Source organism: Phyllostomus discolor, chromosome 6 (genome assembly GCF_004126475.2).
Source record: "Phyllostomus discolor isolate MPI-MPIP mPhyDis1 chromosome 6, mPhyDis1.pri.v3, whole genome shotgun sequence".
Taxonomy (NCBI): domain Eukaryota; kingdom Metazoa; phylum Chordata; class Mammalia; order Chiroptera; family Phyllostomidae; genus Phyllostomus; species Phyllostomus discolor.
The window spans coordinates 110,247,565-110,370,098 of NC_040908.2; the positions used below are offsets into that span (position 1 = coordinate 110,247,565).

Here is a 122,534-nt window from a genome sequence, read left to right on the forward strand (position 1 = left end):
TGTTTGAAATTTGGCTACGATACAATATTGAATTTATAGGCATGCCCGTCTCCCCAGGTGTCTGCATCTTCCAGCCTTGTGCCAGTCGTTCTTGTACACCCATAGGGTGGCTCAGGCGGTACACCTTGTGCTCACTGCTTATCCAGGTGTTATTTTATTAGAAACTTTGAAGGGATGACCTCATTTAATCCTCTCAACCTGTGAGGTATTTTTGTCTATTTTACTGGTGAGGAAACTGATGCCCGGAGTGGTTAAAGCGTCTTGCTTGGGTCACGAGGCTACAAAGCGTTTGGCGCCCCTTTCCCCGCTGCGTGGTTGACGCCAAAAGAGTGGATCGGCTTCTCGCGCTCCACGCTCTCTGCTTCCACGGTCCCCTAAGGCACAGCGTTAAAAAATAAAAAATAAAATAAAATAAATAACAGCGCTGTATTCTTTGCGCAGTTAAAAAGTTGTTTCCGGGCAAGGTACGCTTGAGAAGGTCGGGACCAGAGGACCGAGAGGGCCCAGCTGGAGGAAGAAACCCACGGGGCGGGAGCGGGTGGGCAAGGGCAGGCAGGGGGCTGGAGGCGGGTAGGGGCGGGCCGGGGAGCAGGCTCGGCGCTATTGGCCCGCAGCCCCGGAGCGGCCCCTGCGCAGCGCCCGCCGCCCGCGGGAGGAGCCTGCACACGCAGCCCTGCGCTGACAGCTGCCGGGCGACACCTGGACCGCCGGGCGGGCGAGCGAGCCGGGCAGAGCCGCCAGCGCCCCGCCAGGGGAGAGGAGGCTCGCGTTGCCCGGTCTCGAGGAAGGTAACGCGCCACGCCCGGGGCTGCGGGGTTTGCACCACCTGGCTTGGGTCTGCGGGTAAGAGGTTGCGGAAGGCGGCGAGACACGCTCCCTACCCGTCTGAGATCCGAAGCTTGCCCGGGCTCTAGTCTCTACATTTTGCCTACTCGCTGTGTTACCCCGGGCAGCTTTCTCACCCTCTCTGGGTCTCTGTTTATTTCTCTGTTCAACGAGGGTGTCTTCTGAATTCTAAAACGTGAACTGCGTCTTGGCAGCCAGCAAGCTCCCTTCCTCAGTTTCCCACCTACTTAAGAGCCAGCTGCGCTGCCCAGAGGGCCGAGTCTCCAGGAAACTGAGATGGCTGGATAGTTCTGCTGGGCGGTCCTGTTTCCTGCGACTTTTGAGGACCGGGCCGGGGTTGGGAGCGCTGCCGACAAGACCTGGCTGCAGAGTAACTTCCCCTAGATTGCTCAGGTGAAGTAAAGCAGAACATCAGGACCTAACTACAGGTGGGGTGTTGGGAAGGGAATTGGGGGGCTGATGATTTCTGCTGGGGAAATAAACAGATTTGTTTTGGAATTCTCTTCCTACACCCAGACCCGTCCCAAGGTGAGTTATACATTAGGTGAATGGAATTTATCATCTTTTAAGGGAGAAAACCAACTGCTTCAGCGGCTAAGTCATGGGGCTCCACCAGCATGCAGGAAGTGGGTCTCTCTCTCTGCACCTCCCCTGCCCTCTTCCCTCTCCCCTTTCCTCCTCCCTTCCTTTATAAACCCGCCTGTCTGTATAAAAAGTCCTTATTTTCATTTGGTGTTGGTTTGTGACCAGCAGCAGCCTCCTTGCAGGGGTTTGGGCTGTGAGTTGGGATGGAAGCCTAGATAAGAACAGACTGTGAATCATACTGTCAAGCCTCCTGACCCTCACAGTCTGGCAGGGATGTGCAGAGGAAGCCCAGTGGGGTTTCAGGCAGACAGACAGACAGACAGACACTGGAAGGTGGGATGGATTCTAGCTGCTACCCAGCTTCCTGTCCCCTTCTTGGCAGCCATTCCCAATTAGCGAATAGTGGCCCCAGCTGTCAGCTGGATGGAGCCACCCAATAGAGGAGGATGGTTGAAAGGAACTGGGGACTTGGATGGGTTTCGGTGGAAGTTCTCACTATTCCCTCCCCTCCCCTCCTCCCCTTCCCCTCCCTGCTGTAGTTCTGCTTTAGGGTGGTTTCCAGGTAAAATCAGGTTCCCGGACCCTTCAAGAGAGGTGGGGGAGGTATGATGCAAACCAGTGGCAATATTTACTATCTTTTATTGGGTGCTTATGGGCCAGACACTGTTCTTTGCATACAATGTGTCCTTAATTCTCACAAACCCTCACGAGGGATGGGCTACTGCCCTTCACCCCATTTGAAGTGTTTTTCTTTTTCTTTTGTTTCAATCATCACTCAAGGATATGTCAATTAATTTGAGAGAGAGAGAGGGGGGGGGGAGGGAGAGAGAGGGAGAGTTTTGTGAGAGAAACATTGGTCGGATGTGTCTTTTATGCACCCCCACTGGGGACCAGGGGTGGAACCTGCAAACTCTTTGGTGTGCAGGATGACACTCCAACCCACTGAGGCGCCTGGTCAGGGCTCCTTTACCCCATTTTATAAACATGACACCGAGGCTCAGAAAGATCGTGTCCTGTAGTCACATGGCTAGTAAGTGGCATAGCTGGGATTCAAATTCATTCTCTCTGAATGTAAAACCTGTGTTCTTTCTAACTTTTTGATGCTCCTTGTGTAAGGACAAGCTGGAATAGTAATGGCAAAAATGAGTACTGAGCTCTCACTAAGTGCCAGCCACTGTTCAGAGCATTTAGAGGTGTTATATCATTTATGGTGCAGGAGTTTATGTGGTTTTGGTGGTGATCAGTGACTGCCTCCACCTCTCTCCAGCAGCTCTCTGGTTCCAGAACGCCTGCCTGATCCCACCCAGCTGCTCAGGAGTGGGTGGGGCAGGGGCCCTGTTTGCTTTATCCCAGAGGCCAGAGGTGGTTTGAGGTCTAATGAAAGATTGATTGTCCACCTCTGATCCGTTAGCCCTGACCGTTGGCTTGTGAATGATCCCACTGTCCCCTAAGAGGCCTTTCTCAGGCTTCACTCAATAAACATTTGTGGAATGACTGAATTAGCACCTTGTGCTGCACAGCCCGCTGTCCTGTAGACATGCGAGGCAGCCCAGAGCTGGCCCCAGAAGCCAGGATGCCAGGCCAGACAGCTCTCACCTCTGGCTAGGGAGGCAGGGTGAACTCTGCTCCTGTGGCTTTTAGATTTCCCTGGTAATGCATTTGCCGCCACCTGTTTTATAAAGAATTTTTAAAGGTCTAGTAGATGAAGAGAAATTTGACTTAAAAAAAAACTAACAGTAAATGTGATTTTATTAATTAAGTTGCTGCTCTCTCAAAAAGCCAGGGAGAGGGCAATCAGATGGTGCTGTTTGCCTCAGGGCTTCCCCAGCTTTCCCACAGAGGGTCTCGGAGAGCAGTGCAGACTGACACAGGCTCCTGGGTGCGGGGAGGGCCCCAGGTCGGTGCCAGCCAGGTTGGAAATTGATTTAAGGATCAATGCAATTTTTTCCTTTGATTTTGTATGTTGAATTTGGTATATATATGTATATATATATATTTTTCTTTCCCCCAAATCCTTGTGTAAAATCGGTGTCCTGGCACACTGGGGCTGCAAGCACTGAGACGGAGAAAAGGCCAGGCCAAGGGTCTGTCTGGTCCGGGGACTTAGAGTGCTGTCTGCATTTTCCACTTACAGTACTTGGTTCGCAGTAATAGAGCTCCCACCCCGCTGTGGAGATAAACCCCTTTCCCATTTTTCAGAATGAAGAAAATGTTTTAAAAATAAAAACAATCTTTATTGTTTGTTTTCTTATCTCCCCACTCTGCCCACCCCCGCCAGCTTTACTGAGATATAACTCACATATAACATTGCATCTAAGGTGTACACATGATGCTTTGATACATGTAGATATTGCCACTATTTTTTTGTAGTGGGAACATTTAAGATTAACTCTCTTAGCAACTTTCAAGTATGTAATTCAGCACCGTTAACTATTGCCACCGTGCTGTCATTAGATCCTCAGAACTTATTCATCTCACAACCAAACCAACATTGCTGCACTTCCCCACCCACCCCCAGCCTCTGGCCATCACCGTTCTGCTCTCGGTTTCTGTGAATTCAGCTCTTTATGGATTCTGCTTACGAGATCATTGTTGTTTGTTTTCTTATTTCCAAAGCTATACATGTTCATTGTAAAAAAATTAGCATTAATAATGTACTGCTAATAATCAGTACATCTATCCTCAAGATACAGCCTTCCAAGTCCTTTTCTCTGCATCTATGAGTAAATATTTTTGAAAAGGAACAAATTAATTGTTTTTGATTGAATTATTGTCAAAGCTAAGAGCCATCACAGATTGTTTTTGAAAGAATGGAGAGAATTATGAATAATTTAAAACATCATAAGGTTAATCCTGTTTATGAACCCTCAAAGCTCCTCCCATAATGCACCTATGTCATTCAGTTTCCTGCAGGGAAGCACCTGCTGCAGGGCTGCTGCTGAACTTGCACGCTCAAGCTGTGCTCCTTTCCCAGTGACTCAAGTGTCTTACATGTCTCAAGTGTAGCAGCAAAGGTTGCTCTTCAGTGCTGTTGATGTGCAAAATTTGAGCAGAAAATTCTAAAGCTCAATTGCACAGTAAGGAGGAGAGAGCCTTAGGCAAGGTCATTGTTATGGCATTGCCTTTTATTATCTGTTTGACTTTGGGCAGACTGGTAGTTTCCCTGAACCAATTTTCGCTCTGTAAATTGGGGATAATTACCCTACTCTACCATGCTCTACAAGAATCCCTTTGAGGACCAAGTGTCAAGCATTATTGTTACTTGTATTGCATGCAGGTGTGTATGCTATTTTTTTTTAAAGTTTAGATGTAGAAAGATAAAACACATTGTCACTCTGTAAAATGCTGGAATCTAATTAGTAGGAATTAATTATGAATGCAAATACTCTATTTGATCCCCACTCTAAGTTTTCTTCAAAGTATGTAGAATTTCTTGATGCCTAGCAGCTCATGGATATTCAGAAGAAAAGGACAAAAAATAATCTAATTTCACAAAATAAAAGCAGACATGCCACTCAGGGGCATTCTTTATTTGCACAGGGGTCTCAGAGATCCTGGGAGCTGTGTCTTTTTGCTTTAAGCAAGGCAGAGTCATGCAAGGAAGAAGCTATGAGAGCAGCTAGAATGGTGGTGTGCTTGAGGGGTCGTGGAAGGGCATGCTGTGGGGCTGCCTGCAGGCACCCACCTGGCTCCTGGAAGCTCTGGGGAGAGGAATGGGGAGGCAGGTCACTTGGCTTCTATTCCTACCTGAGACAAGCCGGGCAGTCTGGGTTTCGTCATATCCTCTCCCTGAGCCTTGGGTTCTTTATCTATAAAGTAAGGGAATTGGACCAGATGAGGTTCCTTCCAGTCATAAAAATCTATGATTCTTGGCTACTTTCCATTAACATCTGCCCAAATAGAAGTCTGATAGAGAATTACCACATCCGGATGAATCAGGTGGCAGAAAATGTGTCTACTTCCTGTTGCTTCAAGCTCTTGGTGCCCCCTCATGATTTTCTAAGGGTCTCCCAGGCCGACTGCCCTCATGTGGAACATGTGGCCAGTAGATCGTTGAGACTTGTTTCTACTCCTCCGTCTGTTAACTCTTAACCTAGTAGACCCTTCTCAGATTGTTGGGAGGAAAGAACTGCTTTCAGGCAACTTTTGGGAAGATGGGTTGACAGAAGTACAATGAAAGTAGGTTACTGTAATAAAGCTATGTGTGTCACTAAACACTCACCTCTTAAATCACTAGATTTTTTTTTCCTTAGTGCCCACGGGAGACCTGGCCGTGTGCTTAGACTTTTGCAGAATGTGAGGGGAGCACACTCTTGAGTGGTGCAGAACTCAGGGTGGGGGTGCAGGGAAGATGGGGACCGAAAGAGGCGAGAGCAGCTGGAGTGTTTGGAGTACCACGGAGATGAAAAGACCAGTTTGCAAAAAGATTGGTCCCCCAAGGGCTTGGACTGTCTAGTTCAATTCTGTATCCACATTGCCTGGCACTTGGTGGGAACTCAGTAAAGTGTGTTTAATGAATTAAATGAACAAATGAATGAATGAATGACTCTTCTGAGATGAAGTCTTTGCTGAAATGTGTTGCAATAACCCTCAGGTGATTGCAGTAATTTCTTTACATATGTGAAGTACTTTCAACCACAGGAACACTTCATATGCATTATCCTCATCGTGATGCCAGAGATAAAAGAGGCCAAAATAAAAGCATTTCCTAATGTTTTACTTTCTAGACACTGTGCAACTACTAGCAGAAATAGATTTGGTTTATTATTCCTAGATGAGTTTCCTTTCTAAAATGCATCAAGAAATAAATATTTCAGAGGGGAGGGTATAAGACCTAGTAAACAATTCCACAAATTTGCATTCTGAGTTACAGGGAGAAAGAAAGTCTCTGCTTTTCTGTTTGCCTTTCCAGAGGTTTTGTTTTACTGCTAGTCTTGACGGAACTGGTACCATCAGCTTCTGATTAGAAAGATGTGTTTTGTGCTGGCATTACTCATGGCCACAGGCTCCTGGGCTCTTCTGCCACTGGCTGAATCAGTTGGTTCAAACACAGGGCTGAGAGGCTGAGGGCCTGCGCTGGGTCTCGGCCAAGCCAAGTCACTCGGTCAGACCAGCGCCTCAACTGCCCGCCCCCGGGAGGAGCACTGAGCTGTGGCATGTTAGATTCTGTAGGGCAGATTCTTTACCACTGCTAGTGTTAGGCTAGTCATTTGAGTTTTAGATGTAAGAGGTGTGGGTTTTCAGTTTAATTCTTTGATTCTTCATAGAATGGATTCTAGGGTTGTATCAGGTCTACCATGTCATGTTCAGGGTATGTCCCGAGACCTTTGCAGTCCCCAAGTCTGCAGCTATCGCCACAGCATGTCATTTTCCTCAGTGTGTCTGTAGAATGGGAATGATGGTACCTGCTTCACAAGGTTGGGCAGAGAATTGAATGAAGTCACATATTTACAAAAAATAGCAAAAAAAAAAGAGATTGACATGCTGTTGCTGGGTGGTCGGCCAAGGACTCATTAGCCCAGGACTCACCACCTCACACCTATCTCTACTATATTTGATTTAACTGCACTTTCTGCATGACGTATACTCATGTAACTTGTGAACAGTGGAAACCACAGGCATTCAGTTTGCAAATGCTGTGGAGCTACTGGTAGTAATTGGTTAGATACAGTTAATCTTCTGAAGTTATGTTTCAAAAATCTGGTTTATCTTTCATTGGTAAAGTAACATATTGTACTGTATTTGGTTGCTTTAGGCTGCTTTTTCAGCCCTGTGAGGTGAGTGAATGATGACGGTATCTGACATTTATGGAGCAGTTACTATGTACCAGACATGTTGTGAGCACTGTACCTGCATCCAGTTTTTAATCTTCCCTAATCTGTTATCGATACTATTTTTGGTACTATTGTTTCCCCATTTTATGATGAGGGTATTAAGGCACAGGCCAGTTAAATAAGTTGCTGAGAATGACACAGTTGTGAGGAGCTGTCACTAATGGAAAGTCAGAGGCCAGAGTGTTATGAAACACCATGGCTGGCAAGGTGATGGGGGACAGCCCTGGTGAGGAAGGTATTTCTGGCTTGTGTGCATGGGCAAGTGTGAGCCTCGAAGCCCATGTTTCCTATTGGGGCTACTTCGTAGTGGAATAAACTTGGCTTTGGAATCAATCTTGACTTTAAACCTTGGATCCACTTAGTAGCTGTGTAATTGAGCAAGTTACTTAACCTCTCTGAGTATCAGTTCCTTTTCTGAAAAAAATTGCATGTATCTCTCACAGAATGGCCCTAGGGAATAAATAAGATAATGAGTATATTAAAGTGCTTAACATTGTGTCTTACACAGAGTAGCTATTTAGTGTCAGTTCCTGTCTGTTTGTTCCCTCTGTCTTCTCCTCCCTTATCTGTCTCCTGCTAGGCTTCCTCTTGACTTTGCCATTTTCCAACTACACTTCATCAAGTCACTCCTTCTACAGATGCTTCAGTTTCCACGTGTAGCAAATGGGGTTTATGGTATTTGCCCCACTATTTTATTGGGTTTTGATTTAGTCATTAAGCTTATAACCAGATTCTAGGGATTAAAAAAAGAACAAGAATATGCCCATAATAAGGGCAACAATGATAAAGTAATATAATACAGTGTGCTAAATGTTCTCAGAGAAATATATACTGCTTATTGTGAGATTGTAGAGAGACTAACTGCTTGGGAAAGTTGGAGGGAGACAGATGAGGTAGAATCATAGCCCAGGAAGAGTTTGCTAGATTGAGAAGGGAGTGGGGTGGAGAGAAGAGGTTGAGGGACTTTCAAGTTCCATGGCATGGAGGCAGGAAGGGCACGGGATAGCAAGGGGGCAGGGAGAGACCCCTGAATCAGCACATGGACAGGTAAGCTATGGCTGGAGGTGTCGCTCATGTGGTAGACTGAAGCCCAAACCGGGCTAAGACTTGCCCTTCATCTTGGAGGCTGTAAGAAAGTGTCTAAATATCGTGAGTAAAAGAACTAGATTTCTTTTTAGGACAGTAACACTGCCCAGAGTATAGAAGATGGATTTGGAGTTGAACGAAGGCACACTTGTTTGGACTTATGGGTACAGATAAGATAGCATATTTTAACAACTTTTGTAAAAGTTACTTGTAGATGTAGTGCTACTATTTAAGACTTATACAGGAAGGTATATATGTGTTGGAAAATGGTAACTGCATGTACCATTTATAGATTAGACCACATTGGAGCAAAATTAATCCCAAAACACACATATGGCCTGCTTTGGAGCTAAACATATTTACCCTTTTTTAATAAAATGACCCCAGTATACCTTTGGCAAAATGAATGAGGCTTGGACATACGCAGAAAGTTTAAGGCCCTTTTTTAATATCTCCAGAATTGAGTTTAAGATTCTGGAAATAGTTGACACCCCGTGCATGCTGAATTTGGTTAATGCTCTACAGAGTTTCTTGTGCTCAGCATGCACTGCTGTGGTTAACAGTCTCTGAGTTTCCTGGGGGGAGGGGCAGGGAGGCCCGAACCACAAAACTATCATTTATGGGCAAATCGAGAGAAACCGGGTGGCCCTTTTCCCCAAGAAGTCGGAGTCAGGCACAAGTACACACAAGTGTGTGTTTGTGTGTTTCTAGGTCTGTGTTTATGTTTTCCTAAGTGTTGTCTGCTTTATTCAGACCAGAGGGAAAAGCTGACATACACCCGGGTTCCCCCGGGGGGAGCCACTGGGGAGGTTGGCCTTGGTTGCTAGAGATGTGTGGGCCGGGAGAGGATCACCTGCTTCCCCACAGGAACTGAGTGGTGGCTGGGAGCCAAGGGTGTGGTGGAGATGTGGCTCCACCTGTCAGATTCTGCTGGGGACATATGTGCGTGCCCCTACCATGGAACTGGGCACGGGTGTTTGTTTGGTGTGGGAGGAAGCAAGGATGTAGTGAATGTGCTTGCCTTTTCTCTCCTCTGGTAGCCTTTCCCCAAGATCACTCTGAGCGGTCAGGAACTGAAAGGAAGTCTTGGGTTGGCATTCAGTACGCAGGGAGCAAGATGTATGCTTTCAACTCCTCAAGGAATCTCACCTTGAGCTTGTAGAATACGAGATCTTTGAACCTGACTCCTTTACATGCCGGACCTCAGGCCCTCCTTCTCACTGGGTCTATCATGTCTAGTATGACCCTTTGATAATCCAGTAGGGGAGACAGATGTTTCCAATCCCTGTGCAGTGTGAAGTCAGTAATTAGAGGGGAACACAGAGTAGAGAGGTGTCTGGTGAAAGGGAAGGCGATTCAAATGCCAAGGGCTTCCTTAGAAGGGGTGACACTGGAGAGGAGGCTTGAGGGATGAGTAGGTGTAGGAGAGTTAAGAAGGGCAGGAAGTAATGTGGCAGGCAAGGATGGCAGGAGCTGAGGCCAGAGAGGTAAGCAGTGGGCCAATTGTGGGGGGTTTTGTACAGCTTGACTTTTTTCACGTCCTGTCTTGTGTCCTGCACTGTGTGGAAACTGGGAGAGTGTTTCTGAGCCTCAGTTTCATTATCAGTGATATGCAGAAGATAGGGCTTGCCTGGCTTTATCTGATAACATTGTAGTGAGACTGAAATAAGATAATAATAGTCAACAATTATTGAACACTACTGCGTGCCAGAATTTGAGCTAAGCTGTTTACACAAAATAACTCATTTAATCCTCAGCACAGCTTTCTAAGATAGATACTGTTATGAAGCCCATTTTACAGAGGTAAAAATAGAGGCACAGAGGTTAAGTAACTTGTTTTAGATCATGAAGCTATTAAATGGTGGAGTTAGGACTTGAACCGAGGTAGTCTGACTATAGAGAACATCCCTGTCATGGTGTGCTGTGTGTGTGTGTGTGTGTGTGTGTATTTGTTTGTAGTGTTACCTCTCTACCAGACTTAAAAACTGAGTTACATTCGCTTTAGGGAGGAGAAATGCATAGCTGTGGGCTTACCATGCATGGTGTTTGGCTTCCCCAAATGCCCACTATCAATGCTCTGTGGGTCTGGGGGAAAATAGCGTGCCTCCTGATGCGCCCCGGGCAGGTAAACTTCTGGAACCATCATCACTGTGCTTTTGGATTGTGAAGAGCACTCTTAACTGTCCTGGAGCTCCCCCCTCTCTGCCCACTGAGGGAGAAGGGGCAGGCGCTGCCCCTGGCCATCAGTGGGTTGTTTGGGTATCATCTCTTCACGACCAGCTGTTCTTCTGAAGGCTGGGTCCCCTCTTTACACCATTCTGTCTACCTCATCACCCAGAACTTTATCTCAGTTTCTTCCTCAGTGACGTGAGGCCTTGGCTCACACACACAGTTTTCTGCCCCACCCTGTCTTTGACTGGCAAAGGTCACTGGTGACATGCCAGTTGCCCAATCTATTACCCTTCCTCTGCTCCAGTCTGCTTTGACTCCTTGCTCTAGCCAGCTGGGTTGATAACTGCTTCTTTTCTGAAATTCTTTGATACACTGCTCTTCTGTTTTTCCAACCTAATTGTTATTTCTGTTTTCAGTTGACAAGTACAATGTCATTTGCTTTCTTTTCTGTGATTTTTTTCATTGCATTCATTCCCTTGCTGATATTCAAGCACCCCCACGGCTATAGCTAAGCCTTGGAGCTGGGGACTTCCATATTTATAGTTCCAGACACAGCCTCTCTCCTGAGTGCTGGTTCTTCATTTCCACTGGAGTTCTAGACGTGTCCACTGAATCCTCTGCCATGTTCTTAGTTTTTACTTTCAACCCAGCTTCCCTTCCAGGCATTCCTGGTTCAGTGCATCAGTCCCTCAGTTAACTCAGCTTAAGTCAAGAAGTTGGAACTGTGTTTGAGTCTTTGAGTCTTCTGTGTCTCCAAGGAGCATTGTTACTGCTTCCTTCCTGATGGTGTTCCCAAGGGACACTTGTATTTTACCCCTTCTGGCTTTCTTTGGCTTTTGTAAGGTCTATTGTGAAAGCCAAGCTTTTTAGCTTGTAGTGACCCCACTCCTTCATTCATGCTAAAGTAGACTGATTAAAAAAGGAAACACACACACAAACACACACAGGCTCTCCATCGCCAGTTGCATAAAGGACAATCTCCTTCATCCAATAGTTGAGACCTTCGATGATCTGACCCTAGCTTCTATTTGAAATTCTTGTCTCAAACCATCCCCTTCTGTGAACCCTGTCTTCCAATTTAACCCGATTCCAGTCAAATCACACTTTCATTGCCCTTGTTGACTTCTTCCCAGCCCTGTCACTTTAAAATCCTGTCTTTAAAATTGCAACTCTGTGGTGATGCTTACCAAAACCTTCCTGGTTGATCACAGCAGGAAGGTTCCTCTTCCTTCTCTGACTGGTTTAGTGTTTGCTTATACCTCTTTTATGGTTGTCATCACATACCACCTTGTGTTATCATCGCTTTTTATTTACTCATCTTATCTTCCCTGTGAGTCTGAAGGTTCTAGAGGGCTGGGACGGAAGGAGTTTGTTATTTCCTCAATGCCCGGAGCCCAGCAGGCTGATACAGTGCAGATGTGCTGAATGAATGTTTTGAAGCACTATGTTATGTTCATTATTTGCTTAAAGAATTTCGATACATAGACTGGCCATAAGAATTTAGTGGTACTAACTTGGCAGTTAGTAACTAGGTATTTGGTTTTCTGTTCCCATGTGTGCAGAGAGGGATTAAAATAGCAAGCCTGAGACGGCTTCTCATTAGAAAGGCCTCCTTGACCAGCATTGAGGACTTGGATTTGGAAGGGTTTCCACCACTCTATATGATAAGGGTAGCTCACTGTACCTCAACTTTCATATAAACAGCACAGTTTATGATGAGCTCCTGCTTTCCTTCTGGAGTCTGGAATTTGAGGACATGCCAGGAATGGGGTGTCTACCCAACCAATTTGCTGTGAAAACTCTGGGCCCTGAATCTCAATGAGCTTCCCTGATTTGTAACATTTCCCATATGTTGCTACAACTTGTTGAGTGTGCTGTGTGGCTCCACTGGGAGAAGACTCTTGGAAGCTCACACCTTGTTTTTCCCAGACTTCACCCCATCTGCCTTTTCCCTTTGCTGACTTTGCTTTGTATCCTGTCACTGAGTCAGTCACAGCCATGACTATGACCATACATCATCCTTTGCCTCCTCCTAGTAGACTATCAAAACCTGGGCTGGTGGGAACCCCCTTAACACACCATGAAATGTCACCAGAGCAGAACCAATCCTTTCCACTTTTCCCTGAGCCAAGATTTCAGAGGTATTAAAAGCACAGAGGTTATTGGTCCCCACATCAGAGATGAGCCCAGTTCCTAAGGCTGCATGTATGTGGACATGTCCAAGTATTCATTGCTCTGCAGATAAAGCTGACGCCTTTTCCATTGCTCACTTTCTGTCAGAAAGAGCTATTGGAAAAGGTTTGATTGAGTTTTTCATAACATCTCAGGTACTATCAGAGTCCTAAACGTGTCAGTTATCAGAACTAGGCTCTTCACAAAATTAGGGGCAATTTTTTACCTGGGCTCCATTCTCATTCTGTCTCTGAATCAGGGGCTGAGTTCCATGGGCATTTTTCCTGTTTGGAAATAAGGGGTGGGCAGGGCATCCGCGGTATTGAGCTTCTATTGTGTCGAACATCAGCTAGGTCTTTAACACAGATGATTTCCTTTAATCCTCACAAAGATCCTCGAAGGCTGGAATTTTAATCCACAAAATACAGATAAGGAAAATGAAACTTAAAGAAGTTAAATATTTGCCCGGAGTCACACAGCCATGAAGTGGTAGCCCTGGAACTCAAGCAGGCAGGCCTCACTCCCAAGTCAGTGCTTCCTCTCTTCCCCCATGTGCTGCCCAAGCACAAATGATTGTTCATAAAATAATCACCATTATATCAGCTCCTTCACAGGTGGCAAAGTCTCACCTGAGCCTCAGCAAATGTTAAGTTTTGAGAAGTTTTAGCTTTAGGTGCCTCACTGGAAGTTTTAGAGAAGGTTTCCCTGGCAGTGATAGCTTATGTGCTCGTGCATGGGGTCTCTGCATCCTGTGTGCTGCCCAGCATGGCTGCCTCTGCAGCTGTGTGCACACCGCCCAGCAGTGAGCTGCGTCTGTGGGTGGGGAGGGGTGTGGGGCTGGGGGGCCGGAGGGATGGTCAGCTTGGCTGGGTCATGTTGTCTGTCAATTTCAAAGCAAGCTTGCCTGAAGTCTTCCATCCTGACAGATTTTAGCAAACATTTATCTGGGAATAATCTGCTTTATTAATTTGAAAGTAAAGGAAGAATTGTTTTTGTTTTGTTTTGTTTTTTAAATGGAACTATGGGAAGAAAACTAGAAATGGACAGTTTGGGGTAACCTCTTCTATTCTTGTCAGCTCCATCCTGGGAAATGTTGTCATGTAACATTTCTTTTAGATGGTCAGCGTGCTCCAGTAAGGGGACAGGCCTTGGACCCCAGAGAGTCCAGTGGAAGGTGCTGACCGTGGGCAAATATGTGCAGCACCTGGTGCAGTGCCCAGCGTAGGCTCGAGTCATGGTTGGCATTTGTTGAATGGGTGTGACTGGGCATAAGTATCTTATCTCTTTCGTTGCCCAGAGGACAGAGTGACTTGGGCCCTAGTTCCCATCAGTGTGCTGTGGCTGATGAAGGGAAGATTCACTTTTTTCTTTTTTTTTAAGGTCAAATGTTGAATCTGGGGCCAGGCCACCATCATTTCAGAAAATGAAATGCAAATAGTTTCCCCATGGTGGGGCACGATTTTATTTGGGATGCTGAGAATAGATTTAGTGGTGCTAGTAAAATAACAATAACATTAATACTTATGTGATATTTATTCTGCTAGACTAAGTGCTTTATGCATACAAACTCATCTAATCCTCACTCTGCACCTTTAAGTAGATATTTTATCAATGAGGATGCTGAAGTATAGAAAGGCTAAGTCTCTCACCCAAGGTGATTGCTGAGTGGTAGTTCTGAAACATAAATGCAGATACCAAAGAGCAGCCACTTAACCCTTCCCTTAGTGATATAGGGAAATAGAAGTGTAGGCATTCCCCCCATTTTTTTATTGTGGTAAAATGCACATAAATTTATTATCTTAACTTTTTCTAATATACAGTAACTTCAAACACATTCACAATTTTGGGCAACCACCACCATCTGCCTCCATAACTCTTTTCATCCTGTAAAACTGAAACTCTATACCCATTAAACAATAATTCCCCTTTCCGCCCTACTCCTAGCTCCTGGCAACTACCATTCTACTTTCCATCTTTATGAACTGACTGCTCTAAGTGCCTCATGTAGGGGGAATCACACAGCATTTCTCATTCTGTGACTGGTTTATTTCACTTAGTATAATGTCCATAAGATTCATCCATGTTGTAGCATGTGTCGAAATTTCCTTCCTTTTTAAAGCTCCATAATATTCCATTGCGTGTATACACCACATTTTGTTTGTTCATTCACCCACAGTGGAAACTGTGTTTTAGCTGTTGTGAATAATACTGCTATGAACATGGGTGTTGTGAGTATTTCTTTGAGACTTTCCTTCAATTCTTTTATATATATATCTCTGGAAGTTGAACAGTTGGATCATATGATAACTCTATTTTTAATTTTTTAGGAGCTGCCATACTGTTTTCCACAGAGGCTGTACCATTTTACATTTCCACCAACAGTGCACAAGGATTTCAGTTTCTACACATCCTTGTCAACACTTGTTGCTATCCGGTTTTTGATAGTAGCCTCCTAATGGATGTGAAGGTGGAATCTCATTGTAGTTTTGATTTGCATTTCTCTAATGATTAGTGATGTGGAGTATGTTTTCATTTTCTTATTGGCCATTTGTATATCTTCTTTCAGGAAGTGTTTATTCTTTGCCCAGTTTTTAATCATCATTTTTTTGGTTGTGTTGTTACTGAGTTTTAGGAATTCACTATATATTCTGGATATATAATTCCTATATATATATATATATATATAATCATATATATATATATAATCATATATATATAGGAATATATATATCACTTATCAGATATAGATTTTATATTCTCCTATTCTGTGGGCTGCTTTTTTTCTGTTGATGTATTTTGATGCACAATTTTTTAACAATTTTCATGAATTCTGGTTTATCTACGACTTTTGTGTCATAGCCAAGAAATTGTTGCCAAAACCAATGTCATGAAGCTCTTGCCCTGTATTTTCTTCTAAGGTTTTTAGTCCATTTTTTGAGTTGATTTTTGTATGTGATAGGTAAGGGTCCAACTTCATTCGTTTAAATGTAGATATCTAGTTTTACTTATTAAAACAGCACTATTTGTTGAAAGACTGTCCTTTCTCCCTTGAATGGTCTCAGTACCCTTGTCAAAAATCTTTTGAGGGGACCTAGCCATTTTGAAAGGCTGTCCAGTCTTGGTATTCCTTGGTTTTGTTAAAAAGAAAGTGCAGCTGATGGACTCTACTTTCCATGAATTCCTGGAGCAGTTTCTGGAAATTCTGCTTTTCTTCCACTGCTAGGGAAACCTCAAATAATTATTTAAATTTTTATCAGAAAGAAATGAGAATTCATGTTGGATTCTTCTTGTACTTCCCCCCAACATAATATATTTTCTTCTTCTCAAGTACATGGCAAATAGTAGAAATCAAGCACAGACCAGCAGAAAAGATTTAGGTTCTCTCACTGCAGGACCAGTTTATGGAGAGACGTGATGCCCAGTTAGGGGTCTGGATCCTTCTGAGTTTTGTGACATGAGAGTCTGTTCTGTGACCTTGAGGAAGCAGGAAACAGGAGGTTTTATGGCCTGTCCTGTTCTCTAAAGTTTGACTCTGCACTTTTGAGTCACTGCAGCACAGGGACAGAGGAATTGTGAGCTCCTCTCTTACTGAGTTGCAGAGCATCATTTGTGGCAGATGGCAAAGCATTAACTTCTTATTTGGACATGTTTCCGGTTGTGCTCAGCTTGTTTTTCAGAGTACATTGTTATTCTTGATTAAATATTTTGCAAGGCTCATATTTGCATTGAGAGAGCACACTGACGAAATGTGAAAATGCAGTTGTTTGCCAGATCCGGCCACAGATTCTCCAAGTTTTTTTGGTAATAGTTTTCATTTGTGCATAACTAAGTAATGTGACAGCTGCGAGGCTTTACTGATGGAATGGCTATTTATTCGCCTGTGAGCACAATTTCCATGACAAGAAGTGTTGAGAACATTTGCTTGATTTTTAAGGACAGGTTTATAAAACATTGGTTATGAGATACTTCAGTTTACATTTCATGGATGTTATCAAAATTTGAGGTGGCTGAAACTCTTCTCCATGCCTGTCTCTTGGAGCAGGTTTATAATTCAAAGGTCCTGAAGAAGAAAAAACTTCTCATCTCTAAAACATAGAATTTGATTAATAACAATTTTCAAATTACTTCCTCTCCTAAAGGTGTTTGTATTTTGTAATGAAGAAGAAGATGTAATAAAAACTCTGAGACTAAGAATCTGGTTGCAGGAGGGGGGAGGTGAGTTTATTAACAATTTTCTTTATGATTACTTCTCTTTTTTAAAATTTTAATCTTTATTATACTTTTCCCATTACCATTTAGTCCCCTTATACCTCCCTTTCCCTAGCAATCACCACAGTTGTCCATGTCCATTAGTCTTTTTTCTTTTTTGCTCAATCCCTCCACCCTCTAACCTTCCCCACCCACTAGCTGTCATCCTTATCCCTTTCTGTGAGTCTGTCTCTGTTTTGCTTGTTAGTTCAGTTTGTTCATTAGATTCCACATATGAGTGAAATCATATGGTATTTGTCTTTCTCTGACTGGCTTATTTCACTTAGCACAATGCTCTCTAGGTCCATCCAGGCTGCCCCAAAGGGTTACATTTTCTTCTTTTTTATGGCTGATCAGTATTCCATTTGTGTAAATGTCACATTGTTGTTTTATCTACTCATCTACTGATGGACACTGGGCTGCTTCCATATCTTGGCAATTGTCAATAACACTGCAGTGAACATACAGGTGCTTATGTTCCTTTGAATTAGTGTTTTGGGTTCCTTTGGATGTATTCCCAGAAATGGGATTACTGGGTCAAAAGGCAGATCCATTTTTAATTTTTTGAGATATCTCCACACTGCTTTCCACAGTGGCTGCACCAATCTGCATTTCCACCAACAGTGCAAAAGGGTCCCCTTTTCTCCACATCCTCGCCAGCAGTTGTTCGTTGATTTATTGATAACCATTCTGACAAGTGTAAGGAGTTATCTCATTGTGGTTTTAATTTGCATTTTCTGGTGACATTGAGTATCTTTTCATATGTCTATTGGCCATCTGTATGTCCTCTTTGGAGACATGTCCATTCAGGTCCTTTGCCCATTTTTAAATTGGGTTTTTTGTTTTTTGTGTGTGTTGAGTTTTGTAAGTATTTTATAAATTGTGGATATTAATGTCTTATCAAATGTATTGGTGAATATGTTCTCCAATTCTATAGGTTGTCTTTTTATTTTGCCAAAGGTTTTCTTTTCTGTGCAAAAACTTTTTAGTTTGATGTAGTCCCATTTGTTCTTTTTTTCCCCCTTGTCTGAGGAGGTATATTCAATAAAAAATTGCTATGGGCAATTTCTGAGATTTTGCTGCCTATGTTTTCTTCTAAGATTTTTATGGTTTTGGGTCTAACATTTAAGTCTTTGATCCATTTTGAATTCATTCTTGTGTGTGGTATAAGAAGGTGGTTTAGTTGCATTTTTCTACTTCTCTTATAAAATCATTTGACTCTTTAGTGTATTGTTTCCTAGAGGCACTTGTTTGAAAATCACATCCTTCTAGAGACTTCAAGATATTTAAAGTGAAATACCCCATAGAGACCCCATTAAAAGATAGTTTATATTACATGGACTAGAAAGGTAAGCTATAGGTTAAGACACAAAATAGAATGCAGAAGGGCAAAAGGCATTTGGCTGTCACCTGTCTCCTCTGCCCTGTCAGACAGCCAACTCTGAACTGCCTCCCTGTTTTGAGGGTGCTGTGTGCATAGATCTCAGGGTCACCCCTGATTTGAAGACCACCTCCCACTCCCATAAAGCCTGGGTTGCTGTCATGGCTTCCCTGGTGAGTTATGTCCTTTTCAATAATTCAAAGAGTCTAATCTCCTACAGGCTTCCCCTGGAGAAGACTATACCCTTCATCAGACCCTGTTCATCTGGCTTCCTTTGACTCTTATTGGGTACACACCCCAACTTAGTACATAATAATAATCTGTCCTGTAGAGTTCACCAATTACACACTGTGTGTGGGTTCGATCTCAACTCTTAGCATGTCAAGGTCACTGATCTCCTTCTCTTGAAGCTTTTGTATTCCTATAACAGCTGGTGGAATTCCCAGGGAATGAGGTTGGGAGTTACGAGTCTTTCTCAATGTGAAGAAGTTGAGAGAGAACAGCTATTAGCTGCACATATTCCCTTCCTGTGTGCTCAAAGCTCAGGCCTATGACCCCACATAGTTTCTGTCGACATCTTGCTAACCGCACTTCATCTAAGACTTTGATTTAGGCCGGAAGAGAAGGGGTGAAGTGGCACTCATGGAGTTTTCAAGTATGTATTTGAAGAGCTATTGTAGGCGTATGAGAAAACAGCTGTTTGCTGTGTCCACAGTGGTCCGTGCAAAAGGGAACAGATGGCAGATTAGCTGGCAAAAAGATAATAAAGGGTTGGCCAATCTGTAGAATAGGAAAGATGTGTAGAAGTCATCTGTCTGAATCTTTTATTCTACAGGTGAGGACACTGAGGCAGAGGCAGCCTGAGTGGTAAAGTCCAGGCTCACAAAGTAGCACAGGCAGGTGTTGAATCTGTGTCTTCAAGCTTGAAGTTTGGTGTTTTTCTGTAATTCTCTACTCCCAGTCCTAACCATTGCAAAGGCTGTGACCAGATGCTCAGGTGTTCTACCCAGCAGAGCTGAGGGCTCTTCCCTTCTGGATTTTTTAAGACTAGGTAACTGTCTGCCTGGTGAGTAAATATGAAGTCCAAAGGGGGTGGAATATTTTTCTGGAAGATTCTGTAAGCCAGAATATTTACTGAGAGTTTTTTGTTTTGGAAGATACATATTTGTTCACCTGTACCATTTCTTCTGCCACGGCATACTTCATCTCTTCACCCTACACTGGATTCTAGGTCCTTTGGTTTTCTCTTCTGCTGTGGAATTCTGATGAGGCGGGAGCTGCCAGCACCACAGGGCACACCCCAGTTTCCCAAGAATCTTCCAGCTTGTTCTTTGTCTCTAACGTGGGAGTCCAGGGATCAGAGGAAGCTGCTGGAAAGCTGTCCTTGAAATGTGGCTGAATTTAGAACGAAAGAGAAAACAGTGTTTGTTTGACCTGCAGTAGTCATTTAATAAATAATTATTGAACAAATGAATGGTGCTTCTTCTCCTTCTTCCCCTATTCTCATAGAGCTAGAAGGGAACCTAAAGATAAATTCAGCTCAACCTCTTCATTGTATGGGGTGAAACAACTAAGGACTAGAAATGTTAAATGCTTTGCCCAAAGTCATACATCTAGTCAGGGGCTGGGATCAAGCACATGTCATTCTGTCTTGCAATTATGTCAGGTTGAACCAAGTGAAATTGCCATTTCTAGGGGTCAAAATAGTTGTGTATTAGCAATTTTGTCTGGTTCAACTTAATATGCTGGAAGGATCAATACTGCATACATTCTTATTTTAATAATAGCAGGAATACCAGGGGAGTCCAATCCTCAGCCTGCAGGCTGCCTGCAGCCCAGGATGGCTAGGAATGCAGACCAACACAAAATCGTAATTTACTCAAAACATTATGAGATTTTTTTTTAAAGTTATATGTCACAATGTATTTAATGTGTGGCCCAAGACAACTCTTCTTCTTCCAGTGTGGCCCAGAGATGCCAAAAGTTTGGACACCCCTGCACCAAGCAAACATATGGTAGAGTGGCTTAGTGTGCAGATCAAGAATATTGGTTCTGAGTAAGATGCCCCTGGTTGTACATCCTTGGGCTTTCTAAGCTGAAATTTCCTCATCTATATGATAGGAAAAATATTATGTGCATCAATCTTAAGGTTGTTTCAAAGATTAAGTGAGATAAATAATTCTTTGAAGGGTCTAGTCTAGTGCCTGGCACAAAGTAATTACCTAATTATGGTTATGATATTATTATTATTCATTGATTAATAGGGAAGAGAATAAAACTGAAAGGTTTGAAGAGTTAAAATCCTTCTGGACAGCACATTCATCTTTTATGGAATTGATGGGATGTGTCACACCTGTGTTGTCTAAGGTGGACATAGCTTTGTATTCTATTTCATGTACTTCTGCTAGTTATAGGGAATGTACTTGGGATGATATCCTAGTTTTAAAACTTTGCTTTGACAAATGTGCTCTTGTACTATGCAGGATCTGCCCCTCTTATGGATGAGTCCTTCTCAGTTTCTAGTAGAGTCCAGGAGTAGAGTGAATGGAGGCTCAAAATGCTGTTAACTGACCAACTAACTGAGTTAGTATATTCTTTTAAAACCTGGACCCTGGAACCACATCCAGTGTTTGTCTATTCCTGCCTCACGGGTCAGCAGATATCTCTGCCTGTGCTTGGAGACACCCATGTGTAAAGTATTTCTCAGAGACCTCCTCATGACCCAGTGACACATCCAGAGCAAACATGTTTTCAGACAGCTGCACACTTTGGGGGAAATTACTATTCTGTGGGTAAGAGTGGACTAAGGCACTCCCAGCCCTGAGAAGGAAGCAGTAGACTTACCCTGAAAACAAATACTTCTCTAGCAGAGAATATCAACAGAGGTGCTCCCTCCTTCCCAGTACCACCAGCCCACCGTTCTTTGGAATCACCAGGCTTTTTTGGTTGTCTTCCCTTCATGTGTGTACTGCCTTTGGACAGGACTACACATGAGACCATGGCCGGGAAGAGCAAGCCCAAGCCGAGCCTGCTTCCATAGTGATTTGTCAGGGGAGGGACCTGTGCACGCTGTCTTCGCTGCTGTTGTAAATGCCCTTTCCCTTTAACTGGCCTCCTCCCATTTACCCTATCCTGTATCTGCATTTACTTTGTCTATGTTACTTTTGTGATAGTAAGTGGAAGCAAAGTTTGATCTTTAGAGAAAGGTGCTACCTCAATAAAACACTGTGTATTTACTGCAAAGGTGTAAGCTTACTAAGGACTGGCCATCATTCTGGACTGTAAAGTGAGAATTAGTGCCTGGAAGTGTCTACAGAAGGATAGCATGTTTAGTGGGCATCTATTTAAATTGACCTCGAGCTAGACTGCTTATGTACATCACATCTCATTCACATAGCAGCTTTGCAAAACTAAGTATTATCCCCTGTTTCACAAATGGAAAGACTCAGAAATTAACCAGCACAAGCTCACACAGCAAATAGTCAGTGCAGCTCTCTCTCACTACCACTGCATGTGTCCTCGCGCCCAACGCAGCTACGTGGGAGGCGACCTCCAGTCTCGCTCCAGGCCTGCAAGGCAGGCGGGCACAGGGGAGAAAACTGGAGCAAAAGCATTGTGAATTTTCAGTTTATCCGGCTTTATCCACTATGAGGAGTAGAAAATGTATATATTCCTTTACTCACTTATTCATTTATTTTAAAAACTTTCACTCAGTCTCCACTCTAGGCTCAGCACTGTGCTAGGCATTGAGATGGTACTGAAAAAGGTATAAATGTGGGCCCTGTCTCAGGAGTTCTTATTCTAGATAGGAAGATATGAAAGTATGACATGTTTGTCCTTCATGTAAGAACAGCAGCTAGATTGTGTGATGAAAACAGTTGGTGTGTTGGAGTTTAGAGTCCGGTGTAGGTGGTTGGGAAAGGTTTATGTTATGCACACACTCGGTGTGAAATTGGTGGTGCTGATGGTGGCAGAGGGGAGGTTGCTTCAAGATACTTATTTTTAACTAGTGTGGGGCCAGGTGGGTACTTAAAACATCTGGGGGACCACTCTAAAGGATATGGTTTTCTAACCACTATGCTCTACATGTGAAACTAATACAGAACAATATTGACTGTGAAGTGTAATTGAAAAATAAAACATATATTCACTTTTAATTAAACTTTTTATTTTGAGGTCATTGTAGATTCTCATGCAGCTGTAAGAACTAATGCAGAGAGATCTGTGTGACCTAAGCTATGTCTCTCAATGATAACGTCTTGCATAGGTGTAGTACAATAATTATTGGGCAAGAATCACAACCAGAGCATCTTTATCAACACAATCCCACTTTCCCAGTTTTACACATACTGGTGTGGGGGTGTATGTGCCTGTGTGTGTTAAGTTCTGTACAATTTTATCACACATATCTAACACCATCGTCAAGATACTGATTTGGTCCATCCCCACGAGGGTCCCTCCTGTTTTTCTTTTACAACTGTATGCATCACCCTCTCACTTCCCCACCCCGACCCCTCATAACCACTAACCCGTTCTCCATTTCTGTAGTTTTTCCCTTTCGGGAATGTCACGTAAGTGATATCATACAGTGTGTGTCCCTTTGGGGTTGTATGATCCCCTTAGATTCATCCAAGTTGTCGTGTGTATTCATAGATTGTTGCTCGGTTGCTTAGGAGTGTCCCATGGCATGGCTAAACTGCATTTTAGCTGTCACCTGTTGAAAGGCATCTGGGTTATTTCTAATTTCTGGCCATGATAATTAAAATGGCTATCAGCAAGAATTTTCAAGTGCTACCTATGTGGCATAGTTGTGTCCAGTCATAGCAGAGTATGAAGTGGGGGTCACTGTCCCTCCTTCCTGGGGAATATTTTATTCTGTTATTTAGCACTCATTCAACAAGTACTTTTGGAGCGAGGCATTATACTACTTGCATTCTACTAAGAAACGGATGAGTGAAAATTACCTTTGTTGACTCTTGCACTTCAGTGACCTATAGCCTCAGCACACAGCTGCTCTGGGGAAATACAAAATAAAAATCCAGTTTGTGGGCCTCATTTAAGCTCCTGTGGACTCCAGTAGAACTCAAGCCTTTCTATAAATTTACATGATGGTTAAAAAACTCATCTAAAATCTAAAACTCATCTAAAGTCCATTTTTCAATTATTTTGGAAATAAAAGAACAGAAAAAGTTTCTACAGAAATTGTTTAACGATCTGCTTTTCTTTTTATAAAACTGGTAAAGAAGGATTTTCTTCCTCAAAAGATATTAGACATTTGCTAGGTACTGCCTGTTTGAGGCAAAAGGTGAAATGCCACTTTTCCTTGCTTTCCATCCGGAAGGAGATTTATCATATTTCCAGTTGCCCTCAAATAAGCTGTGTTGTTTGCTTGAGCTCATACTGAAACTCTGTCCTATCCACTCCTGTATTTAGTAAATGTCTTTTCATTTTAGTTTTGTTTAGAATTGCAAAAATCTCTACCCTCAAGTGACACTGAATTCCACAGCGTGGACCTCCTTGGATTCGTGCCTTCTGGTTTTAGGGGACAGACACTCAGGTACTTTTCACTTTAGCAGGAACCACACATAATTGTGGTTGCAGTGTGGCGTGGGCGTGGGACTTCTCTTGGCTTAAATTGCCGTTTTCTCACCTCCCACTCCTTCCCACCCCACCTTGAAGCCTCTTCTGATAGCTTCAGATAAGAAGTAGTAGCCAAAAAAGAAGGTACTGCATTAACTGCATGCAAATGCTGATGTGCTGCAGCAGGCAGAAGGCTGTGGTATAGTGACCAGGGCTGATAGGAACTAGGTTATAAGTCCAGATGATGGAAGCATTTTTCCCTTACCAGCTCTGTGGAATTGTGGGAAGAAATTAAAACTAAGATTTAATATGATGTATTTTTTCCATAATTCTTTTTTTTTGGTGAATGTTGAAGGCTGATAATTTTCTGTGCTTCTGGTGTGCACAAATTTAATAAAAGGAACATGCAATAAAGTAAGCCCCATGATGATATCATTTATTTCCCTTTATTTCAGCCTAGATAGTAGTGGCATTTGAAAGCCATTATTTGGGGGAATAATGTAATTATGGACCCAGAATTTGAAGTGAAAAAGCATCTCGGGCAGACTAGTTCTTCTGGATCTCCTTGGTGTTTTCTTCCACTTTTTCCCAGATTAGAAAAAATCAGTGAAGGAGAGAATATATCCTTAGATAAGATTCCCCTCGCCCCACCACCACTTCTCTGTTAATTTACTTATTCCTTTTTGAAACACATTCATGAGGTTCACCACATGCTTCTTTCCCTCTTGGTGGCTTTGGCCTTTCTAATGGAAGAATAAGGCAGAAGGAATGTGAGGCGATTAGTGGTTAAGTTGCCCTAAAAGTCCAGACTCTGTTTGTAGACCATTATGTTGCTCCATCTCTGCCATTAAAGTTTTACAAAGCTTAGTCTCACATTTATCTGAGTTCATCGAACACTTTTCCTGGGGAAATGTCTTTTTTGTCCTCTGACTGGATCAGACTTCTCCCTGGGTTTAAGAAAGATAACTTTTCAGTTTCCTTGTGAAGGTTGGTTTTAAGACATTGTCTTCATTTGCACCAAGAAGTCCGCCCTATGGCACATAGCCCCTTGGCTATTGTGGCTGAATGGTGCCCATCTGGCCTCCTGGGATCTCCTCTCCTCAGGCTTCTTGGGGAAGGCCAGTCTGGGGAAATCTGTGAGCAGAATCCACCAGTGATGGAAAATGAGGCAAGACTGAGAGTTCACAGAGCAGAGAGAAAGGGGGCAGAAAGAGCCTAAGATTTACAAAGCTACAACCCCAGTCACCCAAACCAGACCACACAGGAGAAGGACTCCACACTTTGTGGCACCTTTGTCCAGGAAAGACAGGGTGGTGTGGTGGTGAACACTAGGTGCTGGAGCTGGACAGCCTGAGCAGAGTCCTGCATCCCACTTACTGGTTACTCAGTCTCTCTCAGCCTGTTTTCTTATCTGTTAAATGCTTATGGTACTTGGCATGTTGTGAGAAATGGAGTTAATGATACAAAGTGCTAAGAACAGTATCTGGAAGATAGTAAGTGCCATGTAAGCCTATGATATTTTTACCATGATGATTAATAAGAACTATCTTCACCCAGTTTGTTGTTTATTATCAAGAACAAGGGATATTTAAGTGATTGTACAGTAAGTAGCCCACTCTGTAGAAGAGCCAGAGCACAGTGGAAAGGAAGACTATGTTCACTGTGTTTCCTGCAAGATTGGGGTGGTGTTATTTTGGGCTTTGAGATAAAATGAGAAGTGTACTCCTGAGCTATAGGGCCATGATCCATTGTGGCCAAATTCTGTCATGGCCTGAATTTTGCTCTTTTAACTAGTCTGAATCTGAGCAGGGTTCTATGAGAAAGTGCATCTCTTTTTCAGCACCCTAATTTTGCAAATGAGAATGAAGCCCCAGAAGGTGAAGTGACTTGCCTAAAATCACACAGTTAGTGAACGCCTGAACTGGGAGAAAACTTGACCCTGCTAGTTCTCAGGATATTTTTCCTTCTCCAAAACACAGGTTTGCCATAATCCCAGCCTCGCTCTGCTGTGTAAGGTACCTAATGAGTCTCTCTCACACAGCATGTCCTTAAGAGGTATTTATTGATTGACCTTTGCTGAATAAAAATTTATAGAATGAAAGTTTATCTTCTTCCAGAATCCAAGTTATGGTTAAGATTGTTTTACCTAAATCATTTCAGTTTTCCATTATAGCTTAAGTATTTAAGATCTACCTTTGCTAAGAAAAAAATAAAAAGAATAACATGATTTTTATGACCCATATGGTTTTGGTTTTTATTTTATTTATTTATTTTTAAGATTTATTTATTTATTTATTTTTAGGGAGAAGGGAAAGGAAGGAGAAAGAGAGGGAGAGAAACGTCAACGTGTGGTTGCCTCTCGCACGCCCCCTACTGGGGACCTGGCCCACAACCCAAGCATGTGCCCCAATGGAAGTCGAACTGGCGAGTTTCTGTTTTGTAGGCCCATGCTCAGTCCATTGAGCTACACCCGCTGGGGCTGGTTTTTAAATGAAAACTTGACATTCTATTACCTCAGTTTGTGGAAAGTAACAGATATCTCTAATGTGCATACATACACACATATCTGTATGTGACATAGTATTCATAGTATTTGAGAAGACAGAAGGGTAAAGTTACTTCACTTATGTGAGCCCCATTCCTCTTCTGTAAAATAGGAATGATCATGACAATTTCCACACAGTGTTGGACTGAGGCTTCGGTGATACAGCTAATGTAAGTGTTCCAGCATGGAGGATCTTCACAGAAACAGCAGTGACAGCAAAAACTTCACACATAATCCTGCTATCCCTCTCCCCATAAACAGCTACATCTGAACCAAAATAATCTTTCTTAGGACATCCTTTTAGGGGTAGGGTGCCTGAATTAACCCACCTCTTGGACACCGGGACCTTGGTTTTATAGTCACTTAGCAACCACGCTTTCTCTATATAATAATAGGGTGAGGAATTCTCAGGATTTCATAAACTGGCTGCAAATAACTGAGGCTAATAAGCACATATATTACATATATCCACATATATGCACATACAGACTTCTGTATTTAGAATATACATAATCTGTATTTTAAAGATTTTATTTATTTATTTATTTATTTTAGAGAGAGGAGAAAGGAGGGAGAAAAAGAGGGCAATAAACATCAATGTGTGGTTGCCTCTCATATGCTCACTACCAGGACCTGGCTGCAACCAAGACATATGCCCTGACTGGGAATTGAACTGGCAACCTTTTGGTTCACAGGCCAGCACTCAATCCACTGAGCCACACCAGCCAGGGCCATATTCTGTATTTTAGATAGAGAGAGGGTTGTATGTCTGTCCTGTTCTTCCTCACTAAACTTAGTCATCATGAGGCCCTTGCTGGAGGACAAGTCTTCATCTCCATTGGTGGATGTCTATGGAAGGCTTTGCTGCCTTCTCATGAGTTTCTCAAGATGCCAGAAGGCTGAAAAGATGCTGGAATTGGTTCTACTCTCTAACTTAGGATCTCATGTTTCTCTTTGTTCATTGCATTTGCTCTGCAAATAGTTTCTAATGTGATGAAAAAGAAAATTTAAATTCTCTCTGGCAGAAACAGTCACTTTTAGCTTCAAGTTCAAACTCCAAAACCATTTCCTGGATACCATCATCAAATAGCCCCTGCCTCTATCCTATCCCCACTGTTTGCCAGTTGCTTGGGATTGCGGGTGAGGGAGTGGGATTGTTTAATCTCTTCATGCCCTATATTGTGTTTACTATACCTGTGAATTCCATCTCAGATACCCTGATAAAATAGGTGTTGTTTCAAATGTTACCTGAAGAAATAAAATTGGAATCAAAATTCTAGAGGGTTGACTAAAGTCTCCATAGTAAGAAGTAAAACTTGTAGTTCTGCTAAAAGTAAACATTAGAGTGCCTGTCACCTAAATTCCCTACTCCCAACAGGACTGTGGTTTAACTTGAACCTCACTCTTCTTTGTGTCTGAGCTCCCTGCTTTCAAGGACCTCCAGCCGAATCCCACAGGCTCCCTGATTCCTGTTCTTTGGCTTAAAGCCCATCTGTTTGATATGCAGAGCCTGGACCTGTTTTATTAAGCCCTTCTGTGATTTTTTGAGGCTCTATCATCACCTTGAAATCTTTCCCAGCCATTCTCCTCTCCCTTCTTACCCCAGGAGTGGGTCCAGGTTGCTTATTAATTACATTCTTGAGGCTTGGCAGCAATGAATGCAGTCTGGGAAGGCAGGCTTGCTTACAAGCATGTGATTAGTCACACCCACAGAGAAGAATACTTTGAGAAGGCCAGTTAGCTTAGGTAGTCACAGTTTTGGTTGAGAGTGCCAAGGTCAGGGCTTTTCACCCCAGCTCAGGGGTATAGATCACATAAACCTAACCATGTGTGAGCCGCCTGTCTCCCTGATGCTGACTGTGAGCGCCAAGGGAAAAGACTCAAAGCCACCCATTTCTCCTCCTGGGAAAAACACTCAGAGCGTACATGCTGATTATTGGTGGTGGCTAAAGAGTGTCCACTTCTTAAATGACAGACAAGGTGCTTCTGTGTGTATGTAAATATAAACATACTTTTGTTTTTCTGCACTCTACCCTCTCAAAATAGCACTACACTGTCTTCTGCATTGAATCCAGTGAATGCAGGTATAAATTGTCTAAATCCTACCCCATGTTCAAAGCTTAACTCAAGCCCTACCTCTTCCCAATTCTTGCCATAATCTCTTCACTTCACCACTTATCATACAATTGACACTTTAAATATACTCCTTCATCTGTCTGTAGTCCTTTTCCCCCTTTGCAAATGTGTTTGTTCTCTTCCCAGCTGTATGAAACTGGGATAAGCCCCTTGACCCTGCTTAACCTCAGTTTTTTCATCAGTAAAAGGAGGATTATGCCCTGGCCACGTGGCTCAGTTGGTTGGAGCGCCATCCTGTACACCAAAAGGAGGTCGTGGGCTCGATTCCCTATCAGGGTACGTACCTCAGTTGCAGGTCCAATCCCTGGTCAGGGAGCATGTTGGAGGCAACTGATGGATGTTTCTCTCTCTCTCTCTCTTTCTGTCTCTCTCTCTCTCTCTCCCTCTCTCCCCTCCCTCTCTCCCCCTGTCCCTCTTCCTCCCTCTCCCTCCTCTTCTTCCTTGCTCTCTCTCTAGAATCAATAAAAATATCTTTGGGTGAGGATAAAAAAATGAGAGGATTATAATGATACTTATTCCTACCTCCCAAGAAGAGTGCGTATGCTAGCATATAGAGTAAAGCCAAATGTTGTACAAATAGGAGCTGTTATTACTGCGGTGAGCCCAAGTCCTCTTGACAACAGGAATCCATTCTTACTACTTAATAGCTGTATCCATGGTACCTGCCCCAGTTCCAAGCAGAGGGCAGTCTCAGTGAAAAAGGAAGACTTTTGGCAGTTTTTATATCCGATTCTTCTAATCATCATTCTCATCTTCAATATAACTATATCTTATGAAAAAATGTTTAGTTTCTAAAAAGGCATGTTGCACAGGGCAGCAGGGTGATTTTCTTTTCTTTTTTTTTTTTTTCATCAGTAGTCTTCCTCTATATTTCTTTCTCCCTGTAGCAAACTGGTGTTGGAATTCTTTCTGGCCAATGGCTTTTATGCTCATGAGAAAAAAAATCACACAGTTGGAAGGTATCTGAGAGATGGGAGACCAAATGCTTCATTTCATGAGCGTGGCCACCCAGAAACCTGGGGTTTCCGTCGTTAGTGGCAAAGCAAGGACCAAAACCCCATGTTCAGCTGCTCCTCCAGGCAGGGCATAGGCTGACCCTGACTAATGAAGTGTCAATGATTGTTTTTGCCTGCCATTGGAGGATGTCTTAGGATTGACTAATACTATAGAGCTCTTTCCCAGATCTGTGCATGCATTTTTGTTGTTTGTGAGGATTTAGGAAAAATAGGTTTGCTGATGCTGCAACATCATACACCCTGCTTACTTTCCACACTTCAGGAATTTGTTCATATGTGTTGGTAAACTGGCATCACATCAAGAATAAAAATCCCTTTGTCAGTGGTTGCATTACCCATCAAGTTTCACAACATTCTGTATTGTGAAGCTCAGTGTTTTAGGTGTGTGAAGGATTGAAGGAAACCCCAGTTCCACTTTGCATTTTTAGGTTCTTTCTCAGGGCACTTGTGTGCCTGGCCCTTCCTTCCAGCCTTCCCATAGCCTTTCCTGGTGTGTTGGACAGAACTTTGGGGCCAGGCAGACCTGGGTTCAAACCCCAATTTGGTGGCCTAGAGGAGATGTGGGTTTAGGCAGATCCCTTATTCTCCATGAACTTCAGTTTCCTCATCTGTAAAACACAGACAGTACTGCCTCATTTGTTGGCTTGCCTTGTGTAGAGATATACTGTGTGTAAAGATGGAAGAAGGCATTGGAGGGAGATAATGTCTGTTTCTTATCCAACTCTTCCATCAAGTCCAAGACCTACCTATCAATTAACTTAGTTGTTTATCTCTTATAATACATATACATACCTTTTAATATTATTGGTAGTTCATAAAGAATTTTGTTTTTCTATATAAGATCGCATTCTTTCTTTCTGCTTTTCATGATTTTCCGGGGCTTGGCTGAGAATTTTCAGAAAGCTTAGTGTATAATTTACCCCTTTTGGAGACCTTCCTTCCTCTTGGTTAAAAACAACAACCCACTAAGTTGGGCATCATTTCTAAATTTGAATCTGCTTTTTAAAAAACTGTGATTCACTTGGTTTAAAGAGGGGTTTCTTAGGGACAAATGTATATTTTTCAAGTCCACAAGATTATGTCACAATTCCAAACAGCTATATCTAATTTCTCCTAATAAGGTAAAGGCATGGAGATAGTTTTCTTTCTTGCCTTTTGAATAGAGAAAACATTCCTTTTAAAAAAATATTTATTTTTAGAGAGAGGAGAAGGGAGGGAGAAAGAGGGGGAGAGAAACATCAATGTATGGTTGCCTCTTGCACACCCCCCACTGGGGGCCTGGCCCTCAACCCAGGTATGTGCCCTGACTGGGAATCAAACTTTGGTTCACAGGCAGTGGCACTCAATCCACTGAGCCATACCAGCCAGGGTGAGAAAACATCCCTTTTAAAAAAATTAATTTCTGTTTTTTTGGAATAACACTATAAAATGCATGCAGTCCTCTGGTAGAATTTGGTACAGTGTCAACAGACATTGAATGGTGGGCCCAGAATCTGATACTAGGAGTACAGAAGAGGTGGATCACATCTCTACCTTCAAGGAGCACCCAGGTATGTAAGGGAGACAGCTAAGTAAACAGACAGTCCCTATATAACTCAGAGTCCTCTGAGACCACAGAGGACAAGATCCTAACCCAACTTGGAAGGAAAGGGCTAGACTCGCCTTCCCAGAAGAAGTGACCCCTGGACTCTATATTGAAAAATGAGCAAGAATTTAAGAAGCTGGGAAAGGGCATTACAGGCAGAGGGAGCTGCATGTTCTAAAGGCATATAGGTGTCAGAGGTAAATATAAGTTAGGTATGGTGTAGGGGAACATGGAGAGAAAGGCAGGGGCAGGTTGGGAGAGACTCATATAACACTAAGTTTGGGTTTTATCGTGAAGGCAATGAGGAGCCATTGAATGTACCTCCCAGGGAGTCTTATACCAACAGAAGACCTTGGGGGTTGGAATCCAGCAATTCATTTTACAGATGTGGAAACTGAGGCCAAGGAAGGGGAAGTGATTTCCTTATGGCCCCACAGGTAGTTAGTGGCCAACAGTGTACATCTTTCTACAGACCCAGTGGTGCCGAGGGAGTAGGGCCGAGGGAGCCTTCACCATGAAATTGCAGTGTTGACCTTGCGAAGGCAGATTCTCACAGGAACATTTGGACAAGGATTTATCGGGGGGACTGCATGGTTGGGGTTAATGACCCTAGCATGCCTTTTTGCATATTATGTCCTTTAAAGGAAAGGTCATTGCTAGTTAGAAATGCTCTTTGGCTATTTTTAGGCTCTGTGGTAGGGGGAATTAGTGGAATTCCTAAGGTCAGCTCCAGCTGTTTTTCTCCAAAAGACCAGCTGAATTTTTTATGAGATTTGCTCATTAGGGCTTTTACCCTTCTGTGAGGCATTGTACTGAATCCCAAGTCAGCCTGTCCTGGGAAATCTGTAACAGAACTGGAGTTTGGAGAAAACTAAACTGGAGTTGAGATGGTTGTTGCCCTTTTTATTGTTAAGTGCTAAGTGATGTTAAGTGCTGTCTTAGATGTGTTGGTCCTTCTGGATTACAGCTACTACCTTGCATGATGGTTGGATTTTAAAGACTCAGGTTGTCATCTATGGAAAGAGTCTGGCAAGATGCCTGAGCAGGGGCGGTGCTGATGATATGGTAGTTACCCTGAACATCACCTTTCATTCAGGAATATCACCTCAGCACACTCTACAGGTAGCAGTTCAGACATTCCTTAGGAGTCCTGTGAGGGGAGCTTGCCTGTAGTTATTTGGCATCTCCAATTACAACACTACTCTATTTCGTTTTGAGGGTTGTAGAAAGGCAGGTAAAGCGAAAGCATTCTTCATTTCTTTTAGAATGCATGATGAATCTTTTCTCCTGTTCAATCCAAGGGTGTCTGCTTGGAGCTCATGCTGTGTGGGGAAGGTAAATGGATAAATTTAATTGTATAAATATAATGTTTTGCCATTTATAAAAATGTCTTTCCATATATGGTCTCATTGACCTCCCTGTAGTGATTCAGCAAGGAAGGTGGACAGTGGTGAGTCCTAATTTTAGAAATGAGGAGACTGAGGCTCAGGTAAATGCTGTGTTCATGGTCACCAAGCTAGTAAGTGAGTGACAAGATTTCAAACCAGACCCTGACTTTCAATCTCATGATGATGCCAGCGAGATGGAGGGAACAAAGGCCCATGTTTCTGCTTTAGCGTAAAAGCGGTTTAAGGAATGCCTTTAAAGGAAGGTGACAGTTGCATACCCACCAAGGAATGCCACAGCATCTCCGGCATGGGATTTCTAAACCTAACGGAGTCAAAGGGAACTTTGTTCCCCCAGCTCCGGGACAACAGCTGTTTTCTGAGCTAGGACTCAGTGACATTAAAATAACAATGTGTAACTTATGTTAATGAAAACAATACTCATTTCTTGTTAGTAGGGATGTATAGCAGCTTAGGGGCAATAAGCAAAGAGAGTGGGTCTTTCTTACAAAATTTCCATCTTGGGAATTCTGTCGAACACTGGCAGGATTTCTCTCCACTCTCTGAAGTGGAGAAAAGGGAGGCCATCCTTACTACATACAGAACAGGAAGCCTGAAGAGGGCCTCCCAGTAGTTCAGTGACTTATTCAGTGTTTAAAAGATTTTTTTCACTACTATGTGCAAGGTACTGTGTGGTTACAAAAATGAAGTGGACATAAACCCTTCCATTACAGTCTAGAAGTGGGAATTTCATGTGTATGTAAGTTACTATAATGTTTGTGTAATTACTGAATATTTATTATGTTGAACACCTATGCATGAACTTTAATCTTCTCAACAACCTGGCAAGACAGATATAATGCCCATTTTACAGATATGAAGCTTGAGGCTCAGAGAAGCTGAGTAACTAGCACATTGTACTAGGGTCTCTCTGATGCTGGGGCCTGTGCTTCAGATGAGAGTATACAGATACAGGCTCTGAAGGCTCAGTGAAAAAAGTAGTTACTGCCAGCTTGTGGAAAGAATATTTGTGAGGAGAAAGGGGGGCTGCAGGAGCAGCTTCATGGAGCAGGTGTCTTGTAGGCTGTGATTTGAGTGGTAGGTAAGGTTTGGGCATGCACAATATAAGAGAAAGACATTCTAGGCAAAGAGAACAGCAAAAACAAAGGTCTGGCAACGACAGTACAGACGTGCTATTCAGTGGTTTTGCTGGAGTTCATGGGGTAGGAATGTTGGATAGGAAGCTTGGAACAAGTAGGATGTCAATACTAGGATAAGGAATTTGGACTTACTCTGCCATCAGGGAAGAGTTAGGGGAGGTTTTTAAGTCAGAGTATGGCAGAGTTGAAGTGGGGCTTTGGAGTGCTATGTGCATCCAGCTGGACTGTGTACGGTAGACAGAAATGAGGGAGAACCAGGAATAAAAGAAGCCACATTCAGAGACAGTTACTAAATGAGAGGTAGAAAAGGAGAGAAAGGGTTTAATTGGAGAGTGGTTGCAGAGATTCAATCAACTGAATCTGGCACCTGATGGGCCGTGGGGCAAGAAGAGGAAAGCATCCACCTTGCTCTTGCTTATGAGGATTTATTTCATCAGCAGAGTTCCAGGCAATAAACTGAGAATTCAAAGACGAATAAGGTACATTATCTGTCCTCAGACTGTGTATTGTTTTTTTTTTTTTTTATTGCAGTAACAAATGACCACGAACTTAGTGACATGAAAGAACACAAATGTATTATCTTATAGTCCTGGAGGTCAGGAGTCTGAAATGGGTCTCACAGAATAAAATCAAGGAGTTGGCAGAACTGAGTTTGTGCTGGAGGCCAGAGGGGAAAATCTCTTTCCTCTCCTTTTCCAGCCACCAGAGGCTGCATGCCTTCCTTGCCTCATGGCCCCTCCGTCTTCAAAGCATATCACTCTAACTGTCTTCATCCCCTCATCTCCTCTGACTATCCTTCTTATGAGGACCTGAGATTACATTGAACCAAACTAGATAATCCAGGATAATCTCCCAATACAAGATTCTTTTATTTTTAATTAAATTTATTGGGGGTGATATTGGTTAATAAAATTACATAGGTTTCAAGTATATAATTCCATAACGTGTCATCTGTATATTGTATTGTGTTCACCACCCACCCATAGTCCAGTCTCTTTCTTTCACCATTTATCCTCCTTTAACCTTTTCTATCTCCCCCCACCCCTTTCTCTCTTGTGGTCACCATACTATTGTCTGTATCTATGAGGGCGTTTTGTTTTTTTTGCTTAATCCCTTCACCTTTTTCACCCAGCCCCCCAATCTCCTCCCATCTGACAACTGTCATTGTGGTTTCTGTACTTATGAAGTCTGTTTCTATTTTGTTTATTCATTGGAGTCCACATATAAATGAAATCAGATGGTACTTGTCTTCCTCTGACTGGCTTATTTCACTTAGCATAATGTTCTCCATGTTCATCTATGCTGTCCCAAAAGATAAGATTTCTTTCTTTTTTATCACTGAGTAGTATTCCACTGTGTAAATATACCATAGCACTTTTATCTACTCATATACTGATGGACACTTGGGCTGCTTCCAAATCTTGGCTACTGTAAATAACACTGCAGTGAACATAGGGGTGCATATATTCTTTTGAATTAGTATTTCAAGCTTCTTTGGATATATTCCCAGAAGTGAAATTGCTGGATCATAAGGCAGTTCCATTTTTAATTTTCTGTGGTAACTCCATACTGCTTTCCATGGTGTCTGCACCAGTCTGCATTTCCACCAACAGTGCATGAGGGTTCCCTTTTCTGCACATCCTCACCAGCACTTGTTGTTTGTTGACTTAGCGATGATGGCCATTCTGACAGATGTGAGGTGTTATCTTACTGTGGTTTTAATTTGCATTTCTCTAATGATTAGTGATGTTGAACATCTTTACATATGTCTGTTGGCCATCTGTACGTCCTCTTTGGAGAAGAGTCTATTCAGAGCCTCTGTCCATATTTTAATTGGATTGTGTATTTTTTTTTGGTGTTCAGTTTTATAAGTTCTTTGTAAATTTTGGATAGTAACCCCTTATCAGATGTATCATTGGTGAACATGTTCTCCCATTCAGTGGGTTGTCTTTTCATTTTGTTATAGTTTCCTTTGCTGTGCAAACCCATCACAAGATTCTTAATCACATTTGTAAAGTCCCATTTACCACGTAGTACCATATTTACAAGTTTCAGGAATTAGGATGTGGGCCTCTTTGGAGGACCATTATTCTGCCTACCACAGGGAGTTAGCAAATACTGTACATCTATGGAAGATAACTTGCCAAACTTTTTTAGCCCCACTCTTGTAATCTTTCTTGGCTTTTCCTCTATGCTGTTGAATTGTCTTGGTTTTTCCCTTCCAATGTCTGTTTTTCTTTCCTTTGTTCAGTGAACGAGGCACTGGCTGTATGCCAGGCACCTTGCCAGGGGCTGGGGACACAGGGATGCCAAGACCCCTTTGTGCCCACCGCCAGAGGGAGCAGAACTGGATGAGGGCTATTAATGTTGAACCAGAGACCACAATGTCAGACTCTTGACTTTTGATTTTCTAAAGCTGAGGTCTAGGCCTAAGATGAGAAAATTTAGAAGAATTCTTGGTGATTTAAAAATGGGAACTTCTCCACTCCAAACTTCCAACATCAAATTTAGATTTTTAAAAATCTCCTTAAAGGCCTGGTGGGAAGGATAGGGGAGTGTTGGCGGAAATCAAGATTTTGACTCTTGAAATGGGTGGGAGGTCGAAGGTGGGGGAGAGTGCGATGAGGAAAACAGGAACAGCAGCGGCAGTAGCATTCCAACCTGAGGCAGCTCGGGAAGGGGACCCAGTTAGTGAAATGCTGGCAGGCCACTGTCACCAGGCACTTGTGGAGCAGTTGCTATGTCCCGTACCAGTTTACTCATAGCCTAATGTTGTCTTCAGAGCAACCCTGTGAAGTGCTGCCCACATGGTACAGACCAAGACACAAATTCAGAGTCCTTAGGGGAACTACCAAGGGACTAATAAAAGAACAATCCCCTTCTGACTGTTGGCTCCAAAACCAGTGTGTTCCACTCCATCACAGTACATGGATGTCGTAGGCATTATTCACTTACATCAGTTTCAAAATGTGTCTCTTTAGAGGATGGAGAGGAGCAAGGAGGGAGGACCTCACACATGGTAGCATCTTGATGTACCTTTGGGATGGTTAATGGCCTGGCCAGAGGGGTTTGGGTATGTCTGGGCTAGCGAGGCAAGTGAGGCACCCAGGACACAAATCTGTGCAGACAAGGATATGTGAGGGCTGATGCTGCACAGGTGGTACCCTGAGAGTGGGTGTCTCCTTAAAGTTTGTGCCCGAAGTGCGTCACTTTTAAGGAGGCCTTGCTCTCAGGGTGCCGCAGGTGCGGGTGCTATGCTCATGCAACCCTACCTTCTTACTTTGTGCCTTCATGCCCTGCTTGCCTCACCCCAGGTCCTGGGTTCAAGCAGGAGCCAAAGAGAGGAGAGGACCATTGGTTCAGTGACCACAGTGCTGGCTGCCCGTTAACAATCACCTAGGCAGTTTAAAAAAAAATCCAGATATACCAGTAAAATCAAAATAGCTGTGAGGAGATGGAGGGTGAAGAGACCCGGCATGGGTATATTTTTAAAAAGCTTCTCAGGTGTTGCTAATGTAGTGAGGTTTGGGAAGCCCTAAGTTAATACATCTAGAGAGAGTCCCTCACTCTCAGGCCGGATAGGAATGTACATATTTGCATAAAAATGAGGCTTTATATAGTCCCTTTAAAGTCTGAGTTGGGGATTGCTACAGTTCAGTTAACTTTATGATCCTGGGTTTAATTCCAGCATGGTTAATAAATCAGTTGGTTCTTCTACTCCTGTCCTCTGAATTTAAAACCTAGAAAATAATTAAATCTAGAATTCATCTGTAATGCCTGCTGTTACCACTGTGCTGGTTTCGGGATCATTGCAAAATGCAGCCCAACCCATTTATTAGCCCGTCTGCAAATCCTTATTTAGGTTGAAATTGTGTATGTCCAGGCAGATGAAGATGGTGTACTCTGCATGTCCCAGCTCTCACATTAGGTAGCTGTGTGACCTTAAGCAGTTGGTCTAACCCCTCTGCGCCTCAGCTTCCTCATCTGTGCAAAGAACTAGTTATGACTGATTCAGCTGTTACTTCAGTTTTGTGTTAGCTCATTACAGCTAGAAAACAGATGAACATGCCAACTTTACAAATTGCTGTGCTCTTTAACCAGTCATCAACCATTTCTGACCTGTTAGGATCCTTTGTAGCTGTGATTCCCAAAACCTGGCCAAACAGCTGCATCATGTGGGAACACTTCAGAAAATGCAAATTCCTGGGTCTCATCCCTGAAGAATTGGACTCAGTAGGACTTGAACAATCAGTGTCTGGGAATCCGCTGCTCATCAGCCAGAGCTGGATACACGCAGTAGTAATAAATACCGGCAAAGTGATAGAACTCCCAATTCTGATTTCACTATAGAGTTCATAGTGGACAGAGAGCGTATTTCTCCCAGGAAGCCTTTCCTGGCCCCCTGAGACTACATTAGGCCTCCCCACTGCCCCCCACCCACAGGTTAAGAGTTTTATAGCAGGAAGCTCTTCTGCTTTGTAGGACTTCTTGGGCCTGTTCAACATCTGCCCTCCTTTCCAGAAGACAAGGTCTGAGGGCAGAGACTGTGCACTGGCAGAATGTTGGGACATACAACTTACCCTGTTCCTGCACTGAGATCTGGGACTGTGGATGTTGCCATTCCAAGGGGAGAGGACATGTCTGCCTGGCAGTGTGCACTTCGGGGGGCTCCTGGTGCTTCCCAAGCCGGGAAACCATCGTGAGCCCATGGGTGTGCTGGCTTGTGCAGCAGCTCCCAGCACCTCAGACCGCCCTTGTTCTAGTGTCTCCCAGTTCCTTCTCAAAGTGTTTGTTGTCAGAGGGAAGCCATCCCTTTTGGAGATCATCGTTTTTTAGAAGTGATTTGAGTTTTCAGCCTGAATGTGAAGTTTTAAAATGAATTTTTAGCTGCCCATTCACCCAGCTCCTTTTTTTTCTTCACTTCTTTTATCTTTTCGTTCAAACCCACAAAACTATAGATTAAAGGAGTGATCCTGGCACATTTATCAAGCCTGGAAAATGTGAAAAATTCAGGTTCCAATTTGCTCTCTTGGCATTTTTGGCCCCTCGATTCCAGACCTCAGGTGCTGTCTCCCCCTTTATACCCTATAGCTTTAGTTTTAGTCTCCTTTTGAACATCTTTGTGGTTTCATAGCCCACTGCTCTCGGTCAAAAGGCCCACTTGCATCTCTAATTCAGCCTTCCAGGCTCACTGCGTTTCCTCTCTTTCCTAAATCCCTGTGGCCCCAACACTTGGTTTGTGCCTCCTTTGTCAGTACTTAACATGGTACTTGTATGAGGGTTAGTTGTGTATAATGCTATCTTCCTTTTATGGCTCATTATCTTGCCCTTGGTTGGGGCTTGATTGAAATATTTAATTCCTATGGATACCATAAGTCTAAAGTTGAGGCCTAAGAATGGCAAAAACAAGCCTTTCAGAAACCTAAGGACATCATCTTTAGGTTTGAATATGGGATTAAGGGAGAGGGGAGTTGTCACATATAAGTAGTCTTTCCCCTGTCGCTTAGTCTGAGATTGCCAGGTCAGTCTGTGGGAAAGAAACATTAGTGGTGGGCCCCATCAGCCTGGAGTTGGGGGAGCTAAATGCAGTGGAAAAATAGTTTTCACCTTTGGAAGAATCCTCACAAAGGTGAAAGCTTTGTATCTTGAGGTTGCCTTCAGTTTTGCCATTTCATTTGTTCCTTTACAAAAAAATAAACCAGAAACACTTGATAACTTCTTTCCATTACACTACATTCTGTCATTGATTCGCTTCTTCATAGGTTCAATTCATCTGTTCCTTTTATTTCTTCACTCAACTCACTCCTTTTTGAGAGGCCACCTTAGACCGGTCACTAGACAATGAATTATTCCCCCCCGCCCCGACAAAGCCCCATTTAGGCAGAACATTAGGCTGAATCATCTGCATGTTTTAAACAGAGTGATGAAAGCCCTGACCACACCGAGACTGGAACATATTCATGTAGCATGTTTCCTGACCGTGCTGTGGACAAAATCTGCTGTTCACATGAACACATTTTTACATAAGCATATAACAAAACATTCTGATTGATTTAAATATGTAAGGTGGGTTTTTTTTAGTGCTAGTCTCTGGTTCCAGGGATTTCTACCATTCTACAGGGCTAATGGGCATGTGTATAAATACCTGCATGTTGACACAGGTGCCCTTTTCCCTCTGTCCCACGCTTGTCCTTTCCCCCCAATGTCTGTCCATGAAAACACCCAAAGGGCCCAATCGTGCTCCTGTTCCTGGCAGGTTGTGCACAGAAGAGCATGCCGTGAGTTGAGGGCCCAGGCCTGACGGTCACAGGAAATGATGGTGAAGAAGGAAGGAGCAGAAGGAGGAACAGCAGGGTGAAAAAACTGGCCTGGGAATCAGGAAACCTAGGGTGCTAGACTCATCTTTGTCTCTAACTACTGTGTGAGCTCTCTGAGAATAAGGGGGCTGGTGATGTAGTGAAGGTTAAAACCATTGGCTTTAGAATCTTATAGCCCTGCGTTGAAATCATGTCCTGGTGGAGCAACTATAGACAAGTTATCGAGCTCTGCGAGCCCAGTGTTATCTGCATTGTGTGAAGAATGCCTGCTTTACTGGGTGGTCAGAGGGATTCACTGAGGTTATGTGTGTAAAGTACTTTGCACCACCTGCTCATTTTTTAGTCCAGAGAAAAATGACCAAGATCATAAGAGGTTTAGAATACACCAAGTGAGGGACAGCTGAAGGAAAGAGGAAGTTCATCTTAGCCCTCAACAACAGAGACATGAAAGCTTTCTTTCTTTTAAATGTGTGTGAAAAGGAGGAGTGAGCTGAGGGTTGCAGGGCAAACTGGAGGCAAAAGGTGGAAATTACAGGCAAGTTCAACTAAATGCCGACTAAACCTGAGAAGTGGAACAGCCCAAAAGGGAAACTTTCTGCTTTCGGCACGGTGTCCTGGCAGCGTGGCCTCTGGTCTGGTGACTGCCAGGCCAGTGCACTGTGAGAAGATCTTTCTGCCAGGAGGGAGGTGAGCAAATGTTCTCTGATCGTCTCACTCCACTCATTCTTTCCTAGGCTTTTCCTAAACTGTTCGTGGTTATTCCATTTGTCCTTTGATGCCACTGTGACTTAGGAAGTTTCCAAAAGCTTTTGGTTTTATGTGTGATGGATCGCCCCTGGTGGGGGTGAGCCTCTTAATTAATCAGGCCTGTTTCTGTCCTGCACCATTCTCCCCAACCCCACCCCACCCCAACTCAAGCGCATTTGTCCCTGCTTTCCTTCTGCCTCCCAGGCTTTTCTTTCAAGGCTTCCTGCGTGATGTCACGGGACTGTCAGAACAATTTGCCTCTCTTCCGAAAACCTCATCATGTGAGAGTCACTACTTACTCGTGCTTTCCTCCCCTTCCTTGGGGTCTGCAGGCCTTGGTACAACAACAGCCAGCCAGGACCCTCCTTGCCACTCCTTGCCAACTCCAGAAGGAGTTGGAAAACAAATGCTTTTGTTAACCAGGCTTTAACCTGGGTTGCAAGAGGCAGGGTGATTGAGATTGGAGCCACAAGCCTAGCTCTTCTCTTTGCTGCCACCAAAAGCAAGGACCAACTGTTTGGGGCCTTGGTTTCTTTCTCCAGGTTAACTTCTGGACAGTTGCCAGGAAAAGTATTGGCTTTATCGATATGGCACAGCAGGGCTGATGCATGGAGACTGAACTAAGCATAGTCTGTATTCGGAGCCCTCGAATTGCCCCTGTGTGCTGCTGTTCCAGCTGCTGCTCAGTCCTTATTTGTCCCTGATGGTGTCCTCCTGCATTCTCACCAGAGCTTCACAGTGACTTCCATAAGGAGGGAAAGCAGGACTAAATAGACTCATTATGTAGGTGAGAAAACTGAAACCACATTGTCACACAGAGGATCTGGGGCTGGAACTTGATGAATAATGTGGACCCGATTTTTCAGTTATGGGCCTTAGAGCCAGGTTCGTGTGAAGGGGACCTATGTTCATGTGGTAAATACTCGAGTGTGTAGCAGGAGCCAGAAGCCAGCCACAGGGGCAGGTGCTGGGGATACAGAGCACTCAGAGGCCCTGGCCTTGCTCGTCAGCTAGTGAGGGACAAAGACGAGTAGGCAGGGATTCGAGACAGCGTGAGGTGCCCTCACTGAGGATGTCAGTTGCTAATGGAACACACTGGGGGGACCTCTGACCTGGCCTTGAAGGTTAGGGGAGGCTTCTGGGTGTAAGTGACATTTAACTTGAGATTCAAATGGTACCAGCTCAAAAAAGGATATTTCAGGAGAAGGAACAGTGTATGCCCAGACCTGGAGGCAAAAGGAACTGACCAAGCTCAGTGTGGCCAGGGCCTGGGGAGAAGAGCTTGGAGGAGAAAACAGGCGTTAATTTCTGTAGAGTCCTACAGGCCGTGGTAAGGACTTGGAGTGATTTTTTTGGTTTGTTTGTTTTTTTAGAAAAATCACCCAGCAGCATTCAGAGGAGGGGCGGGAGGAAGGGCTGAACCTAAGGAGAACATTTTGTTCAGTGGGAGCTACTCCTTCTGTGAACCCATCAGGAATCCCTGTGGCCAAAATCCGTCCCTCCAAGTTTTTGCACTGAAGTTGTCCCCATGCTGACCGCCAGCTGTGGGCCAGTGATTCTTTGATGTTAAGCAGAGAATGAGGGTCCAGAGCCAGACAGAAGACTCTTTTTTTTTTTTTTTTTTTAAGATAGAGGGGAAGGGAGGGAGAAAGAGAGGGACAGAAACATCAATGTGTGGTCGCCCCTCACAAGCCACCCACTGGGGACTCAACCTGCAATGGGGGCATGTGCCCTAACTTGGAATCAAACCAGAGACCCCTTCATTTGCAGGCCAGTGCTCAATCCACTGAGCCATAGAAGCCAGGGCCCAGACAGAAGACTTTTGTTCTGCTTCCTCAGTTTGAGAAATCCATGTGGAGGGGAGAATTAGATGAGATGTAAGCATTGGGGTGGCTTATTCTGACAAAGCCACTAGTAAATGCCAGACCCACAAAACACAAGCTTGGTGGCAGACACCTCCCTGAGACTTGAACTCCTCATTTGGAAAACACTGATAACAAAATACCTCCCTAGATCTTGTGAGGAGTCTATGAGATGATATATGTAAAGTGCCAGGCACATAGGGAGTACCCAGTAAATATTCATTCTCTTTTTTTTTTCCTGCCTTTCTTGATGCTGTTTCATCTCAGAGAAAAAGCCAGAAATCTTATAGCCCTTACAAAGCCTCATATGGGCCTGGCAAGGTAGCTCAGTTGGTTAGAGCATCGTCCCAATATGACAAAGTTGTGGGTTCGATCACTGGTCAGGGCACATACAAAAATCAACCAATGACCCTGGCTGCTGTGGCTAAGTGGATTGAATGCCAGCCTGCAAACTGAAAGGTTGCTGGTTTAATTCCCAGCCAGGGTACATGCCTGGGTTGCCGGCCAGGTCCCTGGTTGGGGGTGCATGAGAGGCAACCACGCATTGATATTTCTCTCTCACTTTCTCCCTCCCTTCCCCTCTTTCTAAAAATAAATACAATCTTAAAAAAAAGTCCACCAATGAATGCATACATTAATGAAATGACAGATATTTTTCTCTCTCTGTCTCTCCCTCCCTCCCTATTCCTCTCTCTCTAAAATCAATCAATTAAAAAAAAACAAGCCTAATTCAGTCCGGTCTATTTCCTTTCCAACTTGCTCTATCCTGTCTTCTTCCTGGCACACTCTGACGGTTCTGCACTGGCCTCCTGGCTGTTTCTTGACTTGCAGACACACCCCCACCTCAGGAACCTCTGGTATCTGCATGGCTTGTTTCCTCACCCCTGTCATGTTTTTGTTCAAACGCCATCTTCTCTGCGAGGTCTACCCTAAACACTCTCTTTGAAACTCCAACTCCCTCACCCCAACCCTTATGATTAATTTCCTTCCCTGCTTTGTTTTCCTCTATGACCCTTTTCATCTTCTAACAGGTGACATGATTCATTTATTTAGTGTGATTTTTTAATTTATTTTTTATTACTGAGTTTGAACATTGTCTCCTTCAACTAGCATGTAAGCTCCACAAAAGACCAGAAATTTATTTCTGTCTTATTTATAGCCGTATCTTTAGTGCTGAGAACAGTGCCAGGCACAAAAGGCTCTCAATAAATGTTGAATGGATGAAATGTTCAATTAGCTCCCATGATACGCAGCACCTAGAATATTGGGAGTTGGGGGAGAACCTGGTACTGAAAAGTCTCAATAGCCACCTGTGGGCTCCCTGCTATCTGATAGGGTGTGACTCCTGGCTAATCAATTAGGAGTCAAGGGTCCCAGCCCTTCACTCCTTTGTCTGTAAAAGGAGGATACTGCCCTTTGTCTCACTAACAGTTTATTTTTAGGAAAAACTTTTAACCCTTAGAAGCTTTTACACAGAAGCACAGCTTTGCTTTTGGTTCTCTGTGAGGGTGTGGAAACCAGCATTTCCCTCTTAGCAGCCCTGCCAGCTACCACTGCGGGACAAGTGTTTTTTCTCTTTTGTTCTCTTCCTGTCCCCTCATTGAACTTCAAAACAACCTCTCACTGGACCATATGGCAGTGTAATGCCTCACTGGGGACATAGCTCCCGGAATGTGGCTTGAATCTATTTCCTTCCCAGACTTTGAGATCTAAGGAAGTTACTGTGCATGAAAGAAAGCAACTGTACATGAAAGAATTGAGATAGCCATCCCCTGGTGAAGTTGTGTGTTTGGATTGGGTCCATTCATTCGTTTACTTACTCACTTGTTTATTCATCCAGAGACTCACAGTCAAATGGGAGAGACTAAAGGCAGATAAATAATTACATCAGTGGAGTTATCTAATGGAGGAAAAAGTTTTTGTAAAGTCAAGTTTCTGCTACAATAATATTATATCACAACCAACAAACTTTAGTGGCTTTCAACAACAAATATTTATTTCTTGCTTCCATATCTGCAGGCCAGCAAGGGTGACCTGCTTCAGGTGGGTTAGGTTCTGGTCAGTCCTTATATTTTTCTGGGGCCAGACTGAAGAGGCAGAGGCAGAGACCTGGGCAAGCTCTCCTGTGGCACATGCAGCAGCATAAGAAGCCAAGCCAAACCATGCAGGGCACATCCACAGCCCGTGCTTACACCACACTTGTTACATTCCATTGGCCAAAATAAGTCACAGGCCAATCCCAATGTGAGGAAGGTAGGGATGAATACTCTGCTCACTCTAGCGGCAACATGGTTGCATAGTTCTCTTTCAGGTAGGGGATGAAGAGTTAGGAGCAATAAGAAAATCACCTACATCATTTAACTCTGGCTATGGAAGGTAGGGGAGGCTCCTTGGGGGTGGAGACTTTCATCTTGAAAGCTGAGTAGTTTTCAAGATGAACAAGCAGGCAAATACATGCAAAATGTCACAAAAGAGAATGAAGTACTGTCTTCATATTTATTGGAGTAGTCTCTGTGGGCATTTTGTAAAGAGATACAGGAAAATAAAACAAAGGTCTTCAGAGTACCTGTCGATGAAGGACAAACTTTGTGGGGGAGATAGGAAACGTAATCCAAAGAGAAAAGGAAAATACAAGTATACAACCAGGTACACTCTTACCCAGTTGGATGAATTCACTCAGTGAGGCTGCTTTACTAAACTCCTGGTTTTTAGTCTCTGTTGTATATGCAGCAGTGCACTTATGAAAAGGGCCCCAAAACTGGAGCTGAGGGTCTGTGAGTCCTGCCCGGCTGTGGCATTCTTCAGGTCTCCACTTCTCACTGCACATGGGTTTAAGATGCCTCAAAGAAAACAGGGTTCTTGCCCATTGTCCCCATTTAAAATGCTCACTTTGGAGGATGGGGTGTTTTGAAATTCTGCCTCTTTTTTTCCCCTAGTTTATGTACACATGCCAGTAAGTATTCTTTCTCCTCAGATATGAAGGAGACAAGCTTGGTGAGTTGCTCTAGGCCCAGCAAAGGTTAGAGGTGGGACTAGGGGAAGAATAACAACTCCCACTGTTTTTTGCAAACTATGTCTACCTAGTACTAGCTTTCCTGTCATTATGGAGGACAGGTATAATCCACTGTGACATTTGTACTCATGAAGTGAGTGTTGGTGAATTTTTATTTGTAATTTCTTACCCATAGTCACTTGACAACTTGAATCACATCTCCCTGGCCTTGCTGACTTTTACTGTGACTTTTTAGCCCAGTGTTCCATGAGTTTGAGAACCAGCTTCGTTCTGAAAACATGCCTTTCCTCAGTGAATTGTTAAACACTGACAGGCGTGTGTGCGTGCTCTCCATTTTGGCAGTCTGGAATTGAGTTGAAGCGTGTTTCACGACCCACTTGCCATTTGCTCAAGAAGCCAGCAGAACTGGTTTCCTGGTCTCAGAAATGATCTCACATGGTCTGTTTTCCTCCCAGGCATGTTTTAAATCTTGTAATAAAGAGCAATGCTTATAGGAATTACCTCTCACTGCTGTCTACTGTCTCACATCTCTCCAGGTAGGTGATGCTCAGATGCTGCTCACCTCCCTTGAGTTGGTGACGAGGACCAAAGGAGAATCAACTGTGTCTAAGACTAGTCCAGAGAAGGCGTGTGAGTGGAAATGCAGCTGTAGGAACAAGTGACCTGGCTGGCAAGGAATGCAGCTTCCTCCTCAGAGCCTCTTCTACACGTCGTCCTGCAGACCACTCCTGCCTCACGGGAAAGGCCGCTTAGGAGTTTGCAATTGGCCACCTAAAACTTTTGCTGAGCCAAAACAAGACTTTTGCTACAGAACTGAACAAGATATTATCTCATTTCACTTTTGCATCTTTTAGTCATCCAGGCTACAGTCAGAGTTGTTTAGCTTTGAGATCCTCAAGCCAGATTTGTTACTGTTATTTTTGCATATGCCTTTCAAAATGATCGACTTAAGCTTCCTGACGGAGGAGGAGCAAGAGACCATCATGGAGGTTCTGCAGCGGGATGCGGCCCTGAAGAGGGTTGAAGAAGAGAGAGTCAGGTATGGGCCTGGAGGTCCCTGGGTGTGGGGGTGGAAGGGCCAGTCTGTAAGGAGATGAGACGTGTTTTTTTTTTTTTCTCAACCATAAGTGGTAGTTCTGACTTGGAGCCTGAATTTATGGGTTCCAATTTTAGGTTTACTTCCTGGATGGGACTTTTTCCTCCTTGGTGTCTCTTAATTTATCCCATAGGACTCCTGCCAGAAAAGATTAAAAACCTAACTAAAGTCCTTCAACTTATTAAACACTGAATTAAAAATGAAACATTACGTATACACATATATATAAACACCTACATCTACATCCATGTATATGGATGTGTGTGTATATTTATATCCATATTCTTGTAGAAAACACTTTCTTAAACTGAATTATGGACCAAATTAGGGAGGTTTTAAACTTGCAAATTTTTAAAAGAAAATAAATGGGGAGATAGCTCATATTTCTGCATACTTTCAGAGAGGTTTGGTTTCAACAGCAATTAAAGTTGCCTCTGCCAGAGCCGGTTTTCCGTTTGTGTCCCACCAGAAGGAGTGGCAGCTCTGACACACTGTCCTTGTTGGGAGGAGCCCAAGTGTTCCACGTCCACATTTCTGCTGCTTTCCCTCACCAGTATGGTAGGAGGAGCATGACATCAGGAGGGTGAAGGAGCCAGCTTGCCTCTGGGCCCTGCCATCTGTTGCCTATGTAATCTCAGGCTTTGGAGGCAGCAAAAGGCTTCCTCAGTATAAGGCAGTATTAACTGCATGATCCCACCCCAGGAGTTATCCTAAAGGAACACATCCTCTCAGAGGACGAGATGGAGAAAAAGAACCATGTTCTTATTTTCTGGCACACAGAACCAGGAATAATGGATTTATTTGCACCGTTTCCCATATTTTGACCCTAACTGAACACAGATGCTTTACAAATGAACATGCTGAAATTCACTCCAGGCAGACCAGAGTGTCTGATTATGGCTTCTACTACTATTTTGTATATAGGCAGTGCTTAACAAGTTGCAAAGGGCTTACATACCCATTATTTCTTCTGAGCTCACAACACTCTTATGCCTTTAGGGGGATGTAGGAGGATATAATTTCACTCACTCTGATATGTGGAGAAATTGACTTTGAGACAGGTCAGGTGACTTGCCCGAGCTCATACAATTGGTCAGTTCAGAAGTGAGAATCAAATCCTGGCCTTCAGGTACTCTTCACTAAGTCCACCTTCTCTCCCTGAAAAAGGAATAGCAGACAGGCCACCCTGGGACATGGCCGTGGGAAAGGGGGTGGCTGTCTTGGTGTGAGGTAGCACACTGAGCTGTGACAGTGACAGGAGGTTGCTGTAGGTAGTGGAGATCATGAGAATGGGGATCTTGTCATGCTCCTCCCCCCAGGTCACCTGCAGTGCTCCAGGCACCTGGACAGGGCACTGCTCTCCATGCTCAGCAGGTAAGGTGCCTTGAGCAGTTTCCCCAGGAGGGACAGAGGATTTACACTAATCAGCCATCAGAGCCTGTTGGTAGCATTAAGGCTTTACCCATGCAGAGTTTCTGAAGCCCTTTTGTGAATGTTATTCTCTTATGCTCCAGGCAGGACTGTTACACCCATTTTAGAAGTAAGGGCGGAGGCAACACAGATACAATATTAGTTGAGTCTTTTTTAAAATTTTAAAACTTGAATTAATGGGGTGACATTGGTTAATTAAATTATATAGGTCTGAGGTGTACAGTTCTCTAATAGACCATCTGTTTATTGGATTGCGTGTGTACCACCCCAAGTCAAATCTCCTTCTGTCACCATATTAGTTGATTCTTAATGCACACTGGGAATTGGGGATTCTATTAGCCTCTCAGAAGATGGGATGGAGGAAGCAGTGGGTCCTCTTCCTACTTCAGGAAGATGGGGTTGTGAATACTGGTTTGCTGTGAGTTCCTTCAGTTCCTTCCACTTCCATGCTGTTATGTGTGGTCTGCAATTCTGCCTTCTCTACCAAGCCACCTTGTGACAGAGATTTGTTCTCCCCTACCTTCTGTATTTTCTTGGCCCCTGGAATTCCAGGCTGCTAAGTCAGCCCTGGCCAGAGAGGCTCAGTGGTTGGAGCATCATCCAGAAACTGAAACATTGCAGGTTTGATTCCCAATCAGGGAGCATACCTGGGTTGCAGGGGTGCCTGTGACCCCCAATTCCAGCGTGGATCCCCGGTCTGGGTGCATACAGAGGCAACCTGCTGATGCTTCTTTTACATCTGTGTTTCTCTCCCTTCCTCTCTCTCTCTAAAAAAGCAATTGAAAATGTTCTCAGGTGAGGATTAAAAAAATATGCAGAGTTCCTCCTGGGCCTTTTAAGGGGCGTGAGTGTGGAGATTGTGGCACCAGCTAGTCTGTGGCTGCTGCACAAGTGCTGAGTCCCTCTGCAGTGGTGACTTTGCAGACTCTCTTTTGGTCCTCTGTATCTGATGGTGCCCCAGCAGCTGCTACTGGTGCTGCCCTTGATTTTTGCTTTTTAACCTGATAGGAAGAAGGCTCGAGGTGGTGAAAAATATGGTATGAGTTAAGCCCTGTCTACCACCACCATTCTGGGGGACCTTTTAGTTAGGTCCCAGCACCCCATGTTGGCCTGGCCACAGGCAAGTCCAGGAGCCTGGACCTGGGGAGAAGGGAAGGTGTGCAGGGGGAGCAGATAGGCACAAGGCCCATAGCCTGTGGGCACGGGAAGGGGCCCAGCCCACTGCCCACTTCACACAAGAGGAATCATAGTCTGATCTCCTCCTTGCTTTATGACTGAAAGGACTTGAGGGGATGGTAGTGAGGCTGTTCTGTGCCTGGGCTGGTGGGACCAGAGCTAGGTCTCTGGTTTCTGGAAATTCTGTTCAGTGGGCTTCTGCTTTCCAGTCCCCTGGCCATCCTCCAGCTCTTTGTTTTTGACTCTTCCATCAGAGTTACAGCTTGGCAGTTCTGGAAAGATTTTTTTTGGTCTACCTAATCACTTTATAGATAAAGAAGGTAAAGCCCAGAGAGGGGGAGTGACTTGCCCAGGGTCACACAGCTAGTCAGTGCCAAAGCCATAATGAGAAAAGTTTTTGGTCCAGTGCTGGCCCCTCTGCTCCATACAGTTCATTGCTAGCATTCTGTCAGAAGAACAGTAAGGGTTTCACCTTGACACAAGGGAAGAACTTCCCTGCACAGACCTTGGAGTCAAAACTGACATAAATCCTATCCTCACCATTGGTCAACTGTGGTTTGTTAGTCAAGTTACTTAACTTTTCTGAGCCTCAACTGAGACTGGGAATAACCATAGGACCAAAGTTAAAGGATTAAAGTCAGGAGTAAGTAAAATAATTCTTACTCTTCTTAGCTCATAATAGGTGATGAATATGTTTTAAGTCCCTTTCTGTCACTCCACCTATGCCTCTAAGTAGACAGAAGTATCTGGTTGGTAGTCTGATTTCTTATTATGAAATTATTGCAAAAAACTCTCAATTATGTAATGCAGTGAAATTTAAGTGAGTACCTATTAAGTATGGGGACCTCCTCTGCACAATGGTATGAAGGTAATTCTAGGATGATTGAATCATGGTTCTAGTCCTTGGGGAATTTGCCATGCAATGGCCTTTATATATTTAATGGATTATCAATTGCAAATTTAAAATCTTAACCTTGTTTTACTAAACATGATTTTATAATGCCCCAGTCATCCTTATAGTTGGTATGTGGCTTTAGAAATTAAATTATGTTATTATAATGTTAGTTAGAAATTAAATTATGTTATTATAATGTTAGTTTAAGTAAAACATTAGAAAATCAAACCTGCCACTAAAATTGAGACTATTCTTCCAAAAGCTAATTTGTTATGGACTTTGGAGTATAACCCTCCTATAGCCATGAGGACATCACTAATGGATGTGCTCATCAAAACCGGATATGCCTCAGAATCCTTTTCAGTTGTGGATGAGATTTGGCATTCCAACAGAAATCTATTTGCCACGTCTGATGTATCCAGCGCTTTGAATTGCTCACATCCAAGCTCATTTGAGACACTTTAGAGATGATTTAATCTATGTGTTACCTCCCATCCTGACTTCATGGATGAGAAAAGTGAATGCCATACAGAGGAAGTATTCAGTTTCCAAATCACTCAACCTGTTAATGGTACAACATGGACTTAAACCCAAGGGAATATCCATGGTAGCGTCTCTGGGGTACAGATGGAAGGTAACAGCTCCAGAGCTCTGTTGCCATCACAGCTGTCTGTCATGCTGCCTCTCTGCCTGTAGCCACGAGTGCTGAGCCTGGTTATCACTGTGCATCTCCACTCTGCTTGCTGCCCTAACAACCAACTGGGGACATTCACAACCCAGCAGTAAAGCAGACATCAGGAGAGAATCTTTTTCTCTCTTCCCCACCCCTTCTGCCCTCTTATTTTTTAAGAGGCACCATCATACATATACATATGTAATTTTAGTCTTTCATGGTTTGAAAATGACACATTGGAGAGGTGGTGTTTCCTGTGCTTCGCATCACACTGCCAGCAGGAAATCGCTGCTCATGTGTGTCTGCACACTGCCAGCGCCACATCCCCCACCCCTGCACACACAACCACATCCATGGCGATGGGCGTTCTCATAACAGATATGATCTCAACCGCGACCACATCTTAGGATTCTCAGCGGCATCCTCAAGACCTAGTTTCTTTTAAATGAAGGCAGCTGTCATTGAAGAACTGCTTTCCAGGACCTCAGGTGGTGTTTTCTGCCCAAGTACAGGGGACAGGGAGCAACATTTGTTGAGGAACTATGTTGTACACAGAGCTTCACTTACATTTTCCCCTTTCATCTGCATACCAGTGGAGCTGAGCCACTCAACAATGAGGAGGTCCAGTGGAAGAGGCTGAGTGCCCTGATAGATTGAAGCCTTGCTTGTCAAACTAGGAAGGCTGTGCTTCCCACACTCTGTGCTGTGTCTCAGCGGATTGTGGGGTCTGTGCTGTATCCATGATGCAAAGGACACATGTTGCCTCTCACTTTCCATTGCAAGGATCATTTGCAGTTTATTTAATTTTCACATGCGTTGGTTTTCAGATTCTCTATCAAAGGCTGAATTCCTTTGTAGAAAGAGTGAAGTGCAATAGCCATCTTAGAAATGAAAATCATGTTTGGTTCTCCGAGGCAGGTTGGGGTAGTAGAAAGAGCAGTGGCCAGGAGTCAAGCTGGCTTCCTCTCCCAGTTCTGTGTGACCTTGGGCAAACTTCTTAACTTTTCTGGGCCTCACTTGTTTAATCTATAAAGTGAGGCTGTTTGTATTTAAAGTCCTTCCCAGTTCTCACATTCAAAATAAGCATCTAAGCTTACTTTGAAGTCACATATCTCACCATCTATACTGAGGGGTATACTGCAGAGTTTAAAAATGAGAGGCTGGGAAATGGACCAATCAGCCTCTCTGAACCAGCCTGCTGATTCTTATTATTCACAATTGATAGATACTATCAGCCATGTCCTGCCTATGATGTTAGGCTTAGTCATGAGGAATAGCTGGGAGCTGGTGTGTGCTTTGTAATTACAAGGTGGAAAAGTGGGTAGGCTGAGGGGAAGTGCTGAGGCCAGGCTGGAGGGCTTCACTGCTCTTCTGGCTTCCCTGTGAAAGTGCTCACAGTCTCTGCACCACAGAAGTTGACATTGGCAGTTACGGCTGTATATTTTTTATGTACAATTCCAACCATAGGCCTGGTATGTGATAGGGGATTAATGAATTAGTGAATGAACAAATGAACAGATATCTTTAACATACAGAGGAGGCAAAGTGGGCCATCCTTTGCAGTTGACTAAGCTCTTTGTACATCTGGTGAAGTTGCATGGACTAAATGAGATGCTGCATGATGTAAAGTGCCAAACATGGATCTCAGTATAAAGCAACACTTTGTGTGCATGTGTGCACAACCAGCACGTTCGGCCTGGAGGGCAGCAGGACAGTGTTCCCTCTGCAGTGAGTGACCTTCTGCCTTCGCTTCTGCTCACCAGCCCAAGGGGCTTTGTTAAGCATCTTCTCTTCCCTCAGCTCTTTACTAAGCACAACGTGCATGTGGGGAGAGGATGGTACGGGGTAAACAGTGAGTCCCAGAAAACTTACACTTTTCCCACTTCAACTGAATGATACAATGATCAGAAATCAAATGCTGACTTGGTTGGTTAGACTTCAGGAAAAATGAGATACGACATAGGCTGATAGAGAAGATTTTAACAGCACTTCCTAGGCAGTGTTTTGTTTTGTTTTTTTTTTTTAATGATTTACATCTTTACAAAACTTGGACTTTGATGTCACACATTAATTCATCTGTAAAATATTTCAAATAACTGAGATAGAAATAGAAATTGACTAAATGTAGATTATCATGTTAAGATATATATAACTAGCATGTATTGAATTTGAGAGAGTTTCCTATTCTTTTACCACTTTAAAAGAAATGAGCCGGTGACCCAACCTTAGTTCCCTCCTCTGATGGCTCCCGGCTTTTCCAGGTGCCACACGTCTCAGTGAGCCTACATCCCCTTGTGCACTGAACACTTAGCAGGAGCAGGGGCATCCAGCCCATCTCTCAGGCAGGAGAGATTGAGAATGGCATGTAGACCCATACAAATGCCTTTCAGTTGAACAACAAAAATAAGTAAATAAATCTCATGTGGAGAATTTGAGCTGTTGTGCTATGAGGGTTTGCAGTCTCTTTCAAACAGATGATGACAGTTGCCACATTTTATCACATTTTTTCCTATTCCACTGAGAGATGATATCCTGCCCCATCATGAGAAGGCACTGCCATTGTGATAGTGTGGTTTCCTGACCCCTGGCAGTGACAGGATCTCTCTTATCGCTTGCCTGACTCAGACGGGTGGCTGCTGAGCACTTATTTGTTCACTGATTCAGTCAGTCAACAAAGAGTCTTGGGGTACCAGCTGTGTGCCAGGCTGTGCGCTAGGTGCTGGTATTGTACAGGTGGTTGGGATGTGGTCCTCGCCTTTGAGGAGTTTGCTGAGTCGGCAGCCTAGTGGATGAGACAGGTGTGCACACAGAGCACTGGAGCCCTTCACGCTGGGCAGAGAAGGGAGGGAGTGATATCTATAGAGGATTCATACTTACTGACCTTTCATTGAGGTTCAGGCACTGTTAGGTACTTTCTGAGAAATGCCTCATTGAATCATCCCTGAAGTCCTGCAGAGGAGGGCTTACTGTCCCCTAGCTTTACAAACAAGGAGACTGACACTTAGGGGGTCCAGTAACCTGCCAGAGGTCTCATCCAGGAAGGGTCAGGACTAGGATTTGGACCTAATTTGTGGGAGACTCCAAAGTCCATAGTCTTTCTGCTGCACCCTCCTGCTTCTAAAGTTTATAGGGATTGTGAAGAAGTAGGATGGGCAACAGTGAGAAGTCTAGTATGTTGGCAAGTGGGAGCATGGGGGTTAAATGCTGGAAAATGAATCCAAATAGGTAGCCTTAAGCCCGGTGGTCAGGGGCCTCATGTGATACCTTCACTCCACAAGCACTGAATAAAATCCCTACTGTTTTTCACACAACAAGCAAAGAGGTGCTAAGTACAGACCCTGACCCTAGGGGCTCACTCTTTAATAGGGAAAGCTGAAGGACTTACCTCTTCTGGACTTAAACCCAAACTTGGTCTTTTAGGAAGCAAAAGGCAAAAACTCCATTGGCAGCCTGCGGGTAGTTTGCTCTACTGAAGACCTAGGCAGTGGAAAACCATTAGAAACGTTTACTAAAATCCATGACCTGTCTGGTGATGTAGAAGCGTGAAGTGACAATACTGTCCCTGTCAGGATTTAGTGATGGGTAATCATGGCAGTGTGTCCAAGGGTGATGATGGGGCATGTTTGGGGTAGGGTCACTTCCTCCTGGGGGTGTTGGGAGAGTGGGGGAAGTCCCGACAGAGTGCTGGACTCCAGGTGGGAAGACGCTCTCCAAGCACGCCTGGGAGAGACTCAGGGTAACTATGTCTCCTGTTCCTCCCGCTCCCAGCCCTCATGCCCAGCCCTGCTGCCACCCTGGCATGGCCACTATACACACTCTCTGACTAAAGCTTAGCTTCTCTACTTTGGGAAGCATGCATATGTATTGAATAACAGTCATAAAACCTTCTTGGATTTGTGTAGTGCCTTATCTTCTAAGAACTCAAAGTCTCCTTAAGGCTTTTATTCTACTTTATTCTTAGTGCATCCCTATGAATAAGAAAAGGTAGATTTTGTGATTCTCATTTTATTGAGATGGATAGAGAGATGCAAAGGTTAAAAGACTTGTGAAGAAGAACATAATTTTTCTAGCCAGGGTAAATTAGGAGTGTCTCAGAGGGCAGTACTTGGGTGGTTAATTAGGTTTTAGCTTTTCGGAGAGCATGAATGATTGCGGAACCCTTCAAAGCAGTATCTGCATAAAAGGAATTTGCCTCTGCCCCTGATTCCACTAATCTCCCTGCCCACCCCCCCAATAAAGTTGATCTTTCTTGATTCTCAAGCCTGCCTTTCTAGCATTCATTTCCCTAACCAGGGACATCATGCCCTGTCTCCTGAAAGCTTCCAGGAAAATGTCACTGAAAAGGAAAGGCCTGATAAGCTGATAACTACCTCACTGGTTAGTCATTGAGTGTTTATTAGTGGCCAGGCATGTGCAGAGGGTGGTTGACACGCATAAACTAATTTAATCTTCATAGCAACACCATGAGGTGGGTTACTATTATTAACCCCTTTTTACAGATAAGGATACAGAGGCTTAGGGAAGCTTATTATGTCATCTCTCCCAGGGTTATTTGCATGTGAACAGTGCACACACAACACTGGCCAAAAAGTGGATCTGCCTTTGAGAAATTTCAGGCGTCATCTGGGGATTATGGGTTAAATCTTTGAATTTTAAAAAAATGTTGGCCTTGGCTTCTCTGACTTCTCAGTCAGTGGGGAACATACGTTTGTTCGTCATCTGGGAGATTTGTGGAATCTTCCAAGACATCAAGAGCTTCATTTTGACTGTTTACAAATTGCTCTATGCAGTTTCACAGTGAACTCATTTATTTACTGTGGGTTCTCAGCAAAGTAAAGCTTTTCCTTTTGTAGACATCTGCCTGAAAAAATTAAGGATGGCCAGCAGCTGAAGAATATGAGTGGTCAATGGTTTTATGAAGCAAAGGCAAAAAGGCACAGAGACAAAATCCACGGCACAGATATCGTCAGAGCATCTATGAGGAAGAAGAGGCTCCAGGTGGCAGGTGAGTTGATGGGACTAGTGCAGTCAGAGGCAGCCTTCGTTTGGGAAGGAGAAGTTGGGGGAAGGGAAATGTCGGAATTATTATGAAAATCTGCTGAGGGAAATCATTAAGTGTACACTTTTCATAATGTGTAGCCCTCTGGCTCAGACTTTTCTTGCTCTGCATTTGGGTGGATGAGGTGGGGCTGAGTGACTCAGAGTGGTGTAGAAGGAGAAAGGAAGCCCTTTAGATGCCGTGGTGAGTAGTAATAGCCACACAATTGAGATTTATAAGGGCCTATCATCTCTTCTTTCTTTCTTTCTTTCTTTCTTTCTTTCTTTCTTTCTTTCTTTCTTTCAATCCTTACCCGAGGATATATTTATTGATTTTAGAGAGAGGGGGAAGGAAGAGAGGGGTTGGGGAGAGAAAGAGAGAGCGGGGAGAGAAACATCAATTCATTGCCTCCCATATGCACCCCAACCAGGGATCAAACCTGCAACCTAGGTATGTGCCCTGACTGGGGTTCAAACCTGCAACCTTTAGTGTATAGGACATTGCTTTAACCTACTGAGCCACCGGCCAGGGCCACCTTTCTTTTTTCTTTTTCTTTTTTAACTCTGAAGATGTAGAACCTTTTCTCCTGAGTAGGGTGAAGAACTTAGAAAGAGATTAGCCTCCCCACTTAATTACCTTGACATCTGATACTTCTTTAATCAACCAAGTACATTATTTAAGGTACTCCAAAACAAAGACAGTATTTTGAGGGCTTTTTAAGAATTCTGTTGAGTTCATTAAATATTTCCCTGGTGCATTCTAACTATGCACTAGTCAGCGTAAATCTTTATCACTGAGAATAGCCCTTTCCTAGATCTAGCCTGTACTCAATAAGAAAAATAACTATCACCTTTTGAGCACCTAATATATGATGGGCATTTACTCTCTCTTACTTCTAATTGTAGCAGCAATCTTGTAAGATATGTATTATTATCCCCATTCTATATATGGGGTATGTAAAGTTCTATATGCCCGAGGTCAGATAGCTGGCAAATGGCAGAGCTGGGCTTTCATTCTTTCTGAAAGAGCCACACTCCTTATAGGGAAAGGCTGCCTGCTTGGTATGGACCACACATTGCTCACAGGCCTCTTGATTTTCAAAACCATCCAGACCTTCAGGAATCCTGAAGGGTACAGGTTAGTACTGTGGACTCCATTTTGCAATTGAAAACCTAGGCTTATACTATAAAGAGATTTGTGGGGAATACCACCCTGGAATGTGAGTATGTATAGAAATTGAAAGCCCTTATATTGTTCATCTTCTTAACGCTGATGAAAGTATTCTTGGCACTTACCGGTTATGTGGTCTTGGGTAAGTTTCTAGAACTCTGTGATCCTCAATTTTCAAATCCACAAACTTGGAAAGTCACTCCATCCTCACAGGAGAACACATGCAAAGAACTCAGCTCTGTCCACGGCACTGTCTTCACTCTGTTGATGCTCATTATCTGAGAGGAGCAGGTCAAAAGCCTTGGATGTTCAGATGCAAAAGAGGTTATTTCCTGAAGAGTGAACACAGAGGTTTTATGGGGTCCTGGCATCTGAGCTGGGTATTAAGGAATATGTAGAATGTGGGTGTACAGGGACTGGAGAGAGGAGAAGGTAGTAGAGGGGAACATTCTAGGCTTAAAGCCTTTGTTCCTCTTACTATCCCAGAGCCCAGCCTCAAGTTAGGCACATTGTAAAAGTTCAGTAAATGCTTGGTGATGATGGTGCTTCCATTTCAATGAGGATTCCCTGTCCTGAGAGTCTCCTGGCCATATACATCCAGTCCTGACGCAATTTTGGGTCAGATTCACCTAGAGGCAGTCAGAATTTTGCTTCAGTCGTCTCTGGAGTTACCTGCACATTACTCTCAGGAGACTTTGCTGGGTGTGGGCACACAGGGAGCTAACTTCAGAAGAATCTACTGGCTTCTTTTGCAGATACAATTCTGATGCCTAATACTCAGATACATTGGTGATTGCCGTGACACTCAGGGAAGGCCTGAAATTCAGGTTCCAGCCTTCAGTGATAAGAGATAATATGAGTTTGTAGATCACGGAGGTGAGAGATAACCTTTCTGTCTTTATTGTTTCCTGTTTCAGCTGAGCAGAGTGAGGACAGAGAAAACGGGGCAAAGGAAAGCTGGGTGAATAATGTCAACAAAGATGCTTTCCTTCCCCCAGAGCTAGCCGGAGTTGTAGAAGAGCCAGCAGAAGATGTAGGAGCAGCAAGCCCCAGGTAAGACAAGGCGCTTGTGGGGAGAGCGGCTGCATGCGGTGTTCATGGCTTGGTGTGCTGTGCAGGCAGAATAGCAGGCTGTTAGTGCAGATGCTGGACTGTCATGGCCATGGGGAAAGGGCATCTCTGAGAAAATTCTGGGCCCCAAGGTAAGCAAAGCCTGGGTAGTACTGTACCCCAGCTTCCAGAATGTCTAATGAATCTGAATATTAAGTAAAATTAAAATATTAAGTGGTGATTTCTTTCAGCACCAACAACAAGTTGTTTCTTATTTGTACTAAGGATTTTTCCTTAGGGTAAAATGAAGAGGTACTGTAACATGAATATAGAGGATGAGTCACTTCAGGGAAGAGATGAATTATAACCAAATTATAACAGCCTGGTACAATGGAAAATGCTCAAACATGCGAACCAGGCAGATATGAATTCAAATCCTGAATATGCTGGGTATTCCATTTGACAATGGGCAGGTCATTTAACCTCTCTGAGTCTCTTTTCTTAACAAGAGATAGGAATGATAATCTACACCAGGAAAGACTGTGGTGAGAATTAGTGATAATGGATGCAGAATACCTGGCCTCTTAAGGATGTACATTATCCTACATGTCACCATCTGGCTGATGTGGATCTACAATGCCACAAACGTTTTTAGCATGATGATGACCTTTTGAGTATTTAAGGTTTTTCCTACTGGTGTTCATCACTTGAAGTTATAGTCATTACCCTTTGGCGGGAGGGCAGTTCCACTTTATCTCTATGTCCTCAGTGAAGACAGTTCACTTCAGAGTCTCCAACTGGGATAAAGATGATGGATTCATTGGTGGGACTCACTGAGTCAGGGGGTCCAAGGCACAGTAGATGCTGAAGGAATGGAAGCGTGGGCTCTCATGTACACAAAGCTATTTCAGGAAGCTCAGGAAAGGGTGTGAAGAATATCCTACTCCTTTCCTTTCAGTGACTCTCCACTTACCAGCTGCCTGCAACCCCTCTAATGGGGTGAATACCTGCCTTCCTTCTACAGGGAAAGATGAGACCTTAAATAATAAAAACTCTGGGAGCGCAAATACAGTCATTTAGATAAACCACCAAGGAACTGAGAGCACCTTCTAAGAGCCAGGTTTGATGGGGGTGGAGGGGCCCCAGAGCACTCACTGAGGGAAGAGGGTACAAGCATCACAGAAGAACATTTTGGAATTTCAGAGATGAACTTAGCTCATTGCAGTTTTGTGGGGGTCAGACTTCCTGTCCCTCTCCCAGAAACTCACGTCATCTCAAAGGGCCTGAGGAACAGAGGGGCCACTGCCTGATAGCCCAACTCACTTTCCTCATGCCCCCATGTGGGCTACTGGGTATTACCCCACCCATTCCTCAGTTTGAGACTATTGAGTTTCCAAACTTTATGTCTGCATTGTTTTCTGCCTTCCTTGTGTGACCTTTAGGGTCTTGTGAGTCTTTCAGGTCTCATCTGTTAATCAGGACAGAGCTACCTCACCAGGATGCTGTGAGATGAAATAAAATGAGGTGGGGGGACCACTTAGCGCTTCTCAGGAAGAAAGAAAATTGGCAATTTTCAAGTGGCAAAATTAAGTCATTACAATATAGATGGGGTATGGTTCAGAAAGCAAGAATAAGAATGTTAGATGTACCCAGCATGCTTTGCTCATTACATGGCGTGGGTGCTAATCACCCAGAACTGTAGGTGGAGCTGTCACTTACTTCCTCTGTTCCTTGTCAGAAACTTCTGCTTTGCTCAGTATCAGGTTCCTGCAGTGTTTCTCACCTATACTTTAACCTTTGGGAACTGGGTGTGTTAAGTGTATTTTGGGGATTGTACTTTTAGACTAAGTGAACTTCAATAGAATGACTCAATACCTGTCAATATTTTCTTAGCCAGGAGTCAGAGAGCTGAGGTAACAGTGACTGGATATTATAGTTTCTGAAGGAGGTTTTCTAATGGTCTCCCTGGCTAGATTCCTTCTTTCTGTTGCGGGTGCTACTCTGTGGGCATTCTGTGTGGGAGGAATGAAACCACTGTGGGTACTGAGCATGTACTCAGCCACTGGAAGCTACCTGTGTTCTTTTGGAACTCGTCTTTGTTTGCACCTGTCACACCAGGAAGCAGAGAGAGGTTTGGTGAACAGAGGAGAAGAGAATGAGAAAACTCCAAATGCTCATGGTTCTAGTTCTGGCTAATGACCTTCAGTAGGGCTGTGTCGGTCAGACTGTGGATGGCATTGGAAAACTCTGTGGTAAAGGACTAGTGTTTTGCTTTGTGTGTGTTTTTTAAGGCATTTCTTTCAATTTCTGCACTTACCTCATCATGAATAGCAACAGACAGTTCATGACTGGCACTGGTCCATGAACCACACCTTGATGGCACATCTTGCCACACCCTCCAAGTTATTGTAGAACATGTACATAAACTGCAGGACTGAGCCAAGGTGGGGAGTACAGAATGGAAATGTGAGGCACTCTCTTCCTGTGGTCAGGACCCATTCCATAAATGAGGTGTAATGTGTCCTGGCTATAGAGGTAGGCGTATTCTGGGATGAGAAGCCCCTCCTATGTTACTTACGATGACATATTCTGTAAAACATGTTTGGGTGCTCCAGGAAACACTGAGAGTCTAGTAGCCTCTCTACTGGGCAGGGCTGTTGGTGCTTCTCCGGCCTGAAACAGCCTGGAAGGGGACTGACCTTTTAGTTTCTCTCTCTCTTCTTTTAAGGTAATCTCTGTGAGGATGGGTAACCCTCTGTTAACTTATATTCTCTTAGCTCTGTGGCCACAGATAGGACCAGCCTAAAGCCTCTAAAAAAAACCAACAACAATAGTTTCTCCAGTGTGTTGCAGACTTCCCAGTTCTTTCCCCCTTCTGGTTCCTCCTCTCACATCCTTCCTATCTCACATCCCTCAGTTGCCTGGCAGCCTCCTTTCTCCTTTGAGAGATCTAACATGCATTCCATTCTAAGGAATATTTGACTTTGCAATAATGCCAGCCTGTCTGGATGGAAGTTTTAAGCTTCTTTTCTGATGAGCCGATCTATGGGCAATGCATTTGATCTTTTGTCCTTGGATTGATTGCAATCCAGTGATGTGGCCATTTCATTTCCTGGAGGCCTGTCCCACAGAGACATTTATATTGAGGTCTTACAAGAATTGTTCTTAATATAGGGTCTTGGATTTACCCAAATCAGTTGTGGTAGGAATAGTTTCACTGTGCATCACAGTGCCTTGTACTTGGATGAGAATATTTGTGTTAGATAAATTTGTAGGATGAAATGTGGTCACACCAGAGAAGTAATATTTTACTTTAAAAGAAGACTGACTTGAAAGACTTGGTATAGCATATTTCCTAATTCTGTTCCCTCGAGTTATCCCTGAGCTGTTTCCTCATTTGTTTATTCATGTGTTTAGGATTCCTTGAGTGTAACATGTGCAGGCTTGGTGCTGGGCACTGGGGATGAGCTGCAGCATTAGCTTCAGGAAGCTCGCAGTCCAAAGGGAGAGATCAGCAGCAACAAAAAAAAAAAATGGGAAGAAAATCACTTGCAGGATTCCTTCTGATTCTAGACACTGTTGATATTTAAACTGGAAAATACATCAGTAGAAAGTATATGATGTGTGCTATTATTTTTCACCGTTTTAGAAAGAAAGGCTAGTTAAAGTTAAAAAGCTTTTTAAACTTTGAAAGTTGGAGCGCTTTATGGCTGGACATAGAAATGAATGGAGTATCCAGCTGCTTATGTGGTGTGATTTTTAAGATTTCTGTGAAGCTCTACCACTTTTCCTGATTCCCTGCCATAGTACCTAACATTGTTTTTTTTTTTTTTTTAATTTTAGTCTTCAAAGGCTTGCATTAGAATGCAGACACTTTTAGGAGGGGAATCCTAATGCCAAAGTCACAATCTAATATTTGAATAATCCTGTTAAGGAAATAAACAATTTTGTCTAAGTGTTCCTTCTAGTATTCAGGGAGTTTCTTATGGGTGCCTATGGAAAGAAATTACAGAGTATAGGGTATAGAATTTGGAATGCTTTACTGTTTAAAAAGCTCATCTTGTGGGATATACTGAATATCTTTTATATGCAAGACACAGTCTACTGCCCTCTGAGAGGGATTCTAAGACACCAAAGACACAGTATCTGACTATAAAAAGGCTACATGCTCTTAGGAAAATGAGTGCATCCATCTAACAATATCTGATCACATGATAACAAATAGGGCCAGGCAGGGAGTGAATTCCCAATCCAAAATACCAATAAAGTATGCTGTAAGATTGGAGACAAGGAGACCCACTTCCAGGTAGGCTGACACAGGAGCAGCATCATAAAAGGAGGTGAGGGTTGGAGTGTGCTTGAAGATAAAAGCGAGGATTTGGGGAAGAGAACAGAGCAAACACTTGAGGGAGGAGCTGGGGGACAGGTTGAGTGGAGACCGCAGGGACAGTGAGGTTTGGGGACAGCGGGTACATAGACCACTTTGTTTGGCATGAAGGGTCAACAGAAGGATTGGGAAGGTATATTGAGGAGATGGTGGACCATTTCCATTCCCTTTCTGGGAAATTGAGACTTTATTCTCCAGGCCTTGAGGATCCAGGGAAAGGTAATTAGTAGAAGAGGGACATAGTCTGCATTGTGCTTTAGACCATTGCAGCTTAGTGATGGAATGCTGAATGGAATGGCACTCTAGAGTCGGGAGGTCAGATGTGAGGTTAATGCACAGGTGGACAGGAAGTGACAGATGTGAGAGTCACTGGGAAGAGGGCTCACCCGGACTCTACTCCAGTCCTCTGGCCATAAACCACTGCTTTACTGATGCCAGAAACAGGCACTATAGCCGAGCTGTTATGATGATTGTCTTTGGAGTCAGGGTGAGATGCACTTGGTTCAAATCCCCAACTATTTCACAACTAACTGTGACATCGAGCAAGTTACTTAACCTGTTCTGGCCTCAGTTTCCTTACCAGAAAATGAGGTGAAGGATATATACCTAACAGGGATGATGCCAAGATCAGCTGAGAATTAAGGCGATTACTGTACTGACGGTTGCCCAATAAAAGACCGGTATGCAAAACACTGTTGTCTTCCTTGAGAGAAGCAAAGCCAGAGCTTAATCTAGGAGACAGCTGTATTTTCAGAGATAGAGCTTGAGACATAAGACTCGTGTTCTAAAATTTTTAAATTAAGCAGACTGGTAAACTGCAGCTAACCAGGTATCCTACTCTCATCCCACTCCCCCCCACCCCAACTACAAGGTAATCCAGTGAATTCTGTGTGTTTCTGGTATTTTACTGTCTAACCATCTGTTCTGAATGCCTCCTTTCTTCCATTCTTTTGCTTTCTGAATAGCAGGACAAAGACATTTTGTTTAAAACCTACACAATGTGGGTTATTGTAGTTTGACAAATAACATGGATTTTAAAAAATAAAACCAAATATGGTCACCTGTCTGCTGCCACTGCTGCCTTCCCTGCCACTGGCTGAGTTGCCTTCATTTGTTCACTCGCCAGTTGTGTGCCAGGCACCACACAAGGCATTACAGGGATAGGAAGGTAGTTGAGATCCTCTTGAGGGTCCCTCCAGTTTACTATGAGCAGTAAGATATATATACACAGGGTGAGGTTACAGAATAGACATGAATTACATGGCTGGATAGAGTTTAATAAGAGAGAGACTGGTTTTATCTCTGGGAAGGAGGGGACAACACCATGTGCAATATGAGCTTTAAGGACTGGATTTCTAGGGAACAGAGAAAGAAGAACTAGAGACTCTGCTTATCCTTTATGCTTGGTGAGTGGGAAGGGGAGAGGAGGAAGATGTCAGGAGAAGATGAGTGTTCCATGGAGACCCTTGACCATCACACCTGGCTCATTTCTTCTGATTATTATGGGCTGCTTTATTGACTGAGGGAGATGATACAGAACACTCTGAGGAACTGAGTGTGGCACATTCTATAAGGCTCCTCGCATCACTCACCGCTTCTTAAAATGACACTCAAGAGAAATTGCGTTCTAGTCCTGAGCTATTATTTGTTTGTTTGTTTATTGTATAGACATTGTGAGCTCTTATCAGTGACCAGATTTCCTTTTTCACCCTGGCTGCTAGATAACTTGATTCCAGTGTGTGCCCATCTGTTGCGAGAATAGCTTCCGGTAATGTGTTTGTCTATTAGCCTTAATTCTGGCTCCATTGTAAGTTCTCACTCTTGTTTCTTTTCCTTTCCCTCACCATCCTTCCCCCCTTCAGACTGTATTTTATGTAAATCTGCCTCATCTCCTCTAATTCCTTTCTGGAGCAATGAGGAGGGGAACAAAAGGAAGAATGGCTACCTCAAAATTTCAGCCTGTTTCTGGGACTAACTCTGTACAAAAAATGACAGCTGAAGTGCAGAGGGAAAGAAAGGAAATGAAACTGTGGGAACATCTAGCCCACAATCTTGATAATAGTATTGGGCCAGGCTTTGTAGCCTTGGGGCAAGTTACTCTCCTCCTTAGCCTCCAGGTCCTTTGCTGCCAGGTGGAAAGCCAGCACCCTCTGAGGTATTTTCCATACTGGACTCAGTGATGCCACTGAGAGAACTGGTGGAGTTTAATACAGCATCGTGGTTCAGCCAACAGTGACCTCACCTCTTATGCCTGAGGCAAGGCCAGGCCACTGGAACAGGAAGTCTGAGCAGGTGGTTTTTTTCCCCATCCAGAGGTACTTTGACCCTCTCTTGTCCTTCTTACTCAATAGCCAAGGGAGTGGCTTTTCCGGAGGGAGCCTGCTCAGCTCACTTTCCTCCATTCACTCTCGCTGTACTCTCACTCTGGGTCTGTCTGGTCCTTGCAGTAGGGAATCATGGTCTAATCCATTTCCAGGTTTTAACCTCCCTCCATCTTCTGGATGCTGTGCTGGCCTTTATCCCATTTGTATATGAATAGGAACTCACCTGGCCAGCCTGGAGAGTTGGGCTGAAAGTTCTTAGTAAGTTGCCCAAATCCTCCAGCCTTCCTGCACAGAGTCTCTTAGATCTGCTGTTTCTTCTGTCCCTTTGCTGAGTCACTTGTCTCACCTGAGGCTTCTCTTTGGTATTTGCTACCTGAGTTAGAACAAGCACTGCCATTCTGGCCCTGGCCTATTTGATGAGGCCCTAAAACTCTTCAGAGTCATGTTTCAGCAACATTCCCCCTGGGACCACTTGGTCACTTTTGTCTGCATCTGATGTTAGCTTCTGACTTTGAGACAAGTTCATTTCTACAAATTTAAATGATGAACCCCTTGTGTGCCTGGTACCATGATAGAAACTTCAGGGCTTCTGAGGGATTATTTTCTTCTTGTCTCATACCTGTCTTTCATTTCTGCTCTGCCATTTCCTTTGCTTCACTGCTTAATCATTTCTAGGCTCAACTCTCTTTCCCTTCCTGCCTTAACAATGTTTGGCTTCAGAGACATGATTTATGCTTCCCCAAAGGGCGAGGTTTTCTTCTCTGAATTATTGTTTCTTTTGCAGTTCCACTGTGGTCAATCCAGCCTCCACTGTGATTGATATGTCTCCAGAAAACTCCAGGAGCTCAGCTGTGTCTCCAGCTAAGGTAGACTGGACTCAGGCTTTGAAAAATCGCATTTTTGGCGGGAATTCCATTTTTCTCATTTTATCAAAGCACCATGAAATAAAGAGGATTTTGTAGTATTTTTTGGTACCAAATATAGACAATTTTTACTATTTTATGTAAGAAGTCACTTGTGTGGTGGGAAAGTTGATGAATACCATGTTATTGGTATATCATGCTGAAGACCCAGATTTTTTGCCCTAGAGAGTAAAAAGTCTGAAGCTATTTGAGGCTGCTTCAGCATGCCTTTTAAACTTTTTTTAAGCTTACAGAGTGTGGCTTGTTTATGCCATGTCAGGTTTTTTTCCTATTCATTGCTTCCTGACCCTCTGTTAGAGGTCTGCTTGGGGGAGGGGATTGCCAATTTATGAAACTATAGATAGTAAACATTGATATTTAGTCTTATATTAATTTAAAAAATTCTGTTTACTGATATCCTTTCTTCATTGGAATTGGTAATCATAATAGTGACTATAAATACTTCAAGATATGTTGATAAGTATCTTTTAAATCTTTATAGAAAAGGTCAATTACAGTTATATTTAGTACAGGTTTAATCTAGCACAATGAGAGTCTCATTGGTAGAAGGAGCACTGATAGGGAATCTGTCCTTATTAGAGTGTCAGGTATACCTTAACCTTAACCATCTCTTTGATATATCCAGGCCTAAGTTTTCTCTATAAAATATGACATATAAATTTGAATCCCTGGTTCTGGTCTGATATTGTAGAACTCTGGAATTGAGTATATTTTATATAACAGCATTACCTTTTTGTATGACATATACGAGGTCTGTCCGGAAAAACTCCAGCCATTGTTAACATAATGAGAATATTTTGCACAACATCGATGTAGCCTGGCAGACAAGGAGAGTGGACTGGAATGCGCATGTGTAAACAATGATGACTTCACTGTACTAGTCAGTGGGGGCAGTAGGCCACATTGAGTGAGCATGTGTACTGTGTGGCTATCCCATTCAAAATGACTGAGCAAGTAGAACAATAGATCTGCATCAAGTTTTGTGTTAAGCTTGAACATTCCTCTGCAGAAGGATTCAGATGATTCAAATGATTCAGAAGGCTTTCAGGGACAATACAATGAGTGCAGCACAAATAAAAGTGTGGCACAAATGCTTGAAAGATGGTTGAGAATCTGTTGAAAGTGATCCACATTCTGGAAGGATCTGCAGCAAGCAGAACACCTGAAAATGTTGAATGCGTATGGGCTGCAATCAGCTACTGACAGATTGGCTACTGCCAGTGTGAGAACTAGAAGCTGATCTGGGGATTCCAAAAACTACTGACTTTTCCTAAAACTAAAATCACCTTTGAAAGGGAAGAGATTTCAGACCTTTGATGAGATTTAGGAAAACATGACAGGGCAGCTGATGGTGATTCCAACAAAGGATTTACAGAGCGTTTTGAACAGTGGAAGAGACACTGGGAGAAAGAACTGTGTGAGGTCCCAAGGTGCCTACTTTGAAGGTGGCAGAGACATCATTGTCCTATGTTTCTTGTATCTTGTATCTTTTTCAATGAATGTCTCTATTTTTCATATTACATGGCTGGATACTTTGTGGACAGACCTCATATAGTAATTCTATGCTAAACTGATTAACCAGCACAGACATTTTTCAAGCATGCCAGATAGAATTTACGGGGTAAGACTATCAAATATTGGAGATAATAAGCATTTGCTAACACTGAGTTGTTGTTATGACATTTAAAATGGGTTTAATAAACAGTGTTTTTCCCCCAGCAAAGGAAGAATCCGTTTAATAGCTCCAAGTTGCCAGAAGATCACTTATCTCAACAAACCAAGAAAGAGCAGTCAGCAAATGGAAGGACTGGTTTCTTTCAGACTTCAAAAGAGGGTAAATATTATTTTTATAGACTAGATATTTTTATCTCTGCTATCTGTAGACAAGGGGAATTCTCAGAGTTCTTTTGACTAAAATAACTTTTAAGAGAAAGTGAAAGGCCCTGGTGGTTTTCTTGTTCTGCTCTGCCCATTGGTTTCCTGGGAAGGAAGGAGGGAAGCACACATTTTGGAAGCCAGAGGATCATGCATTCCAGCCTTGGAGTGGAACTGGGAAATTTTTTCACCAGAGGCATTCAGTCACTCATTTAACAGTTTTTACTGGACATCTACCATATGCAGACTCAGTTCTGCTGAAAATTAAAACTTTGCCTCAAAAGAAAAGGACTACTTGATCATGTTTTGATACTCTAATCTATAATCATCAGCCCAGTCCCTCAGGAGCATTAGGTCAGGTTTGTGACTAGTAATTTAAGTCTGCCTCTTATGAAATTTCACCGTTCTTTCATACCATTAGAAGGAAATACTAGACAATTTAATCTCTTCAAAAGTAACTGTAAAAACATCCTGGCTGGGTAGCTGACTTGGTTAGGGCATTATCCCGATATGCCAACATTACAGGTTTGATCCCAATCAGGACACATACAAGAATAGACCAATGAGTACATAAATAAGTGAAACAACAAAGCGATGTTCCTCTCTCTATCTTTCAAATCAAAAAATAAAAAAGAAGTAACTAAGAAAATTTCACAAACATTAAAGATTGGGTAAGGGGTAGAACATCAACAATTGAAAGTGAAGTTAGGACTTTCAATCAGCTTGTTTTAATATTAATATTTCTCTCCATTGGGAATACTTTACATAGCATAAATATTATACAGAAAGAAGTCACTGGAATACATTACTTTTTTAAACATTTGACAAAGTTAATTTTTGTTTTAGGTATTGAGTTTTGTTTTGTTTAATTGAGTCTCTTTTTCTGGTTTCCATCCATACATTTTTTTAAGTGACTTCTGTGTTTTCCTTCCCCTCCCTGCCACATTTTTTCAAATTGTTTTCTTAAAAACTTTTTTATTGAGTATAAAATACCACAGAGTATGTATGTAAAGCACATTAATCTCAAATGTATAGTTGAGTGAAGTGTGTGCATGCATTTTAAAAGGCTTTTTAATTAGTTCTGCATTTATACTACATACTTATTGCCTTTAATATTTTATACTTTTGCTATATATAGATTAAGTTTTTCTTAAGTATGTTAAATTATACATTACTCTCCACTTGATATATCATCTAATATGTCATAAATTTCAGGTGAATTACCAGGGACAAAAGAAAAGTCATCTATCCTGGCTATTTCAAACCAAAAGTTAGAGAAACCAAAGCAGAATTTTCCAAGCCCTGAGAGTGGATCCCAGATCAGAGCTCCAATCCCCAAAGCCAGGAAAATGATCTACACATCACATGATTTAAAGCAGGATGATAACCAGTATTTTCCTAGACAGAGGACAGACTCCCTAAATACAAGAGGAGCTCCAAGAGGGATCCTGAAGCGCAACTCCAGTTCCAGCAGCACAGACTCAGAAACTGTTCGTTTCCATCAGAACTTTGAACCCAGAAGCAAAATTGTGTCACCTGGCCTAACCATCCATGAGAGAATTTCTGAGAAGGAGCGCTCTCTAGAACATGACTCCTCCTCAAACTCACTGGAGCCATCAAAGCACGTGAGATTCTCTGCAGTGAAGGATGAACTCCCACAGAGTGCTGGGCTAATCCATGGCCGGGAAGTGGGAGAATTCAGTGTTTTAGAATCTGACAGGTTGAAGAATGGAACAGAAGATGCCAGAAACATGGATGAGTTTTGGAAGGACCTGAAGTCTTCCCAGTACAGAAAGTCTTTGCCTTCACATCAATCAGACTCAAGCCCAAGTGCATTAAAAAATGAAACACGTCAGCCAAACACTTCTGGTTCTTTGTCAATTCATGAGCACCCATCTCCCTTGGAGGTTTTACCAGCAGGACCACAGTGCAGTGAGAACTCGCCCACCATCGATGAACACAAAGCTAAATCACCAGAATTATCAAGGCTTGAATCGGAATTGTCCAAAAACCCTGCTGGTAAGAGAGTTGTCACTACCAGGCAATAAGCATTGACTCAGGGGGCTTGAAATGGCTAGGCCAGGCACCAGTGGAAGCTACACTTTGCCTCCTAGCCATTCCTGCTGGAATTCAAGCAGATGCCACTGGGGAATGCTTATACCTCTTAATGGGTTTGCAGGTTTTCCTCAATCCCCAATGATTAAAGAAATCAGGATAGCATGGTTTCTGGCCCATTATGCTTTAACCTAAAAATGTAATCGTATCAATTATTTAAGCAAATTGCCATGTTTTGAGTTGTATCAAGGTTTTTATACAGAGCAAGAATTAAAAATATGCTAATACCTTTCTATGGAATAAATATATTATTACTTATCTAATTCAAATTCGTCAATTACCACTTAATCAAACTTTGGTTTCTCTTTTAATCTCAAGAGAACCTTCAGTTTCTTATCCTCAAAGGATGGGAAATGAGATTTTGAGTACTTATTTTGGCCTACACAGGGCCTCTGGCCTTTTTTCTTAGCCTTTAAAAGCTCTGTAGGAACTTTCTCTTCCAGCTGGTGTGAGCTGAGAGGTAACAAGAATGCTGCTTTTTCCTGCCAAACAGCTAACTAGCTCTCTCTTGAAGATTCTACAACTCTCAGGGGATACCTCAAACTGCTTTCCCATATTTACATGATTACTTCATAATTCTTATGTCTTAAAACACAGAAACAACAGTAAAAATAATTCCTTGTACTCTCCCATCTTCAGTAAGTCTTCATCCAACCCTATGATTATTTCTTTATTGTCAAGAATATTTATGGTAGCGACAGGCAAGTTTCTAACCCATTGGCTCTCTCTCCCTTATTTGTCAGTAGTGAGTTAACCAGAGTCACTTTGCTCAGCTCTGCAGTTTCATACTTGTTCAGATCAACCTACTTTTTAAAGGATAAAGCATTTTCACCCCCCTTCCCCTCGACACTTAAATCATTTGAAGAGAACAGAATATTTTTTAAAAATTAAAAATCAGCAGGTACTTCTTTAAGAAACCAAGGAACTCATATTAAAGGAAATTATTAAAGTTTCAGTAAATATTAGCAAATAATTGGATGATGCTTACTTAAATGTTTATTCAAAAGATGAAGGATATTTCTTTGGTAATATTTTTCCATAGAAAAAAGTTGGCAAATCTTTACTGTTTTTCAAACTGCAACTGCTTTTAGAGAATATCTTTGAAACTTCATAATAACTACTTACTTGTGCTTTCTGATTTTTAAATCCCAACTGACCATGAACACTGGGAGGAAGACATCAGTCATTAGCTGGGCTGCTTTTGATGGACAGGCAGGCCTTCTGACCCCAGAGCTTGTAAACTAAGTTCTGCTTGCTTATTAACACCACACCTGTTTTATGGAACACCACAAAAATATACAGTAAAAAATATGGAGCATAAAAAGAAAATTAGGACCAAGTAAAAGGTAAAATGTCTTCAAACTATGAAGGTTTGACTTTAGCTCTGAACTTTAGAATAGCCAATGTCATGGTCATCCTGGACAAAACACAAAACAAAAGAATTCCTTAAAAGAAACAGAACATTACCTCTCATCCAAGTTTTAAAATACGTGCTATTTTTAAAGTAATAAGCTTTCATTACTAAACATTTGAAAAGAAGAAATGCTCTCAGGTGCATCGAGCCAACAGCTGATAAATGATGCTGTACCTCAATAGCTAAAATATGTGGGGCCTAGGGGTGAAGGGACAGAAGTAAAAAGAAGAAATGCGCACAGAAGAAAACAAATATCTGTGATGTCATTACCCTGCAGTAACTATTGCTAACCTTTAATTGTAGAGCTTTTCAATAATTTTTAGGCATGAATATAATTTTAAATTATGTTTGTACTGCCTAGACTTCTTTTTTCAGTAACAGTATATTACGAACACTTTTTCATCATTGAGTAGTTTTCTGTTAAACAGTCTAACAGAATTCTTAAAGATTTCTCAAAGAAATTTCACAATTATTACATGTATTTAATAGTACAAAGTATAGGTAAGAAAGGAAACCAGTATCTATTATAACCTGTAATCATCGATTATCATATAAAAGCTTGTTGTTTTCATATTTAACCGGAGTTGAAGAATAAAATTAAAGATTGAATTTTATTAACTAATATGTCCTCTAGTGCATTTGAAATGTAGCTGACTTCGTAAAAATTTAGCTCACATAATTTCCAGAAACATAACTTAGCATTCATAAGGAAGAGGGAGACATGCTGAAATACCTGAATCTTAACCAGAGGGGAAGAATGTCTGAGTTCCCTTATCTAAATGTACCATGTCCTGTGATTAAGGCTCAGAAAGGACTCTCTCTACTTTCTTGATGGCTTAGAAAGAACCTAAATATTCTTCCCCAGCCTCCTAGTCACTGGTTAGCCAATGTCAGGTAGAGATCAAATTTTCCATTGGTCATCATTTTGGTTTATTTGGCTCATCAAAACTATTTTTAAGTCATACATTATAGGATGGAAATTGGGGATAATGAAGGAGCTTCTTGAGATCATGGTCCTAAAACTCCAGTATGTAAGACAGTCACTGGGATCGCTGTTGGTAAAGACTCCCGGGCCCATCTTCAGAGATTCTGGTTTAATAGATCAGGAGTCTGGCCCAGGAATACAAACATTCTCACTGTTTCATTCTGATATTCTATTCATTCTGATATTCTATTCTTGTTTAATCTTCCTTGAAAGATGTCTTTTCACCTCCTGAAATCTCCTAAGTCTGTATTCCTCAAACTTGGGTATAAACCCTGAGTGATTATGAGTGTGCTAGTGGGTAGGTGGAGTCATAAAATCAACATGGTGTATCTTCCTGGAAGGTTAATTTCATGCAAAGATGATTTGAGAGTGAGAGAAAATTATAAGTAAATGCAACATGAAGCAGAATATAAAATTTACGTGAATTTTTAAAGTAAACCAAAGACCTGAAAGAAATTTCCCTATTCGGTCTACACCCCATACTTCCAGGCATCTCCATTTACCTTCCCTTGCTGTCATAGGACATCTTTGGCAGAATATCTTAATTTAGAATATCTTAATTAGGTTTACCTTGTAACCCCTGAAAAATGCTGATATAAACAACTAATGGTGTGGAACATGTAAATATAAAGTGCATCTTTAAAAGATAATGTGAGTGATTGAATAATAATTCTTTAGGTGTTCTCTTTTCTTATTTAGAAAAGCATTTCTATATTGCAGATGAACTGTCTCATGTTGAGCCTGAGCCTTCTCAGGTGCCAGATCACAGTTCCAGAGACCATCAGCAAGGTAAGCCTCCTCCTCTCAAGACCTTAAAAGATGAGACAGTCTCACGCTCTGGTCCACATGCCACTGAGATAAGGAAGACAACTGATGATTCCATATCTAAAGTCTTAGACTGGTTTAACCGAAGTTCTCATTTAGATGACAATAAGTCATCTCTCCAACATCTCCAAGGAATAAAGCCCAAAGAAAAGGCAGACTCAGAATCACAGATTGCCACTGCCTTGGTGACAGATGACATCATTCTAAAAGGAAACGGCTCAAAAGCTCTGTTACCCACCAAAGTTAAATTGATGCCTATGGAATCTGATGAAACATCCCAGAGAGAGGGAAATATGCTGCTTTCTGGAAAGTGCCAAGACAGTAATGCAAATCTCAAACCCAAATCTATTAATTTGTCCCATCAAGTCAAGGAAGGTCCAGGCATATTGCAGCCATTTGAAATCTACAGTCCAAATCAAAGGAGTAAAACCATGGACTCCAGCCAAGCTTCAAAAAACGCAGGAATGGGAAATGGAATACCTCACCCAACCAGTGCTCTCAAGGGATCTGGTGCAGCACATCAAGTTCCATGCAACATTAAGGATGTTGGCAGCTTATGTAAAGAAGAGCCCAAGTTTCATGTTTATGAAAAAGACAGAGGAAACACAGAGGTCAATTTTGACACTTCAAAAATTGTCAAAGGACCAGGTTTGAAAGACAACATGAAGGCAGAGAGAGCGAGCAAAGGAGGAGATACTTATATTCTGAAAGCTTCCATAGAGCCAGAGGGTACTGAGTCACTCCCTGGGGATCCCAAAAACACATTTGATTGGAAGGAGCCTGAGGTCCAACTGCAACAGGAAGCTGGTGAGGTTCCCAAGAACCAAGTGCTCAGGGAGACATACAAAAGAGTGAGTGACAGAATATCCTTTTGGGAAGGTGAGAAAGGTGCACCTAAGTTAACTCAGAAAGAACCCACATCTTCACACAATCAGAGACGACCTTTTGCTAAAGCCTATCAGCCTGTAAAGTCCATGGAGAGTTTAGCTACAGGCCAGAATGAATACAATCAAGTGACTGCCAAACAAGTGGTCCTTGATGAGGATGGCCAACCAGCTCCTCTCTGTGGTTTTTATTCCTCAAAGAGACCCCAAGAGATGAGGGCCCAAATATCAAGCTCAACCAAAAATTATCCTTCAACTGACCAATCTGGTCAAGTGTCTCTGTTTCAGAATAAGATAAACGAGCCTATGAAAAGATTGCCAGGATCAGACAGTTTACATTTTGAAAGAGACATCACCTTGCCAGCACTGCAGCACTCTTCAAATGCTGGGAGTGAAATGCGTACTTCTTTGGAGAAAGACAGATCTTTAACTGGTAAATCAAATCCCAACTTTAAAGTTATGTCCCTAAAAGAAAGAATAGATGAATCCAATACAGAACAGGTTTATAATCCCTCTCAATTTGAGAATTTAAGAAGGTTTTGGGACTTAGGAAGCAACCCGAACAGTCAGGATGATGTTGAGAAGAATACCACCAAAACAAGCCACAAAAAATCTGTGCCTTTTAGTAGTCAGAAACACAAAGAATTCCATGATATCAAATCATCAGGAGAAAATACCCCTGAGATAGAGACACTTCTAAGCCCCCCACAAGTTCCGGCAACAGAGGAAATACAGGAATTAAATTCCAAGTGCGTACTCCAGGTGTTACCATATGAAACCACGTTTCCATTGAAGCCATCCAAAGAGTCCACTCATCAGCTGCCAGGAAATGAGTCATCAAAGGAAAATGTGCAAAAGAATATGGAATGGTTTGTTACTCCAGTGTTCAAGGAAGAAAAGGATAACTCAGACCAAGAGATTCAAGAATCCATAGTGAAAACAAATGTTTTGTCTAAAGATTACAAAGACACTTTTAATGTCAGCTTACAGAAGCTACTTTCAGAAGCTTCATCACTAGCAATCCAACCTTCTGATGAAAAAGTTCATGGAAAACAAGTGCTTGGAGCAGGTGGTGCTGAAAATAGGACATGTCCTCAAAAGGCAGATTTTGCTGATATTGAGGAAGCATCCAAAGGACCTAAGGACATCATTAATGAGTATGTAGATAAAACAGTAGCTCCTCCAAAGGTCAAACCAAACACTTTGGCTGCTAGTCTAGAAAAACTCCTGAAGGAAGGAACTGGAACTTTACCCTCTCCCTTGCAAAGCAAGTTGGAACCCATTACCCATAGGGTCAACTCCAAGCTTGAAGAGAGTAGAGTTTTTGAAAAAGGCATAGAACAGAGTGACAACTCATCAGCGTATCAGAGGGAGATGATAGCTCCTTTTCCAGAAGGGGAAGAAACTTTAGGAAGAATAGCTCTCCCCCAGCAAACTGAAAGTGGTGGGTGTCAGGGAAACTTGTTTCAGGAGGCTGCTGAAGGCTCTTACCCATTGGATCAACCTTCCCATCTTTACAGAAAGGGTTCTTTTGGGATTGTGGCCAACTTTCCCCAAGATGTGCCTTCTTCCAGAGATGCTTATCTTGCTCCTCAGGATAAGGCACTACTTTCTCAAAGGGAGATTTCAGAGACTGTGGAAAAAGTCACCGTTCCACCCAAACCTGCATCGAAAGATGTAAATGTTGTATTACAAAAGCTACTTAGGGAAGCTTGGTTGAGTTACCCAGTTGGGAGGGAAGTAGTTCCTGGAGAAGTAAAAGAATTTCCTGAAGGAGTACAAGCAGCAGATAGCTTCCAAAATTCTCCACCATCAGCTACAACGGACATTACAGTTCCAGATAGAAAGGATTTTTATTCCTTCAATGTAGTTCCTGATAAAACTCATGAAGTTGCATCTTATTTAGCTGCCCCAGTGACTCCATCAGAAGAAACCCTCAGCTCATATGGTTCTACTGTTGATCAGTATAGCAAAGAATTACCTCAAGAAGTGGCAGAAATGGTGAGGGAAACAATTATTCAACCTAAATCAGCATTCCTTGAATTCAGTGCTGGCTTAGAGAAACTACTGAAGGAAACAAATGAAACTCTCTTCTCAACATATGAAAGAGAGACAGGTAGTACTGAGGTGCCCAGGCCAGCTGCTTCTGAATTCCATCCTGAGGAAATAAAAGAAATAGTGAAAAAGTCTGAGGCCCCATCAATAACTGAGAGTGCTTTTGATATTGGTTTTGAGAAACTCCTTAAAGAAGCATCAGAAGCTCCCTCTGATGAGCTCCAGGTGTCAGTGAGGGAGGGAACTCCTGAGAAGGAGACTTCAGAGTCAGAGCAGGCCAGGTTCTTGGGCAGAACCCAAGAGGCCCCCCAAATGAAGCTTAAGAGTAATGTTTTTGAGTCTCAAGTCAGCCGGTGTGATGACATGTTGAGAGGAGAAGCTGTGACTGATTTATCAGGATATCTCTGTGGTTCTGAAAGTGGACTTGAGATCATCCCTCGGACCCTTTGTGTGGACCATGAAATAGGGATCATTGAAACCATAAAGCCCCCAGAGCCCAAGGATAGTGAAAGTGAGGTTGCAGGGGTTCGAGAAGTGGCTTTTCAGGAGCCTGGCTTTGAAGAGGGTCCTAAAACAATTAGTGTGTCTGGAAAGGGGCAACCTATTCCTCTCCTGACCAACAAGGAAAACTCTACAAAAACAAGTCAAGTTGAAGTGATTCTGGCATCGCCCTATGAGAGGCAAGAGAAAGAAGAAGAAAGAGAAGGTGTCTCTGACTGTGATTTTTCAGACGGAAACTTTGGCTCTGATGCAGAAAGCTGGAGAAATATGTCCAGTGAGCATTTTGAAGTTTTTCACCCATTGGTTAATGAGTTAATTAATGGAATGATGATGTAAAGGATGATATGGAGGAGTCTTTAAAATTGTAATTAATTTTACACTCCCAGATAGTGCTAAATTCTTCTTAGGACTTCAGTTCTCCCTAGCCTTTCTTGATAAAAACTACATTTCCATTTGTAGTCTTTAAATAAGTTACATAGAGACAGTTTTACCCACAGGGCAGTGGTCTAGAGTTTTACTTTTCTCTTGTTAATCACCACTAGAACTTTTCGAAACTATTTTTAAAAAGTTTTAAGAAAAGTTAAAAAGAACTTTTTGTGTTTAGAAACTACCTCTAATGTTCAAGTTACTTTTCCTTCTGGAAATAATTAGAATTTCTTTCATAACTGGCAATCCAAACAGAACTCTCTAGTTATATCTGTGGCAAGGAATTGCCACAAATGAGTACAGATTTCCCTTTTAGGGGCACTGTTTACTGCAGCCATGGCTCAACACCAGGGACACAGCGCAAGGCTGGCACTTTGCTTCCTCAGATCCCTGTGCTGTGGTGTTTCTGTTGCCACACTCTCCCTTGCATTTTCAGTTGTTCTGAAGACAACTGTCCCCTTCTAGAGTATGACTTTGGTCAGATGACCTCACCTGATTCCACACAAAGGCATTGCCTGGCCTGCTGCATTTCTGTGTCTCCAGCCTTGGCCAAGTGGATCAAGATCTTAGTGATTATCATATTCACCTGAGTGGGATCATGGATACTGGTTTCAGCTAGGCTGTAAAGCACAGGATTTGTCTCAGTTTGCTGTTCCAGTCAACACAGGCGGTTGGGCAGAGAAACCCAGGAACAAATAGGAATACGTTACCTGATGAGAGTAATGAAATGACAAAGGATGCTCCCTGGAAGGACATTTTAACCAAAGCTGCACATTTAGTGTTCATCGCCTTCCTAGGAGTTGAACAGGATTTCTCACTTTCCAGCTCCCTTCAGTCTCATGAGAATAAATAAGCTTTGCTGAGTGGCTGCCTTGTGAGGTTTAGGTTCCTTGGCAAGTAGCTGTGGAGCCTCTTAAAAACTGACCAAAGAATGCATTTTTAGTCCTAATCATCAAGTTGAAGACCCCATAACAAATGTTTCTGGTAAGAAAAGGAAAGTGAAACACCTATCTCTGAAACCAGATATACGCAAGAATATAAGTCAGCATGTTGAACTTGGTGAAGGAGATGTTTGCCAAACTGCTCCAACGCATCACTGGAGCAAAGCGGCCCACGGAAGGAGGAGGGCTTGCGTGTCTGCCCTTACCATGCATACTGTTGCCTACTGTGTGTGGTGTTTTTATAGTGTACCAGCCTAACTGGTTGAACAGCAAAAAGCCTATCTAAAAATGAAATAATCAATATTAAATAATGGCCCAGACAGGGCCCAGAGAAGATATATTAAAATTATAAGCTTTGTAAGAGGTATAAAATGGTACAGTCACACTTGCACATCCTCTAACCTAAATTATTTTAAAACAAATGGGTGGCGTGGTGAGAGCAGAGGGGAACCCGACTACAAAGGCACCAAAACTTGGTGAACAACCTAACACATCCGACCTGCGGCTAGGCTTTTAACTGACAGATACCTGTCTACATGCTCCTAAAAAAATAAAAACAAATTCTTTTAAAGTTTCCATTGTCAGAGACTTTGGAAATGCTGGGAGATTATGTGCATTATTAGCATTAAAATTTCCAAGAAGGTCTATAGTGAGAAACCTTTTAGCTTTGAACACAGAGAGTCCCCAGTCTAATTCATCTTGGAACCATTTGCTGTAGAACACCCATTAGCATTGAGCAGAATCAGGATGCGTTTCTGTGAAGTATTGGCTGGAGTAGTTCTCAAATGAATCAAAGTTATTGATTCATTAATGGAATCACTCATTCGCTTTGCAAACATTTTTGAAGCACTGTCAGCCAACTGCTGTCCTAGGCCCTGAGAATGTATCCGTGATTGATGGCAGCACTCAGAAGGTCACCCATGATGGAGTTGGTACTGTCGAAACAGAAAAATGAAGGGTGGTCCAGGGAAATTCTTTGAAAGGTTGTATGTATCTAGTTGTTGCATTCCGAGGTCATGGACCTTTTTTTTTCCTTTTGGTCCTCCTTTTATAAAGAAAATGTATTAATAGGTGATAGAGCCACCCCCTACCCTCTAAAGTGCCTAGCAAAACAAAAAGTTGACTACCTCATGTCACTTCCCAATATTTTGATGGAAATTTTAGTAGCTTATGAAACCCAAAAAAGCCTACATCTGTTGATTTGGACGATTCACCCATCTGTGTTGTATTAGATTATACACAGATGTTAAACATCTGAATCCTGCCTTTTATGGTTTTTAGCTAATTTTTTTTAATGCTTCTAAAACCACTTTGTGGCTGTCTTCAAAAGCTAGAAATGAAGTGGAATGATTCAAAGTCTGGCACAGAACAAATCATGTGCCTAAAATAGAGGTGTAGAAGACTAGGAGATCACATTTCTATTAATATGGCAATCTTGTTTCTGTATGATTTATACTTGCAAATGTTTCTTGACCAGGAAAATTATTTTTGTAAAGGACATACTATTTGTGAAGAAATTTTATTTCCATCTTTGAAATGCTTCATAGAGTAAACAAAGGTATAGATGCTTATGGCACAATGCCTCCTTTCTGCCTACCATTTCAGTGTCCATTGGTTATAAGAGTTTGGTGGGTTATTTTTTTATTGTGCAGTGTTCATCGGTTTTGTCTTATAACAGGTTCAGAAGAAGAACCCAGTCCCGTTTTGAAAACTTTGGGAAGGAGTGCTGCTAGGAAAATGCCTTCCAAAAGTCTAGAAGACATTTCATCAGAGTCATCAAGTGAGAATAAAGTTTGCCCCATTGTTCCTGCCCCCACCTAAGCTTATAACTGCTCATGTGCTCCTCTGTGGCCTCACCGCATGCTGTCGTGCACTGAAACCCCTAAAGGGGGGCTTAACAGATGAGAATAACCTTGCCCAAGTGAGCCCAAGAGGCTTGTCCGAAAGTGGCTAGAGGTTTGCTTTTAAAATAACGCATGAGATTTTGTTACTAAAACACCAGGTTTCCTTGCATTGAAGAATCCCAGTTTGAGTGTTTATTCAAGTAAGGTGAGTTTTAAAAGACAGTGATAGCTAGTGGTTCTGGTAGTAGTAACTAACATGTATCTAGTACTGTGTGGCAAGACTTGGCTAAGTGTTTGACTTGCACTATTTTATTCACCTGGCAAAAGTAACCGTGTGAGGGACCAGTTGTTTTCCCCAGTTTACAGATGAGGACAATGAAGCTCAAAGAGGTAAACTAACTTGCTTAGTATCATACAGCAGAGCAGGGGTTCAAAATCAAGAGCATTTATGACAGAGTTGGGTGTCTGATAAATTTTGCATGCTATGGAGATGAATTAGTCCCTTGCTCTAAAGACTCTCCTTTCTCTTTCATCCCTTATTTTCATCCATTTCTTGCTGGAACTGTAAGCCTAAAGACTACCTAACACACAACACATGAGGCACACTATTCCCCCCTGGCTGCTGCTTTAGTGGGTGAAGGATTTCTTCAGTAGTAACGTGACACATAATGTATATAGGGATTTGTGCGCCAGACAAATGGACTTAGAAATCACCACTTCTAGTGGTTTTGTTCTTATTGTTTTTCAGCTAAGATACACTCTCAGGATTGCAGATGGTCAAAGAAAGTTTATTGAATGAAAATTAACCACTGTCAAACTCCTACGATTAAAAATTGACCATTGTCATGTTTAGAATACTTTTTTTGCATCTGCAATTGAAACTAGGAAGTCAGAATTTAAAAAGAAGAAAAAAACACTCCACTAAACAATTTCTAAAATTCAGTGATTCCCAGGGCTCCGAAGGCAGTGCTCACAATTCGTCATGCAATCCTAACCCTGCCAAAGATCTTGGAATCCGAGGGTTGGAAGGGACCTTGAAGGCCACCCATTCCAAACTCCCCGCAATGCAGGAATTCCCTCTAAAGCCTCCTTAACAGGTGGCCCACCCCCACATCCGCAGGAATGCTTGCTGAGAAGGCCTTCCAATCCTTTGTGGGTCAGCCCCGACTGTTCTTCCTGATGGCGATGGGCCCTGGGGGAAGAAAAAAACAACTTAGCAACAATTGTTCAATTTGGCAAACCTCTTATTTGTGAAACATGGGGCTCTTTCCATGGTGCAGTTTTAGAGTACTCAGGAATGTGTAGGGTTAAAAAAAATTACCATCGGCTGATGGGTATTCCTGCATGTTCCCTTCCAAATACCGATACCCACTCTCATACTAGCCTGCCAAGATTCCACTTAGCAGCTGGTCCCCAGTCACATCTCTTCACTTGACTTCCCAAGCAAGGCTCCCAGAGGCGTACACAAATGGTGATGCGTGCACAGAAATATTTGTTAATGACCGTGGGTTTGGGAAGGTGTTAGTCATGGCTAGTGTCTTACCCTTTTTAGAAGAATAGGGAGGCTGTTGCAGCCCCATGCTTTCTCCTGCTGCCGGCTGGCTGCTTGCTCTGAGCTCACCCTCTAACCCTTGGGAGTCTGTGTGCAGCAGTGTGCTGATGTAAGCTGCATTGGGGCTGAAACGGGAGCTCCCGCTATGGCACTGGCTCAAGTGGCTAAAGAGAAAGTATTTGGGGGGGGAGACATCTTGGTTGCACCCCTCACTGCATCTTGACTAATTGCTTCCAACTCCGGGGGCTTTCAGGGACAGTCTCATTGTTCTTTCTCGGCAAGGGTCAGCCGTGTTAACCATTTGTTAATTTCTCCTGAACAGATCAAGCAAAAATAGATAATCTGCCAGAAGAATTAGTACGTAGTGCTGAAGATGGTAAATATCTTTATGTGTCTGCATGTCTGTCTGTGTATTAGATTCTGGGGTGGTGTGGGCAGTCACCGGGACGCAGCTGTTGAAAAAAATAGAAACGTCATTTGCCACTCTGTGATGAATGGTGCCTAAGTTATTATAAAACGGTTCTGACTTGGTGAATTTAATACTAACTGTTTGTATTCCTAAGGCTTCTGCTGGTGACAGCATTGCGAGGATCTCTTTAGAGACCCTGGGAAGCAAGAGTTTCTATAAATAGGCAATTGTATTTCTATGGATGTGAGCTGATTTTTGCTACTCTGACTGGCAGAACTCCCTGTGAAGGCTGGGAGACTGGAGTGGGTTCCTGGATTAAGTTATTCTTATATTTGATAATCATGTCTCAGCATATAGATCGCTCTGAGCAGACATGGGGCTTCATGCTTTAAATTCAAAGGAAAGGCTCCCAGAACAAAAGTGGGAATTCTGCCTCTGTTCATGTAAATAACTACGAACATACCAAGTATAAAATGAACCGATTCTGAACATTAAGTGGCCAGAAGGTTTTGAAGATTTTCAGTTGCTCAGGTATTACTTGGTTTAGTTATAAAATGAATTAGGGTAATAATGCCCTGGTGGGGGAAGGGAGGGATAGAAATGAGTCTGAGTTTTCAAGTTCAGCATTTATGCAAATGTGTAATTTATATTTGTATGCTGGAATTTTGTTTTCTAAATTGCTTTCACTAGAATAATAACAATGTATATTCACTGAGCCTCCCCATATAAAAGCAGCAGCAGAGATCCTCAAAGATCATTCCTTACTTTTATGTAATAGATTTGTCTTTCTCATTTTATGTTTACAACAACCTTGTTGAGGTCGTTGGGGCAGGGGTTTTTACCTCCGTTTTACAGATAAGAAAACCTCCAAGAAATTAGGTGGCTTGTCTAAGATCCTATAGCTAGTCGGTGGGAGGGCAGGGACTAGAATCTCAGCCTCATTACTCCTGGCCGAGTGCTCTTTCCATTTTAAAAGCTGTGGTTTAGTGAATTGGAGGAAAGATGCTAAACAGCTCCTATGCTGGATGTTGGACTTTTAGTTGAAGAGGACACACTAATGAAGATTGTTCTGGGGAATGGAGGAAAGCAAGCTGAACACCGGTCAGACGCATTCTGCAGTCTCTGCTATGAAAGTGACATTTGAGCTTTACTTTCGTGTGTCTGTTAATCCTTCTGTTAAAATGGTATTTATTCTCAATGTTGCCCTTCCGAGTAGATCAAAAAGCAGATCAGGAACGCGATACAAATGAGTGCATACCAGGAAGTGAGTAGCAGGTTCTTTCTCACAAATGACTAAATGTTGCCACTGTACATGGTGTTAAATACACTGAAATAACTAACCCCATTAATAACACAGCTTTATTATTGGTGCTAAACTCTTGCAGCTTACAAAACTATTTCATTCTGGCAAGGGTTATATTAAAAACATTTTACTACTGTCTGTGCTGAAAAATTAATTGGTAGTTCTACTGAGGGAGAATTATATATTTTAAAAAGCTATTATATATACATATGTATATAACATGTGTTACATGTATATGTTAATGCTGGATATTTTCCTTTTGCTAGTCTCTCTGCTCTTTGAGTCTGCTTAAATGAAGTTGGCACCTTCCAATATCACTTGGCTTTTATGCTGCAGTATGGTCTTGAGTATTGGACCTTTGTGGCCTTTTCACAGACTGGACAAATGGAGCAATTTACAATTTATTTGGATCTAAGAAAGAACTGTACTTTGACAGTGAGTGTGTAGTATGGTTATGTATGCTTCTCTGCATATCTACAGAAGCCAGTTTTATGATGTCCAGGGAGTAAGCTCTGAGGTTTAAAATTGGACTCAAACAGGATATATTCAACATGTAAAACAAGTGAATATCTGAATCTTAGGAAATAAGTGTACACTTGTGGTGGTTCATGCCTGTCAACTAATTAATATTCATGACCAAGCAAAGATTATGCTTCTTCACTCTTTTCTGTTCAATCTTAAGACTGCTGTGGTTAACTGTGACTATGATGTTGGGGGCACATAGCACATTGAAAAGGTGTTTGTGGGCAAGCAAAGCAGGGAGATATGCGTGAGTGACCTCCCAGCTCAGTCAGTGTCCCAGTTGTAGGCACTGGAGGTCTGCAGGTCATGATGCGCATGCCTGCCCTCAGGAGTCCAGGGGGTTTTCATAACAGTCTCCCAGCACTCTTTGGATGTGCTCCTCGGTCTTAATGAGAAGAGCAGCTTAAACGAAGGAGAAGGAGCCATTCAAAAGGGAAACAAAGTGCTGATGCTAGAAAGCGGCGACATCTTGTCTGAAAGCTGAAACTTCGCTCATGCAGTCCTGCCCAAGATGAAGGTGCTGAGCTTTAGCACATGACCTGACAAATTCTTAAGAACTACCTAGGAAACACGGCAATGTGGGCTTCAGTCCTTGGTGTTATTCTGTCTGGCTGCTGCAGAGGAAACAAGACTTCTGCCCTTCAGGGGTGGTGGGTAAGGGGCTTTTCCAGTTGCTTTTGAACTGGAAAACCCTTAAATCTGGGCATTTTATTTCATCTGGCTGTTTTGTTCAATATTTAGACTGAAGAGTAAAAACAAAGTATAGGTATACCTATCTGCCTCTGCATAGATGTAGCTATGTAGGTACAGATGTAGTCGACATAGCTACATCTTCATTGGTGATCTCCTGGTTATTGGTCAAAGCAAATAGACTAATCATGCAGTGAATTCTGGATAAATTCTCTTTTTTATGATATTTTCCAAGATGACTCTTAATCCTTGGGCTGAGATTATTTCTTTTCTCTAGTGAAGAGTGTATTCTTACCATACGAGACAAAATGAAATGCATGATCTGTATACCTAAAACTAATATAATATTGAATGTCCACTTTAATTGAAAAATTTAAATTTTTTAAATGGTTTACTGAAGAAAATGAAATACATGATCAAGACATAATAAATCCCAATAAATGTATAACTGGCATGTTTGAGTACTGGGTGTATACTTTTTTTTTTTTTAAGATTTTATTTATTTATTTATTTTTAGAGAGGGAAGGGGGAGAGAGAGAGAGAGAGAGAAAGAGAGAGAGAGAGAGACATCAATGTGCGGTTGCTGGGGTTTATGGCCTGCAACCCAGGAATGTACCCTGGCTGGGAATCGAACCTGGGACACTTTAGTTCCCAGCCCGTGCTCAATCCACTGAGCTACGCCAGCCAGGGCTGAGTACTGGGTGTATACTTTTAAAATAACAGGGAGCAGTGTCATGATAACAATTTTTGCATGCTCTCTGGGCTGCCCTGTGCCCTTCTGGGACCAGATGTCACCCTGCTTCTGTGTAAGTCGCCGAGTCCACGCACATATGCATTGTTGTGTGATGGCAAGTGATCAAAAGCAAGGGGCCATCTTGTGAGATACAGGAAATGTATTTTGATACATGTGTGAGCCTAAGGCTGGCTGAGACCTACTCTGTAAATAAGCAAATACTTAATATGTGTAGCTCAGTTTTCAGTGTTCCTTCACTTAGATTCCATTTAGCTAATGCTTAGAGCTGAATCTGAGCCTTTTGAGTTATATATAGAAATATAATTTGATTTTCATCTTCCTAGTATCGCTTTCAGTGATAAAGTCAATATATTTGTATCACACTGTAAAGATAACTTAGAGAATTTCTATCAGATAGTATTTATTCGTTTAACAGATACTTGTGTAGGGCCTACCATGTACCAGGCATTGCTCTGAATGCTTTGAACAGTATGAACTCGTTGAATATAAAAGCTCTGATTCACCACAAAAAAAGCTTCGACATTGTGATCCTTAGACAAAGAAGGAAAGAGCTTTTAAACTAGAGTTCCACAAATTAGGAATAAATTTCATCATTTTACTGTTACTTCCACACATATGCTTACTGTATCAGAAAGAAACCATGTGCTACATTTTCATATTAAGTCCTAAGAGTATCCTTACTTGAATCATTCAAACTTGGCCTTGGGTATTTGTATTGAAAATTCTTTGAGTTGACAGGTATCTAATATGTGAAATCTAAAAAAACAAACAAATGAGCAGAACAGAAACAGACTTATAGAGAACACTTGGACAGTTGCCATCGGGGAGGTTGTGGGGTGACTGGGTCAAAACAGCCAAGGGGTTATGAAGCACAAATTGGTCAGTAGGTACAGGATATCATGGGATGGAAAGTAGAGCAGTGGGAATGTAGTCAATGGTATTGTAGTAACTATGGTAGCAGAAGGGTAATATATTTGTAAGTTATATAATGTCTAATCTCTGGGTTCTATGCCTGGAACTTAAGTCAACTGTAAAAAAATTTTAAAAATATTAAAAAATAATTTTTATTTTCAAAAAGCAATTAGTTTTAAAACTATAATGGTCTTTCATGGTAATCTCCACAGTCACTAAACAAACAAACCTTTTTTTAGACACTCAATAACCAGGACATGTTTATGATTGAGTTATATACAGAGATCCTTGCTGTCCAATGAAATAGTTTTTCAGCCTGCAGCATGTTAAAAATATATCTCAAGGAGATGAATCAATAAATTACAGATCTTGTTCAAAGCTATGATGTGAAAAAAATAAGTTAAAAACAATTCACATTGGCAGTATGTTTTAATTTTTTTAATTGATTCTTAGAGGGGATGGGGAGAAAAAAATCAGTTTCTTGTTTCACTTATCTATGCAATCATTGGTTGATTTTTAAATGTGCCCTGATCGGGGATTGAACCCACAGCCTTGGTGGATCAGGATGATGCTCTAACCAATGAGCTACTTGGCCAGGACCATTGGCAGTATGTTTTATTATAATTCAAATCCAGCTCCAGTTCAATAAAAGCAAATGGTTTTTAAATTAATTTTTATTTTCTATTTGGTTCAACTCCTTGCTAGTTTTCTCTCTATAATTAGTTTATAAAAACAGCATGTTGCTTACCTTATGATCCTGTGCATGTGAACTACTGAGCCTTTAACCATTTTACAAAAACATCTCTGTTCATAGATGAAAGAAAAATGTATTTTGAACTTATGCCTTATGTTTATCTGACAATTGTAAAGATAATTTGAACAGAAATGCTGCTGTTTAGTTTCCACAGTGCCTTCACAGCCTGATAATCAATTTTCTCACCCCGACAAACTCAAAAGGATGAGCAAGTCTGTTCCAGCATTTCTCCAAGATGAGGCAAGTTTATCTTTTGTGCCTTCACAAAAATGGAATCAAATAAGTGGATTTGCTGTGCCAAGTGAGTTGGGGTGTTTGTATTCAGCCATGGCAGAGACCAGAGGTTAGCAGAACTGACCCTTGCCTTTCATATCAATAGAGGTAGTGTTGTTGATCTGGAAAAAGGCAAGGCATGTCTCATTGGACTCAAACAGTAACTCTTTTTGGTAGTGAAGTCAAATTGCATAGATTTGGGAATGTGGCTTTTGTTTCAAAGTGGGTACAAAATGAGAAATCTAGACAAAAATATTTTGGCAGGAACTAACTACTCCTCCATAGTTTAGAGTACAGGTGGTTTGTGAAAGCTTAGTCTAAGTAGCATGTCTAGCTAGAAAACATTTGTTAAAATAATAAAGTAACAATGACATAGCAAAATCAAGGATATCTACTGAGCATAGGCACTTTATATACATTATATACATAATCTCATTTAATCCTCCAACAACCCTAGGAGATGGGCACCATCATTATCCCTAGATATTACAGATGAGGAAACAGCTAAGAGAGGTGAAGTCACCTCACTCAGCTAGAAAGAGGTTGAACCAGGACTGGAGGCCAGATCTGACTCCCACACTGTTAACCATTATACCTACTGTCTCAAGTAAGAACATGACTATTATCTACTATTCACTGAGTATCTAGTGAGTACCAGGTATTTAATATTTGGGCTGTTATCTAACTCTCACTAACAAAATGTGGCAATATTTTCTCCATTTTATTTAAAAAAAATAGGGAACCTCAGAGAGGTTAAGTAACTTTCCCAAAATCCAACAGCTATGTAGAACTGTAACTCATTAAGATTCCATGTTCTTATAGCCAGGTAAGTAGGAGCCTGAGCTTTGGAGTCAGGCATTCCCAGTCCTGGCTACGCTACTAATTTGCTGTGTGATCATAGCAAGTCCTTTAACTTCCCTGAGTCTGGCTTCTTAGTACCCACCTCATTAGGTTGTGAGGAGTCAGTGAGATGATGTGGGGAGAATGCATAGCACAGGGCCTGGCACATGGTGGGTACCCAATAATGTTAGTGGTTACTGTTTGCAGTGTGGATCTGATTTTTGATGATGAAATAAAAAGCTTCATCCTCAAGCATTCTCTTTGTAGGTAGAATGCGAGGAAAGCTGTAGACAACATGCAAGTTACACCTTGTCTACCCCGCTCCTGGGCACCATCCTCGGGCCTTAGATGCACTGTACCTACACATAGTTAGCCCTTGAATATTTGTAAGAGCCCACATTGCAGTTACTTTGGGAGGAACCACTCATTCTTTGAAACTAATTCATTAGCTGGAGGCCAACTGTGCTTTCATACCTTTGTAAATATGGTTTGGTCTTCATATGAATGAACCATATAATGATCTGAGAGACAAATGACACCAGTTTCTGGCTTTTTATTTTTGTCCTTCCTTCAGTTTTAACCTGCTGCCTCACAATAGAGTCCAAATCATTTGAGTTTGTGCATCAGAGATGCCAAGTTAAGCCGTATCATTTTACCTTTCAAAGTAGTACACGGGTTGGACTGAATGTTAGAGGATGTGGAGATGAAATCAGGCCTTGCTCCTCTGTCCATGGGCCCTTTGAGGCTTAGCATCAGTGACATGTGTTGAGTGTCAGCTGTATGAAAAGTCAGTGTTCCAGGTTAACAAGACAGGGTCCCATCCTTCCAGTAACTCATCAATGAGCTGATACATGAGGCAAAACGTAGTGCATGCTATGGTAGAGGGAAGGGACTGTAAGCCTGTGGGGGGAGAATGTGACAACAGAGATACTAAAAAGGGTTGGATATGTTTTTAATCCTGGAGGGTTCTTTTCTCATTCATACAGGTTGTAAATTTTTTGTTGTTTTTTTAACTCCTTTCTTGATCTGCACTTTAATTGGCATCTGTTATATTGATACATAAGTGCATGGCTCTAGAATATGTCCGCATGAACTAACTACTTCATAAAGGTGTTGCCCTGATTCCCGGAACCACTGAACTGCCCTGTAAACTTTAACTTCCAAAGGAGCTCATTCGGAATCATGGATTTTTTAAGACTACCATCTAAAAATCTTTAGATCTAAATATAATAAAATTTATTATGGCTACTTTCTTGATCCAGGTAAATATTCTCTGGGACATATATAAAATAAGCATCTTGTTGCTATATTTTTTCAAAAATGTATTAAAATCCAATGTAGGTAGAATGCACGATTTAATCTACTTCCCTAGAGCAACAAAAATATGAGCACAAGAGCACTACAGGAACACATGCGAGGTAGCCTAATATTGATTAACCGTATCACTTTTAGTTGGAACAAATCAGGCTGCCATTTGTTTTTCCTAGTTTAATTTGATTTTTAGGGAAGTTAAGGCTATGTTAATAACACATAATGACATTTTATGTTTTTACAGTAAAACTTAGAACTTATTGCCTGGGTAAAGTTAATTTCTCATGCATATCAATAAAGTTCTCCAAGAAACATATGTATGTAGCATTAAGAGAGTAACAAGAAGCTCACAGTAGTGCTGTCCTCTGTAGCACCTTGGGACCACCTTGTAGGTCCCAAAATTACCGTTATTTTGGTAACTAAGCACCACTCTTCTCTGTAGGTGAGGCCCAAGGCAGGCAGACCACCCACCTTATCCTGCATCCCATTCCCTGGCAATTAGCACTCGTGTCCTTTGACCTTGGGAAATGTCAGATCAATGTGATACCAAGATACTGTCTTTATCTAAACAGATTCTAATCTTGACTCATTCTGAATTTAAATTGTGTATATATTATATGATGTTTTGTAGAGTGATGACAGAGAAACAGATACAGCATCAGAAAGCAGTTACCAGCTCAGCAGACACAAGAAGAGCCCCAGCTCTTTAACCAATCTTAGCAGCTCCTCTGGCATGACGTCCTTGTCTTCTGTATGTAAACAAAGGCTCCGTGTTAATAGCCCACCGCTTCTGTGAACCTTGCACTGCCATGCTCCTGCTACCGTAAAATCGCCTCCTGTTGTGATTCTCAGATCCCAAGGGCATGAGCTTTTCCTCTCACCCACCATTAGCTTCTGGCTAGCTAAATCCTCCTGTGTGTGTGTGTGTGTATGTGCGTGTTTAAGCATAAGAATTCATATTCATTATAAATCAATATGATTTTTATTTTTTCAAAAATAAACCTAAATTACCAACAAAATGAACCACTAAATTTTTCTGTGCAAAAAAAATGGGTAACTTATCAAGTCTGTTTATAGCAGAAATACTTTTATATACCACTGACAGGTATGGAATCGTACCCCTCTCTCTCTCTTTCTCTCTCTCTCTCTCTCTCTCTCAGCAAGCCTGATAAGGTAAAAGTACTGATTCGCATTAAAGAATAGGAGCGGTGATTCTTTGTCTTATGATTCTGAACAGGGTTTTAAAAGCAAAGCTCCCTAAGTATTGTTGCTCAGTTTTGATCTAGAAAGTTTTCCTTCACATAGAACTTCTTTCATAAAGTGAGGTAATTCTGTGTGCATGTAGTATATGTGTAGGAATATATATGTGTAAATATATCTACATACACTAACCCAAATATTTCTCCGATATACATGCACATATCTCACAAGGTGTGCTAAACAAACAATAAAGTTGTGCATAAATCCTTACTAGCCTCTACAATAAAAAAATGAATTATTTAAAAATGTGTTACTAGCTTCACATTTCTCAAACTTCTTTTTTTAGAATCTATTTAATTTCTGCTGACAACAATCTAACATATAGTCTTGGGAAGGCTTTAAACTCCCTTCATCAATCATCCCTTTTCGACCCTTCCTGACCTCTAAAAGCATATGGTTCAGTAAGCATTTTCCTAGACTCAGCAGATGAGTAACATAGTAAAATTCCTTTTTAGTGCCTTGGAAATTTGATAGAGCAAGTGTCACTGTGATTTGTGTGCGTGGGGTTTCTCACATCCTCTTTCTTTAACATTTTCAATACTAAGCATGCCCAAAAATGGACCTCTGAAAACCCCTCACCATAAAAGCAACCTGCTGTGTAATGAGCCAGCATCTAAATAGCTTTGCATTTTATTTTTCTTCTATGCCTCCTACGGCAATTTTTTTTAGAACACTAGTCATATCATGTATATCATGTCAGGTTGTGTGTTGGTGTGTCTCTATGCCATATAAAATAAACTGCTTTTATGATGGCAAGCAATGATTACATCCATGATCCCTGTGTTGGGCTCAAGAACGAGATGGAGACAAACACTGTGTGTTTCCAATGCTTTCAGGTGAGTGGCAGTGTGATGAGCGTGTACAGTGGAGACTTTGGCAACCTGGAAGTCAAAGGAAGTATTCAGTTCGCAGTTGACTATGTGGACTCCCTGAAGGAGCTGCATATCTTTGTGGCCCAGTGTAAAGACTTAGCAGCTGCAGACGTTAAAAAGCAACGTTCAGACCCGTAAGTACACTCGGAGTCACTATTTTCTCTTAGTTAACCTGTAGAAATTGGGAAGGCAAGAAAGTAGTTGAAGGGAGGGTTTGTGTATGACTCTGTTAAAAGGACTGTTTAAAAGGAAAAGTTGGATGGAGAGGAATGCTGTTTTATTTACTTTATATATTCACACACTGAGCTTATTCAACTGCAAAAATATCAGAGATGCACACAGTCTCAAATTGGAAGGAACTTTTAAGGTCCTATTTTCTAGTTTCTTCTTTTTACAGATAAGGAAACAAGGGCCAGATAAGAGAAGCAGCCTAGTTACATAAATTCAGACACTCAGCAGCAAAATGAGGAATGAGGGCTTGAACCCTGGACCCTGTTCTCTTTCCACATCACTCTCAAACTTTCTCTAAAATCAGGGACATGTGGGCATACTACACAATGTTCAGTGGTACAGGATTAGTTAAGATTCTTGAATGAGGTAGTTTCCATATTTGAACTGTATTCCGCAGAAGCACTTTAAGGGGGATTACCAATTCACCTTTGGAATCACAAGTTTAATTGCATTTCAGTTTATTTGCAAAAGTTGAATGGTGTTCCCCACTTATGCCTGTGCAGAAGTCTGATTCGTCGTCATTTTGCTAGCATAAACCCAATCCTTTCTTCTTTTTTTTTTTTTTTAAAAAAGAACTGAGCTCAATATTGGGGTGTTTTTTGTTTTTGTTTTTGCATTGAATATGGCTTGAACTAGGTGTATGTCAAGATTAATTTTATTTCAAAACAGTAACAAAAACTTTAAAAAATAATTCTGCAAATACCAAAGCCTTTCTTAATAGGAAAAAAAGTTAGTGAATTAAGCACTATGTTAGAGGTCTATTATCCCCTCCCCCGATTACATGAGGCCAAAGTGAGGAATTCATGATCAATTCCACTGAAATAGCTTTAAACGTTTAGTATAAAGGCATTGGTGAGAACATTTGTTACTTACCGCTTTTCTCATTATCATGAAGGAATTGTATCTGTCCATTTTCAATGCATTTTTGAAAATAGAGGTTTAAACATCCCTTTCATTTTCTCTGACCTTCTTATCTGTTTAATTCTCTTTTTAGATATGTGAAGACTTACCTGTTACCAGACAAGGGCAAAATGGGCAAGAAGAAAACGCTTATAGTGAAGAAAACCTTGAATCCTGTGTATAACGAGATACTGCGGGTATCTATGAAATCCCTATCTAGGAAAATCCTAAATGGTGACCTACCTGTGTGTGTAACTAGCCATGTCTTCTTGGATAGTATCTCTACAGATGAAGTCAGTTACCAAGAGATGAGAAGGAAAGGAATAAACATTTTCTGAGAAACTGTTTTGTATGAGATGATGTATCACGAATATTGTAGGCATTATCTCATTCACTCCCTGCATGCCCTGGCAGGCAGGTATTATTATCTGTAACTCACAGATGGGGAAAGGATACACAACTGATGAAATTGAGCATTGCAACCAAAATGATCCAAAAAGCATAACTGATCATAGTATTTCTTTGCTTAAAGGGTTTTAGAATCCCAATCACCATTAGTGTCAAGTCCAACCCTCACATGCACACCAGGCCCTTCACAACCTGAGCTCCAGCCTCACCTTTTCAGTCACAGATTTTGATCAGCATACCTGACTCCTTCTATTCTTTGGAAGAGCTACTTTTTCTCACATTGCTGGGACTTTCATGTTTCCTCAGGCTGGAATATTCTTCCCCACATTCTATCCTTAACCACCTCCTGAAGCCTTAAACACCTCTTCCTGTGAGCAGCTGGCCTTAACCTCACAGTCCCCCTGCTGTCTGCTGCCTCAGTTTTCCTGTTTTATAACAGGCTATATTAACTTCCAGCACTCTATGGATTGTCTGCTTTCTGGTTAAATTGTAAGTTCCCTGAGGGCAGGGACCAATTCTGTGCTGTTTTAAAACTTAGTGCCCTTGCATAAATGATTTAATCAGTCTGTACTTCACACCTGCAAAAGGGAGATAATAATAATACCTACCTTTTAACATTCTCAGTAGTTGTGAATATATAAAGAGATGAGTATACATTAAACACTAAATAAATGTTGACTTTTGGTACAGTGTCTGGGATAGGTACTCAAGAAATGTTTGTTGGGAGGGTAGATGGATGGACAGATGAATGAAAGTACCTGACTCAAATACCCATATTCTTTTCCCCCCAAACTGCACCATGCTATCTTAGTCATGAGTAACAGATCATTTAAAACTACAAATAGAAGTATTATTCATTCCCTCTTTCTGAAAACTCTGTCCAAGTATTTGGTTATCATCTGAGAAAAGAAGTCACATTAAATTAATTCTCAGTCACCCAGGGGTGAATTTTTTGTGGATTTTCTGTAGCAAGTTCTTAATTACAGTTTGACTATGATATACCTCAGCACCTTGGCTAGTTCTAGGTCAGCTACTTCAGCCCTACACTCACAAAAAGCCAAATAATTTAAATAGTGAACTCAGAGAAAAACAAGTCTGGTACACCTAAAATGGACATTCAAGGAGTAGTACATCATAAAGCCAAATAGAGATTATTTTTAGATTAGAAGTACTATTATCCCTTCCATGATTACATATAATCAAGGAGTGACTGTGTTTTAGACAAAAAAAACTTTTAGGATGCCAAATATTTTCCACTTGACCATTTGAAGCAAGAAAAAACAAGCACATCTTTGCTTGAGAAATTCCTTGTCCCTGTAGGATATCAAGTGGGAGATGTTGGGAGCATAGGGGGTAAGTCTACATGGGAACTCTTCATACTTTGCACTTGGTTTTGCTGTGCATCTGAAACTGCTCTAAAAAATACAGTATATTGAAAAATATACCTTTTCCTTAGATAGGAAACAGACCGTTGAATTAAACTTCACTTGTATTTTTAGACTAAATTTGATTTATGTTCTACCTAGTTAGAACTAAAAACATCCAGTAAAAATTGAATAATTGGCTTTTGTTTTTAGAGAGCTATTACCAGCTATGATATTTGAGCCACAGTTTGCTTTTTCCAAAGGGGCAAAGAAAATCAGCTTTTGTGAAAGATGGGTTTTAGCTCTTTGAAACAAGACACTTAGAATAAGATGACTTTGCAGTATTCTTGAGACTGGGAGTCTAACAGATGAGAAGATCTGATTTGCACAGATGACTTTTCATCTCTATGTCATAACTTTGGCATAAAGTAATCTTATTCACTACTTTAATTTCCTTCTTTGAACTGCAGTATAAAATTGAAAAGCAAACCTTAAAGACACAGAAGCTGAACCTGTCTGTATGGCATCGGGATACATTTAAACGCAATAGCTTTCTAGGGGAAGTGGAACTTGATTTGGAAACTTGGGATTGGGACAACAAGCAGAATAAACAATTGAAGTGGTATCCTCTAAAGCGGAAGGTAAGTTCAAGAGTTTTTTGGTTGGTTGGTTGGTTGATTAGTTGGTTGGAGGCCTGGTGTGTAGGAGGAAGCTACTATGAAAGTGCATTTTCATTCAGAATACTTATCCATAGTTTGGGATCATTCTCTCCTTTCACTGTCTTATATGTCTCTTATTCTCTTTTCTGTATTTTCTCTTTTCCCCTCTGTATGCTTTAGTTTGGCTGTTTTTTTGCTAACCTATCTTTCAGTTCAACAATTTTCTTATCTTCTATGTCTAATCCACTGTGATACCCATCTGTAAGTTTTCAATTATTCTTCAGATTTATATTTTCATTTGATTCTTTTTATAAACTCCATTTCTCTGCTAAAATTCTCCCTCTTGACAATATCTTTATATGTTAATCCAAGTTATTTGAAGTGTGTATCTGAAAACTCCAGTATCTTAAACTTTTATGAGTCTTATCTAAATATTTTATTTTTATTTTATTTGTTAATGAAATAAATAGACATATTCATTTTATTTATTTTATTTGTTTATTAAATGAATGGACATACTAGGTCCTTTGTCCTAGTATGTCTATTCATTTGTTATTGCATGCTGGACATTGCATATGAAAAATTCCAGGGATAATTTGAAAGAATTTACTTTTGTTTTTGACACACAGAGTAGGGACAGACCACCTCAATCTAGTCTGGGAGTGAACTGATGAGAAGCTGGGGTTTGGTTTTCATGTGGTCCATCTAGTTCTTGTTTGCCCATATTCTGAGGCCGTGGCCCTTCAGGGGCTCCAAATGAAAAGACCAGGGAAGGAATCAAACTCTAGCATGATTCTAACTCACCTGAAGGACTTATTAAAACATAGATATCTGGGCCCTATTCCCAAGGTTTCTGATTTAGTGAGATCTGGTCCCAAGAATAAGCATTTCCAACAAGTTTCCAGGCACTGATGATGCTGGCCTGTGGATCATACTTTGAGAACCACTGGTCTAGAATATCAGCTAAGGCCATTCCTCCTTAGCTGGCTGTGGACTTCAGTTTTTGTCTCCCCAGCCCTACGAGATTTCCAAAAGCCCTGCTCAGCTTCTTAGTCTCTTTCTGCTAGGTTTTTTTATTCTCTCAGCTTGGCATTACTTAACAATCAGGCATTACTTAACAATTAATTAACAATGCCTCAAAGTGGGAAATAGAGAAAAATGTCAGGCTCCAACATCTTGTCTGTTTGAGTTCTGTTTGTCTTAATAATCCTTTTTTACCTTCAAGTAGACTTTGTAACTGATTTTTGTTCTTGGTGTGAGGGTTGACATGATCCCAGCTAGTCCATCATAGCTGCAATTGATACATATAAACAATTAATACAAGCCGTTATTTAGTATCTACATAATAAGACTGTTCTTTAAGAAAAGCTTCCTAAATGTCACATCAAAAATCACCTGTAACACCTGTATTTCTAGCCCTACCCAAAACTTGCTAGATCCAACTGAACTCCTCAGAAGTTGCCAAAAGTATTCATTTTGAACTAACTTACCTTATGTTTCTGATGCTTGGCCAAGTTTTGGAAATAAGGCTCTAAAGGACCAGATTTTGAAAGTAAAACCATCTCTCATATACTTGAAAATAATAGATATACATTTTAAAATTATTGCCCAGTCTTTATTATTCTTGTAGATAGCTACTCATTTGGTCTGAAATAACCAGGTTAATGCAGCTTAGACAATGTGGTATTTGGCTTTCCCCGTACCTCTACGTTCCCATGCTCTTCCCACTCTTTCAAAGAAAGATAATATAAATACATTGTTTTATGAGCTGGATGAATGATTATTAAAACATGTTTTTATGAAAAACAAGGCATCCCACAACACATTTCCCATCTCCAAGAAAGCCATTCTCATTTCTCCACTATCTCTGAGACTAAAAGGCCTTCAAGTGTGTTCTGGGTACCCTGAAAGATTTTTCAAGATACACAGTATAGCTCTCCCAGATATAAAAGTAACAGTCTAGGTCTGATGGAGAGGGAAGTTTTAATCCAGGGCACTGAGGAGTGATCCACTGTCCCAGAAATGAGGCAGATAAAATCTCATAACAGAGTACCAACAACCAGAGTAAACAGTTTGTCTCACACCTGCTGACATTCCTTCATTTTTCCAGACAGCACCAGTTGCCCTTGAAGCAGAAAACAGAGGTGAAATGAAGTTAGCTCTCCAGTATGTTCCCGAGCCAATTCCTGGTATGTAATGATTTTCTGTCCAGACTTATGCCCTGCCCTTTCTTTATCCCCCCACTCTCCAAGGTTCTCTTTGGGTTCTGTGATATTTTTCAAAGGTGAAGCCCTAAACAAACTCATTAACCTAGTAATTGTATAGACCAAATGAGTCAATTCACAGTTATAAACTAGAAAATTCTTGTTTTTTTTTATTGTGATAAAAACTCATAAATCTTACCATCTTAGCCAGTTTTAAGTGTACCATTAATGTTGAGTATACTCACGTTGTTGCAAAACAGATCTCCAGAACATACCCATTGTCAACTGATGACCAGTGACACCAATTCAACACCTACAGGACTCCCCAATTCAGGGTGCAGTGAAGGAGAAAACTGTACTCAGTTCAAAACAGAGTCAACTGTGACACAGCACAGCAGTAGAAAAATTCTGGAGTCAGGCCTCTCTCCAGCTAGACAGTTCTGCTCTGCTCCTAAGTGATCTGCTATTCTCTGCACCCCTTGTCTCCAGCTGATGATGTGATTGGCTTTGTTCTGCTCAGGCAGCACATCTCCATCCATCGTTTCAGCTCAGCCAGGGAGACATAGTCTCTCTTCTTGGGTGGAAAGGGAAAATGTGCTCCCTGAGCCAGAGGGGAGCTGGCTTATATGAACAGAAGTCCTCACCCCTGGTCCCTAATTGGTCTGTCCTGATGCAAATGAGGACTCCAAATCTTCACAGTTTGATTGGTCCAAAAGGCACCATGCTGATTGGTCAGAATAAAGTTGCTCTGATTGGCTTGAGTTGTACAGCTCCAACTGGATGGTGAAAGCCTCAATACTATTGGTTGAAATGGGATTCCAGGAAACCTTTATAAGGGCTGGCTCAGATGGCAGAAACACAGTGCAGGCAGGCAGTTTGTGTGAGACGCCCCTACGCAGAAATGGCTGCTAGACTCTGCTTATTTATTCGATCCCAGTTAGCCACCAGGAGCCCTTCTTAGTAGGTGTACTTTTTCTTCTCAGGGTTCATGCCACTGAATTACAACTCCCCTCACCCCACTTTCCCCCAGCTCCTGGTAAACACCATTCTACTTTCTGTTTCTATAATCAAATTTTTTATTTTTGCCAGTCTGGTTTCCATTCCTTATTTTAACTTTCACCTCACTCTCCCAAAAGTTTGTGTCTGCCCATTGTGAATGGCCTTTCCTGTATATAGAATTTGGACCTGCTGACAGTGCTGTGATAATAATGGAAACTGAATGTTTTTCATGGGTGGGAATTGGAAGAATTCATATGAACCCCTAAGAAATTAAAAGTCAGTGGTCTTTCACTCTTAAGGTCTCATCAGGAGAGAAAGCTTTTTCCTGCTGATTACTAGTTGTAATCTTTCCTGAAGATTACTAATTCTTGATGTTAGGGCCTCAGGTCTGCAGCCCCATTAAGGAGCAAGAGACAGGCAGGAAATGAATGCACGTTCCCCGAGTTATTCTTCCTGAGAATCTGTGTGAATGTTATGGCTGAAACCAGGGAGTGCACATGCAAATGCTTTCAGCAACCATGCAGTGAAGCTGTGGGATGAAAGACATAATGGATGCTGGGGACAATGACAGAACTAGAGAAAGACATTTTAATTCAGTTTTAAGAAAAAGTTAGAGGGCAAGCAAACATATCTTTAGGCCAGAATGGCTGCCAAACCACTATCTTGTTACTTCTAGATCTTTCTAAACGGCAGATTCTTTCGTATATAATTTGTATCCTATCATTTATGGTCAACATGCAGAGAAATTCTGCTAGTCTCTTTTCCCATCTCCTCACTGGCATTTCTTGGCAGTGGGTGCCGGGCGACTGTGTGCTGGAATGAGCCCCACCTTGTCTGAGTTTTCAGTCATGTAGTTTCTCTTCTCTGTATTGTTGTGATCTTCTCCTCAGCCTTTCCAAGTTTTAGATGACGCCCTAGCTCCCCATGTAGCTTTTCCTGACTATATTTCCCCTCACTGATCACATTAGCTCCTAGAACAGTACAGTAATAACTTGGCATTTCATTCAGTTTTCCATTTTTATAGTTGTTATTGAATTACTCTCTCTAGATTAATGGTGAACGTTTCCCAAGGGCATAGATTTCTTATACGTCTGTATGGTTGACTGATTGGGTTAACTCATCCAGAAAAATATGGCAGTATTTGTCTGTCCAGGTGTACCCAGTCTAGACAAAAATGTTGGACCAAAGCAACTTCCCAGTAATCCCCTATCCATAATATTCACTATTACTTGTGTGTATACAATAGTCTTATAAAATGTGTAACTTTTTACACTCTACTTTTAACAAGAAGAATAACTATACTTTAGTGAGTACCTGTTTTGGTTATTTTACGGTAACATGTTTAAAATACCTCCTGTCAGCCCCAATGGATATTGGTATCGGTGTTTGAAAGGTATATGCATTTCATGGAGATGTTTCGAATATAACTGTAAATGGATGACTCACATACCTGATGTCTATAGTTGATCCTGTTGAGCCAAGCAAAATCCAACGGGAATGATGTCATACTCTGTACTTGGAATCACATAAATTATTTTCATAGAGCTGCCTGAGCTCAGCACAGCCAGACTATAAAAGATATAGTTAAGGATGTACAGATCTAACCAATTAGGATCATGTCATCAAGCGCTAGCTATATCTCTGAGCTAGGCCATTTTTGGATTGGCATCTTTAGATGCAGTGTTGCCAAGAGAGGACTGGTAGTAAAATTTTATTTTCTCCCTTTTTTCTATTATAGGTAAAAAGCTTCCTACAACTGGAGAAGTGCACATCTGGGTGAAGGAATGCCTTGACCTGCCAATGCTAAGGGGCAGCCATCTAAACTCTTTTGTTAAATGGTAATGGCATGGATCATTCTGCCTCCCTCAGTTCTTTCTGCAGCAGCCTGGCCTTTCCTGGTTGATTTTAGTTCTCTGTATCTGTGATGCTGAAACTCATCATCCACAGTTTAAATGAAATCACTTGAGACAGTGACTACATGAGCTAGGGGGATCTGTGACACAACCCCCCAAGGCTTCATATAGTTTTAAAATCATAAAGATGAGAGGGTACATATAAAAATGAAACCAGAGACCACATACACATATATGTAATGCTTCCTAGGTGGGCACATTCCTGGTGGGAACAAGATTCAGTACTGAAGAATTTATGAATTTCTAACAGTGGGCTGTCTTACCCCTTGGCTCCTTAGTGAAGGACCTGTTTTGTGGCCGATTTGCAAAAGCCCTTTGGCATCAGCCTGAAAATATCTGGAAAATTATTTGTTAAAAGACCTCAGCTAATAGCTCATAAGAGCTTAAGGCAATTTTGGTTCTTAAGTAGCAAAATTTTTTCTCTGTGAAACATGTAAATGCCTGGTATCTAGTAAATAGTAATTAGACATTCGCGTGCCATCCTAGCTCCCTCTGACTAATTTTATCCATACAGATTCTACCAGAAATCCAACCGCAGCTATTTAATTTTATGTGACATTATTTATGGTTTTCTCTATACATGTTCTTTTTTAAAAAATTAAATTTATTGGGGTAACATTGGTTAATAACATTGTATAAGTTTCAAGTGTGCAATTCTATAATGCATCATCTGTATATTGCATTGTGTGTACTTCTAGTACCATCTTTTTGACTCTCTTTACCTTCCTCATCCTCTTTCCACTCCTCTTCCCCTTTGGTAACTACTATACTATTGTCTGTGTCTATGAGTTTGTTTTTTTTTTGTTGTTGTATGTTGCTTTTCCACATATAGGGATATCCCACATATGGGTTTGGATGTCTGTTTTATATCCCACATATGGGTGAAATTGTACGGTTCTTGTCCTTTTCCACCTGACTTATTTCACTTAGCATGATACACACTCAAGATCCATCCATGTTGTTGCAAGTGGCAGTATTTCATCATTTTTTATGGCTGAGTAGTATTTCACTGTATAAATGTGCCACATTTTCTTCATTCATCCATTGAAGGACCTTTGGGTTGTTTTCATGTCTTGGCTATTGTGAATAATGAACATAGCTGGCTGCAGTGGACCTAGAGGTATGACACCACATATAAAAATTAACTTAAAATGGATTAAAGATTTGAATATAAGACCTGAAACAATAAAATACATAGAAAGAGCATTGGTACTAAACTTATGGACCTTGGTCTCAGAGAGGTTTTTTATACTTGACCCCAAAGGCAAGGTAAGTAAAACCAAAAACAAAGGAATGTCTACATCAAACTGAAAAGCTTCTACACAGCAAATAAACCATCAATAAAACAAAGAGGCATGCATGCTTCACAGATACGAGCTGGTAAAGTTCCTCAGCTCAGGCCAGTCTCCTATTCTAAGACTAGTCTCAGACCTTCTTGCCTTTACAAGAGCCATGATAGGTTAAAGTTAATTCAGTGATTACCACAAATCAAATGTAAATGGTTGCAAATATATAATTTATTCCCAAAATTAAATCTAACAAATTGGAGAGGTTTATATTCTTTGTCAATTCTGTGCAAGACTAATTCCTTAGGCTATCACAGATAATCAGCAATAGACTGTACTTCCAAATTTTAAAGGCATCCTCAAACAATTGCTACATAGTAAGTACTTACTAAATGCAGAATTGAACTAAGTTATTTGCTTAATGTGTAATTTTAATATTAACCTTATGAAGTAGGCATTACCATTCTGATCTTATAGATGAGGAAGCAAGTATCTGAGAGGTTAAGTAACTTTCCCTATAACACACAGCCACTAAGTGGCAGAGTCAGGATTCAAAGCAAGTCTAGTCCACTCTGATGCACAGTCTTTCCAGTGGAATGCCCCCCACCCCATCAGCACAATTTCTCTACTCCATCCTCAGTAGCTGTGTTGAAGTGCACTGGAAGCATAAATGCTCACTATCTTATTCAAATGCTCTCACAATAATGTTTCTGTTTGCAGTACCATCCTTCCAGATACAAGTAGGAAAAGTCGCCAGAAGACAAGAGCCGTAGGGAAAACCACCAACCCTGTCTTCAACCACACCATGGTGTATGACGGGTTCAGGCCTGAAGATCTCACGGAGGCCTGTGTGGAGCTTACTGTCTGGGACCATTACAAATTAACCAACCAGTTTTTGGGAGGTCTTCGGATTGGCTTTGGGACAGGTAATATTTGTTACATTTTTAATTTTCTCTGAGACAAATGCTTCTGGAGACACTAGAGATTTTTTACATTGCTTCTTCCCAGTGAGAGCAGATATTTTATTTCTGTTAAGGGTAATGAAGTAAATGAACCAGTGAAGGAATGTCAGGCTGTGTGTGCTAAGGGCTCAGGAAGTCAAGATTACCAGGATGCTGAGTCTCTCCACATAGCATTTACTTTATTGTGGGGGGGACAGAAAAGTCTTCGTCACCACTCTTCCCTGAAAAAGCATGTATGACTCTTCATAGCTAAAAGTGTGCTGTGAATAATAATAGTAGCTAACATTTATGGAGCTCTAGTCACTGTTCTGAGTGCTTTATTTGCATTATTTCACTTAACCCTCACAATTCTATGAGGAGTTACTAATGTTATTTCCAGAATAATTGAGTTTTTTAAAAATTAGCAGAGCTAATAAGTGCCAGGGCCACGATTCAAAATTGAGTCTGTTCAACACTAAAGCTGTAACCACACTCCCTCAGGGTTCATCTAGTGTCACCTCCAACCCAATGCGGGAATCCTTCCTACCACTCCCCTATGCCTGTGACAGATTGTCATCTAGCTCTTGAGTACTCTTCTCAGATGGTTAAACATTTCTTCCTTCTATTGGGCCCCAGATCTGCCCTCCTGGGGATGTTAAAACTCTTCCTAGCTGACTTCTATCGGTGGTTATAATTAAAGAGTGATTCCTCCCCACCCCCCAACAAACTATTCCTTTCTTAATGCAATGCTTCCTTGTTTTTTTGTTTGTTTTTGTTTATTTTTTCAGGTAAAAGCTATGGTACTGAAGTGGATTGGATGGACTCTACTTCAGAGGAAGTTGCTCTCTGGGAAAAGATGGTGAATTCCCCCAACACTTGGATTGAAGCAACCCTGCCTCTCAGAATGCTGTTGATTGCTAAGATTTCCAAGTGAACTCAAAGTCCATTGGCTCCACCACTGAACACTACTAACCAGGTGGAATGTGGTCCTGAAAATCTGACTCTGTGAGCAGAGATCTTCACCTCCTATCTGTTGGCACTAATGAATGCCACACAGCATATTAAAGTCAACCTGCAGGTCCTCTTTGGTTACAAGGCCCAAGAGATTTAAACAATAACAAAATATGTAATGTATTTGTGACTCCAGTGTTAAAGAAGACATTTCAGAAAGCTAGGAAAATCCAACTGTTGCTTCACAGAAAAAGCTGCCCAAAAATTAAATGTGGGGTGTTGTTAATGGGTTAAGTTTCCAAGTTTGCCATCATGTGCTTCCACCCAGTCTTGTGCTACATTTAGGAAAGCCTGCCTCTTGACCACTGAGACTCCTTGTAAGAAATGAAAATGCGAAGGTTGTGGGAAAAAGTGACAAAAGGATGCTAATATGGGGGAGAGGAGGCAGAAAATCAGTGATGATAAAGAATTTGACCATAAAAAATCCATTTATTCTGTAATCTCTATTAAAACATGGAATTCCATGTTAAGGCAATGAGACTGAATTTTACTGCATGTATTTTGGGTGGAGAAACTGCTTTCCCTTTTCCCAGTGTTAAGTCTTGAATGTGCTTTGGTGCCACCCACTGGCCATAGGTGAAATTTATTTTTTGGCTTAATTTTCTCCTGGGGTAGGTCTCAAGCCTATACTTTTCAACAGAGTATGTAAAAAGCAAAAAACAAAAACCAAAAAAAAAGTTGCATACATAGATTGTTTTTCTTATAACTCTACTATATGAAAGCAGCATGAGAGTGGTCACTGACATGCTTTGCAACAAAGTTTTAATTAGAATGTAAATTGTTAAATTATATTGTACTTCCTATGTATGTATAATTTTCATAAAATATTTTGTAAAAACCCTTAGAATAAATTATTATGATTCAAATGTATTTTCAAATTAATTGAACTTTTTATTTTAAATGAAATACTTTATATTATGAATCCTAAATGCTAAATTCCCTAGCAAGGCTAAAGAAATTCTGCTAGGCTAATATTTCTCCAGTCTTTACTGCAGCTCTGGACATTATTTCCTCCAAGTGGGCAGTCTTAGCTATTTTATTCAGAGTTTTTACTTTTAAAAAGCAGTTGAAAAGCTTTGAAAATAAACTAACACTTATTCTTGAGAAGTTTTCCACAGAGACATTTTTGGACCATATTAACATACAGGGCACCATTCTCCCTTGGGAGTCAACTAGGTTGCCTTTCTCAAAATGAGAACTGATTCCCTGTGGGCTAGAAGAAGCCTGGATGGTGGGGGAGTGTAAAATCTTATAACAGGCAATTAACAAATGGCATTGAAAACAACTAGTGTGCTTGCCTCCTCCCCCAAACAGATATTAGAACCTTCTACACACTTACCAATAAGAGCAACTAACCTGGACAAACACCTTTCCCATTGTCTGGCAAGGTCTTTTAGGGAGGTGTTTAGTCTAACTTTATTTCCTCCTCCTGTGCTGACCATGGGGAGGGGCAAGGTGAGTTGAGTGGAGGCACACCTCCAAGGTTACCCGGAACATTAGCAGAATTGCAAATCCTGTTCCAGCTCCTGCCGCTTCAGAGCGTGCACAAGCTACTTTCTCAGCCTTTCTTTCAGATACCAGCCACCTCCCAGCAGCCAGCCAGCTCTGAAGCACTAATGAGATTGGTTCTAGTATATCCCCATGTCGAACTAGGACTCTCTGCTTCCTTGAATAACTAGAGTAATAGAAACACCCTCCTTGCGCCTGCTACAGCACTTTCCGACTGCCTCGAGACATCAAGGAGATTTCATGTCTCTTTTCTTTTTCTGAAAAAGAAAATATAAAGCACAACCTTAAATCTCACCTGGCTACAAAAGGAAGGCTAAATGGGACTTTCATGCATTACAAAGTGTGGGCAACCTGAGTTCTTTAGTGGACTCACATTGACAGACTTGAGCCAGTGAGACTTGTAAGCAAAGTTCCCACTAAAACTTTAATAAATATTTTTTTTTAAACTGGAGGTATCTCCTTGAACTGCATGTCTTAGGGCTTTTTCCCTCCATCATTTTTATTTTTTAAATTCAGAAAACCCTATTAGAAATCAGCCCAAAAGGGAGAATTTATTAGAAATACATCATTAGCCCTCAGAATTAAAAATGTATTGCGGGAACCTAGGTTATTTTGGGGACATACAGGCTGGGACCAGAAACTTAGATACTATCTCTGAGGGTGCGAGAGAACCTTACAATCTCTTGGCTGAAAGTACTTCTCTTTTCTAGGTTCAGTTTGAGAGATATCTGGGAGACACTGGCCAGGCTTGGGTCATGTCCCCACCTATTGAACCACTCACGTGGCCAGGTAGAGCAAGATCTTATGATTGACCCCGCCTGGAATTGAGTCCACCTTGTGGCCAGGGAGAAGTGATCCATTATCAGAAGAATGGAGTGCTGTATAGACACGGGTCCTGCAGGAATCAAGAGGCTGTAATTTATGTCTCCCTCAAGTGAAACACTTCCAAATTCTGTTATTGAAAAAAATGAAGTAATATTTCATATTCACTGCTGACTCCAGAGAGGCCTACATTTCCCATTCACCATGATTGCTGGAGCTTCTAAGTAGGCGAGGAGGATCCTAGGAACCCCATGACCTGTTCACATGGCCTAGGAATCCACCAAAAGCATGATTACTGTCAGCCTCAGCTAAATTCTTCCATAGACACCTAGCCGTGTGTACCAAGGAGCTTGCTTGGACTCCCTTACACATCTGTCATCCAAATTCACCACACAAGTAAAAACCCTGAACATCTGCCTTCACCCGTATTCTCACTCGCATTCTGCTTTGGGACTGCTCTCCCATCTCTTCTGTCTCCATTCCCTCCCAGGTTTATTCATTAATTTCACTAGTTTGTCTCACAAAATAAATGCCCCCACATGTTTGATCCAATCACAGACTGTTCCTTCTACTTTTTGGGGACTTGTTCCAAAAGACCTGATTCTCCTTCAGCTTCACAAGAAGACTCACTCTACCACATTGAGTAGCTCAGTCAGGATGCGGGATCAGACTTCAGATCATTGCTTGCTTACCTTTATTCTTTGAGAGGAATGATGTGTCTGATTTATTCATAATTATGTTAGCAATTATCACTGAATTGCTGTTTTTCTATTATTTGTCTCATCGTTAGGCTGTAATCATCTTAAGAGCTGGACTGTAACCTTGGACAGAATAGTTTCTTGGTATGTGAATTGAATGAATGAATAAATGAGCAAATGAATGAAGTATGAACTAAAAATCATTGGCTTTGGTATCAAAAAGATCTGGGTTTGCACAATGGAATACTACTAAGCCATTAAAAAGGAGAAAATTTTACCCTTTGCAACAGTATGGATGGACCTGGAGAACATTATGCTAAGTGAAATAAACCAGGCAGAGAAAGACAAATACCATATGATTTCATTCATATGTGTAATCTGATGAGCAGACTGAAGTAAGAAGGAAAATGGGGACAGACTCATAGATGGAGAATAGGATGACAGCTAGTTGGGGCAAGGTGGGGGAGGTTAAAGGGTGGAAGCATTGAGCAAAAAGGAAAAAGGACTCATGGACATGGACAACAGTGTGCTGATTGCTGGGGAGAGGCAGGTATAAGGGGACTAAAAGGTAATGTAAAAAAATGCAATGAAGATTAAATTAAGGAAAGAAAGAGAAAAGGTCTGGGTTTGAATCTGGCTCTATCACCTGCTCTCTGGATGAGCTGGAGCAACTTGCTTAACCTTTCTGTACCATAGTTTCTTTGTTCCCTGTAAACTCTAAAATGTGGATAATGGTGCATATCTTTCAAAAAGATTGTTAGATATAGTTAAGTGAGAGAAGATGTACAAATGCCTAGTACTGTGTAGGATGTATAGAAGAACTCTAATAGTAGTTTTTGGAAAAAAGAAACATTGCTGGTATGGCTCTGTGGTTGGAATGTCTGTTGTCCTGTGCACTGAAAGGCTGCAGGTTCCATTCCCAGCCAGGGCACATACCTAGGCAGTGGATAAAAATAAAATTAAATTAAAAAAGAGATAGACATTAAAAGACCTAAAGGCAAATGGAGGGGACTCACTGGTCACCACTAGGAAGAACACTGACCAAGGTTTATTCCTTGGACCTCTGAGAAGGGAATATACTGGTTACTTTGGAGATCAAAAGTAGCTGGGGGAAAAAAAATAGTAGAACAAAGGAAACAACCCGGTAGAGAGGAACTTCTGGTAGAGAGGAACCAAAAGTCATCATTACTGAACTATAAGTTCTTTGAAGAGCTATGGTATCTAATGTATTAATGTATACTTTGCATCTATCCCCACTCTGTACATTGCAAATGTTTGTTGAATAAATCAATGAGTAAATATTGGTTAGGATCTTGTGAGATTCTTAGCCTTGACAAATAATCTATGGACTTAATGTTATTTAAAATAATTTTAACAGAAGAAATATAAAATAATTTAAATGTGGAAACTCTATTTAATCAGCAAATAACATTGAGCATCCACTATAGGCAAGAGACTTAGGCAGAAGGAGGAGGGAAAACATCCACAGCTCATCCCCAAGAAACAACTGCTGTTAAAATTTTGAATATTTTCCCAGTCTTCTTTTTATTTTTTACATATTCTGTGAGTTCACTAAACTATATCAGATCATATAAGGTAACTGGCAAATAAAATTTTCAATTATGTATGACCCCTTTATTTAAACGAAGAGGACTATTCTAATTTTCTAATCACTTGCCTCAACTTTACAAGTTCCATTTCAGTCTATAAAGTTGAAATTCAAGGAAAAGTGAAGAAGAGGAAGGGAAAAGTTACAAATATGTTTATTTTTTTAAAGATTTTATTTACTTATTTTAGACAGAGGGGATGGGAGGAAGAAAGAGAGGGAGAGAAACATCAATGTGTGGGTGCCTCTCACATGGTTGCCACTGGTGACCTGGCCCGCAACCCAGGCATGTGCCCTGACAGGGAATCATACTAGTGACCCTTTGGTTCACAGGTAGGTGCTCAGCCCACTGAGCCACACCAGCCAGGGCACAAATATGTTTAATTCATACTTTTTTAAAGTCTTCGGAACCCACTTTCATACAACCTCCATATTTTATAATGTAAGTAGTTACAAAAATTTCAGTTCAGGAAATATCCTCAGTCCTCAACCTTGCTTTTCCTCTCGAGACAAGAGATTCAGGGCTTGGGACGTGACAGCCTGATCTTTGAGACCAAAGGGGAATCTGAAACTCTTCTCTCAGATCTGTTTTGCTCTCAGTGAAATCTGAACTGTAAAAAATCCATCCAGCATCTATACTAACACCCGGGCCTTTTCCTTATCATTTTGACTTGAGAGATAAAATCTGACACCAGAGACAGTGGTCAGATCACAGGAATTGTCAACATTCTATGTTAGCTTTCATAGCATTAAGATCATTCAGTTTTTTCTTAACATAAGCATTTCCATGCCATTAAATTGCCTATAAACAAGATAATGTTTAATGGTTGGATAATGTTGTTATGTGAAAATATCATAATTTTGTTAATATTTTCTCTTTGGAGACATTTAGGTTTTCAACTTTAGTTGTTATAAAGCACACTACAATGAAAAGCTTTGTGTAAAACTTTTTCTTTCAGATAATATTCTGAGCAAAGATCTCTCCAGAAGGGCAATCATTAGACCAAAAAACACAAAAATGTTCTAAGTTCTCAGTACATGCTGTCATCTGACTTCCACCAATAGTATAAGACAATACCTATCTCACTATATATTTGCCAGTCCTGAGTAGTCTGAAAATAGAGGGCAAACTTAATAATTTGGTAGATTAAATACTAATTTTAACTTGTATTTACTGGGTCATTGATGGGGTTCAATTCTTTACCATTTCTGTCCCCTTATCTGTGAACCTAATTGTTGATTTCTCTTGTAAGATGCTAAATAGCTCTATTGGCTTTCACAGGCTCTCTATAAATATATGAATCTGTTGTCTGTTTTATTTATGATGGATAATTTCTCAAGTTGATTTTTGCTTTCAACACACATTTATCTGAGTTTTCCCAGTGTGCCAGGCACTGGTCTAGTCATCGTGGATAAAACACATGTAGTCTCTACTCCTAATGATCTCGGGGTTTAATAGGGGAGGCAGGCAGGTAAACAGTGAGTGCAATAAGGTTTTGACACATTGATTAGAAGTACAAAAAGGCTGTGCTGGATGCACTAAAAGAGGTGAGTGATCAATCCTACATATCAATTCTACATATTGGGGCCAGGAAAGGCTTCATAGAGACAATTCTTAACTGTCAAATACTGAACAAACTGCTAGAGAGTAACAAGGGACAAGGGAGGCAAAGGCCTTCCAGGCAAAGGGAACCTACAGACAAGGCCAGAGAGCTGGTTGGTTAAGGGAACACCAATAGGTGGTTCTGGGATAGGGAGTAAAACATCAGGCAAATCCAAAGAGAGACTGGAAAGACCTCAGAGGTCACATAATATTTAAAATTATACACAACTTAAGATGTTCAACAAAGTCAAAGTAGACTTTTCCTTACTTGTCTTTTACATTATGTTTAAGCTATGAAAGTCCTTCCTAACCCAGAACTTTTATGGTTACCTTTATTTTCTTCTAGTTTCTACTTAATACTTTGATTTTTACTCTTTACATTTATTACTTAATTCATCTGGAATGGACTTTGTTATATGAATGGTAAACCTCATTTGGATATTTTCTCCTGTTTTAAGGTTTATCATATCTACATCAAGTTTCCTTCTGTAACCTTATTTTGGTAAAGGTAAAAACAGGGAGTGATGAATATCTAATAAAGAGTATTTATTCACACCTGGGGACAATGCTAAGGAAAACAACAACAAAAAAAATTAATTGGGAGTTTGCTCTTTTACTGAACTGTGCCAAACATTACAGATGCAAACTCACAGCCATTCAGGGTCCTGGCTCTCAGAGCCCCACTGCTAATCTGAATTTATAGATAGCAGGTTTTTAAGGAACCAGCTGTGTTTCCAAAGACAGTAATTTATTCTAATGGCAGCTGAAGTGTGGAGAGGAAGGAGGAATAGTCACAGCCAGCTTGATTTGTTTAGTCCTACCAGAAATTAGGTGGAGTCAAGTTCCCTGCCCCGACGCTGGCTGGAAATCGAGGGGGCGGGCCAGAGTCTGTGCAGGGCCAGTTATGAGCAGAGAGCTGTGATTGGTTACAAAGGCAAGCATAACCTGACAGGATTGGTTCTAGGCTCTCCCAGCTGTTGTTACTTCAAAGCATTCTGAAGGCCTGTCCACCAATCACAGGGCTCCTTATTGGAAGAAGCTGCGGCTGGAGATTGCCAGGAGCCCCTAGCAACACTGCGGCTTTCGAAATCTGAGGGGGGAAAGACTGGGGAGTCAGCGGACAGTGGAAAAGAGCGCCTGTGTCTGAGGATGAGCGGGCTGTCAGGATGGATGGACACCCCACCCTCTGAAGAACACTTAGATTCACAAAACAAAAAACTGGAAAACCAAGAAGAGGAGATAGGATTTAAGGAACTGGACGGTCTGAAGGAAGCCTTGGCAAACCTCCGGGGGCTGTCGGACGAGGAGAAGAGTGAGAAAGCGAGGCTTTGCTCCCGCATCAACGAGCAGTCCCAGCTCATCTGCATCCTGAAGCGGAGGTCAGATGAGGCTCTGGAGCGCTGTCAGGTCCTGGAGTTGCTCAATGCAGAGCTGGAGGAGAAGAGGATGCTGGAGACCGAGAAGCTAAAGGCCAAGAGTGAGCTTGCCCAGAAGCTGGAGGAACGCTTTATGACCCTGGCAGCCAACCATGAGTTGATGATCCGCTTCAAGGACGAACACAAGAGTCAGAACATCAAGCTAAGAGAGGAGAATGAGAAGCTGAGGCTGGAGAACAGCAACCTCTTCAGCCAAGCGCTGAAGGACAAGGAGACTAAAGTCCTGCAGCTCACCGCCCGAAGCAAGGCCCTGGCTGAAGAGCTGCAGACTCTGAAAGAGAGGTGTGCCCAAGAGACCAGCAGGGCACAGGCCCGAGAGAAGGAGCTGCTGGAGCTGCAGAGCCAGCAGGCAAGCGCCCACGCCAAGGAGACAGAGCAGCTGCGCAGCCAGCTGCAGAACCTCAAGCAGCAGCACCAGCAGGCCACAGCGCAGATGGCAAAGGCCGAGCAGGCCCACAGCAGCCTGAGCCAGGAGCTGCAGGCCAGGCTGCAGGTGGTCACTCGGGAGAAAGAGGAGCTGCTGCAGCTGTCCATGGAGAGGGGCAAGGTGCTTCAGAGCAAGCAAGCAGAGATCCGCCAGCTTGAGGAGAAGTTGGAGACTGCAGATGTGGCCAGGAGACAAGCGCTAGAGCGGTTTGAGCAAGAGGCAGTAGCTGTGGACAGTAACTTAAGAGTCCGGGAACTTCAGCGCAGGGTGGATGGGATCCAGAAGGCCTACGATGAGCTCAGACTACAGTCAGAAGCCTTCAAAAAGCACAGTCTGGATCTTTTAAGCAAGGAGAGAGAACTCAATGCCAAACTCCGCCATCTCTTCCCATAAGGAAGCTTCTGCTTCCTCTGACCTTCAACGTAGAATTCAAATATTTGTGCCTTAGCATTATGGCAAGAGTAAAGATGGTTTTGCATTTTTAAAAAAATATTTTTAAGCACAAAAGGCACCTCAAAGAAAAGCTATTTTACTATTATATTGTTGTTGACTTGTAAGGCTAATACTAAGTTTCACTCATACCGCTTAGAATACATGTCATTTACCAGATTGCGTTCTGTGCCTTTGAAATGTGTGCTATCAGTATCCCTACCTCTCCTATAATATACTATTTATTCTCAACCCAGATATTTTCATATAGCCTATGATTTTAAATTAGCAGCTCCTATAGATTTAAGTAAATATTAAATGTGCAATCAGATGTGCTATTGTGAAAAAAGTTAGTATAATCAGCCCTTGTAGATAGGTAGATTTTTAGTCTCCTATAGTTGAAATGGTAAGCTATAATAGTGAACAACATAATAATAGCATGGACAACTTGCAGAAAGTGTCTGATTTTGCAAGAGGCCAAACAATTGCTTGCGTCACTAGCTTTACAACAGTATCCTTTTTATTTTATTTGCACTAGTTTGGAAAACACAGATTGACATCATTAAGCAAATTTTATTATAGTCCTTCTGTATTAGCAATAAGATTCAAATAAGTGCAATCAACTAGTTTTGATTTTTTTCTTGTGAGCTTAGATCGCATTCCATTTTTTGTTTTTTCTCCTTAATAAAAACAGGATTTATAGATATAAGAAGGCAAAAATGTCAGCAGTTTCATTTAATAGTGTACCCTATACTAATAGAAAGAAGGCCCCAATTTGGGATAACAAGTCATAGCAGACTGGATAGAAACATATAGAAACTGATAGTGATTTTTTTTATTAGCATATGGGTTTTTTTGCAATTAGCTTTTTCCCTTTTTGAAACTTCTAAACAGAATGTGTATATGTATATTTAAGCATTTTTGTAGGAATACCTAAATATATAGTTATAAAAACAAAATAGTTATATATTTATATAAAGTTCTTAAAGAGGTAGTTATTAAAAATACACCTTATGCTTCCTCATTTCCCTGTATTTAGATGATATATAAACATTATTAAGAATACCTCTCAAAACAAATTGTAATGTAGTGTGTTGCTCACACATTTGGTGTCAGGAGTGCCAAGAGTTACCTAATGGTTTGGATTCATTAAAAAATATTTCTTGGTACCTTCATTGTTTTATTTTATTTTTTACTTTTTGGTAATTTTTAAAATATATCTTATTGATTATGCTATTACAGTTGTCCCATTTTTTTCTCACCTTTATTCCCCTCTGTCCTATACCCCTCTCCCACCATCATTCCCCCACCTTAGTTCATGTCCATGGGTCATAAATATATGTTCTTTGGCTTCTCCATTTCCCATACTATTCTTAACCTCCCCCTGTCTATTTTGTACCTATCATTTATGTTTCTTATTCCCTGTAACTTTTCCCCCATTCTCCCCTCTCCCCCTCCCCACTGAGAACCTTCCATGTGATCTCTATTTCTGTGAATCTGTTTCTGTTCTAGTTGTTTGTTTAGTTTGTTTTTGTTTTTTTTAGGATTGGTTGTAGATAGTTGTGAGTTTGTTGTCATTTTACTGTTCGTATTTTTTATCTTCTTCTTTTTCTTAGATAAGTCCCTTTAACATTTCATATAATAAGGGCCTGGTGATGATGAACTCCTTTAACTTAACCTTATCTGGAAGCACTTTATCTGCCCATCCATTCTAAATGATAGCTTTGCTGGGTAAAGTAATCTTGGACGTAGGTCCTTACCTTTCATGTCTTGGAATACTTCTTGCCAGCCCATTCTTGCCTGCAAGATTTCTTGTGAGAAATCAGCTGAGAGTCTTATGGGAACTCCTTTGTAGGTAACTGTCTCCTTTTCTCTTGCTGCTTTTAAGAGTCTCTCCTTCTCTTTAATCTTGAGTAATGTAATTATGATTGCCTTGGTGTGTGCTTCCTTGGGTACTTTTCTGGAACTCTCTGAGCTTCATGGACTTCCTAGGAGTCTTATTTCCTTCGCCAGATTAGGGAAGTTCTCCTTCATTATGTTTTCAAATAAGTTTCCAAATTCTTGCTCTTCCTCTTCTCCTTCTGGCATCCCTATAATTTGGATGTTGGAATGTTTAAAGTTGTCCCAGAGGTTTCTAAGCCTCTCCTCATTTTTTGAATTCTTTTTTCTTAAATCTGTTCTGGTTGAATGTTTATTTTTCCCTTCTGCTCCAAACCATTGATTTGAGTCCTGCTTTCCTTCCCTTCACTGTTGATTCCCTGTATATTTTCCTTTATTTCACTTTTCATAGCCTTCACTTTTTCCTCTGTTTTGCAACCATATTCAACCATTTCTGTGAGCATCTTGATTACCAGTGTTTTGAACTCTGCATCTGATAGGTTGGCTATATCTTCATTGCTTAGTTGTATTTTTTCTAGAGCTTTGATCTATTCTTTCATTTGGGCTGTATTTTTTTGTCTTGGTGTGCCTGTTATGTACTAAGGGGCAGAACCTTAGATATTTGCCAGGGTGGGTCAACACATGGCTGCATTGTGGTGTTGCATGTGGGGGAGGGGTCTGAGAGGGAACAATGCCACTTGCTCAGCAGTTGGCCAGCTTTCAGTAACTTTCTCTGCTACCCACAAGCAAATTGGGCCTTTTTGGTGCTGATTCCCAGGTGGGTGGGTTTGTGTACATTCTAGGACCCTGTGGATCTCTCCAATGAACTCTCCTGTGAGGCTGGGAGTTTCTTCTGCCACCTGAATTCCCACAGGTTTTATCAGTCAGAAGTTTTGAGGGTTAATTTCCCAGCAGTGGAACCCTGGGTTATGAGGGCTGTGTTGCTCCTCAGTTGTTCCTCCTGATATATCCACATGCAAATGTAGAACCACCCACTCCACCAGCTATTACCTAGCCCACCCTGGTCCTCCAGCTGCCACCTTACCATGAGTCCTCTCCACCCTGGCTGCCTGTCTCTGCCTTGGCTGCCTGTCTCCACCCCTCCTACTGGTCTGGATGAATGTCTCTTCTTCAACTCCTTGGTTGTCAGACTTCCACACAGTTTGATTTTCTGGCAGTTCTGGTTATTTTTTGTTTTTAAATTTGTTGTCCTTTGGTTGTGTGAGGTGGCAAAGTGTATTTACCTATACCTCCATTTTGGCTGGAAGTTCCTTTCTTTGTAAATTTTTTATTGTATTTTTTCCGTTACCATTTAGCCCCCTTATTTAATAAACAATTTTCAAGCTTCAGATTACCTCAAGCATGTTTTAAACCTTTTTCCTCACAGTTTTATCACGATTGAGATATTAAATACAGATATCAGGGAACTATATAACTGGCTTTGAAAAGACTATTTACCTCCTCTTACATGTTACCAAGGATCAGAATATAGGGGCTAACTTTATAATGGTTATCCTCTGTTGAGCCCATAGTATTTATCATTATGATGAAGCTCTTGAAATAGATAATTTTATTTAATCCTTAGGGCCATTCAAGAAGGTAATTATGTTAATTTGTATTTCAAAGAAGAAGAAACCAGGATTTAGTAATTTGCCCAAAACCAGCTAGTCACCAAAGAAGCTGGGATTTTGATGACACTACCACACTGAAAGATTGTGGGTTGTCCACTGAGAGCCATGCTCTGGGGATAGGCACTGAGAATGAGCATGTACTAGTATGTTTTCTGCCCTGGAAGAGCTCTCACACACTCTAAGCTATGGATAAAAAAGCAATTACATACAGTATGGTGTGTTTCCACAGGGGGTGTCATGAGATCCCAGTGGATAATGCCAGGTCCTCCCACCCTCCTGACACAAACACACAGAACAGCTAACTCTGCCTGGGGGTAAGGGTTGGATGGTTGAGAGGATGTTCAGAGATCACTAATACAGGAGTTGATATACAATCTAGTTGTTAAATAGCTAGTAGAATTTCATCAGGTAAAGAAAAAGGAGAAATGTTTGAGATAGCATCATGTAGAAAGTCATGGAAGTTTAAAAAAAATGTCCAGAATATTTGGGGAAATCAGGTGCAGAGGTGCACCTGATTTTGAGGTACAGAGAAGCATGTCTACATATAGAACTGGAAGAGAAGGTTGTGGGCATCATATAGGTAGTCTCGAAATTTAGGCTGGTCCCTTATATTGGGGAGAGAGAGGGTGAATGGGGAGGGACAAGCGTACAAATAAGGGCCACAAACCAGCCCTCCTCTTCCCACCCAGGTTCAGGAGGCTCTGCCAGGGGCCTGGTGTGCATGCTGCCAGCATCCCTCTCTCCCTCCCTAACCCCCACACCTGCCCGTCCAAGCTCCACCCAGTCGTCCCAATCAGCCTTCTAGTGGTGGTCTCTCCAGCCCAAGTTTTGTGCCCAGCCTTTGAGGAGGAAGAGGAGGCTTCTGGGCAGAGGCCAAGCAGGTCCCAGAAGAAGGCTGATGGTCATTTGGGAAGGGAATCTTGGGTCCTGGCCCCCAAGTGTGGTCTAGTAGAAGACTTGGCCTGGGATTCCTCCTTAATGGGGAAGGGTTGGTCTGGAAGAACACAGAGGGTGGGCAAGGTAGGGGGCGCATGTCCCCTAAAATATGGGTGTGACGGAAGGATCTCAGTTGCCCAGGTCTAAGGACAGTGTTAGGGAGTTTGGGTTAGCTTGGACCATATAAAACTGCTTCTTCATTGGTCACAAATGACTAGGTATGAGCCTTTCATAATGTCTAATACCCTTTTGAAAGATATCAAAAATGGGTAATGAGCATAGAGGGTCAAGGAAGAATGCCTCAAAAAAAAAAACAAGGAAAAGAATTCACAACATAGACTAAGAAAGTAAAAGAAGTGTGAACCTGTGATGTGTCAAGTGCTTTTCTTGTCACCTTCATATCACCCCTTCAGGGAGGTTCAGTTTTCACTATTTTACAGATGAAAAAAGTGAGACTGAGACGGTGACTTGCCCAAAGCCAGGGAGCTTTGGGGTTGGCAGGAGCGAGCTTTGGACCCAAGCCACTCTGGCAGAGTCAGCTTCATGGGTATATTGCCTGCTTTAATGTTCCACTATTGCTGCCTTGAGATTCTTAATCATTGTGTGACAAAGGGCTGTACATTTTCATATCCTGCTGAGCATTGCAATTTATGTAGCTGGATCTCCTTTCTGGCTCTAAAACCCATGCTCTTCCCCCCTCCCCCACTATACAAACCACCTTCTAACTAGCCACAAAATGGCATTGTCTTTTTGTGCTTCACAGCACTTTGTATCCCATGCTCTCAGTGCTTAATTTGTAGTCAGTCTGTGACCCAGAGCCAAATTCAGGGATGAGCAACTAGTTTATTGTGGTATGCTGATGTATGAGATGATCTTATCACTGAAACAAATTGGCAAAATGTCAATGGACTGTGGCCAAACGACTGCCCTTGAAGGGAAATTTAAAAAACAAAACAATGAAACTGCTTTATAAAGCAACCTGTAGCCCTAGTAAATTTTCTGCAATATTCTACAAGCAGTAGCCCTAATGTGAAAGTCAGCAGACAGAGATTCTAAAGTCGAAGAATGTGTGAGTAGCACTGTGTGGCTGATAAGTGTGATCTTTGTGTGACCTATTCAATATACTGTAAGCCCTTCAGTGTGCCTCTAAGGAACTTGTCTGGTTTCAAAAAAATCATGGAAAAGAGCTAGAAAAGGAATGAGAGCTACAGGAAAAGTGAACTGACTGTATGATATTCTCATAATAGTGACTCTGTTTCAATTAGTAAAAATTAATTTGTTTCTAATAAGCAAAGTAGTAACAGAAACTCTATTTCCCCCCAACTTCACTGTATTAAAACAAAATAATAATTTAAAGAAGATTGTCTGAAGGAGTACCTGCCCAGGGGCTTGCTCTTCTGTCCAGCCCTCATTCACTGAGATACCTGTAGAGTCACTGTGGCTGGGTCTGTATGGGAATGATTCTCTCCTTCCGACTTGGGCAAACCCAAGAGAACCAGACAGACATTTGAGATACTACATCGTGGCACATGAATAAAGGAAAAAGGACCATGGCCCTAACTGCTCTCCCAAAGCTGCCCCTGCTCCTCCAGGTGACCTGTCTTCCATTGTCATTGGCCAACATTGGGCCCTATGCAAACACCTCAACCAAGCTTCTTCATGGGGACTGTTGCCACCATGACTAACCTGGGCCAGTCAGGATCTGCCCCTGGATTGGAACAAGGCCAGCCTATGCCACAGAGTAGAAGGGGCTCTCTGATGAAAGCAGGGTTGGCTGCCAACAGTGTCTGTTGTAACACACCTAGTTACATTGACACAGCCTTATCAGGCTGGGGGTCCTTTTTTTTTTAACTTGGCCTCCTAAATTGTAGGGATTTTGGGAAGTGGCCAAGAATGGACATGTAATTATTTTTCCGTCTCCCTAAAGACAAACGAGGTTATTTTCCAAACACTAAAAACATCTTATTAAATTTAAGAGCTTAGAATTGTACAGATGCACCTCTCTGCTTCATGCTGTTCTCTCCAGACATTCTGTTTATCTCACTTGGAAAAAGCCCAAGAAAAAAGTTCCTTTTGGACAGATCTCCCTAGTCATTCAATGCACATTTAGCTGACTATGGTGGCCCCTTCCCCAGCCCCCTCATTCTCCAGTTTCACAAAGGGACTCACTCAGCTATTTGCCAGACTGTTCCTATTTAATGCTCTAACCTACTTTGATTTGTACTGGTCTAAAATGTCACTGTTTGTAATAATAAAAAATTGAAAACAGGCTATATGTCATCAATAAGGAGCTGATTAAACTGTGGGCCCTTCATACCTTGGAAGATGTTGTAAATGAAGAAAAGGAAGGAAGAAATAAGAAAGAAAAGAGAGAGGGGCTCTTTATATAGTACTATAGAAATATCTCCAGGATATACAGAGGGGAAAAAAACAAGATGCAAATAATATCTGTAGTATACTATTTTTTGTGTAAGTGTGGAGAGGCAGAGAGGGAAATAAGAAAATGAATATATTTACTCCTACTTGCATAAATACATATTGAGAAAAATAAATACTAATAAAGTGGTTATTAGTGGTGTGGAGGGGTTTAGGACTACCGTGGTTAGGGATAGGATGGAAAGGAAGCTTCTCAGTGTATACAATTTTATATCATTTGACTTTTGAACCACATGCATGTATTACTTATTTAAAAAGATAATAAAAACAGAAATAAAAGAATCTGGCACATAACTGCTTAACTTCCTAGTAAGCTCTGAGTAAAGGACCTCAAAAAGCCTACAAATTTTTCTTTCTCCAAGAATTGAGTTGACAAAACCTATTTTATGTAGAGCCAAATGTGTCCTGACATATCTGGGTCAGGCCATTGAGCTGGAAGCTTCCACTTTCACAAATGTTCAACAACATATGGCTCATGACAAAATCTTTTTCTATTCTTAGGAGTGCCTCCTAGTGATTACTATTTTTCTCCCAAATTTTAACATTTAAATATACACAACTTTTCTCATGGATTTTCACATGTTTGTGTGAGAACTAAATTTTAAATTTTAGAAAGCCTGTTTTCTTATTTCCAGTTTTTAGATTTTGGGAGTTGGTTTTTGGTTTCCGCCTAACAGGTAAACAAAAGATGGTAAAGGTAGGGCAGACCAAGCCATTCTGATCTTTCAGTTTTAATTAATAACTCATTCATTTATTATAGCTTATCAATTTAACAAATACTTATAAGAGCATACTATTGCTAAATTCTGGGATACAACGTGAGCAGACAGAGATCTTATCCTCACTGAATTTGCATCCCAGTGAGTGAGAAAAATGCTGAAAGATGGGATCACATGGGAGGGCATAGCAGGGTTTTACAACATAATGTAGGAGAGGTCAGGGAAAGCTTTACCTAGAAGTGACATTAAGCTAAAGTCTGTAGAATGTGTAAGAATCGTCTAAGAAAAGAGATGAATGAAGAAAGCCTGAGAGTACAGTAGCTCAGAAGCCTTCACAACACTTCCTGTTCCTGATAAGACAACTGCCTTTCCTTTTCTTCCCCCACCACTCCCTCCCACCGGAGCCATCCCCACCTCCCTCAACCCTACCCCTTTGGAATGCAAATAAAAAAATAAATTAAAAATAAAAATTAAAAATGTATTTAAATCCCAAAAAGAAAACTGCCTCTCCCAATAGCCACATCATTCAGCATGCAGAATAAGTAGTCATGGTAGACTCTAATATAAGACTCTGTGGCCAGATTAATTCCACTTTGCTCACATCCATATTTACCTTTGTCCCAGTCAGAAGTGTGAGCCTTTATAATCTGGCTCAATCCTCCCCTCACCCCATCCCTACTCAAACGCATTACTACTAGGCCCTTTGGAAACCCAGGTCCATGATCTCTGAACTATTCAAAGTATTAGAGCCGTGAGTGAATGCATGCATTGGCACAAGACTGCCTGAATTCAAATCTTGTCACTTACTGGGTGACCTTAACTAAGATCTAACTGAGTGAAGAGGAAATTGGAGAGCAAAAACTTTCAGTGAGTAAGAGATATAACCAAGACACCTTATGAATTTCACATTGATATAACCATAAAGAGAAAATAATTATGCAAATGACTCTAGAAAACAGTATTTTAAATGAATATCCGTAATATAATATATTCCAAAAAGAACTAGAATCACGAAGAAATCTTAGTAATTTCATAGATTAGCATTGATTAGTTTTATGGTTAGCTTTTATATTGGTATTCTTTTAAAACTGCTATATTATACTTTAAAACTATTTTTAAAGTATATTATATATGTATATATACATACATACACATAACAAGAGAATGAGAGAGGTTAAAGCAAAAAATGATTGTTAATGTTTTTTGAGATGAAATTTTCAATGTATAAATTAAGATATTAAAAAGTAAAGTAAAAATCATTTAATCTTAAATTTGAGTTGCAAATATCAGTCTAAACCTATAACAGTTTTACTTTTAAAAAAGAGAGCACTCTGTCCCCTGTAGAACTTGTGCCATTCTGCTGGATCTGCTCAGCAAAGCACCAGCCCTGATTCAGCTTCATTCCCTACCATCTCTGCTCCAACTCTCTGCTATAGAAAATTCATAAATGTATATATTGGTGTTGAAGTACCACACAGTCATGGTCTTTGTGGAGAATTGGATAGATTTGTATTCATCATCTATTCTAATCCCTCTTTTAATGTGCTTTTCTGTATTACAGAAATGGAAAAGCTAAAACAAAGAAACACGAAGCAAACTATATTTGCAGACTCTTCTGCAGTTATATTTGGAAGATGTAAATGAGTCAAGAGACCTTTTCCTTTGCTTTGGCTGTTGCTGCCAAGCACATTTTTGGAGACATTTTTCTGCAATAGCATTCCAATGAGCATTTGCTAGTTTTATGGGATATGGTAGCCAATCCCCAAGATAGCACCTAATGATTCTTGTCTCTTGTCTCCTGGTACCCCCATTCTTGTGTGGTCCCCTTCCATGGTGAATAAAGTCTGACTTGTGACTCATAGAATATCACCGAAGTGATTGATTGATTTATATGACTTCTGAGGCTGGGCCATAAAAAACATTGCTGCTGCTTCCTTGGTCTCTTGGATCATTCTCTCTAGGGGAAGCCAGCCACCATGTAGTGTAGAGGCTCGCTACAGCTTGTAGAGAGGCCCACATGGAGGGAGTACTGAGGCATCCCCCAGGACAAACCTGTCAGCCATCTTGGAAGTGGACCTTCCAGTCTGTGTTGAGCCTTCAGATGACTACAGCCCAAGTCAAAATCTGACTAAGTTTCATGAGAATTCTGGAGCCAGACTGTATAGCCAAGGCAATTACATGTTTCTGACCTGAGAGAGAGAGTAAATGTTTATTGTTGTTTTAAGGTTTTGGGTAACTTGTTAGGCAGCAATATAATATATGGAGTTGAGAGTTTTGGCAGCAGCTGTATTCTTGAAGCCAACACTTACCCATCTGGGGCAGAGATAACATTTTTTTATCAGGCCTGTTTGGCTGCATTGTACTGAGTGGCATTCTCGATCACCCAGTCTAATGCCCACTCCTCCCATCCTTTCAATGACTTTGTAAGCATGCATTCTCTGTATTCCATCTTTTTCTGCTTAAAATAGTTGGATTGGTATCTGTTTTCTGCAACTGAGCTTAACCTAATAAAAATATTCCTCTCAAATCAATAGCCAGACACTAGAGGCATTCCTGTTAAAGTAAGACATTAGACAAGGAAATTGGCTATCAACAGTATTATTTAACATCAGTCTGGAAGTGCTATTTCATTATTGTACTGCAAAGGAGGCAAAATTATCCTTATATGTAATAAGGTGATATAATTGTCTACCAGGAAAATTTGAATGAATAAGCTGAAAGTAAAAACTATTAAGAAATTTCAATGGGCTAGTCAGTTAAAAATTTAACAAAAAAAGATCAGTAGTTTTCCTACATAGCAACAATAACCATGCAGAAAATATAAAAGGAGAGATAATCTAGTCCAGTAACAAACTATGCATTAAATAATGGGGAAGGATAAATTAATAAACCTAATGCAATTTTTATAAAAATTCCAACTTTTTTGAACTTAAAAGATTTATGAAGTTATCTGGAAGAATAAATATTAATCTGTTGATTAAAAAATCTGAGAAAATAAAACAAAGGACTTGTCCTATGAGATATTTTATAAAGCTGCAGTTCAAATGGAATGATTTTGCTTTCAGAATGATGAGATTGATCAATGACCCAGAAGAAAAAGAGCAGAAATAGATCCAACTACAGGTATGAATTTGACATATAGGATACATGTTGAAAAACAAGAGGAGCAAGTATGAATTGTTCAATAAATTTTATTGTGGCAGATCCCATTTTGGAAAACTATATTCCTATGCCACATTTTATACCAGAATAAATTCCATTTGGATCAAAATGAAATATGTCACTTATGCTGATAAAAAACACTCAGTAAAATATAAATAGAATTAAAGAAGTTCTAA

General features: G+C 41.6%; 2 protein-coding genes across 17 annotated transcripts; both read left to right on the forward strand.

Annotated features, from left to right (window-relative positions):
* Positions 1–635: 635 nt before the first annotated feature.
* Positions 636–105,543, forward strand: SYTL2 (synaptotagmin like 2). 16 transcript variants are annotated; one of them, XM_036028716.1, is made up of 20 exons: positions 638–843; positions 46,207–46,709; positions 55,795–55,946; positions 58,148–58,202; positions 65,695–65,776; positions 67,553–67,667; positions 68,924–69,727; positions 72,943–76,761; positions 79,533–79,634; positions 81,573–81,626; positions 82,876–82,923; positions 86,740–86,834; positions 89,650–89,769; positions 91,115–91,284; positions 92,376–92,478; positions 94,524–94,694; positions 96,823–96,901; positions 99,654–99,753; positions 101,835–102,040; positions 102,844–105,543. In XM_036028716.1, the coding sequence occupies exons 2-20, from the start codon at positions 46,597–46,599 to the stop codon at positions 102,987–102,989; spliced, it is 6,534 nt and encodes a 2,177-aa protein (XP_035884609.1). In that variant the 5' UTR covers positions 638–843; positions 46,207–46,596; the 3' UTR covers positions 102,990–105,543. The 16 variants fall into 16 exon arrangements, with proteins under 16 accessions (XP_035884610.1, XP_035884611.1, XP_035884609.1 ...); XM_028515991.2 differs by having other exon boundaries at positions 639–843; positions 58,067–58,202; XM_036028714.1 differs by having other exon boundaries at positions 639–788; positions 58,067–58,202.
* Positions 105,544–110,257: 4,714 nt separating this feature from the next.
* On the forward strand, positions 110,258–111,930 carry CCDC89 (coiled-coil domain containing 89). The gene has a single exon (XM_028516225.2). It carries the CDS (start codon positions 110,454–110,456, stop codon positions 111,558–111,560), a length of 1,107 nt encoding a protein of 368 aa, XP_028372026.1. The 5' UTR covers positions 110,258–110,453; the 3' UTR covers positions 111,561–111,930.
* The last annotated feature ends 10,604 nt before the right edge of the window (positions 111,931–122,534 follow it).

Coding starts and splice junctions, on each gene's coding strand:
- SYTL2 (XM_028515991.2), top strand. CDS start 46,597: ATGCCTTTCAAAATGATCGACTTAAGCTTCCTGACGGAGGAGGAGCAA. Junction 79,635..81,572: donor CATTTCATCAGAGTCATCAA/GTGAGAATAAAG, acceptor TCTCCTGAACAG/ATCAAGCAAAAATAGATAAT. Junction 81,627..82,875: donor AGTACGTAGTGCTGAAGATG/GTAAATATCTTT, acceptor CCTTCCGAGTAG/ATCAAAAAGCAGATCAGGAA.
- CCDC89 (XM_028516225.2), top strand. CDS start 110,454: ATGAGCGGGCTGTCAGGATGGATGGACACCCCACCCTCTGAAGAACAC.